This window comes from Perissodus microlepis, chromosome 2 (genome assembly GCF_051167445.1).
Source record: "Perissodus microlepis isolate ML-2025 ecotype Zambia chromosome 2, ASM5116744v1, whole genome shotgun sequence".
Taxonomy (NCBI): Eukaryota; Metazoa; Chordata; class Actinopteri; order Cichliformes; family Cichlidae; genus Perissodus; species Perissodus microlepis.
Genome location: NC_140462.1, coordinates 5648551 through 5792729, shown reverse-complemented (window position 1 = coordinate 5792729; position 144179 = coordinate 5648551). Strand labels below are relative to the sequence as shown.

The 144179-nt window shown below is 40.6% G+C and overlaps 1 protein-coding gene across 3 annotated transcripts; it reads left to right on the top strand.

Moving 5' to 3' along the window:
• Positions 1-52175: 52175 nt before the first annotated feature.
• On the top strand, positions 52176-128090 carry gria1a (glutamate receptor, ionotropic, AMPA 1a). 3 transcript variants are annotated; one of them, XM_084941735.1, is made up of 16 exons: positions 52176-52766; positions 52921-53055; positions 71355-71594; positions 76928-77112; positions 81490-81543; positions 84797-84955; positions 85253-85420; positions 86343-86447; positions 87209-87316; positions 94718-94924; positions 95598-96043; positions 109699-109897; positions 110668-110915; positions 114649-114763; positions 121572-121706; positions 123596-128090. In XM_084941735.1, exons 1-16 carry the CDS (start codon positions 52679-52681, stop codon positions 123761-123763), a joined length of 2760 nt encoding a protein of 919 aa, XP_084797861.1. In that variant the 5' UTR covers positions 52176-52678; the 3' UTR covers positions 123764-128090. The 3 variants fall into 3 exon arrangements, with proteins under 3 accessions (XP_084797861.1, XP_084797842.1, XP_084797852.1); XM_084941716.1 differs by lacking the exon at positions 114649-114763 and adding an exon at positions 113808-113922 and having other exon boundaries at positions 52178-52766; XM_084941726.1 differs by lacking the exon at positions 114649-114763 and adding an exon at positions 113808-113922 and having other exon boundaries at positions 52178-52766; positions 121572-121861; positions 123596-123702.
• The last annotated feature ends 16089 nt before the right edge of the window (positions 128091-144179 follow it).

Here is a 144179-nt window from a genome sequence, read left to right as displayed (position 1 = left end):
GCATTGTTCAAACACCACAGCCTACCTGAGCATTGTTGCTTACCATGTCCATTCCCTTATGAACACAGTGTACTCATCTCCTGATGGATGCTTCCAGCTGAATGACACACCACAAAGCTCTTGTCACTCAAACTGGCTTCTTGAACATGACATGTCATCAAGAATGGGGCACCTTTGGGATGTGGTGAAATGAGAGATTTGCATAATAGTTCCCAGTGAGGTTTTAACTAAGCGAAGTGAGTATATAATGCAGCTGTTTACTATCTGCCATAAAGTAATGTAAACAGCCACAGATGTTTTGTCAGGGGAGAAGGCTCAGCTCCGTGTCTTCTTGTGTTAACCTGAAACATTTTCAGCACCTTCACAGGACATGAACCCAAACAATGAATGCTGTTTCACTTTTTAACACATACTTAACTCGCCTGGGCTGCTGCCACTGCTGATTTTCCAGAGCCTTCTCAGCCTCTGCAGTCCTATATGTCAACACTTTTAATTCTCTCCTGCTCAGCCTTGGGTCAGCTCTCTCATATAATCCATGGCCACCAAGAGTCTCGCTCCATAGAAGAGTGCTCTACACTTGTGTAATTACCCAGGATTTTTTTTCTATGTTCCCCTGTCTGTCTCATGGGGTCTCCCTCTGTAGCAAAAGGAACAATTAATTTTGGGTCACTGCTGTGGGGCATCTGGAAATTAAAACTGTCTCCCTTGGATTATTCCTGCTAAAATAAAACAGCTAGATTACTCCCTCAAGAATTTTTCTCCTCTCATTTCCCTAACCTCTAGTAGCCTTGATAATGGATGACCATCCCCTTGATAGTTTTTGAGGGGATATTCCTCTCATTAAAGTGTTTTGTTTTCTGTCAGTAGTTACATGGCTGAATCTAATATGTCATGGCTAACATGCTTAACAGAGTAAATAATTACCGGGGAATATCCAGAGTGTAGCCTGCCTCTCACTGAGTATCAGTCTCACAATGAGCAGGTGTTGTACATGAGTGTCTTCTAACCTTGGTCTTTTGTGAACCTTCACACAAATCAAGTCCATCTAAGCATGCTTGCCACGTGTGAAATGTTATTCACTGTTGCTTGATTTTGGCATTTCTGTTATTAGAAGCACAAAACGTTGTCATACAGGAACAGGTAAGAACCCTTAGTCATAGATAACGATAGCAGAGACACATGTCACGAGTCAAAATGAGGCTTCCCTGGCCCCAAATATCAGTTTAAACAACCTCTGCCACATATGATAACTTTAATAGGGGAAAAAAATGTAGGGTTCCTCGTTTACTGTGGAAAAACCGAGAAAATATTATGTTCAAATTACCCATGGACCAAAACAATGCAAGAACAACAGAACTGGTCATCACCTAAAACTTTTTTGTGGGCAGCTGTGGTAGAACAGTTTGTCTACCAAATCTGAAGGTCAGTGGTTTGAGGTATTGAAGGAGTATTCTTGGGTAAAATAGTCAACCCTCAATTTCCCCGAATGTGTACATGATAGATAGAAAGCACTTAAGGCATAGAATAAAGTGCTGTATGAAAGTGTGTGTGTCGGGGGGAATGACGCTTGTGGTAAAAAAAAAAAAGGGCTTTTAGTTAGAGTAGAAAAGTGCTATACACAGAACAGTCCAATTACTTTTCTTCCCAACCCTTTAGACCAATACTCATATAACAGTTGGTAAGTTTAAAGGAAACCATTAGATGTTTTTATACTCATAGATGCTTACTTATTTCTAAGGTCTTGCTATGGCTTACGGACATTGTAATGCAAAGGCAAAAGCCAGATTAAAACCTGGTGTGTTGCAGCAGTTTATTGCACTGCATAAATCACTGTCACATGCAAATCAATATTTTCTCTCCACAGCTCAGTGGAAGTGATGAGCAACTTTTGGATCATCAATTGTATTTAGACTTCAGCAGAGTTATCTAATAGCTTTAGAAATACTGACAAAAGAATGGACACTTTTGTCTAAATGACTAGTTAAAGCCATTAGTCGAGGCTCTTTCATTTAACATTCTGCTCAAACAGCCTTAAACCTATCGTGAGAGCAATTTTGGATTTTCTCTAACATCAATTACCGGGCAGACGCTGTTTATCTTTTCCTTTAGTGTCTTTGGAAAGTATGGCATTAGGTAAGCAGGTAAACTGAGTGTATACCACGAGTATTGTTTGTCTGATTTAATTAGACTGATTGTGATGGCAAAGACACACTCCAAATTCTATTACCAGACCAGGAAGAGGGGAGGGGGTTACTCTGCATGACCCTGATGAAATATTTACTGGTGAGATTTACATGCTCCAAGGGGCAGCAGGCATCAGGAGAAGACATGGGAAAGGTTTCTAGAGCAGGCCCACAGATGTTAATCACCTCCACTTTTATACACTATTGAATAATGATAAATGACATGGGCAGTGCAGGGAAAGGAGGGAATGCAGACTGAAAATGGAAAAAATATAAATAGGTGGTAATCTACTTAAATTGCAGGTTTTTAAGTATAAACAAATTCAATAAAAACCTATAATTATGCTAAAATAGCAGACTTAACAGACTGTAAATCTTACTGTTACTGATGCAGAAATCAGCACAGTTATCCAGGTGTAGCTTTGAATTAAGGGATATATCAGGAGTACAGTATGTAGGGTTTAGACTGCCTTCTGTAGACACAAAGGACAACTCTTGCCAAAAGCAATGGCACGGAGTCCAGCTTGTTAACAATGAAGAAAATGTCATACTCGTGCTTTTTTGGGGGGTTCAATGATAAAAGAAACAATTCCTCTGTAAGGGAAGAGAGGTGGAGTTTAGTTGACTGTTGGTGCACGTTGCGATTACAGCGCGATGCTTTGAACATTTAATTTCCTCGTCTTAGCAGCAATCATTCGCTTTAAAATGAGTATTAAAGCGCTGCCGCGTGAGGTGAAATCTTGATGCGTTGACAGTGCTTGAGACAAAGATAATGGAATTTGAGCTCAAAGGGGAAAATGTAAAAAAAAATACCTAGATAAGTATTCCAATTTTCCTATCACACATTTAATTAAAAATCTTCAGTTTTGATGGTTCAGATGGATTTATGGCTTAAATGAGGGTAAGGTGGTGAACAAGGTCAGTCTCAACATTGAAGATCCATCATAAAAATCTCATTATAGAGCCATTCTTATTTAGGGAGGTTTTCTCTTACCCAAAGGAGGTGAACTACATGTTTCGACTGGCGATGATTAGATTCTCTGTGGGGGTTAAGGCTTAATGTGTGCAGATGTAAGTGAGAAAATGTGGGTGCACGTGTGCGTCAGTGAGATGTTGAGATGTTGAATATCTTTAAATGCGTGCGACTGAGACCGTCCTTCCCTTATGTGGTTCCCTAAAATAGAGGCTTGTTGTTGACATTGTTTATGCTGTTTTTTTTTATGCAATAAAAGATTCATGTTTAGAATGAAAGTCTGCAAATGCGCAAAATATTGCTAACTAAAAATTAGAACATAACTTAAGTATAAAGCACCTCAACAAGTTTTTCAAAGCAAGCAGTATTATTAAAATCATCTTCTTCTTATATGCATCTATGCTGACAAGCTTTACTGTGGCTAAAAAGATAACAGAAGAAGAAATCCATTAAAACTTCTCACATGCCTTCTGCAGTTTAATCCCTTTTCTGTTGTCCATCTGTGTGCTCAATATGTCCCAAAGAGTTACCAAAATTCTCCACAGTATCCAAGATTGCAACAGCATGACACAGTGTATTTATCCATATTTTGGAAATGCTATGAACATTTGTAACTCACCAAGCATAGAAGTGGATTATGCTGTAGCAGCAGTTTAAAACTTTCCCATGGATCTTTTATAGCTTTTTTTCTTCACATTGTAAAAAGCGTGTCATTTTTGGATTCATTTTAACTAAGTGAATTCAAGCCAGCTGCGTCATGTCTGTTTTTCCAAGTGAGTGACAGGTTCACAAAATTAAACAAACAATAAAGATCAGAGTTTTAAGTGTTTCTTAGTCAGAATGATTTTGAAGCCAGTTTAGAGTTTGTTGCAGCCATGTAAGAGTAAAGTAACAGCAGCGTTTCCTTTGATCCACGCATGTTTTACAAAAGTGTCACAGATGGGAGGGGGACAATATGTAAGAAGTATACAGAAGGTATACAGAAGTAAACAGTTGGATACACTGCCAGTCGGAGGAAGCTGTTAGCACTCAAAAACACTTTGTTCATCCAGCTGTTTGCCTGTAAATGCATAGCCACAATCATATTTACATATTAATTTACATATTATGTGTCAGAGACATTGTGAGAAAGTTGTAGTTGTGTTAAAGTGCACTTGCTCATAAATAAAACAAGATTATTGTTTTTATAACTCATTGAATGGGACCAGTTTCTGCCCACTGATGTGTTCTAGGCTAATGCTAACAAGCTTGGCTATACAGTAGATAAAATATGACATGTTTTGAGACTCTGTGACATCTAAATCTTGAAACCCAGTAAACATATAGATAAACTACAGCTACATATATGTCTACACCTCTTATCCAGATGGAAGGCAATGAAATTTAATGCTTCATTTATGCTAGCCTCCTCAAAATCAATACCAACAACCTAGTCGCAAAGATAAAAATAGCTGCTTGTGCCAACCATTGGACTGCACACAAGCAGAAATTCAAGTCAGACTTCAAAAAGACTTAACTGCCACTCTGATTCGTTTTAAATGGCAAACATACAGATTTTTTTTTTTTCTCTTCTTCTCAGGTGGTCTCTTAGATATGTTACTGTCATGCCAAAAAAGTCTTCCATAGCATGTTGAAAAGTGACTTCCTATAAACAAATTTGAAATAAATAAACTGATTGTCTAGGAAATTTCCCAGAACACTGAGGCAATACTCAAAAGAATACTTTGGTACCATCATAGTAAAACATGAAGAAATATCTGGTTTGTAATAACTTAACAGTGAATCCTATATTTAGAATTTCACCTTAATTGCTGTGACTAGCCAGTGGTCACTGGCTAGTCACAGCCAGTGGTCACTGGCTTGGCATTTGTCATACGCCCTAATGATTCTTCTCCACCCAGCAGTTACAATCCCACCTCTTTTGTCACTCCTTTCTAACTGACAGTGACCACATGTTGTCAGCCAGCAAGGGACTGTTAATGAACAAACTCCTGTTAGACCAATAACCATGCTAAACTAGCTCACCGCTTGGGAAGCGGTGAAAGGCAGGAATCTGCGAGTTGTTTCCCTCCCAGCCAATATCCCTCCTGGGGTGGGAGCCAGGGCTTTCATTGCATCCCAGGCTTCCTGCCAACCAAACAGTGAATAATTCACCACCTTCTGGAGGGATCAACTGTAACAAACTCTCTGCCTATACAAGCCATTGATGTCAACATTTGACAAAACATCTCCACATTTTTAAATTCTTACTAGTTTCCACAACATTTAAAAAAATATATGCATTTAAGTTGCATTATTTTATTCATCATTATTTGCAGACTTTCAGGTTTTTAACACTAAAACCTTAATTGTTATTAAGCTATCTGTGCCGACATTTGCTCACGCTTCTTTCAGTGAGTAAAAGATACCATTAGTTCATTCAACAGAGCTTAAAAGCCTTGACTGTATTTAGTCAGTCCTAAAGCTACATAATTTTAACATTAACTGTTTTTGACATGATAACATAGAAGTCGACACATATAAAAAAAGCTGTGAGTGAAAATAAAAGATGGGGGGTGGAAATATATATAATTACTATGTCAGCACATAACCATATGCTCCTTGGCAGCATAAGGATGACATGCCAGAGATCTAGCGAGAAGAGAGTCAACACTGTGAGCCTCAGCAGTTGTGGCTGCAGGCAGTGGATGCAAACGTCTCTCTGTAAAGAACTCAGTGACCTTGCTGACTGTGGCTATAGTTTGGATTAAGAGTGGGCAAAAAAAATGGAAGGAAGTTAGGATGCCAGAATCAAACTACATAAAGTGACACAGCATTGTGAAAATCCTCCACACAGACAGATTTCATAAGAGCGCTGGGTGTAACATGATGAATGGGTTATGGATTACTGTTTTAGCAATGATCAATTCTGAGCTAGCATTCAACAAAAGAAAGATAAATGGAACTGGAAAAAAAGTAGCAGTACAAGAAAATAAGAGTCAAGACCCTTGTGCTGAATAACATTATGACAGAGTTGTGTTGTAGGGGTTGATGGTCCTGCAGGTGCTATTCACCATTCACCATTCCTGTTTAACCACAATTCTTCGTGTTTAAAAATAATGTTTTGCGCATTCTTGTGAGATAGCTGACATGTCTAAATACTGAGGCATAGATCCTTAGCAAGACTGTAAGATACTCAGCAAATATATGTTTAATTTTCAGTCATTTTCTTCACTGAACAACAATATTATAATTGCCATACTTAACTACACAGCTTGGATTAAGTGGGAACTGCTGGTAGTGGAAATCTTCCCCACTTCATAATGTTATTTTATAAGTTTGTCTTGAAAACATTAGTAGCTGAAAGTCCTGCCACTTCTCAAACCTCTTTATGCAAACTGGGAACACTTTGAAATTGTATTTTAGGAAACCAAAAGCCTTGAGTGAATTAAAAAATGTCCTCCCTTGGCTTTGCAACTAGGTCCTTCATTTATTTTTTATTATTGTGAGGGTTTTTATTTTTCACTTACATAAAAATAGACAATTAATGGCCAGCGGTGTAGTCAACACAAACAAATATACACCACTGAAAAGGCACAATACCTTTAAATGTAATTTTTAAATGGTATACTTGACAGTGTTTCACTATAAAATTCCAGTAAAGAAATGAAGGACTTAAAATTGTTACAGGAAGTAATTAGCATGAGTTTGTTTATCATTGTAGCTCAGTTGCTACGGCGTGGTTTTATTTTTCTTCATGTGACACCATAAAAAAACTTGTGTTAGCACAGAAATTACTCTGATTTTCAGAGTAATTCTCTGCCTTTTGTTTTAAATAATGCCTCGTGCAGAAAATCTGTAACACTTTAATCTTTAGAAAGAGTAAGTTACCACTTGCAACTACACAGATGGTTAATTCAAAATTATTTTTGTACCTGCCAATATTATTAATACAAGAAAAAAAGCTTGATCGCTAACTGGAAAATGTAAGCAAAGGTATGTTTACTTATGTTTGGAAAAACATTAAATAGAAGACATCTAACTTGATCTACATTATAATCTGATATAAAAATGGCTATTAATTCTTCTAAGTTCACTGAGTAGATTTTGTATCAGTGCACAAAGTAAATTGAATTAGGTAGATCATATTATAAGTTTTCTTAAAAGCACACTCTTTAGCTTACCCTTGCCATTAGTGGTGCATTTTAGTTTCCTGTTGTCTGGATGCACTTTAGGATCCATGGCTGACTTCTTCCTGCACATTAATTTGTACCGCAGACTTTAATCTTAGAATCAAACATCTCCTGATGCAGTTGCTCATCCTTTATTACTGATGGTTCAGCCCAGGGCTATTTGTGTCCATCCTGTCCAACAGTAAGTCATCTCTTATTGTCTATGCAGAAAATGAACCAGGGGTGCTTTAAATAAGTCCTTCCTTTCATAACGTAAGCACCATCATTCTGCTTGTTGAAACTGTCGCATAAACCATCAACCCCTTCATGCTCAACCCCCAAAAAAGAAACAATTTGTGTCCATTTCATACTTCTCACAATGCTAGACAGGGGAGGGTTCGATAACATCACATCTGCCCATGAACAGTGGTGAGGACCTTATAAACCTGAGCCAGACTCCCAGATAAATCAGCACCTAAATGTCAATATGGCCTTTGGAACATAGTATTTATAGCCGAGCTACGTCACAGGACCCACTCATACTCTGTCTGCAGCTGGCTCTCTGACCTTACTTTTCTCTGAACTTCATGTAAGCATTAGCAACGTGAACCCAGTTGTACCTAAAGACTCTTGTTTTCTTCTTTGTTATTCAAGCGCTATCTTATTATTGGGCTGCCGGTCCTTAGCAATAATAAAATGTCCCTTTTTTTGAATTTAGAGCACCTTGATTTGTTGAGTGGAAAAAGGAAAAATGCCCTGCTAGCTCTCCATTTTCAGGTGAATAAAAAAATAAATCTGTAAGCCTTAACTAGCAATGATCAATTCTCCAGTTATTAACTAGGATGAACTATTTCTTTCTTAATTTTTTTTTATTGTTTTTAAGGAGGTGCTGACTTTTGCAGTGATACAAAGGTCTGCTCACAAGTTGCTAATACTTTATATGGTCTAATGCAAGGGCCAATCCATGGAGACCTCTAATGAGGGGATGGGGGAACTCCAGGCTTCAAGAACCAGTGTCCTGCAGGTTTTAGATATCACCTTGGGTCAAAACACCTGAATCAAATGATTAGTTCATTACCGGGCCTCTGGAGAACTTCGAGACATGTTGAGGAGGTAATTTAGCCATTTAAATCAGCTGTGTTGGATCAAGGACACATCTAAAACCCGCAGGACACTGCCCCTTGAAGCCTGGAGTTCCCCACCCCTGTTCTAATGTATATGTAGGTTTCACTAACAGCATTGTTAGCGATTTAGAGCCTATTGCATCAAGCTTTACATATAATTATAAAGCCTTTCTATGATTGTTGTAGCCTAGGTTACATGATGGCTTGCTGTTTGCTTCCTTGGCTAATCTCAGGAGAGGAATGTGATTTTGTCAAAGTGTGAATGGACTACAGGTCATAAACAGCAGGTTTGAAACAGATCAGACGACAGCTTTGAACCCTAAAACAGATTGAAAGGCCAATAAAGGTCAGGGCCATGTCTTTGTGTACTGAAAACAAATTATGTGTTTACCTCAGCTGTTTTTTTCCTAATATAACATACATATGAGAAATGGATTCAGTTATCTTAAAGATTTAAGTAAAGACTAAATCTGGGATTGTGGTTAAATTGTTTCCATGGTTAAGATTTTTTGAAAACAACATAATGTGGCCAAATTTGAGTGTGTGCTTGAAGAGCTTTGGCTGATCTAAGCAGACCCCAGGGCCAACAGAAGTTTTCCCAGATGGGCTGCCTAAGGCTGAGAAAGAAAAGAGACGCTGCCTTGGCCAAGATGACCACAGAAGCAAGCAAGGAGATTCATCATGCGTATGTGAGCAACATGATAAGTGTAGCAAAGTGACACAGTCCTCCTAAAATACCTTTGTGACTCTGTGTAATATTGAGGGGGGCTTATCAGGAGTAAATCTAGACTTATATTTTTGCCCCTGAAAGTGTTATCGATACGTTTGTTCTATTGTAGTATACATAAGGGAAATGGAAATTTAACCATGAGCTGTTTCTCTTCTTTGCCATATTTTTCCCTTACCATCATTCTAATACAGGTTCAATTTTATTTGTCTAAAGATTTTTCATATTCAGAACTGGCAAGACTATTTTTAATATTTAGCTTTATTGCTCTTGAGTGTAAGCAGTGTTTTGCATCTTCCACCTTTCTGGGTTCCCACTCATGAAAAGGTCTCCTCATCGTTGACTCTGATGATAACACACCTACTTCGTTAAGAGTGAGGCTATGGCACTGCTTGTTAGTCAATTATTTTGACCCTATGAAAATGGGAGCAATGTATAAAAATGGTTGTAATTCCTAATGCATTATTTTTGTTAACCCCCTTGTATTAAAGATGAAAACTTGCCCTTAAATCACATCTTGATTGATTGCTTCAGATCCACTCAGGTGGTGAAGAAGGGCAAAAATTACAAAAATCGTGGCACTGCTAGATACTTTGACCTCACTGTATACAGTACATACTTGATAGTTTTATGTATGTAGGTTTCCCCTATAGTGTGAAATGTCTGAAATTGTAATAAAATTAAATTAAAATAGATATGATTTTTTTCACCACATTTGGTCTTTGTCCACTGCAGAGCAAACACCGCACCTGACCCCTATGGCACGTCCTGTGAGTTGTGGGCCTACAGGAGGATGGGCCAACGTTCCTTCTTCGGGCTGTGCCTGGTCAGGCCCCATGGGCTAAGGTCCAGCCACCAGGCCCTCATCCTCCCCAGGCCTAGCCAGGGCGGGGGCCCGGTAACCCTATCCCAGGAAGGTTAAACTGTTCCCTTATGTTGTATTCATGGGGCCATTCTGAATTGCTCTTTGTCTGGTCCCTCATCCAAGACCAATTTGCCATGGGAGACCCTACCAGGAGGCAAAAAGCCCCCTGAAAACATAGCCCCTTGGATCCCTGGAACACACAAACCCCTCCACACAAACCAGGGTAGCAATTCATGGAGGGAATACAAGGAGCGGAAAGGATGGCTGGCCTCTTCTTTAGAGATAGGTTGAGAAGCTCAGCCATTCGGGAGGGGCTCAGAGTAGAGCTGCTACTCCTCCACATCAAAAGGAGCCATTTGAGGTGATTTGGGCATCTGATAAGGATGCTTCCTAGGTACCTCCTGGGGGAGATGTTACGAGCATGTCCCACTGGGAGGAGGCCTCAGAGCAGACCCAGGACATGCTGGAGAGATTATATCTCTCAGTTGGTCTTGAAACACCCAGAAAGCAAGAGGAGGTGACTGAGGAGAGGGAGGTCTGGGCTTCTGGGCTTCTGTGCTGCTGCCCCAGTGACCTGGCCCTGGATAAGTGGAAGAAAATGGATGGATAAGTTTAGGTTGAGTTAACATTACATCATAGACAAAAAGAAAAGACGAAACAAGGGTGAGTGTAAACGACAAACTAGAAATAAGCATATTATGGAATGGAGTCAGTATTGATAAACCAACAGAAGATTGCATTATAAAAGCCTGATGGCTAACATGCCTCTCAGAGAAAATAGTGAAATGAGTGATAACCTAAAAAGAGAGGACATCCTTCATTTTAGTCCCTTGGCACGCTAAGATAGGAGATAAATCTTTTTAATGTTTCAGTATTCACTCAGGTTCAACATCTGTCTTGTGAGAAGCCCTATTCCCTGGGGAAATTGTATTCATATAGAAGTAGCTAGAGCACTGTTGATTTAGAAGAAGGACATAGTTTGAGCTTGGGCTTTAAAATACTCTTTTGTTCTTCATTTCTTTGAATTTCTCACTTTATATCCAATGCTGGGAGTAACACAGTGGAATTACACACAAATGTAGTTTAACTGGTTGACTGATTATTTACTCTTGTACAAAGAAAATCAAATCTTTTGCCTGAGTAAAAGCTCTGTGTTTTGAAGTGAGCTGCCAGAAGCAACGTATTTAATAAGCGCTAAACTAAATAAATACACAAAAAGCCAAAATAATGAACTCTTATTAATAATAAATAATGCTTACACAGCCACACACATTCCAACAGTATCTGGTTAAAGACTTTTGTGTACCCACCCTTCATGAGTCTGACTCATAAAAAGGGCTAATTATTTACCTTGAACTCTGACTTACTGCATTGCTGGCTCTTGAATTGACAATAATGCAATTTAAAACCCCTTCAAAAGGTTATCTCACTTAACCCTGAAAAAAAAATCCACATTAGCTATCATTACAGTATATCAGCTTCACATAAAATTTTAACTAGTTGCTACTGACAGAAAATAAAATTGCAGTATGATACTGAGTAATATTCACAAACACTACAAAACAACACTCTGGAAAAAATGTCAATTTCTTTCTCTCTGTTTTCAGCTTTTGCTTCACCTTTGTTTCTTCTTTGTTCTGCCATTTCAATCTGATGGTATTTGGCGTTTTTGTTTTTTTTTTGTTTGTTTTTTTGCTGTAATCAAACACACAGATTCATCTCTGTCATCCTCTGACACGACCTAAATCAATTTCCCAGCACTCTCACATCATGGAGGGTCGCTGTCAGGGATGGCACCTTGCAGCTGAGACACACCTATATCGATACACCTACACAGACACTTTCCATTTCATTCACATTCACCCACACGGTTGTTAAAGCACAGAGACAGGTACCTATCTATCCACATACACGCCACACACACACTCATACTGGTGATTCACCACATCACTGTTCTCTAATGTCTTACTTGCTTCATCTTTGCAACTTCCATTTGTCACTGCTGACAGGTCCTGGCAGCAACATCTATCCATCCTACCTTTATCCTTACTCTGTCAGCCCACACTGTTTCTCTCCACCGTGACCTCAGTCTCTTTCTTAACTTGGAGGAAGAATTGAGGCTAGTACACAAATACCACACTGATGCAAGGCCAGGGTGGTGATACCAGTCATTGTGTTTAATCCCAACATGGGGCTTTGTGTTGAGCTGTAAGCCAAGCGTCCAGTCGGCTGTGATCAGTGGCGCAGAGGAAAGCGTGTGATGCATTAGCAAGGAGGACTCAGCATAGGATGGCACCTTGTTGAGAATCACTTAGATGGTACCATGATTTGTGTGCATGTGTGTAAGTGTGGTTTATAAGGGGCTATTGTGGAGCTTACAATACTGTGCAAAAGTATCGAGCCACCTCTCATTTCTGCATATTCTGCTAAGAAAACAGGGAAATAAAAGATTTATTGAAAAGTACAAACATTAATGCAAATATAGTAAATCATTCAGAGTTCAATTCAGTTCTAATGAGCTTGAAGTCAGTACTTGGTATGACTACCTTTATTCTTCAACACAGCTTGAACGCTCTTAGGAAAGCTTCCATGTCAGTTTTTGAATATTTCTGCAGGTTTTTCAATCCAAGTATGCTTTTATTGTATTGGCTGTGTGTTGGGGATCATCATTGCCTTCCTGAAAAATTACACTGTTGCCAACCAGAAGCTTTCCAGACAGTATTACATGGTAGATCAACATCTGATGGTACTTTGCTGCGTTCATAATTCCACCAATTTTGGCAAGATCGTCAACAACACTGACTAAGATGCAGCACAAACCATAGCAGAGATTTACAGATGTCTGTAGACAGTTGCATTTCTTTCCGGCGCACCTGCAGGAAGCAAAGATTTCAAATTTGCTTTCACCACTACAGAACACCTTTTACGGCTGATTTTCAATCTACTTCTTGCGTAATCTTTTCCCTTCCTTAAGATTGGGTTCTTGACAGAGACCCTTACCTTGAGACCATTTCTGATGAGGCTTTGGGAAATGGAAGGGCCAGCGGCCTCTCTCAGGTCCTGCACCAGGTCTTTTTTCCAATTTCTTCTGGAGGTGACTTTGATACTGTTCATCTGCTGTAGATATCTAGCAATTCTATTGTCCTCCACCTGTTTGGTTTCCTTAAATTTATGAAAAATCGTTCCCCGAGGAAACACGTTGTTAGTGTAAAACCACTCTTTTATAACTCTGTTATCATTGGTTATCTTTCATAGATTCAACTATAGAGAAATGGGAGCAAATTGTATGTTTACCAAACAAACTGCAAGTAACAAAGTGCCTAAAATACAGTTTAAAATTGATTCTCCACTAAGTTTACTTTTATGTGTAGACACGACACTGGTTTGTCCCTTAGGATTAAGACATTCCTCTGAAAATGGTAAAAGGACTGGACTGAAAATGAAATAAGAAAGCAGCAAACGCCCACGAAAAAAGAAAAGAACTGGAATTTGCAATCAACTCTGTCAATAGGTCACATTTAGAGGTGAGTTTTTAAATAGGCCGCCATCTTTTTCTAGACAGGAAATGCAGATCTGATGAATCATGACATTTTATACCAACATTCATAATCTAAAATGAGGAATCTAGTCGCATATTCATATTCCCTTTAGGTTAAGCAGTACCTTAACCCTTTAAACCGTAACTCGTCGCCAGTGATGGGTTAGAGTTTAAAGCAAGGGCGAGCAACAGGCCTCGAGGGCCAGTGTCCTGCAGGTTTTAGATATCACCCTGGGTCAACACACCTGAATCAAATGATTAGTTCATTACCAGGCCTCTGGAGAACTTCAAGACATGTTGAGGAGGTAATTAGGCCATTTAAATCAGCTGTGTTGGATCAAGGACACATCTAAAACCTGCAGGACACCGGCCCTCGAGGCCTGGAGTTGCCGACCCCTGCTTTAAATGGTAAATTAGGTTAGGGTTTAAAGGGTTAAATGATTTATTTGCTTTTAATCTACTACACATCATGAAAGCCATCATTTTACTTTATCCCTTACGTCAGTCTCTGAATAACAAACCAGCAAAACGTGTATCATTTTCATCACCAGCACCTTTACTCTGTGTTAAGATTTAATTTTCAAATATTAGCACATTAAATGGATATGGTATCGTTAGAATTGTCCTAAAGCATGCCAGCATGGTGGTGACAGCATTTAGATCAGGCCAACTCCAGGCCTCGAGTGCCAGTGTCCTGCAGGTTTTAGATGTGTCCTCGATCCAACACAGCTGATGAAATTTGCTAAATGACCTCCTCAACATGTCCTGAAGGTCTCCAGAGGCCTGGTAATGAACTAATCATTTGATTCAGGTCTGTTGACCCAGGGTGAGATCTAAAACCTGCAGGACACCAGCCCTCGAGGCCTGGACTTGGACACCCCTGATTTAGATCAAGCGTTGTAACTTTTAGGTGTGATACAATCCAAGCAGTATGTCCATGTGCTTATGGCAACACAACAACAAGCACACACCATACTTCAGAGCAGAAAACTTAACCACCCATTGCACGAACTGTTTTCAGAGCAGATAGATAAATGAATTTGCATTTTAATGGGGGTACAATTATTTTTTTAAATGACTTTCAGCGCTTTAAAATACAAAGTTTTAATTTATAGATCCCATGAGTTGTATGAAGTCATTAAAGTATTTGTTAATTAATGCATTGTATGGCTAAATGAATTACCTTATTACCATTGCTGATTAGGTATAATATATCATGCTGATTATGCCCACACATTAATAAGATCAAAATACCTTGTTAGGTTCGTGTACAGGAGGTGCATGATCCTGGAGAAAATACTGTAAGCAGAGAGGGATTGTGTGAACAGATAGTGAAAGATGTTCAGTTATCTGCAGTCTGGACCTAAAGAGTAGTCCCTCTCTGCCAGCTCCTCTATCTCTTCCTAGTTCTTCTGTTGTTTGCCCTACACTGCCACAAACAGTGTGTGTGTGTGTGTGTGTGTGTGTGTGTGTGTGTGTGTGTGTGTGTCTCCACTGATCCAGCTAGACTTCTTATAATCAAATATTGATCTGTAGATCAAAAGCAGAAGGAGGTAAAGTTATGGCTTTACCTATACTCATTGCATAAGTCAGCATCATGGGCAAATAAAAAATGTAATAGTTCCTTTCTACTTTTTCCTAGTCAGCAAGATAACAGCTGCTGTATTTTCCTTTCAAGTTTTAATTCCATGTTCAGGCCTTTCTTGGCTTTTGGGTCTCATCTTTATTGATGTATGTTTGATTATTTACTGCTCTCCATAGTTCTTTGCAACGCTGGTGACAGTTGCTTTGTCTTGTGCCTTGCTAAGGTCCTTTTAAGTATATATGGAGGCAGTGTTGTGGTTATAGTTGCCCTCACAGCTTTGAACAGTTTCAAATGTGTGGCATCAAAATTCACTTCAGTAAGCCAGTGAGTCATCAGTGTGTGCTGAATGAAATCTGTCTACATGGCTTTTCAATTCTGCTCACGGTCATAATACTTGTCAACAGTGGGGCATTTAACAAAGGAGCCTTGCCTCTTCCCGACAGCAGGAACAACAACAGGGTACTATCTAGTCTTTCTGAACACACTGCCAGCCTGCTATGCAAATCAAATATATCATTTTTATATGAGAGCTGCTGCTTTTCAAATATATATGTCAGAGTTTTCATGTTGATTTGGATCGGACTGTATGGTGTATAAAGGAAAAAGAAAAGCAAACATGTATTTAACCTGTCGAGGGATAGGCCACATGCAATGCAAAGTAACGGCCAGTTATTGTGGTAATCGTGTTGACAGTTATTGATAGCGATGTGTTGAGGCATAGAAAAACCCATCAATCACATGGGACAGTAGTCATGGAGCATGGCTGAAAAACACACAAGAATAAATGCATCTCATATCTTCAGATGCTGTTGGGCAGTGTGCTGTTTACCCTCTTTATTGCAAAATTGATCCTGTGACCCATGGAAGCTTTTTGGTACCAATCAACAGGAATCTCAGTTCTTGTTTTTTTTGTGCTGATAGCCAGAAGTCTTGTAGCTCTGATGTCAAAAGTCTGTATTCTTTAGTGTCAACAAGAGAAAGGCGTTGTGAAGAGAGCACAATTCAGATTCTAATTGATGATTCATCCCGATGTTTTTTTTCCTCTTTGGCAAAGAGGCTGGCAATTTAAGTAAGCACATATTTGTACTTATTGTTTATGTTTACAAACCTCAGATGGCTGGCAGATGAATTTCTCTCTCTGTGTATAGAGTCTCCTGTGTGGGAGAAGGATACACTTTTATCCTTGTTGTTAATGTAACAACAAGATTATCAAGAAGCACTGTAGCGTACTCGTGGCTCAGGCTGCCAATGCGGTCTATCCCTCCACGTGTGCTTTAAGATAAAAAAACTCACCAAACTCTATTCTACCTCCCAATCCTCTCATCCCCTGTAAAGCTGTGCTCTGGAACAGTGATCAAGATAAGTCTGGCAATTTTACACAGCAACACTCCAGCAGAGCCACAGGAGGATACATTTTTACATGTTGTCTGACCAATGTTCTCCAAAGACTGAGAGCTGAGGAAACTAAAAGACATCTGTGAATTAAGTATGCAGTTCTCTTTAACTTATTAGTTGAGGTTCAGGTCTAGGTTTTTATACAACAATAATATAAAGCACACAAAGAGCTTTTGTGGTGTGAGTGACAGCTCTCAGAGCTATATTTGTAGTGGTGACCTTGATGTGAGACTATTATTCTCTATTGTGACTGGAGTATTTTAAAGGGCTCCAAAAGTTTTAATGCCTTAACATGCAACTGGTGCATGAAACCTTTCTCTTCAAAACCAGATGATGTGAAAATGCTGCCTCTTTATTATCAGCTTCTCCATTCATGGAATGGGACTTGTGTGCCTCATTGTATTGCATGGCAATAGACGTTCATGGGTAATTTCACACACTCATAAAAATGTTAATCTACAATGATAATACTGCAAATGGAGCTCAATAATTTGATGTGGCACAGTAAAACATCTTTGTCTGCTCAGCCTTCCCTTCTGTCAGTTGGTGCACTCCACTGCTGGTTGCTGTCTTTTTCTCTCCTGTTGTTATGTTCCCTTAAAAGAATGTTAAGGAAAATGTGTGAGGTTAATGTTTACCATGCTGCTTCCGGGTCCTGAACTGAGTCCCACCCCTCCCTGCTAATGGTGGCGGGTGTCCCTGTGTTTCATGTCACTGGCTGAAGTCTGAGTGTGGCAGCCAGTGGTTGCGCTCCAAGGCCTGTATAAGTTGCTTGAAGATACACTTTGGGGCCTTTGGCCATTTTTGTGTTTGTCAGAATGTCACATGTTTCTGGGGGCGCTGATAGCCTTGCTTTGTTTGCCTGTCTTTTTTCATTAGGCTTATGTTTCTGGCTAGCTTGATTTTGGTTGTACCCCACTTTGATTTGTCATTTGTCCTCTACCCTCTGTTACAGTGTCCAGAGGAAGCTTGTAGGGGAGAGCTGCCATTTTCTTTTGATAGCCACCCTTTCCCCCAGTTTTTCTTTGGTTAATAGGAAGTTGAGATGTAGGTTTGTAATCTTCTTTTTGGCTAAGTTAATCAGTTGATGGAGTTTTGTTTTAAGTAAGAGCTGTTCTGTTTGTTGTGTTGGCCTTGGCTCTCCCTAAAGTTAAGTAATCTTCCCTCTGATAACATCTCGGTGATAAAACTTTTCAAACAGACCCAAACAGCCTCCTTATATTTCTCTATCCAGTTTTATTTTACTCCCCTCAACCCCTAGACCTTGTTGGGGTTTAACATTTGGGACACAATGTTGCATAGAGGTCTGTGCAAATGAAAGGTCACTTACACAGACCTCTGTCGTGTATGTATGCTGTTTCTTCCTGGCTGCTGCCAAGCTCCAGATTCATCAAATGGAAGCTTTTATGCAGAGTAACTTTAGGGTTTATTTAAGCTGTATATACAGGTTAGCCAGGCTCTAAACATGTGGCTTACAAGGGATGATGATCATAGAGAAATACTGTAAACACTCGAGGGCAGTCAAATAAATAAAATATTGTTTACATTGTTTTCTACTAGTACATGCCTATGCTACAGACATTTAATCACAATGAGAAAAGTGTGAAACAATGCTTGATATATGTTGTTTATACGCTAGAAATCATCAGTCAGGTCATTTTAGCCTGTTGCTAGATAGTTGCTTGGGAAGTATTATCCAGCTTTTGTGAATACAAATTAGATGCAGTTGCAATGAAATTTAAACTATATGATTCTCTTATAAGTTGCTAAATAAATAAAGGCACAAAACAGGTCATTTTAGTACATTGCTAGTCAAGTCAAGTCACTTTTTATATAGCACATTGAAACACAACAGGCTTTGATCAAAGTGCTGCACAATGAGTAAAATCTTTTAAAAAAAAAATGCAAATGATTGAAGAACAAATGTGCTAAGTTTGGATACTGAAGTCCTGATGGTCTAGGAGACATTTGTGGGTAAAGAAATAAAGACACAGACAGAGACACCGTGTAATATTCATAGAGCAGTACAATGTATCTTTATGTGCAATATCTGGGATGTGGAATGTTCCGTGTCAAAGGGACCTAATGCTTTACTTAATACACAGGTTCAGCAGCTTATCCTTGATTCAAAATCATTTTCTCTACCAGACTTTTATATGATTTCAAATCTGGTACTTTTAAGTGCTACCAGCAGAGGGTTTAGTTGTTTTTTTTTGTATAATTTAAGAATTTTTTTTTGTAACTTAAGCGATCTAAATCCTGCTCTCAACATTAGCGCTGTAGCCCATTGTGCCGTGGAAGAATATCTGGTTCCATCTGATTAGTACTTTAAGTCAGCCGTCCCCAACCTTTTTTGCGCCACGGACCGGTTTATGCCCGACAATATTTTCACGAACCGGCCTTTAAGGTGTCGCGGATAAATACAACAAAATAAAACTTGTACCGGTACCGAAAAAAAAGAAGATTTATTCATAACACACATGAAAAGACCCAGGAAAACCGAGTTAACGATAAAAACGATAACAAAATAACGCTGAAAACCGATAAAAACCCTGAAAACCATACATTTCACACCTGAGCCTCAACTCTCGCGGCCCGGTACCAAATGACTCTAGGACCCGAGGCCCGGGGGTTGGGGACCGCTGCTTTAAGTGATCGGTGTGAGTAACGGGCAGAACAATTACATTCTCTTCCACTAGGGGGCAGTACAACTACCTGCACTAATTAAATAAGTTGTGAATGCAAGTAAAGAAGATGAAGAACAAATTATATAATAGTCATGTTGTGAGATGACACAGTGCATAATAGCAATAGATAAATATTTGAAAAGAAAAACTAGTCAATCTGACCTGGTTCCTGGAGAAAATTCTGACCGTGATGAAGGCCCTAGCATGAGTAGTGGTCAGAAGAAAGCAAAAAAGGTATACTCGGGACAAACCGAGCCAATTCCACTATATCTGGTGCACGGGGAAAAATTATCAATATGCTTTTTGTGACATTTTTGTTTAGTGGTGTGCCATGTGATTCTAATGTGAAATATGTGCTGTGGCTCCAAAAGGTTGGGAAACACTGCTCTACCCTATATGCCTTTTCCAAAAGAAACAGTTCTCAAGCCCACCATATAACTATATCAGGGAAATAAAAACATGCAGCCATTTAATTTAGTTACACAATTTCTACTGTATTAAGTTCCAGGTTACCCAGTGTAGTATATTTTTGGGCTACATCCAAATGTCATAATATATCTTAAATTTGGTCCGTATAAGAGGTACCAGTGGCTAAGTTATATTAACTTACTGTAGACTCACCTGGAGTTAATGTCATCAGTCAAAACCATATGTAGCCCAAACACTTGTATCTGAGTACTGTGTTTGAAGCTAGGTCAGTGGACCCATAGGGTATTCTGCATTATTTGCTCCTTTAGTGAGTTAATTCATTGTGACTCACAGCCAATGGCATCAAGTGAACAGCTCTATCGATTTACTTCCACAGAATAGCTTGACATAACTGAATTACCTAAGAGAATCTGTCCTCCCACTTTTAGACATTAGCAAGCACTGTTGTTTATGTTGAGCACACGGACAGCACAAGGCAGCAGCACATTATGTGGTGTAATAGACAATGAATTGGCCCACGAACAACATGCTTTCATTCCCTGTGTTTGTGTCTGTAGATGAGTCAAATAGACATAAAGTTCTGCAGAGACTGAAGGCTGAGAAGCACATCCAGTCTATCCAAATAATTTGGCATTGTTTTTAGTCACAAAGCACAACAACAGAGGTAAACCGCACCTCTTTGGATTACACAGTAATGAGCTAATCGGGTTTTCTCTTAATTAATTATTTATTGTGCTTTTTTGACATCCATGCAGATTTATTTTCATGACATTGCTGTCACAGTCAGTTATTCGTTTAAATCACTGGTCCGTACATGATAAATGAGCATAGGAACATACTGTAGAGCAACAAGTGAAAGAAAAGAAAAATGATGCTTCTCTGGTGATCTTGACTGCTACATTAGATCACTGATTCATACATTGCTTGAGGAATGGTTGCAAGTCAATTGTATTATCTCAATAATATGTTAGGTTTTCAGAAATAAGACATGGAAGATGACAGAAGAATTTGCTATTGCTGAACATTAAAGGCCGCAAGAAGGTTTTGGGTTCAATTCTAGGAAGGGGTCATTGTGTGTTGAGGTTTCATGCACTCCCCGTGTCTGTGTGTTTGCTCTGTCTTCCTCCAAAGACGTGCATGAGGTTAAGTTAACTCGTCATTTTAAATTGGCTGTAGATGTAAATGTGATCGTGAATGGTTGTCTGTCTCAATGTGTTAGTCCTGCGACACATTGGTGACCTGTCCATCTGTACTGGGTATAACCCGCCTCTCACCCTATGAAAGCTGGAAAAAGCTCCAAGAATATGACCCAAGAATAGTTTTTCTATTCTTGGATCATATGATTCATCCATAAACTACGGACATGGGTAAAGTCATTAGTCAGTGAGAAACTTTGAACTAGACAGTTGTGATACTGAAGAGATTATAAAGGGGAAAGATGTTAGATGTTTTTCTGAATACCAAATTTTAATTGGACTCGGGGAATTATTTACTGATATTTTCCTTTGGACCAAATGTTGTATAGAAGGACGCACTGTGACTAAGTTTAGCCACAGAGTTGGCAGTCTTGTCATTTGTATCTTTTTTAAGTTCTCATGTATTACTGTGGGTGAGCCCTCATGTCTGAGATTGACTGAATTGAAATCTTTTAGTCTGGCCAAATATTGTATGACAGACTAAGATTGGCTGTGAGTCACCAAGCTGTCTTTCTTCCTGAGAGGTTGGATTGCATTGCTTAATGAAAGCTTCTCCAGAACTCGGTGTCCAGAGCAGCAGCATGCCATAGAGTCACAGGTGTGTGACCCTGGCATACAGCAGACTTTTAACTTTGGCTTTCAAAAGGAAGAAATTAAGACTCATTTTCTCAAGACAAAAGAGGAGACGTGTAAAAAGAAACAAAAATACAAAAGTCAAGAATTGGAAATATTTTGCAAGAGATGATTGATGAGAGAAAGGATGAAGGACAGACAATATAAATTTTATCTCCTTCAGTCTGCCAGTGGCTTGCAGAAGAGAAGTGAAGCTACAGGGTTAAAGAGGTGAGAAGTCTCCCATTGTGACAAGAGTGCGGCTATTATCACGCAACAGCCATGGGTATTAAATTGAGTTATTTCTGCCACGTCCAGCTGCCAGCTGGAGATAAGCACTGTTTGGATGAACCTGTGAACTCACCAGCAACTCTTGGAACCTGTTCTTACCATGTTAATTGATGTATCCACCTTCAGCACTGCTGCCTCATAATAATGCAACAAAAGCGAATGGGCGAAATGTGATTTAAAGTCAAAGTGAATTACTGTAATGTATTGGTAATGCATATTAGGATGCACTGAGAATTTTAAAAACACAGACACAAGGAAAGAATCAGGCTCCAAGCATTTTTGTGTGGCAAAATTGAAGATAATTGAAGGGTTTTTATTACTCTTGGAAAAATCCATGTACTTTATATCTACTTAGTTGATGGGGGTGCTTACAGATTATATGTTTGCTAAAATAGTATAATATATATACTCTTATATAAAAAGGCTCAAAGGCGAGTCTGTGTTTTAACTGTTTAAACTGCAAATTCTGTTATTACATGATGTTGAACAAAATATATACATACATGCTCATATTTAACACGTTGAAGTGAGTTATACTGTCTTTATGTTAATTATGCTATATGGAAATGTACATTTTTTTACTCCATAAAAACATGCCATAACGCATCCCATTTCCCTAGAAAAATATCAACAAATTTAATTTGTTCGTTTAATACTGTATAAACTACAGTGTCTCCCTAATGCAGCTTAGGTAGTCTGCCAAAGATTTAATGAAAAATGTATAGTCAAAGTTACATTACTCATTACTATAGTAATGAATGACAGGACTGAATGATTTAGGTGCTAAATTCCAACAATATCAACACCGGGGGTGAGTCAACACAAGAATTGTGATGGTGAACCATCTATAATCTCAATAGCAATATCGAATTTTCAGTAAATTTTTTTAAAATCTACTTTATATCCATCCAAAAGGTTTCGTACACTTGTGTTTACTAAGCTCTAAAGCATCACAGTTGATCTGCTAAACAGAGATGGGCAGTAACGCGTAATCCGATTACTTTATCAAGTAACGAGTAAAGTAAGGGATTACTATTGCAAAAACGGTAATTAGATTACCGTTACTTTCCTACGTTACTAAAACCGTGAGTTTTTTGCGAGAATGTCTCATGACAGTGACGTAAGCGAGTGCGACATTCGTGACAACAGCTGTGTGCAGATCAACAATGGATAATATATCGAGTGCGGGAGAGAGTATGAGCGTGCAGCGTTTAAAGCGTGGAAGTACTGACCTTTGAGTTTGATTCCATAAAAAGTGACAAAAACATTAGTGTCCGCTGTGCGTGGGAAGAAAACTTCTTTTTACAGCAAAAAAAACCCCTAAACTTCCAAGCAAGCACCGAGTGCGCTATGACGTAATGGGAAATTCACAGAGAAACTTGAGGATTCTTCAACTGACCGCTGCGGCACACCTGCACCAGGGTAAACCTCCGCCTACCCTACTCCTGCTTTACAGGTGAAAATAGAGCAACAGGACCGCTAGTCTTTGACTTTATTTATTTTCTGCTGTGTTTTACTTGCATCTATTTGAAAGAGTGAGTGTAAACACAAAAAAAAAATTATTTTATGTGCTGGAATGTGCAGAAAATAGGTTTAAATGTTAAACAAATTTCTTCAAGTCAGAGAATGTTGCATATAATTAAATCTTTCCTTGATGCATAAAGTTAAAAGATTAAAACTAATAAAACAAGTTTTAAAAAGAGACTTTTCCATTTGATTACATTTTGTATGATGGATTATGCAGAAAAAGTAGAATTGGGCTGAAAGATTTATCACCTATTCAGGTTGTAAATCGTGTCTTTAAAAAGTAACTAAGTAACTAAGTAATTAATTACTTTTGAAAATAAGTAATCAGTAAAGTAACGGGATTACTTTTTGGGGAAGTAATCAGTAATTAGTTACTGATTACTTTTTTCAAGTAACTTGACCAACACTGCTGCTAAATACACTATATGTTACATGTGCATTGTTTCCATCTCTTAATTTTTTTTGGATAATGGTGTGCTACTGCCTACTGCTCTCACTTCTCAGAGTTACTGGCCTGTAGCAAGCAATGTGGATTAACTTAGTCATTACATTTTACAGATATGGTTCAGTGGAGAGTCCTGCACTTCATGATACAGAGAATATAAACTCAGTTGTAAGTAAATTTACATCTAATTAAGGGGGATTGATTGATTGATTGATTAATAGTTACTTAATACATGTAACAGTGTATGCACTTATGTTTGGGATTATCGATTATTAAACACCATAAAAATAGAAAAGTAAGTGGTTTCATATATCAAAGTAACACTATTTTAGTAAAATCCCTTTGGCCTCCACCTCAGAACGTATCCTTGTGTGTCTGTTACTTTAAAGGCTACATGGCTTTTTAAAATGTAATGAGGCATTTATCCTTTCTGCCCTGATTGGTGTTATATTTCCTTGAGTTAGGCTGCACTTGATTTTCAAAGAGCCCCTTGTTAAAACGCTACACTCACTGGGTTATAACCTTCACTCCCTGTTGTCAGCCTTAGAAGATAGACATCAAAGTAACAGTTTTGTTTTTAATTTCCATTCTATTAAACACCCTCTTGATTGGCCCTGTACAACCAGCAATTACAGCCATGGCTTCAAATACTATTAACTATTTCATACTTGGTTAAGCCACAGGGAATAGGAATTTGTGAATACAGTTGGTAAGTAAAACAATTTAGGTCTCAGATCTGTAATGTGTGCATATTTGAAATTATTCTTAAAATGGTTTGAGGAACAATGTTGCTTTTGAGGTTTGAGGCCAAGGCTAAGCCTCGGGATAAGCCAAGTCAAGATTGAGGATTTTCTTGAAAGCAAGCATAGCTATGAAGTTAGTAACCAAGGCTAGTTCAAATTAGAAGGGAGCAATTTTGAAGCTAAAAATAAGACTCTAATGATTATCAGGTTGAGTTTCAGCCCTAGCAACATTAAACTTATTTATGGCCCGTCATCAAAAACACTACAGGGCCTAATAATATTTGGCAGTGAATTTTTGACCTAAATGCTTGTTTTCTTGTTTTCCTCTGCACTTGAATAATATGCCAATAAAATGGTGTAAGTGTTGCTAAGCAATCTCTTGACCTTGATAAGGCAATGAGCCATGATGAGGGGCTAGAGGGGATTAAAACATCAGCTTATCTCAACAACTCACTACTGATGGTTTTCACAGAGCTAAGAAAGGAGGAAACAGAGAAAGGAACGCAAAAATAAACAAAAAAGTGTAAAAGGAAGCATAAAAAATAAAAAAAGAACATATCTGTGCATTTAAAAAGACAATGGAAAAACAAAGTCTGTGTCACTGCAAACGCTTCTTAGCACTGTAGTACACTTGCAATGTGCGATGTCAAAATTTGGAGAAAAAATAGAAGAGAAACAAAGAGAAAAGACTGAGGTATGCCAAATTACATAAAAAAAATAAACCGAGAATCAATGGCAACAGCTCTTCTGGAGTGACAATCCAAATTAGAATAAAAAAAATAAAATATGTCAATATGTATAGAGCGAATCAGAAAAGAAGTAAAACAGTGAGCATCTACAGTCATGTGTAGGGGGCTGCAAAAGATTGATGAATGTAATACCATATGAAATACAACTGACCCACATCTGATCTGATGATCACCAACACTCTGCCAATGCAGTATACATATATCTGGACAGAAAAACACACAATGGAACATTATGAGTTATGGACTGGCCTCACCAGAGTCCAGATTTCAACATTATTAAAACAGAGTGGGATAATCTTGACAAAACAGAATAAAAGGCATGTAACATCCACAAAGAGCTTTAACTGTCCTTAGAATTGTTAGAATTGTACAAACTCTGTGTAATCCTAGTCATGACATGTAACACTTGTGGTGCTTGAGATTTGTTTTTATTTATACTGAACAGAGTTTTGTCTTCGCCGTCGCTGTGGAGCAGCTTTCCAGCAGACTCCACACACATCTCTTGCTCCAGGCCCCGGTGTCACTGAAGGGGTAAGAGTGTGATTACTGGATGCAATGCAGCTGTCCTACCACCCTCCCTGGCACTGCCCCTCAAGCCTGCTGCACCACCCCTCCCCTGCAGTGGAGCCATAGACTACACCTCATGCCTTATTTACTGTTTTTCCATTTATGTTTGCACATTTCAATAAATCACTGCACTCTTTTCCCCATTTTCTTAGCACAGTATAAAGAAACGTGGGGTAACTCAACATGTTTGCACGCTACTCTGTGTAATAGCATTAATACATAGTCGTTTTTAAGGGTTCATTTGAAGTTATTTATTTTGTTTTTTGTTTGTATATGTTTGCATGTTTCAATAAATTTCTGCAAGTATATCTCATTTTTCTAGCAGAGTATAAAAATGAGGGGTGCTCAAGGCTATTGCAAAGCACTGTATGTGTGAAAGTGATTTTCAGGATTGTCTTCCTAAGGCATTCAGCATGGGCATTTTCTGGGTTGAAGTCTAAAATCTTTTCATGGCTCTTTTTCTTAGGTATGAAAAATATATATTTATTGGATTGTGTTATTATGTATTATTATGCAAGAAGGTCCTGAGTTCAATTCCACCATCAGGCCGGGGTCTTTCTGTGTGGAGTTTGCATGTTCACCCCGTGTTTGCGTGGGTTCCTTCCGGGTACTCTGGCTTCCTCCCACCGTCCAAAGACATGCAGTTTGTGGGGATAGGTTAATGGATTAATCCAAATTGCCCATAGGTGTGAATGTCTCTGTGTGTTAGCCCTGTGACAGACTGGTGACCTGTCCAGGGTGTACCCTGCCTCTCGCCCTATGACAGCTGGGATAGGCTCCAGCGCCCCCCGCAACCCTGAAAATTATAAGCGGAAGAGCTGAAAAGGATGGATGGATGGATGGATTATGTTAATTAGCATCAGTGTATAGTAGCTGAATTTCCAGTAAAATGGCACCTAATTTATCAACATAAGAATTTCTGGGAATACAAGAAGACTAGGAATCTAGAACTGAAAACTCTTATATATCCTTCTTTATTACCAATTCCAGTAGCTTAGACACTGAAAGCACAAAAGAGACTAGAATTAAGTGAAGTGTAATACACCTATACAAGCGACCAATGACCCTTTCAAGCTTGAGTGGCCTTCTGCTTTAGTAGCACTGTTGAAAAAGGAGTGGACTGAGGGCTGTTGGCGGACAAATTGATCTCTATAGGAGGGAGAGAAGCTGTAGCTGTAGCTTTTTTTCATTCAAGCTGTAAATTAAATGTTCAGAATATCAGGACTGTTTATCCGCTCAAGGGCTGAACACTCGACATAAGAACCTTCAGATTTAAAAGAAATAGATGTACTGAGAATTATTTAAATGTACTGGCACTTTCTGGTGGTTTATAGTTAAACTATACTAAACTTAGCAGAATAAATAGGGAATGAAGAAATCCTTCATACAGCTAAATATCAGCATCATTACTCTACAACCAATGATTTAGAGAATTGTGCAATATTAGTAGGCATCATAAGCCAGGAGCATTCCACAAACAGGACACCAATACAATCATATTAAACACTTTACCGCTGCTGAGACTAAAGCTGACCAAATATCATAAGCTCTTATAAAAAATGCAATAATCTATGACTGTTATATCATAATAAACTAAAAGGTTATCCTACACCAAATAAAATGAATTGGAAATCAATTTTTAACTATTACTCCAATTTCCCTCATCTGCTAAATACGTCAGGGCTTTGGTAGGTAACTTGAATTAAACCTCCAATACTCTGTGAGACTGTGTAGGTTCTGAAGATGCACATGGCTAAAAGTAACCAGTATACAGCTTGTGCAAGTGTGTAAAATATTTGACAGTCATGGAGTAAAGCAAGAAACTAAACTGATGCACTGTGAAGTTAAATTAAGAATAAATGCACATTTTTTGTTGCTTTCCCTTGAAATCATGTCCACATTACCACAAAACATTCATCCATCACTCTAGGAGGTGGTTGCGTATCAACAGAATGCTTGTGGTTGGCAAATGAAATAAAAGTGTAAATGATGAGTTTGCAGAGAGACAGTGGCACAGGAATCTACAACATTTGCTCTTACAAACCCGCTGATAACATCTCTTGACTATTATCATATAACTGTGAGACCATCAGTTTTATTCAAGCAACAGTGTTTTGTAGCTTCAAGACACAAACCATGAAAGATTTCTAGATGAAAATGGTTGTTGCACACTAAGTTATCTTTATGTCATCTGATGGGGACATACCTTAATTGACAATTTTTGTATGTGTGGATTCATCTTATATACACGTATGGACACATTCAGCATTTCCTTATGTATGAAATGCTGTGTTTTTTATCCCATATTCTGCTTATACGTCCTCCATTGGTTTGTGATTCTTTTCCTCTGAGGCCCAGTGATATTATCCATCAATAGTGTTCTTTATCCAAACTATACATGTAATGGTAGCACCAACCCCCAAGAGAAAAGGCGATGAAACAACCCCCCTCTGCAGCTTAAAAGAGAACTCTAGTTTCCATAGGAACAGCTATAAAAGCAATTAGATATGATGTGCAAAAAAGAAGCTTGATGAGCCATCATTTAGGAATGGCCCTCAAAATTCCATCTGAGATGCACCAAATCCTACGCATCACTCCCCACCTTTAATTTCCCCCTCTTCACTAATCGTGTCTCCTTTCCTCTCTTCAACAGATGATAGTTTAAAGCACGCTTTCTGCAATGAATCTCATCTTTACATCATAAGAGGCCCTATTCATCTTTTGATCAGCCAGTTTGCCTGAAGAAGAGATCGATGACACAATCTCGCTTTCCGAAAAGGAGAATGGGAAGATTAGGATGGGCTGGAGAGGCAAACACGAGGATGTGTTTAGGTGGAGGTTATGAAGCAAAGGAGAAAATTGAAAGAAATAGTGGGAAGGGAAGGTCACAAGCAAATTGGACAATGAGGCGGACAGAGAAAGAGTGGGATCGCTGGAAGAGGAAAATAGAGAAAGGGGGGAGATGTGTTGATCGGTGACCCTATTAGGGCTGTAGTCCTGGGCCCATTGCAGCTCATCTCCATAATGTTCCTCCTGGCCTCATTAAAGATGAGTAGAGGTGCTGGCAACATTCTGCCAGGCAATACAAGCGATACAATCTCCTCCTCCTTTCCTTCACCCTCTCACCTTATTCCACCGCTGCCTTCTATCTTCGCTTCTCGGCTCTCCCACCCTCCGACCTCCCTCCAATCTGCGTATCAAAAACGCATAAGAGAGAGAAAGGAAACATCTGACAGTCTGCAGTCCTCTGCACCTCTCATCCATCATACATAAATGCTTCCCTCCCCTCCTTTCCACCACCGAGCTGCCACCCCCTCCTCATTTGTTAGTACATGTTCTGCCTCCCTTTCTCTCCCCTTCAGCATATCTCTGCCTGCTTTGGGCTAAAGCATGACTGCATGTCATCCACAGTTTAAAATACTACACATCTTTTCAGGAAGAAATAAATGGATTGCATCTCTATTTTTTGCCTATGTCAATCGCTCGTCCTGATTGGCTTAACGGAGAGCGACAACAGCTCTGGCATCAGCCTTAAAGGCCATCGCTAAATGGATAGCAAGTTGAAAAAAAAATGCATTTTTTTCTGTTAAAAAATCATTATTAACAAAAAAAATTGTGGACACCATCCAACACAAATTAACAGCCTCCAGTCGGCGAAAATCTGTATCGCATCAAACACCAACCATCATGCTCCTCTCCTTTATTTCCTTTAGTCTCTTGACTTAGAGAATAATGGCTGCTGTGGCAATCAATAGATTTCCTCACAACTAATGTCACTCTCTGTTCTGTTCTCTCCCACACACCTCCTCACTTGTTGAGGCTGGAAAGCGCAGCAGATTTTTTCTCATTTTCCGCTCACACACTCCATTTGTTTTTACATCTTTGTACTTCTCCCCATCTCTGGTCCTTTTTTTGCTCTCTCCAATTATGTTGCCCCCTCCCCTTCTTTCTCTGCTTCCCTCTCTATCTGTGACAGCTGTTGTTGCTTTGCTGTGTTTGCAGCCTACGCCTTATCTGGGCATGAATTCATTTAGCTGCGATTAGATGCCTCCCTGCCCAGAGCTCTTCTAAAGGGGGGGAACCCATCTAAACAGCATAATTCATAACACAGAGAACAGTGGTACAGATGGAGGAGTAATGTGTTTTAATGCTGTCTACTGTGAGTCGACAAATAGCTGGTCGTTAACATCCATATCAGTGCACGGGGGGGGGGGGGGGGGGGGGGGGGGAGTAGATGCTTCAGTATTGTTATCATTTACATATAATGTTTTACAGTAAGCGCTGTGTTTCTGACATCAAAGTGTTCCCCCAGCAAAATGACACATTTCACTGGATTTGTGCTGAAATGTTGGGTCTTATTTTGCACCCACTGCCTACATATGCAAATTTTACTCAACTTTTAAACCTTTTATCCAACTTCCCTGGATTCTCTGGCTCTCATGCATGCTGTCAGCATATTTCTCAAATCACCTATCCAGCTTTGTGCACCATATGTCCTGAAATCTGCATGCCTGTTTCTAGACTAACCCCCATTAATTCTCCACCTTCTCCTCCCTTTTGTTCTTCCTTCCACTATATTAAAAGAGAGACAAGGAAAGTGGGTGAGACTACATACCCCAGTGATCGTGTTAGATGGAGAGGAACTTTTTCATGGCAATCAAGTGTTTAAAAGTTGCATGCAGAATTCCCCAAGGCTCAGTTTTTGGGCCTCTTCTGTTTAACATTTGCATGTTCCGAGTGACTTAGATTGTGTATAGCAGCTAAATATTTTACTATATTTATCATCAGCATCTGTAGTTAAACAAAGATGAAACAAATAACACATTTTATGATTAACTGTGGTCAAATCAGTAAAAAAATCAAATCAAATAAATAGTATTCATTCATGCCTTCACACATTTCATGAGTAAGCTGTTATTTGTATTTCCCTCCTTAATCTTATTCTCTTGTTTTTATCCCCAGTAGGGATAACATTTGATCCCCAAACCCCTTTTGATTTTTAGTGCTGCATCTTGAAAGAGTCTACAGTGCAAAAACAATCAAATCATAAAATGGCTTTTACTTTCAATGCTGCAATCCTAGAGATGACACCGTGTAGGGGGGGGGGGGTGGATCTGTTCTACTCCAACTTTCATTAAGCCACCGTGCCAGACTGAAAACGACTGTTATCGAAATAAAGGAGAAATCACAGTTTTTTCATAGCAGACCCATAATACAAATGTTTCAGCAAGTTGCCTCATTGTTGAGAACTCCATACAAAGGTGAGTTATGCAGCTCTTTCTTTCAAGTTGTTGAACTGTATGGGCTCAAAATGTGGTCATAAATATTTTGTACTTGTAAAAAAGATTTGTATGTGTAAAAAGAATTTGTGCGTGTGTAAAAAAGATTTGTATGTGTAAAAAAGATTTGTGAGTGCGTAAAAAAGATTTGTATGTGTAAAAAAGATTAGTGTGTGTGTAAAAAAGATTTGTATGTCTAAAAAAGATTTGTATGTGTAAAAAGAATTTGTGTGTGCGTAAAAAAGATTTGTATGTGTAAAAAAGATTTGTGTGTGCGTAAAAAAGATTTGTGTGTGCGTAAAAAAGATTTGTGTGTGGACTTAGCCCAAAAAAAACCCTGCAAGTTACAAGTACGAATTTTGACCCTATTTTTCTTCCTTTCATCTGATTGGTCAATGTCATGTCAATCACAAATGTAACAATCCAATCAGAGAACAGATGGGTTTGGCTGTTGGAGGGGCGCTTTTTTTGAACTGCAGGTCTTTGAAGGGAATAAATGCCCTTTTACATGCCAACCCAGCGTTTTCCTTCATCACCACGAAGGAAAACAGTCTGTGGTCGTCCGAGTTTGGTGATTTTTGTGTCACAGGTCTACGTGTTTAATATAGGGACTTCCACAGCCTTTTCAACAGCGCTGCGGACCGCGGGGTGGGGGCGGGCAGTGTTTTGGAAATGACAGTCTTCATTACAAAGCTTTCTTCGTTATGAATTAGCATACATGTTTTTATTGAACATTTGAAGAACCAGCAAAAAAAAACAGAAACTCTTGTAGAGGACATAAAGTCAGAGATAGAAAAGACAAGGAGCAGGTGCATCTAGTACAGGTAGAGCTGCTGCAAAAACCCACAGAGCCCAGCAGCCAGCGCAACAAATTCTGGATCCTTTGCTTTTAGTTAGCAGTTAGCATTAGCAGCACATCCTGCGTCCGATGTGAAAGGACTTTTATGCTGCGCACTGTGACTCACAGCAATGGTCCCGGGTCAGCCCTGACTTTGTGTTAAACTAATCCTAAAGTAATAATGGTATTTCTAACCACTGATATAGCACAACTTTATCCTTTCAACAGCTGCTGAAAGTTAGTGGACCTAGCTGCTATCGGATATTTATATAGAGATCCTCCAGCTTCAAACTGTATTACCCTTCAAGGACCTGCAGTTCAAAAAAGCGCCCCTCCGACAGCCAAACCCATCTGTTCTCTGATTGGATTGTTACATTTGTGATTGACATGACATTGACCAATCAGATGAAAGGAAGAAAAATAGGGTCAAAATTCATACTTGTAACTTGCAGGGTTTTTTTTGGGCTAAGTCCACACACAAATCTTTTTTACGCACACACAAATCTTTTTTACACATACAAATCTTTTTTACACACACACAAATTCTTTTTACACATACAAATCTTTTTTACGCACACACAAATTCTTTTTACACATACAAATCTTTTTTACACATACAAATCTTTTTTACACATACAAATCTTTTTTACGCACACACAAATCTTTTTTACACATACAAATCTTTTTTACACATACAAATCTTTTTTACGCACACACAAATCTTTTTTACACTTGCAAATCTTTTTTACAAGTACAAAATATTTATGACCACATTTTGAGCCCATAGAACTGCAGTTATGCACCAGGGCTGTCTGTGGCATGCTGCTTTTAGAAACTCTTCCTATGAAGGATGTCTCTGAAAAATTACACACACGGTTTGTTGGCTTTGCAAGCAATGATGCAGCTGCTGTTTTGGGATGATAGAAAGAAGCAGCCACACTTGTGTGTAAAACAGTATTTCCTAACCTGGCCATTATTCACTGCATCATTCGCAAGTTAGAACTTGGTCCTAGAGGTTCTAACACTGTCATATTTAGTCATTTTCGCAATGATTTATCAACTGTCAACTCCAAATGTCTGCTGTAGGGCTGATGTAGGTATCCATTCATCCATTTTCTCTGCTTATGCAATTCAGGGTCATGGGGACACTGGGGCCTATAGGGTGGGGGCAGTGTACAGTCCTATACAGCGGTATAGGACAATCAAGGCAAGAACAAACAGACTTAAATACAGCTTCTACCCAACAGCAATATCGTATTTGAACATCAGCATTAGTAACTATACCCTGTTGTGGAATAAGTTGCAATTAACTGAGGAATATGTATTGGAATGAATGTAAATGTTCTGTTGTTTTATTTGTATTTTAAGGTTTATCACCGATCGAAGACAAATTTTTAATTTCGTTGCTCGAGCGACAATGACAATAAAGATTTTAAATTCAGTTCATTTGTCACGTCCCGAGGCGTTCCATGGGAGCACGAAAGGTGACCTTCCGCGTTCCTATGCTATGCACCAGATTGTGGATGAATTCGAATAGAATGACGCTCCTGCGGTAACACACGTTCGAGTCGTGTATTCCAGCCCTAACCTTAACCTTATCCCTAACCCTAACCATAACCTTATTCCTAATCTTAACCACCACCTTAATCATGTTAGATTTTCCAAAGCGATTTAAGTAAAATAAATGCACATGTGTAGATTAATTCCAGACGGTTCCCATGTTTCCTCATTTTTCCAAACTCGTAATATAGGGACGTGTTGGGTGGCCGAAAGCATAATATACTGATGATTTGTCACCTAGCATAAAATGTTATGCTTTGGTAGTGAGAACGTGGTGTGAAGTTAAACGGCACAGCAGGCTGAATAACACTAAGTAGAATGGGGATTTAATTCTGATGCATTAAACCATTTGTATTGTTGTGTTTCATTGCATCACCTGTGTCTGAAGAGAAAAACATGAAACCTAGAATACTGCATCTTATAACTTTTTTAAGTATATCATTAATATATTAAATATTCTTGTAAATGCTGCGTTTAAGTTCTGAACATTACTTGAAGTTCATGTTTAATCCATTAACGTTACACTGACAGCAGTAATGACTACTCTAACAGGCATCAGGTTTTAATTTGACAAACTGCTTAGTGTCTTGGTCGCTAAATGTTCATCCATGAGAACGTCTCTCCTTTCACATGGAGCTCTTCCACCCAGCTGCCAGAGACATAAAACCCTTTTGTCATATAAAATAACAGTTAAATGGACATACAACTTTCTATGTCATTCCCAACCCAAATCATGTTGTTCAAGAGCACTGTAGAAATAAACTTGACTTACCTCACCTTTGTCCTTGATCTTCAGTATCACTGGTGAAACCATTAATAGTAGGGTCACTTCCCATTTAAACCGAGTCATCTGATAACTTTGTCACCTCTGCTCAGCTCCTTTAATGTGTCTTCATATCATCTCAGGTCGACTCATACATATTAATTGGAAATCAAATTGAAGAAGCTCCTCTGATCCCCCTGTCACTTTTGCAGAGGTATTAATGGAAGCCATTAACCTGTTAACGACCAGCACGCTGTATTCATCATTTGCATTTTTTTTCCCAAATTGTGTTCGAGAGTTGGTGCATTACCATTTTTTTTAAATGAAAAGGGAGACTTTTCATTTGCAAAAATGCTGATATTGTTATTTGTAATTTATTGTGAGTTACAAGTATAATCTGAGAATGCATCTGTATGTGGGTGTGTGATGTGTGTCTTGACAAAACACTACACTTTTCTTTCTAGCAGGGAGGAAAAAATGAAGCAGTTCTCCTCAGAGATTTGGCCCTAGTTGCTGTTGTCATCACTTCAAACTGCCGGGTCATTACTGCACCACAAGCAGCTTGCCTTAATGTCTTTTGACTTAACGCTAATGACTGGCTCCGCATCTGTCCCTGCGGGTAGGAGGGGAGACGGGAATGCTATGAAAAGTCATGCTAACTCTTATTTGCGACAATTAAGGCAGTAATTCACATTTCATCAGTTTTCTTAAAGTGCTTCCATGACGATAGTTTGGTTTTCATAACGAAAAAAAAATTATGCCCCATTAGAGGGTAAGAGAGAAGACCTGAGGAGAAGAAAGTGAAGGAAACAAAAGGGAGAAGGAATTAAAGGAACAAGGAAGTAGGGAAATGGAAGTGGGAATTTCAGCTGTAGAACTTTAACAGACCAACCAGATGAGAGGAGAGGTGAAGAGCAGAAAGGCGATGAGAGGGGAGAAAAGGAAAAGACAGGATTTTTCAATCGTCTCCCTTCCTTACCTTCCTTTGTTCTCTCCTCCTCCTTTTTCCCCACTGTCACTCCTTTCCTCTTCTACCCCTTTTCCCCCACTCTATGTATGGTGTTGGATTATCCATGCATATTTAACATAGCTGCATCTTCAAAGCTATGAACTTATTCATTAGCATTTAGAGTGCTAATGAAAGTGTGCAGAGTGCTAGTACCCTCGCTGTTTCCCTGCACTTATTCTCAGCTCTCTTCATCCAACCATACACCACCCTCTGCATATTGCCACCCTCCCACAGCACCTTTCTAAGACCCCTCTGTCTCCCTATGTCTCTCTTTTTCATTGTTTTCAACACAAAATTCTATTACAGAAGGGACAGACTTAAAAAGTTTAAACAGGAAGATGTGGGAGAGGTAGAAAAATCCCACAGGGTTTTTCTTCCTTCATCACCCACTACCACTGCTTCCACTCAGCATTGCTCTATTCATATTTCACCCTTCTCTTTCTCTCTTCTTTCCTTTTGGTGCTTGTCTGGCCTGACGTGGAGGGAGGAGGAGATGCAAGGAGTTCCCAAGGGTCAAGAATGTGTGTTCTTTCACATGTCCTCATTCTCACAGTCTCTTTTCTAATTCTTTCTTTCTCTTTTATCCTCTTGCTACACTTTCACAAAAAAGACAGCAAGTGAAAAGTCACTTGGCTAATTGGACAAAAAAAAGAAAAAACAGTGGCCCTATCCATGTAACTCGCGCATGCACAACATTCTCAAATCAGCAATTTATCAATACTTTTGTCCCAAAACATATTTGCAACAAATTTGTATATTACAGCTGATCATCCGTATAAAGAAATGAATGCCTGGCTGTCTCAAATGTAAACACGAGTCTTTAAAATGATTACTACTGCTACTAATTATTATTTGTATTATTATTTACAGTTTCCCCAAACACAATATGGCACAAAATCATATGACACAAAATGATCAGAATCACAGTTAAATAAAAAAAAACTACATTTAAAGAAAACAAAATATAAATGAAAATTGTTCCTTAAATGTATTCCTTATGTCTTAGATTATGTCATCTTTCTCTAAAATGACTTATTGTTGGATGGATATCACTTACAGTTTAATTTCTTAGCATCACCACAGCTGTTGGAGAATCTGGGTTCTTTTTTTCATTGCAGTGAGTTTCTCGTCTCATCTGACAGATCACATGCACACGTCTCCACCTGTCGTTTTTTCTTTTTCTTGTAGTCTGTTTGTTTCCTTTGTATCAGCTTTGATTGTTGTTTTACTACAGTTAGATTTTTTTTATTACTCCACCAGAAACACTTTACAAAGCTGCACCCCTTTCCTGGCTTCCTCTTTGGAAACAATTGCATTTCTCCTGGTTTCTTCTCTCAGAGGTTCAAGCTTCTCTTTTGGAACACTGGCACTACTTTTTCCATGCACCATGAAGCAAACATGTTTCCTTATATAGAAAAATAAAGGCATGTCATCATGCAGATTGTATACAGATTGCACAAGCCTTCTGGCTCAGAATGATTCTAATTTACAGTGGCAAGAACAAAATAGGCTGGTGTTGCATAAATCTGATGGTAATTTTATGTTTAAACTTGTTTTTCTGTATAGGGTAAAACATTTCCACACACATATTAATAAATGAGAGCAATATTCTCCTTATCCATTCACTCCCACTCACTGAATGAAGTGAAAAGGGGGCGCCTTTTTCTCAGGGCCAAAAGCAGCTCCTGGCTTTGTCTTTTCTCAGCCTCTGGTCTCAGTCTTGGTCTGTCTCCTCAGTGTGTTCCTTGCATAGGCCTTACCTGAATAAAGAAGCTTTAAAGACCAAGGCTATGGACTCAAAATGGGGGTGCATCTCTACACCGCCTCCAGCTACAGATCCATCACTCTCCCACACAAATCCACAGCAGCCCATGTAGGTCTCTGATTGACAAGAGAAAGACCGAGAGTATACAGAAGCAATAAGGCCAGAACTGGAGAGAGTGATGAAGCCGCGGAGAGGAGGGAGAGAGAGGCAGACGCTGGAGATAGTGGGTGTTTTGGTGAAAAGACGGAGCCTGGAATGAGAGAGTTAATCTGCAGAGGAACAGATTGGCTTCCTGTGCCTCCTTCCTTGTCCTTCAAAGCAAAGCACAAATTCTGCAGTCTGATATACACACATACACACGTGCACGTGCATACACACAAATACACACTCATGGGAAACCACGTACAAAAGGAAAGAACTCCACATGGTGAACACTCAAGCATGCAGCTCATGCTGTGAATATGTGGATGCAAAATTTACAGAGATGCAAATAGTGAGAGAAAATGATCGAATTCCACTCTTATGGATAGGTACGGATGTGGAGGCTGCATACTGCCATTCAGTGGTCCATTTCTGGCCCTCAGACACTTGGGGGTGACCAGAGAATAGGGTTGGCGACTTGAAAGATATGGGTCAATAAAACACAAGGGACATTTTAGCTGAAAAGGAAATTGATTTCTCAGCAGTCAGAATGTGCTGTGACCTTCACAAACCTTTTTCTCATGACTTTATGAGGACTGAGCTTCATTTCGTCCTTGTTTGTTTCAAACAGGTCTGACTGCTGCAGCCGTGGCTCCATCAGCATTTCAGAGTACATTACATCAATATTCTGGACTCATAACCTTATTGAGGAGCTAAAATTGTTTCGACTGAAGTTAAAAACATGGCATTTGTGTGCGTAGCCAGATAATCATGGACTTGATTTACTTGATTTACAGTAACCAACTAGTAAGAAACCCATGATCATTAATAATTCAAAGGATTTCAGTTAGAATTTTAATGTCGAAAATATATTCATGATTTGAAATGAATGTTATGTTTCAACAGCTTAACGCAGGACACAGGAGGCAGGTTGCACGATATCCAAATGATAGAACAAAATATAGGAACAGATCTAAGCAAACTGAGAACACTGGAAGCATGATACAAGCAAGAAAGGTGAACTGAAAAGACACAAGCGGAAACAATGTGAGTTAACAATGGAAGCATGGTCAAGAACAGGTGAAAATAGTTAGGCACAAGCAGACATCCGCTGAGGTGGGAACACATAGGCTGGACAGTAAGCAGATTTTTTATGTTACTCATAGTTTACTGTGCGACATCAGGAAATATGCTCTATAATAATCACTGTAAAGCTTTGTAATTTGTGCCGTGCTTGTGGGCTAAGCTCACATGCTGTCTTACAGTGATACCTTCTTGTTGTGCATTCACCCTTGGCCTGGGGGATGCCCGATACTATGCCAGCTGTGTACCGTTGGTCACAGTGTTTGTTGTGATGGTGTTTTTCAGCCTTATAGTCAACAAATACTCTAAATGATTATAATTGCTATATTTTATACTATGTTTACATCATATCCAGTTCTGTCACCTTAGTTGGCACTCAAAAAGTCATGTTGCAGTGTTTGTTTTGTTTTTTTGTTTGCAAGACATTAATCAGTTTTGGAAACTTTTAATTTACAGTAGAATATTTAAAAAATAGAGCATTTTTCATTCTGTTGTGGAATATAAGCATTTACACCATGCAAGTGCATTACACCATGTTAAAAATGTGTTATGTTACCATATAGCATGACCTTCACAGAAAACGGACCATATTGCATATCTGTAATATTAATGCAAAGACTAAGACCCTACATAGTTAATCATGATATGTTTAACTATGTAGAGCATCCATGGTCACATCAAGTACACTCTACATATCTCATACACCCAAATTAAATGCAGATTAGCTTAGAGGAGCAATGTCTTGTGATCTCAAAGATGAAGTTGAATATTGTGTGAGCAAGCAATTGGCAACAGTGGAAAGGAAAAACTAATTTTTAACAGGAAGAATCCTCCAGCAGAACCAGGCTCAGAGAAAGGCAGTCGTTTGCCATGACTGGCTGGGGCAGGTCAAGAAAAGGTAAATATACTCGCTAAGCGTACCTACAACCTCCATTATTAACGCTGTTTTACCCAGATCTTTCAATCTAACGTTTAATCTTTGAAAGGGGCGACAAATAGCTTGCCTGAGTTTATAATAGAGATGGCACGATACCACTTTTTTATGTCCGATACTGATACCGATATCATAAATTTGGATATCTGCCGATACCGATATGAATCCGATATAGTGTGTTTTTTAATCAATAAAACAGTTTTTTTAATATATTGCTGCTTTTTGTATAAGTTCATACTCAAGTAAAAAAAAACAAAAAAACACTAAAGCTATTCTGTTATACCTGTATGCAAAAAATACACTGTACCCAAAATATTTCATAGTTCAGCAACACTGATCAATAAACTTAAACCTACACCATCCTCCCTATTCTGGTATTTTAAAGAGTACTTAGCGTAAATATTAAGCAACCTAACTAATAGGGTTGCAAACTCCCAGAAAAAAAAATAGGAAACCACCCCCCACCTCATGATGCTTAATCGACGTAATCAACTTTAATTTGATGCAGTGTGAAAAAAATGCACAGAATTAAATTATTTTCCAAGAATAATTAAATAGATTCAACATCTTTCTTCAACAGAATTGCAGACTGCACAGATGGTACCTTCCCAAAAGAAAAAGTACTATAGCTTACTAGGGTATATTAGACTTAATAGTTACTATATATACAGTAATGGACTTCTATACATTTTACATCAGATTAAAACTTTGGGTGTCGGATAATTATTTATTAAAAGTTAGACATTTTAAATGAGAATAAGAAAGAAAAGTATGTCTTTGTGCCCCCTTTTCCCTGTTAATGCCCTATCGGCCCCCCTGGCTACACTTTGCTAGATCCGCCCCTGCACAGTTACCAGCCGTCAGCTACGTAGAAAAGGATCCTGGTGTAGAACGTAAATAAATTCTAAAAACAGCTTATCAAGCTTAAACGTGCTGCTGTTGTTCAGCTGCTGGTTTCCTCTTTCTGGAAGTGGGCCAAAAACAAACAAGAGAGATGGACTGGTGACAGAAAAGCCGATCAGCTGATCATTGATCAGTTTCATGATTGAAGTAGCAGCAGGAGAGAGAGAAGAGGCAGTCGCTCCATATATCGGTTGTTAAGCTTAACGGGGGAATGCTTTACAAACATTCAGAGATGAACTTACACATTTGCTTTACTTTTCTCTGGGATAACTTCCTCGGAGATGAAATGCCGGATTGCTAGTGAGGCTACAAATACACACAGCCGCTCTATCACGTGACAACTACTGCTGCGACGGGCTATGGTTATGAGCCGAGTTACCCGTGTCGCAAGTTTTGTGAGGTGCTTTTGATATTTAATGGATCGGATTAATTTTTTTTTCTTTTTCTTCGATATCCGATCCAGTAATTTATGTCAGTATCGGACCGATACGTAATATCAGATCGGTCCATCTCTAGTTTATAATAAAGGAAATGATCAGTGAGCTACAGTACAGGTTATTCTTAGCTATGGCAGTCACAAGAAAGAGGACATCCCAGTGCGCTTGTGTTTGTAAATGCACTAGGTGCATCAATGTGTGTGACCTGGTTTGCTGACCCAGTAACTGTGGGCACATTCACCTGTATTACTCACACTTCTCTGATTTCCACCTCTCGCGCTGCCCAACACCAGGCGGCTATCTATCGGGCTCACTACTGAATCATAACTCTGCATCCAAGCTGCAGGACACCTGGGAGCAAATGCTCTTTGACTATTGCTGTCAACAGTTCTGCAATGTGATCAAAGCAGAGCGATGCGCACTGCTGGAGAGTGGTTTCAGTGTTTAACAGGCAACAGGCAAATGTGATTTTTTTTTTCCATATGATTTCACTAAGAGTCAGGTTGTGGAGAATGTTGCTTCATAAAGTTTTCAGCTGAGAATAGGAGTGCTACAGGTATGCGCCAGAGTTCAGACTTCATGAAATTCCTTTAGTTCTTCTGTTGTATTTACTGTGCTAAATCTCCTTTAGTCTCATCCACAACATCAGATCTGCCCTTTCCACCTTTGCTCCTCTTTCCAGTTTCCTCTGCGATAATAATGTCAGTCAGACTGCATCAGGTTGCCTTGGAGATCATTAGAGCTGCTGATTTAACATCTCGCAGCAAGCTATGCAGAGGTACCATTAAAGGTTACATTACTAACCTACACACACTAACAAATGTTCACACTGATTAGACTGGCACTGATTTCCCTGGACAAATATGCAATGCATGATTACTTTCACAGGAAGGCGATGCCATCTCTGTTGCCTGCAATGTATACTGAAAAACTTGAGTCATGATATTAAACTTCGTGTCTGTATCCGTGTGCGTATGAGACAGAGAGAAAGAAGGGAGCAGAGTGCTTATTCAAATGAACCTCAAAGGTTTCAAGGGGATTTCATGATTAGAAAATTAATTTAACTGCATTCAAATTCTTCCCATTTTTTTTTATTGAAGATTTTTGAGGGCCTTGGTGAATGCAACTACTTAACATTCAGACCACTGATTCAGCAGCATGTAATAATAACGGTCAACTGTCAAAAAAAATAATTTAACATTTTCAAGACTATATTCTCCCACCGGCTAAGTGACCACTAAAATTAACACATGCACTCGTTTTAGCCTGAAATGGCTATCCTATTAAAGGAGTTCACTATGAAACACAAGCTACTAAGCTTAAGATTGACTACTCAAGGCCCGTTAAGCATTCATTCTTCTCTAACTGTGCCTTTGAGTGTGTCCAATCTCATTTGAGCTGACCCTGGTAGCTGCTCAGAACATTAATTTGTTTTGATTGATCCTATATGCTTATTAGCAAAGGCAGAATATTCACACAGAGACAGCAGCCTTGATATTCAAAATTATTAGGTAGTGAGGTAGTTACGTAACATATCAATTTGCGCTGTACAAATTTACTGCTGTTCGTAGACATTCACCTGAAACATATCATCTGCCGTCATTAAAATAATGTGCAGTAAACAGCTCTGTTTATTGATTTTTTTACTAATTAGTGTACCAGCAGATGGTGAAGTAAAAGGTATTAGTTTCTTCAGGTAGTGCGCAGTTAAGCAGTGTCTTTGTGTCAAGTTGCTAACTAGTTTGTGATATACATGTTTGGAGACTAAATAATGAGCCTTCTTTCTTTCTTGTCAGTATAACTCTGACATATGCTGCACATACAATGTGTAAACCCGACATTCATGTTCCTGATATTGTGCCCAATCTACTCAGGCTTAATCCCAACTGGAGACATTATAAGAGGGAAACATGGAATCAAACACAGAGCTGTTGTTCTGTGTCTCCAACCTAAAAGCCAGTCAACAACTGAACCAGGAAGCATATACAGTCATGTGGAATATAAAGCATGTGTTTTGGCAGTGAGGTTAATGTACGCCTCATGAGGAATGATAAATAGCTGGTTTAGACTAGTGTGACTGATATACCAGCACGGCAGATATATTAGCCAATATTAGCTGTTTGCTGATATATTGATATCTGCATTTAGAATGACAGGAGAAACACCCATTAACCATGTTATGAGTGTCAGTGCCATTTAGTTTGTCTACCAGACAGAACTCTGTTGTGTTGGCAACACACAGTCAGCTGATACAAGCATAGCATAAACAAGTAATCCACAACTTGTTAAGTAAAATAAATTACTATTTAAAATGTATTGTCATTTGATCTCATCAAGTACTAATAAATAACTCAACATAATAGATATTTAAAAAAATCTGTTTATGCATCAAATATCTAAGAGAAAAAAAGATACCAGCCGATGTGTCATGGTTTAAAATTTAAAATCCAAAATCCATTTGGTCTCCAGTTAAATTAATGAAAAAATCTGTGTTTGTTATTTCGCTTCATTTCCTTGTTTTGTACACACAGCACTCATCATCCATATTTCTTTATATAGAGTTTCTTCTGCAAAAGAAGAAAGCTGTAAAAAATAAAAACAGATTTTTGGCTTTGATGGTTTTCCAGCTCTAGAACATAGTTTGTCGAGAAGTATAACCTTTTTAGTGGCCACTCAACACACTTGCTGCATATTAAATATCATATCTTAAGAGAAAACATTCTGGTTCTCACTCATTTCTAAGCTCTGTCTCTGTCCTTGGCAGGTTTTTAACTGACGTAAATGCAAGTCCAAACATCAGCACTGTGGCAGGACATTGAGACTCACAAGCATAATGAACTCAAGCAACACTATGTCGAAAACTATTAAATCATATGCAAAATGAATACTTCAACTTATTGCTGCTAAAACTGGTTCTATAAGCTACTGAATCATGGGGTGCACTCAGTTTTTCACACACAGCTTCTGCATTTTTGTTTAGTTTTTGTTAAATAAATTATGACACTGTTTAATGTGTCATGTGTGAGTGTGAATTTACCTCATTTTAGAACCAGGTAAATACTGGCTGATTTTTTTATATTGTCTTGATCTTCTTTTGAAACATGTATGTAAGCTCCTCTAGTGGGGAGTGGGAAGTGAATTTATTTATTTCTTGCTTTTCTTATTCATAATTTGAGTTAGCACAGTTCTTGTTCAGTACTCTGTTGAATGAGCTGTAAAAAACATTAAAAACAAACAGAAGAAGCATCACGGATGAGAGGTGAAACGTTTTCAAGCAACTTAAAGAAGTCCAGACCTGGATGACTGAGAACCTTCACAGACAAACAGAAGTAATGCCGTGCAATTCTTTGTAAGCCTTACTCTGAGACAAAGTGACCAACCTTTCAAGATTCTGCTAATCCTCCTTGGTAAATAACTAGCCATAGAAGTTATCAAGATGGTTGTTCATCATCATGAACTTTGCCACCACTCACAAAACCCAAAACTGATGTGATTCCAACATCCTGTTGCCAGAAACCACAAGACAGTCCCATAATTCCCGTTATCCACCATTGCCCTATATTGATAACTTGATATTGGCATCTTATGCAACAATCCAACATTAGTCATGCTTTAATATCTTATTTAAGTTTCTTCACATGTAAACAAACTTGTATTTAGGTGATTCTGCAGTGTTCTTTATTTACTACACATTACTCTCTTTAATCTACTTTCTGGGTTGTGTGATGTAAGTGAGCAAGCTGTAAATGGATGTAGTAGAGATAACATGGACACACCATTTTTATGCTGAATTACTTCTGTGACCGTGATAACAATCCATAACTATTCTTTTTCCTCAAAGCTCACACTGAGCTCCTGTAAATCAAGGAGAGAACGCAGAGAGTGAAAATGATTTCTTAGCTAATCATAATGCGAAAAATCTGAATTTAAAATCTGTCTGATTAATCATCTGATACTCCTTCGAGCATTGTTCGGCAGCCCCAACCACGAATTTCCTCGTCGTCATCCTTCCTCCCGTCTGTACAGCTAGACAATGGTTACAAAAGCACCCGGAGTCTGGTCTTATTGTAGAGCTCTATGTCCTCTATGAGTCCGTAGGTATTCACAATATTTCCATTTCCCCAGAGGGGATTAATCACGATGCGGACTATTATAATTTGTTCCTCGAAATTTGTCATGTCTGTGTGTGGCGATGCTCGATGTTCTGGAACCGCACAAGTATCGACTCCATCAATCAGTATTACCACGGTAACGTTGTGAGAGCTCCACTTCCCCTGCGGCCAGTGGAGGGGAAAGGCAATTATGCAGGTACCATATGAGAGCGAGGGAGCTAGAGACAAAGTTAGTGAGAGAGAGCAAGAGAGCACCTGAATAGCAATAAACAGCAAAACAGGAGCGCATGTTTATTTCCCACACCACTTAATGTTTTTTCTCTTTGCACTGTATGCCTGATTGATAATTGGCATTATCTGATTGACTGTGTTCTTTTTGCATAAACAGCCTCTCTGGGTATACGAGGCTGAATGTTTCCAGTATTAAGCGTGGCCATCTGCAGTTCCTTTCCATAGTTTGGTAACTGAAAACTGCACTGGGAAGGTATTAAAGCAGCACACAACGTTCTCCGCGGTGCAGCTCACTAACCACAATACACCTTGTTCCTGTGTGTTTATGTTGTCTTAGTGCAGCCATTAGGTATCAGTGTGATACCTAATGCTTTTATTTTATTTCCTTAATTGCTGTTTAATGATGTCAGCTGTTATGAGAATGTATCTTAGAAACATTAATATCATGAAAATGAATGAAAAAATGTGTCTTTAAATATGACAGGTAACCTTGATCTTAGGTAAAATATGTAAGTTCTGAGAAAATGTGCCCCAATGTATGGAGTGTGAACATTTTCACTAATCTTCTCCTGTTAGAAAAGGTACGCTTCGTCTTTGGCATCCCTGGTAAATCAATTACCAGGGCAAGTAATTAAGCTACATGTCAATAACTCATTCCAATTAAAGTACAGAGCAGAAATCAGGTATGCACTGAGTCCAGGACAGTTTTCTTCCTATTGATTCTGTACTAATGCCAGGCAGTCGTCCAAGGCTGGTGTAGTTCCATAGTGTCTGTCAGTCAACAAGTGCCAAGCAAAAACCATTGGAATGCATTACTGTGTTCTGCGTGTGACGTGAGGTCCAATCAGCATTTCACAACTGGTAGAACTCATTGGGAGAGACAATTTTCACATTAGCACTTTATGAATTCTGTTCTACTGTGCTTTTTTTTTAAAGGAAACAATCACACGCTTTATTTGTTTGCCTATTACGGATCTGTTTAATGTTTTCAAAGGCAAATAGGATGAAAAATCTTGTGGGATTCATAAATGTCTTATGATAATCTAGATGTGCCTAAATTCATCTTCCTGTCTTTGCATACAGATGAGACCAGACGACTGGATTAACTGTTAAATCTTTATTTTGTTTATTTACAAAAAGAAAATATTCTACAGTTTTTGCCTCGTGGAAATGTAAAATATGTTATGTTACTTAGAAAATCCCACAATGTGTAAAAAATACATTAATTGTTAGACCAATAAAAATGAAGAAATTGAAAACCCCATGTGTCTCATCATTTGTCAGCAAGACAAATGCTGTGATACAGAAACACAGCACAACTGTTTTTATATATTAGATATTTTTTCTTTTGATTAAGAAAAGAAAAGTTTTGTTTAGTTCAAATAACAATAGCAACTCAAAGTGCTTAAGAATGATTGAAGAAACATCAAAAATGTGGGCATGAATCAAGAATCAAATGAGGATGATGTCGTTTGTATATAAATAATAAGATAAAGTAATAAATAGGTTTGATATCAACAAAGTCCCATGCAGGACAATCGTCCTGAGCTTTCTTTGTATTTTGCATCCAAGGAGTCAGACAGTATTAGGCCTTCTGAAGGTCTTTCAAAGTTTTTCTTTGCACACTAACTGCTTTTTCACTCTTTTCAATACACACCTGACCATTTTCAGAGAGCTTTCTTTCTTTCTTTCTTTCTTTCTTTCTTTTTTAAGCCACTTAGAACTGACCTATGAATCATTCAAACATAAAATTGGCACCTAACCCAACAGACAACTTAGCAAAGAAGTAATTTTAAATGATATTTTAGACACTTGGTTACTAGCAGCCTGTTGCCAAAATCCATCATTTATTCCTTCTTTAGTGGAATCTACAAATTCTTTTTTGAAGATCACAGAGTTTGACAGGAATAAAACAGTATTTATACAAACACACACACAAACTAACTACAGCAAATGAACAGCATCTGAAAGTCATGCCCTTAAGAAATGCTTGTCATTTGTTTAAGTAGACTTCAGGAACAGTTCTCCAGGCTTCTTGAAGGTAATTCAAAGCTCTTCTTTGGATGTCGGCTGCCCTTTGCTCTGGATTTTGTCAAGATGATCTCACACTGCTTTAATAATTTTGAGGTCTGGTGATATTATATGTTTGACTTTACTGCACTGGCAGGGTGTTTGGGATCATTGTCATGGTGAAATCAAGAGGTTTCCAGATGATGTTGTGTGATGGATTAATAATAACGTTCATAAGTTCATCAGTTTTGACAGGATCCACAAGACCACTGGCTGCAATGCAGCAGCTATAGTCACCTCTCTCCTGACATCCTCTCTACAGTTTGACAATTTGAACCAAAAATTTCAAAATTGGACTCATCACTCCATAAGACCTGTTGCAGCTGACTTTCAGTCCAGTTCTTGTGTTATGTGGCATACCTCATCCTTTTCTCTCTGTTTTTCTTCCTTAACAATGGCTTCTTGACAGCCACCCTTCCACTGAGGCCCTCCTTGGCTTCAGGGAGGAGTATGTGGATCACCTTAAGGGCCACATGCATCTCTCAAGTCATATGTCAGGTCTTTGCTGGACATATGGATGAAAAGGATGAGGTATGCCACATAACACAAGAACTGGACTGCATTAGAAAGTTCAGGCTGTGTTGAAGAATAACGGTGGTCACACCAAATATTGACTTTTAAGCTTGTTAGAATTGTAAAGACTCCGTTTTTGCCTTTTTGTACTGCATTACCATTTATGGTTGCATATTTCAGTAAATCACTGCAGTCATTTCTCCATTTTCCTAATACAATATAAAGAAATGAGAGGTAACTCAAGATTTTTGCACATAATAGCATAATAGGTTTTGAGATTAGTGTAATAATCTCATTTGGATAGCTGTTAGAGATGCCAATAATACAGAGTCAGTATCTCTAAATGTCTTCGTTCTACTCTTTATTTAATATTTAAAAAAAAAAACAAAGTTAGAGGATCTCAGGAATCTAGGCTGAGCAGACTAACCAATGTGCTAATAACTGCTAACACTAATCTGAAGGTAGGTAGCATGCAATGCTTTACCTTGGGTTTGCTGATGAGAACTGCCTTTGGAGAGCGGTGAAAACTTTAATCATCGTGAAAATATGAAAAAGCTTGGGCCAAAAAAAGTCACCCAAAATAAAATAAAAAATTTTTTCAAGCACTTTAACAAGACTTAGAAAAACACAAATATTGATTTGAGTTGAGTAGGCATTTATACACTGGCATTTATACAGCCAGTGATAAAATTGTTATAGGTATATAATAGTCTGGCCATTTACTTTCTCATACGTTACCGGTGTTTTTGCCCTCACTATCATTAGGTTCTGTGGTACCAGGAGAGAAGCAGGAGGTTGGCATTTTGATTGCTAACAACTACTCTTCAGCTCATTTGATATATTTGTTCTCTTATCTTTTCTGCAACATTACGTTTTATAGTTTTGCCAGCAGCCGTGTGACGCACACAAGTTCTCAACAGCACAAGAGTGGTAGCTCAATTATAGGAATAACATGCAGGGAATTTTTCCTTTTTTCTCTCTCTCCCTCCACACTCAAACTGGAGTGGAACCAGCAGATTTTGACAGATTAGGCCCATTATACTCTTCACATAGATTTCAATTAAAACCCTCCAGACAGACGCTCACATTATGATCTATGGTGAAGACGTCCTTAGGAACAAAAAGACAGTGTATGTCCTTTGTTCTGTTACACAGACTCTGTCGGATGGTAATATTTTTAACCTCGAACAACAAATGGTAAATGGCCTGCATTTGTATAGCGCTTTTCTAGTCCATAGGACCCCAAAGCGCTTTACACCACATTCAGTCATTCATTCACACACTGGCGATAGCAAGCTACATTGTAGCCACAGCTGCCCTGGGGCGCACTGACAGAGGCGAGGCTGCCGGACACAGGCGCCACCGGGCCCTCTGACCACCACCAGTAGGCAAACATGGGGTTAGTATCTTGCCCAAGGATATTTGGCATGCAGCCAGGAGGCAGCCTGGGATCGAACCACCGACCTTCTGATTAGTGGCTGACCTGCTCTACCACCTGAGCTACAGCCACCAAGCCAACAAGCGATTCCATCTGTGATAGTTACTCCTCTACTTAGCACCATAGAATATTTAGCCATTGCTTATAATGCTTTTCTAAGATCTCTTTGCATTACTTAAAAAAAGACTGCCTGGCACTGCCTGATCACACTCGGGGCACCGCAGGCAAACACATTCACACAAAGAGAACAGAAACACTGACATGAACGCTGAGATGCAAGATGGATATTGTGCATAAATCAGGCATCTTCTTGGTCATACCCAGAGTTTAAAAAAAAGTAGTGGAATGAATGCCTGCACAACCATCTATGTTTGAGGTAACCTCTTATCATTTTGATCAAAGACAAGGAAAATCAGCCATTCTGCCTGTATCTATATAAAATCCATCACTCAGAAATTAGATAACCTTTCACTTCCTGCAATTCTATTTCTCAAGTGTTTCAAGCACAGCCAGAGGTAGTCAGCCACAGTCTTTTAAATAGAAAATGTTTCTCCTCAAATGGAAACACTGGAAATCTAATTCAAGCAAGCTTCTAATCTTCTAAATATAATTTTCTCCGAGCGATATGCCTGCTTTCGTGTTATGGAAACAATAAGTAGCAAAATTGAGTTTAACTTAAGAAAGAAGCTGTACTTAGTGTGATAAATGGATACCTAATTTGCATGGTGTCAAAGCCAAGGAAAAAACACTTCATTTTCTAAACAACTGCCAGGGCAACACAGCATAATGTGATTTACAATCCATCTCATGAGAACATTCCCAGTGTTGGTTAATATTTCAGTGTGTACAAAACAATACCTGACATACCTCTGACTTTAACAATGCATGGTTAAAGTCATAACCACTGTTGTACCAGTCCTGCACTATGTGTGTGTAAGTGTACTAGTGAATATTTCGCACTCCCACATTCTTTATCATTTATTTGTTATTAATAATAAGCAGCACATCCTACTAACTACTCATTCATTATCGAATACTTGAACATTAGTTTCACTTTTTTGCTCCGTGTAGTAAAGAAAGTATCATACAAAGTGCCCAATATGTAATTCTTCATTTCTTCTGGATTACTTTACCTTTTATTTTTGTTCTTTATGTCCTGAAGTAAAGTGAGACAATTATTCTTCATAATTGTCACACACATTTGCATTATCATAAATGTGAGAAGCATTGACAGCTATGCTATGACAGCTAGCAAAGAATCTAGTGGTTAAGAAGATAGATTGGAGACTGGAGAATGGATAATCATCAATAACATATCCATAATATACATAAAAACATTAACATTGCAATACAGTAATAATATCCTAATATACTAAAACATCAGCCAGTCAGTGTATAAAAATTCTAATACCATCTAGCAGGTCATCACGTTGTTACCAAAATATTACTCTGCTGTTACTAATTGTTTTGCCTCATAGGTATATGTTTGTTTACACATTTGTACCCCTATAGTCTGTAGTCTGATTTTACCCAGTTACATGACTTTTAGTGTAATATTACTCAACTATAACTAATGTTAACACAAGATGATTACTTGTACATTATCTTGGTAATTAAGTAATAATAACTAGCCATATAACTTTGCATATAATTATATTATCATTTCCCCCTTGTCTCCAGCTTATTACCCCACTATTATCACAGTATTACCTGGCTGTAATAGAAAGTACTACCCATAAATGTTTGCATTCATTGTTTAACATTTGGGATGCAGGTGGCTTGTGATGCAATGCGCATATCTTAAGCTAAAAGATTTGATGTTTGATCGTTCTATGATAATATTGTTTGAATTTGGATTTTATTGTTTAAAAGTATTATATTTTGGTTATAATATAATATAACATATTATAATATTAACTATTCATACATGAACTAAACTGGGTTTTATTACACACACAAACACACAAAAAAGAACTAATGTTGAAATAATCAATAATGAATGTGTAATTACTGCTTTGTGCTGCTCTGTGTTTGGATCACCTTAACTAGGAATGACTCACAAAGAAAGTTGCAGTATGAATAATTTATGGATAATTATGAACTAACCATTAGGTTACCTAATGATTCACTTATCTCTCAGCTGGTTCTTTTGCGAGTTGTCATTGTCTATTGTATGGTCCTGGATAGGGAAGTAAGTGATTCTAAAAAAAAAAGTGTGTATTGTACATGTGAAAAGTTAATTAATCCTAAATTACCAACCAAGCAAAGTTGACTCACCTCACTTTAAAACCTCTAATTGTTCCTCCTCCAAATGTCAGCGTTTTATTATAATGGTTTACAGTAACATGGTAATCAATGACAGCAAACGTCAGACACTGTAATATGCTTCGGTAAATCTAACTATAGCCTACAGACAACATTGCTCCAGCTGAAAAAACACTTGTTAGCTGCATTGTCTTAGTACCCCATCAAAACACATATTATACACTAATACAGTGTCATCTTGTATTCATAACTGTACATACTGTAGAGCAGGCATGAAGTGATTTAACACGACTTCTTTAACAAAGTAAGGCTGTCAAAATAAAATGAAGTGCAAACAATGCTGAAAATGTCCTTTGTGGTTTTACGGAATATCATTTACAGAGTATCTTATAGAGTTACTATATGGCGAAGAAGATGAGAAAACAGCCTCACCAAAGTGTTCATTAGCAGCAGGACTTCTTTACCATGCCACATGAGCTTGATCAGTGCAAGGACTTAACACTGTTTTACGATGTTACATGCTAAAATATCTTTTAAATTTAGGGACTTAAGGAATAACCAGTCATGTTATTTTGGGCTTCCTTTCCTTGTTAGACTGTATTCTTTAAAAAGCAGACATATCAAATAAACTTAATTCTTATTCGCATTCGTCCAATTTAAACTTCATTTCTTAAATCTTTGAAATACGCTTGTTTTTAGATGTTATATGGGTTATACATTTACTTTTTAATGCAAATCTACAAGCACAAAAATTATTACAAAATAAAAGTGACATTACAAAAACACTGTCTTGTCAGTGTTGATATATTTGCTCCACAACGAAACGAACGAATATCTAAACCCCGTGCGTCTCTTGGGGGACCTGTGTGTGAGCTCCAAAGGCGCACACTGCAAAAAATATTTACCCGCAGGTCATTAGTCAAATAATGAGTGTGAAAATTTCCATTTTCTTTTCCAGCTGTAACATCCTCCTATCGAGTGACACATTGCTACTTGTTTCCTGTCCAAAGCAGCCTTTTTTAAGTAATGCTCGCTTCTGTCCTTGTGTCATTTCCTTTGCTATTGCGCGCTGCCCAGACTTGTTGCAGTGACACTTGCTCTCGAAATGTTTCTTTGAAAAGCCAAAATTGGCTCTATATATCAAATAACTGAAGTTATCTCGCTATATCGTGGAGGGGGGAAGTCCTTGTTTAGGGTAAAAGGCAATACATTAAAATTGTCTTTAGGTTCAACAGTTTTTTAGGTTGTTTTTTTTTTCCAAAACGGGTTTATTTTTTGCAGTGCGGCTAAGGCTGAAGTCATTCTCCGTCTCATACAGCAGCAACCAAGGACAAGAGAGCATCAGCAGTGAGAGGGAAAAGAAGAGAGAGAAAGGTGCCTCCTCTCGCCATTGCGATAATTGTCTCGCTGTTGAATCGATGTCGGTGCAAATGCTGCTCTAAGGGGAGGCGATAGGAGTGGAGGAGAAGCGGGGGGATTTAACTTCACACACGGACAAAACCTATGCTTGGATTTCGGCTCTTTTTCCCTTCGCCAATGCAAAAGGAAATATGCAGCGAAGCTTCACCATCCTCTACACCAGTTTACTGGGGATGTGCTTGGGTTCAAGCTCAAGTTTTCCAAGTAACATCAATATAGGTGAGAATGGCGCACACACATCGTCACCTTTTGTCTGAGAGAAAAAAACACAACAACCTCTGATTCAACTTAAGTCGGTGTCTCTTTTTTAATTTTTTTCCTCTTCGTGTCCACTGTGTACTACATTAACTCCTCATTCTTTGCTTCTCAACAGGAGGATTGTTCCCAAGCGGATCCCACGAATATGAGGTTTTTCGGTTCGCCCTCTCTCACCACCAGGACATCCCCAAACTGGTGCCGCAGGTGGATATGGTCATGATGGGGAACAGCTTCTCCATGACATATGCCTGTAAGTATCTCAGTGGAAACTGATTACATACTAGTCCATGTAGTCCACCTATTGAACCTAAATCTTTAAATCCGTTTATTGACTTTGTAAAGAGCGCTTGCAACTCCATTTGTAAGAGAAGAGAAGAAGAAGAGGGGGGAAAAAAGCCTGTGTAGGCTGTAATTGCTTTTAATACAGGCCTACTGCAAAGCGTGTGTTCGTAGGTTATCTTATTAACTGTTGCGTGGGACCGCGAAGGACTTGTTTCCTCTACATGATTGCAGCGTGGTTTGCGCTCTGGGGAAGCCGCGGGGATTTGAAAGCAACCTATGCGACAGCGACAGCTTTCCTTCAGTCATGTAACAACAGGTTTTTTGTTTTTATGGCTCCTCGTATATGCTTTTTAAAACGGCTGCCAATGATCCCAGTGCGCCTTGTGCTTCTTTTATAAAGAAAACAAGGAGTCAGCGCAGATCATGGCTCTTCAAACAATGAGGAGGGTAAAAAAAATAAATAAAAATACTCCAAATGCATTTCTAATTAGCCACGGATCACAATCCGATTATCTTTTCCTGGCAGAACACAGACTATTAAACCCTCCCACCCTGAAAGCTTCACAAACACCAGCACACAAAATAAACGTTTTAACTTTTGGGACTTCACCCTCCTCCTTCTTTGTATTAATATGGATCTGGAACAGGCAGACATATCCTCGGCTAACTCAAGTGAGAAACAGTGTGCCAGATTCTCTGACAATGGGATGCAGGATTTATGGTCATCAAGGAAGTTTAAAAGTCCTGCTGGTGAAACCCAATAGTCAGAGCAGTGTGAATGCTATTCTCCTGTTGGTGATAATGTGTGTCATTATACCAGCACCAGCAATTGCTCCGTGTCTGAGCTGTGCAAAAGAAATGTCAGTCTAAATTGTTTCATCTTTGTTAGCCCTGCTCTCATCCTTCCTTTGTATTCTGACAAGATTTTGTCGCCCTTGAGGCTCTTCAGCTGTGTTTTTCTCATTTCATCCTCGACTCCTCTGAATTTGCCCGTGGCTCACTCGCGCTCTCTGTAGTGAAGTCGCACACTTCCAGGAGATACCCTTTGACAACCCTGTCTGTCTGTCTGGCAGGTGTGTGACACTGCTTCATCCACAGACATTTACTCCTACTCCCACTTTGAGTCGTTGCTTTTTCACTCTGAACCCTCCCCGCAATTCAAAAACCAGTCTTTATGACTTCCCTGCCGGAATGTATGCAGCAGTGATATAAATGAAGAGAAATTTATGTTGATTTATAAAGACACGAAATGCAAGTGTAATGGTATTCTGACTCAGAGTTTTAATGTAATGTGGTTGTAGTCGTTCTTATGAGATTCGGTTATGAGCTTAAAATTGGATTGGAAATAAAGCATTACTTGCAGCGGCACTCATGTAGATTTATAGACATCAGGTGCTGGCTGCTGCTGAAAGCTGAACACAACCACTGAAAGGAAATTTACCCTCATCTGCCAGAGTCTAACAAAATATATCATTAAGCTTCATGCTGTGACCTGTTCTCAAGACCACACGCTTTATGAATCACAACCTATACAGAGACATCCATCTGCAGCGTGTCCTGTGGGAAATACTGCAAAACCTGCAAAGTCCACAGCAGATATTTCAACCATCATCCCCCTGAACTCCCCCCACCCTTCAGCCATTTAGGCCACAGAGCCAGGGAGCGCTGTGTAATGAAATGTAAACACACCCAAGATGCCCTCATTAAAGAGACTGTCCTCTGCTCAGAAGGGAGCGTGATGTAAAATATAGGAGGCAGGCTGCTGTTGAATGTTTGCAGATTTCTCCAGTGGATCAAACATGGATCCTATCGCAGTAGGGAGGCTGCTGCTGGTGGTGGTGGTGGTGTGGTACATTAACGTCTTTGTCACAGCGTGCAGCCAGTGGCGAGACATCAGCACAAAGAACAACTCAGATGGCTCTCGTCTGCCTTTTTTCTTAGATTTTCTCAGTCTTTTTTTGACTATTTTTGCCAGAATTGCTTCCAGAAACCATTCGATTGTACATATTTTCTTAAAAATATATATCTTAGATATCCACAGACATCCTACCAAGCAACACACATACCCAGAGCTTAACGTTTTTGGTAATTTGGTGCTAATAATTCAGTCAAGGGTCATTGCTATTATCCAACTTTTCCCAGAGTTTGATTAGATCTATTCTCTTTTAGCTGCAGATGATGCACACAGACTTTCCTTTTCTTTTCTATCTACCCATCCTTTCCTGTCTTTGATGTTTAAATTTGACCCACCTCCCATGTCATGCACATCATTGCAGTCCATGGGTATGATGATGGGCTACGGTACAAGCGTGTCAGAAAGATTCGCAGTGGAAGGAGATGACAAAAATGAAAATGACACCTCTTCCTGCTGTGTGTCACTTGCGCTCAAAAGTATTTGGATGTGAAGGCTATAGAGACATGTTTGAGAAGAAAAAGGAAAGGCTCCGGGGCTTGTTTATAATGAGTCAGATGAGAAACGCAGCCTATTCCTGGATTTCCATTTTGTGTGCTAACGTGGAGGAATTTTGGTTTGCGTGAATCTACATCTGGGTGCCCTTTCTATTTAGGATGTCTTGGGTGACTGACAGTTCACCTCTGTAAGTGTGCGACTGTGGGAATGTGCCCGGGGCTCTTGGGGTCCGTGAGTGTGAAAAGCAGAAGGGTGAATGGGCCCTTGTGCACGGGGATGAATGGAGCTCCGGATGAGGGTGATGCTCATCAGCTGGCTCTTATGACCAGCCACTTCCTCCAGAAGCAAGTCTACACAGCATCCACAAACACATGCTCTCTCACTCACACTCACACACACACACACACACACTCGCTGGCACCTGCCTAAAGAGCAAAGGAATAGGGGCGGGTGGCTGGAAGTAGGGCAAAGGTGACAGAGAAAATGAGAAGAGATAAAGAAAGCCATAAAACGCTGAATGTTATGGGCAAAGTGGTTCATTTTATTTCCTGCATGTGGAGTCATCGGGGTAGTAATAATAACGATGGCATCTCTGTCTGCATAATGTGAGGCTAATTTGCATTTCTCTCCTCTTCCATCATACGTTGACAGGCAAAAGTGAGTCAAAAAGTAACAGAATTAGCAATATTGCCTTTTTACTGCAGTGTTTTCACATTTCCAGTAAAAGTGCTTGCTGGACTGTTTCCTTGTATACGTTTGCATCGTTTAAAATAGCTGCCAGGGATGCTCAGCATAGATAGAGAATGTTAGTCACCCATCAGTTAGATATCACATTACCATAATCTGCTACTGGTTTATAATGCAGATGTCACTGATTCACTAGCTTCATGTCAAAGTCTCCGCAGGCTCCCGCCTGTATGCTCTGTTTTTCACTTTGATGTGCGGTAAGACTTACAACTAATCTTTGGCTATTTTTGGTTAAAAATGTAAAAAGAAAAAAGAGGTCAAAAAATCAAATAAAAAATAAATGAATTAAAAACATTGCACTTAGCAGCAAAGCTAGACTGTGGAATTTCCAATAATATATGTTTTGCTTCAGCAGCACCTAACTTACATTTGATTTTGTGTCACGTTCAGCCATCTTGACAATAAACCTTTCTTTAGGACTAATTAGTGTTCATGGAAAACACGATATGCGTTGACAGTGTGATGTAGATAGCAGTATTTTCCCCAGCTCTCTGAGGGTCAGTTAAAAACCCAAAGAGAGTGAGTGTGAGGCAGCAATGATCAATGAAGTGAGCGCTCTGTGGAAGCCTGCCTAGCTGATCAATAGAGCGTAGATGCGGGTGTGGGTTCGGGGGGGGACTGGTCGTGTGCTGCTTGTAAATCAAATAGTATCACATAGACAGTATCAGTGAGGATATGAGTTATGGGAAGAAACTAAACAGGTACTATACCTACATGGGTTGTGGAGTAACAGTCTGACATGTACATAATAAGGACTTACCAAACAAGCAAGTTTTAATTAACTGTAGCAACCACTCCTCAGAAAAAAAACATCAAAAATTGGTGATTTATTATTTCTTTTATTGACTATTATTAGTTTATCCATAATCACTGGCTCTTCCACACCATGTCTTTGCCCTGTCTTTCTCCTATCACCCCAAACTGGTCATGGCAGGTGACTGCACCTCCCAGTGGTTTGCTGGATGTTACTTCCTGTTAAAAGGGAGTTTTTCCTTTCCACTTTTACCATTTGCTGGCTTAGAGGGGGTCATCTGATTGTTAGGGTTTCTCTGTATTGTTGCCTTACGATATAGTCGCACAACTGTTTATAGCTGTTGCTGTGACTTGGCACTATATCAATAAAATTGAACTAAAGTGGACTAAAACAAAAAGGAGGGCTGTTTTTGACTTTTTTTTTTCAGAAGGCACGTCTGGATAATTTCTTTTCATATACCATAAGAAGTGAAAGCTTGTGAAATTTGTCACTATAGGAGCTTTAATGGAAGTGAGGCTGAGAGGTCTGGCATGGGAGGAAATATAGGGTGTCTGTCAGCCATAAAGAAAGCACGTCAAGTAAAACAAAAAGGAAAACTCTGAGTGTAGTAACCACTTCTAGTCACTGATTGAAATTTAGTGTGTGTTTTCACCGTTGTGCGGGTAAACATTTTTTGCCTCAGTGCAAAATGCAAAATATGGAAATGTAGATCAATATCTCCCAAACATTTTGGCTTGTGACCCCTTAACTAAAAAAGCAAATTAAAAGAATTAAAGTCTAACATGTGATCCAGAACACTGGGGCTACAATCCCATGTCAAACCGCTTATATCAATAAGAGTTACGTTCCAGTAACCAAACTGGTGGACAAAATCCTTTCCCTTGAGATAACTTTTGCCATCATGTTGTGTTTTCTCATGTGTATGCGCTGCCACATTTACATGGCTCAAGTTTTCCCCATCAGTGTAGTACCATGGTCTGACTATAAAAAAGAAATGTGTGCGAGCATGTGAGACTGCTTTGTGAAATCCTCTGTTCACACCCTTGCGCGCACACACAATAGCTAACAAGAGACAGAGCTTGAGCAGATGCATTTAATGTATTATTCAATGCAGCACATCCAAAGCTATCACTCCGTGGAGTTATAAGCATAAATATGTAATAATAAGCCGACAGAAAAAAGAGAATTGAACCGACTCTGTTAAACACTATAATGCTTAGAAATGTTCGGCTTTCCATAGGAGAAACTTCAAAAAAGAAAAAGATGTCATCCTTCACTCTTTTCCATTTCTAGGTGCAAACCGACATGTTTCAGTTGGGGTGAAAGCAACGAGTGGAAGAGGGTGGTGGTGGGGGTGTAGGGAGTTAAGCTGCAATTTCAAGCCCGGTGGCTGGTGTCAGTGAAGCTCTGGCATGTTGTATTTGGGGTTTTTTTTTTTCCTGTTGTAGCAATTGTATCAGTCGTTGAGGTCCATCTGTGGTGACTGACTTCCACAGTGCATGCATGTTAAGAGGGAGTACAGAGTATTCAATTTGCTATTGAAAATGGCAGACAAAAAGCAGATCACTGCTCCCTTCTGACTGTTTGGGACATCACAGTTATTTGTCAAGAAGAAAACAAAAGGAAAAAAACAAGAAAAAAAAACTTGTGGCAGTTCTCTTGGGCTAGAGTCTGGCAGGTGCTGGTTTGATGAATGAGAAGACTCCGTTTTTTGTTTTTTTTTCTTGCTACAGAGCACCGGGGATAGAGAAAGGCCCATAGCAATCAATGCAGATCAGCCAAAACCTCTCCCAGAGCAGCAGACTGATAGGATGCAGAGCAGGAGGGGGTAGATTTTTTTCCCCATGTTCTGTGCGTGTGTGTGTGCGCTTGTGTTGCTTTGTACAAGGAAGACAGAGGGAATGTACACATGGGGCAGGGAGGCAAGAAGAGAGTAATGGCTGCGAAACAGAAAATAAGCAACCTGTCATTTAATGTCTTCGCCCTCATGTGACTTTTTCTAAGAAAGACTTGCCACATGAAAGTGAACTGACCAGCCAGTTGTGGCAATCCAAATTCTGTTGTGAAGACAAGACCACAGCCTTTATCACACATCTTATTTAGCCCATAAACGCACACACGTTACTGATGATTGTGTCCACTCTGTTTCATTGTCTTTCAAAACCAACTCCAAATCCTCTTCTGTATTCATGCAAGCTCACCAAGTATTTAAAACAAATCTGTCGCCTCTGGAGGTAATGGGAGCTGGGACGTGGAGGTCTGAGCTGAGACATCTGGGGCTGGCAATTAGAAAACAATGTGTTCGCGGATGAGGACCAGGATTTGTGTTGCGGGGTGGAGGGACGAGCGCCTGATCATGGCAGCTGTCATGTTTTTGCAGCAAAGACAGAAGCGGAGTCCCTCTTTTGTCATACAGTGCATTATAGGAGCCTCTGTGTACTGTAATGAGGAACAAAGCCTACAAGTATACTAAGCAGTGTCACGCACTACAACTGCTGTTGTCGTTGGCACAGTTGCGCAGATTACACAAAAGTGAGACAAGAATTGCAACAGTTGTTAAAAGTCGCAGAAGCAGAAAAGGCAAGAAATGAAACAGAAAATCATGCATCATCACATATTTTGCCTTACAGCTTAGACTGTGGTGTATATTTCCTTATGTGTAGGCGCATTAACTTGTGTGGCTGAAGTGTTACAAATCAGACAGATAAATGCATTGCAATACTAGATTTAACTTTTGGCTAGCATAAATTATCATTATAACTGATACCTGGATGGTCATCATGCCCGTCAGTCTTGGCTGTCAAATTTAGCCAAGCGTGAAAAACCCACAAGATAATGTAATTATAATTACGTATTAACATTACTAATTTTGATACTATGGATGTCAAACTTGATACTAAAATAAGTATCTAAATAAACAAATGACTCTAATAATTTCTACTGAAAATTACTGTTGGAATGGATATGCATTTGCAGCATTATTGATGCAAGTATTGATATCCACGCTGTCTTTGTCTCTTCCAGTTGACACACAGCTTTACACAGCAGACGGGCAGGCACATAGCCCCTCACTAGCAGCTAAACACATGAAATGTGGTTGATATTCACAACGCTATTAACTATTAGCAATTATCCGATACAAATAACCATCTGTTATCATTATGTAGCAGCTAGCAGCTGTGACCGATAATAAGACTGTAACGGTAATGCTGGGGCTAGCGTTATATGTCCTGCATGTCTGTAACATTACAGTGTTAATTTAAAAGGCTAAAAAAATTTGTGTCTCTATCTATGTTTCTGTTAAAGTCTGAGATTTAATTCTGAGAAAAGACTACCAGCAATTAAATAGAAACATCTGCAGCACCATCTCAGAAAACATAGATAGATACATAGATGTGTAGAAGAGCATCATGAGAGATAGGTCCTTGATGAATAAGAAGTACAACAACATGATACCACTATTAATATTGATATAACCGAGCCTCTAGAAACTGCCAAACAAAGGCTCACAGTTCAAGCCAGTAGGCTGAAGAGATATAGCAAGAGAAACAGAGGCCAAGAAAATAAATGCCTTGTTCTCCAAAGATCCGTTCAGGATGTACTCTCGCAGAGCTAGGTGGGTCTGCCTGCGTACTGCTGGAAGAACATCTGGGAGGAAAAGGTTCCATAATACCATTTCTAAGTGACTAGTGGACCTAAGAGCACACCATGAAAGCCTGGCAGCACAAATAAGGGACTTGCTAACAGCAGGTACTCATCCACTACTGGATAACACAGGGCAAAACAACCCCCACAAGCATACAGTATCGTCAAACTACTGTCCAATTACCTGTCTCGCCACAACATGGAAGATCCTCTCAGGCATCATAATATCCAAGTTGAGTGAAGACATGAGGACAGCTCAGAACAGCATTGGGAATAATACTAGAGGGTCAAAGCACCAGCTGCTGGTTGACAGAGCAGTACACCAGGACTCTAAGACCAGCCAAACTAACCTGAGCACCACATGGCTACGCATAATCCTATAACTCATTGCCCTACACATGGATACAGGAGTGCTTTGGAGTATACAAGGCTAATAGTGTGCCGGTAACATTCATCTAGAACTGTAAAGTGTGAATGATCATAATGTGCGGAATATACCAAGGTGATACGCTGTCCCCACTGCCATTTTGTCTTCAACCCCTTAAGTGAGCTCCTCACTAAGAGTTGATACAGATATAGAGTCAAGAGTGGAGTGGCCATCACCCACCTCCCGTACATGGATGACATCAAGCTGTAGGTGCAGTGCCGTCCTGGTAACAGCTAAGAGTACTCTCAAATTCCCAGGTGAGCTTGAGGAACACACATACCAACCTCTCAAGGAAAGTGAAAGGGAGATTTATATGTATATCACCCATCTATCCATCAATGGAAATTCCACAGACAAAGGTGCAATAGTGCTAACCATATATACACATATATACAAATATATACCATACAGTTAAATAACTTTATGTCAGGCAAAATAAAAATAATGTTATTGCTTGTATTTTTTTATCATTATAAAAATGGCTCTTAACATTTTCCCCATGGTATGGCCTGTATTTGTATAGCGCTTTACTTGGTCCCTAAGGACCCCAAAGCACTTTACACATCCAGTTATCCACCCATTCATACACTGGTGATGACAAGCTACATTGTAGCTACAGCCACCCTGGGGCGCACTGACAGAGGCGAAGCTGCCGGACACTGGCGCCACCGGGCCTTCTGACCACCACCAGTAGGCAACGGGTGAAGTGTCTTGCCCAAGGACACAACGACCGAGACTATCCAAGCCGGGGCTCGAACCGGCAACCTTCTGATTACAAGGCAAACTCCCAACTCTTGAGCCACAATCGCCCCACAGTATCAAATTTGAAGTATTTTCCTGAGTATCTGTAGCAAGTTTAAAATTCCAATATTGTGACTAACACACACAACCACAACTTTATATTTCGTCAGTAATGACGTTACTTTATTTTTGTTAAGCACTGGAGTATCTCTAAATACTCGCGCATGAGCTGTCTAGCCTATACAAGCTCAATTTGCCATTTTACACAAGATTCACATGGTTCACGTGGTAACATCAGACACAGCCACCTCAATTTCTAAAAAAAACATTCACATTTTAAAAGTAATAACCAACACAACACCTTACTCTGTGTAACTCTGCAATGCCTCCGTTTGAGATGATGGAATGAGTTTGAGGTGTTCAAAATTCTTCTTGACACCTCTTTCAGAATTGCTTTTGGATGCCTGTTACTAGTCCTCAACCCCCCCACACACACTCAAATGCAAAAGATCTCCTTATATTGCTCATGTTCAGCTGATTCCTTTTTACACTTTCAAATTAATTCCTTGCGCTTTTGCTTGTGTATTCTTGTGTTAATAATAGAACTCATCTGTCAAACCTGTGAGCTGCATACATTCTGTAGTGTAACTGCATGTGTACACAGTTTCTCAAACGCCTGAGACTAATCCACTCTACGGAGTTATCAATATCAAGATTTAAATACATCAGGGTAGCGGATTTAATCCATGAATTATCCATAGGTGCCTTGTCCTGTACTGTTATTGATTGTCTCTAGTATCTGCAAGTTGGAGTCAATGGCTCAATTAGTTAGCTGTTAGTTAGCTATAACATTATTCATTTATCAAGTACTAACAGTCAAATGTTTGCTGGGTGTGCTTTTTTTTTTTCAAATAAATACATTTTCTACTTTTGCAGCTCTAGATAGAAATGATTTTTTGCAGTGCTCATAAATTCTGCTCAGTGACCACAATCATTTCCCACGAGCTCGGCTGGAATCTGTTGAAGAAGGTTTTTAATTCATACAGAGGTTCCTAATGAATTAGTTTGCAGGTTGTGAGTTTGGCTCTTCTTGCCCCTCATATCCACTTCCATCACTTCCCCTGTCAGAGAAATGAAAGCGTGTGAGCGGGACCGTCCCTCTGCACCTGTCGACACTGATACGCAGATGGGGAGATAATTGCGAAGGGATAATTGTTAAGGAGATAATTGGAGTTTCCATACCCCCTGACAGGAGCTGGTCTGGGCTATGTTTCTGACCCGTTGCCCAGGTAAGCATTTGTTCAGCAGGCGGCAGGGCTCCGCAGCAAACCAGATTGGAGACATGGTGAGAAACAGTAAGAAGGAGAGACAATAGCTTGGCGTGAAAGGGTTAGAGAGTGAGACACCAGAAGAGAGAGAGATGTTCGGAGCGGAGGGGAGTGCTTTCACACCCTCGATTACCCATTTAATGAGGCAATGCGGTGCCATTGTTTTATTACTTAGAGGAAATAGGAGAGATCTAGATTTCACTGTGTGGTCCCTTTATTTCCCACTGCTAGGCTGGCATCTGTTCTCTTTGTTCGCAGCATTCTCCTTATCATTTCCTCTCACAGGCACCCGTGCTTCTCTTTCTTTGCCTTCTGTCTGCTGTCACCTACATTTTCAAGACTCACTTCATTTTTTGCTCATCCTTATTAACCTTCCGTGGCCCCGTTTTCAACTAATATAAACTCTCATGAGTATCCAGTGCGCCCTGACTTACAGTCTAAGTCCTGTTTGGTTGGTCAGCTGTTGGTCCCACATCTCCCCCAGAGTTCAATGTCTTCCTCTCTGGATTTAGTCCATATTTTCCTTATTTTGCCCCCTTTCTTACTGCTTCAGCCACTCTTTTTTTATCCTTTGTCTCAATTTCCCCTTTTTCTTTGTTGCAAAACACAATTTCATTGCTTTTGTTGAGGAAGTACATCTCTTTTGAGCTTGGGAAGGTAGCGCTGTTTAACCTGGGAAACAACAAATCGCTGGAGCAACAAATTGCTGTCTGTCAAAAAACCAACGCCCTTTTTAAAACCTCTTGAACCAGTTTTGACTCCCTTAACTCTTAAGTATAGATTTTCTGGAACATACATGGATCAAAGAATTACCACTACAATGCGCTATGACTAAAAATACTTGTTGGCAGATTTTTCAGGATTTTTAAGGCGATGCAACTGAAAACTGACAGCGAAACCCTCCTACGCAGTCATGTCTGGAGACTTTCATGCAGATCCGGGTTGGTGCTGTGTTTTGGTCCCCTGGGTCCCTGTCCTCTGCGCAGAAGGAGATTGATTGCACTGTGTGAGTCATGCTGTGTTGGAGGGCTCGCAGAGTAGGCCACCTCCACCCCATCACCTGAGGGGTTCTTTACAAGCACAATCTGTGTGTGATACGCTGTCTTGTCAAACCCAGTGAGACATTATTGTTAATTTTTATTTTTGAGCTAGAGCTTAACGTTTATGAAGGGGTATTGTTTTTTACCCTTAAAAGAAAAATCAGGTCTGAATGCTTGCATACAAATGTGCAGTCTGATTGAATCGGTTATTGACTTCTTTTGCTCGTCCTTTCATTAACATAGCTGATTAGCTCTCCTGAAGATGGATGAGACCAGAGGGACCACAACATGCTCTCTGTTTTTATTACATGCATTATCTGGCAGTTATTAGCCATGGGTGGCTGAGTGGAGGATAACTGTGCGCCGAGCAGTGTCTGGTGTCAGATGTGTTTATTTCCCCTCAAAGTGCTCTGTGGTTGATTGAGTGACCCTTCACCCTTGTGAAGGTGGTGTATTTTGCTGTCTCATGTGACAGCTGCCTTCCTGCTGGTGTCATTCCACTCATGTTTCCAAAGGATACTTTAAACTAAGTGCAGAAAAGTACCAAACGTTAGGATTATCAGTGTAAGCCAACCAAGTAAAGGAAGTTTACATTTCTGAAAACAAAAAACGTGAAATGTTTTTTATATAGATTTTTTGTTATTTTGTGAGGAATTTAAGGCTTTCATTACAGAACCAGGAGCAGAAAAATGACAGGAAATGGTATCCAACTAGCCTCTCTGTTGCTTTAGCTACTAGGTTCATACCTACACTGCAACCAATACATTCACTTGTAAAAAGAAATGTTTGACAGCCTAGTGGATTGCTGCTGATTTTGTCCCCCCTAAATTTTAGATGAAGGCCTATAAAATCTATTACATGACAGTTCAAGAATCAAAAAATTATCTTCGCTTCCAGTAATAAACAGTGTAAGAAAGATAAGAAAGACATCAACCTGCTAGAATCATTTGGGTAGTGACTGTGCAATGCTGTACATATCTCAACACTAGTTTTACCGCAGCCTAACACCTGCTGTTAGAAATGATAGAACTGGGATATTTGGTATTTCATACTAAACAAAAAGTCCACAGGACAGTGATAAATTGTGCAGGTGCTTGGCAGGATTAGAACCTATTGTAGACACTGAAACTATACTTTTTCAGTTATGTAATGTTGTTTTTACCTGACATAAATAGGACTATTGACAGATCATTCCACTGTCTCGAGTGTTGAGAACCACTTTGTATCACTTGGAAAAATAGGCCAAATAAGCAGCGTGTCCCAGGGCTAATTATAAAAGCATCTCATTATCATCTTCAGGATTTTATGTATAAAGACATTTTAAATGAAAAAATATTTAAATATGAATGATCTGAGGATTTCATTTTGTGTTGATATGAACGATACATGTAGGAATCTTACCCGTAGTTGTCATTTTTGGGGGCAGGATTGGAAGCATAAGACCCACAAAAAACTTGACTTACCTTGAATTTTGTTTGCCGTTTCTATAAAATGGTGCTACAGGTTCACAGCTGCTGGTCACTGTGCATTAATTCCTTTATAAAATGTAACTGTGCTGATTAATCAATCAAACCTTAATAGCTTCATTGGAACTACAGGAAATCTGCAGTTCCATATCCGTGCAGTAGTTCCGGAGCTCTTTTGTAACAGATCTCGATGTTCATCCCTTGATTTTATAATGTTGCTCCAGGGTTGTGAGGAAAAAAATTTAGACAGGACCTTTAAATTTCTCACACTGGGCATTTATATTTCCTAATTTCTTATTTTTTTAATTTGCTTTTTCAAGAATTCATGAATAATTGAATAATGTGTTTGGTTTTCCTCGTTCTATAGGCTGAAAAGGGACTAGTTGGAAAATCGTGATGACGTAAAGGTGTAGGATTGGGTGAAATGACTTTATGAATCAGTCTAGCAACAGTATGCTGAGCTAGAAGAAAGCTGGATTTAGCAGCTCACAGCGCTCAGTCTTAGTCTAGTGATGCCCGCAGGAAAAATTCATGATTTCATAGCATTTGAAACAGATTTCTTTGAAGTTTCACAGTAAATAATGCACCGAACTGAGAACGGTATACGGTCGACCAGAGGATAAGATGAGCAACCAAATCGGATGTCCTATTTTATGGAGTCATCTGGCATGTCACTCCTCAGTAGTGAGGCTCTATCAAAAAAAAAAGATCTTTATGGATGACTGAACAAGAACTCTCCAATCAGTATGCTCCCTCCAGCTAAACCCAGCTTCCTGTTGCTGTGAAATTTCCTGTCTACCGCTGACCTTAATGTTGCACATTATAATAGCATGTATCACCCAAGGGAGGAAAATAGTAGATACGTGTGTCCCTCCTGTGTGTGTCTGTGATTCTCATACACATATCAGAATTTGTGGTTTGTCTATGGTCTCCGTAAACCTGTGAGTCCAGATTACATCAATTACTGATTTAGCATTAGGCACAGCACTCAAATGACATTTGTTATACAGTATTGATTCTTTCAAACCTGTTTGTGTGAAGCCCTAAAAATACATTTGTGAGGGCTCTTGGTACAATTCAATTCAGCTGCATTGATTTTTTTTTCTTATTTATTTATTTTTGGCATGTCAAGCAAACCCGGACTATTGAAAAAAAGAATCACATACACCCACACAAAGAAGCAATTTTTTAATACCGCGTTTCTGTACACAGGTTAGGGAACAGCTGATGTGGAGCTGCTGGGAGGCAGGCATGTGCAAGGGCACCTTTGACTTATATATCAGATATATATATATATTTCCGGCGAATACTGACATATCCTTAAATGAATTTCTTTTGTTTTCCCAAAAATCTGTCGAATATATTTTTTTCCTATCCATCAAAACTAACAGGATGCTGTTTTAATACTTAAAGTGTACTTTTTTTAGCCATCAAGTCGTCTATCCATATTTTTATCGTAAACCGTTATGGTCACTATTAAGGAGGCACCTTTTCCAAACACCGGCCCAATAGCCCTTCAGATGCAGGAGCAACTGTCACAAACATCCCTCTTTCATGCAGCCAGCACAGACACGTCTGTCATTTAAAATTTGGCTCATGCTAAGCAGAAGAACAGCTGCAGGGCATAGGAAACAGAGAACAGGCAAGACGCGAGCGCGTGAGTTGTTTCTGACAGTTCCTCCTGTTGCGTGAGTATCAGCCCCTTTAGGAATTGAGTTTCTCTCTCTCTCTCTTTCTTTCTCTCCTTTTTTCTGCCGCCCAAAGCTCTTTGGCCACAACAAATGCAAATCAACATCTTGTTCATTCATAGAAAAAGCCTGGTATGGATAAAAATGTCAGCTCGGTTCCAATGAGCTTTCCTGCAGCTGTATGCAGTAAACAACTAGTTGCTGACTTTTTGGACATTATTATGGGTAATTGGTGGCAATGCATTTAAACGTAACTTTGTGGAGTTCTCACACATTTTTTTACAGTGCTGCCATCTTAGGGAGGAGCCACCAAAACAGGCAAATGATAGTCACTCATAATAATCAGGTTGATGAATTACATTCATTTAAAATGAAGCACAGTTACAGATAGGCACCATTAGACAATGTTAAGATTTCGATAGTAAACACACACAGGCCTAACTGTAAGAGTTAAGAGGTTAGTAATGAAACTCTCAGAGACGGATTGCAATCCGCTGTGTGTATGAGTTTATCAAATATCTGCTAACTCAGCTACAGCTGCAAAATCAATCGGGGCTTTATCGGTTATTCATAATTATTTATCCCACAAAAAGAGAAAGTATAAAGAAATCACAAAGGCTGCTATCATACACCACTGGTAATTTGTCGCAGTTTTACAGTTAAATCATTTGTTACATGGATGCTCGGCTTATACACGGCTGTTGAAATATTATAATTTTAGCGTTAGTAGTGGTGGGCAACCGATCAGGAGCACAGAGCCTTAAATTCTTTTGAACAGTTAACTTCACGAGCAAAAAGTCACAAATATTTCTCACTCGCATAGTATGATCCCTGGCACACAGGAGCTCACTGTCTAACTGCTTTTATGCAGACAAGGCCAAAATGGATGAAAAGGAAAGATGGAGCAGAGAGAAAAGTATCCTTTAGTTTTTTTGTTTTTTGTAGTTTAGTTAGTTTTCCAGATGTACCATTCCTCACAGTAAAAATTTTACCATACCAGCCCCAGTGTCAAGATGACTGTGTAGCTCAGCCAAGGAGATTCAGAGAGACCAGCCTTTACATTGTAGAAGTATTCCAGTTTTTTAAAACAGGCACTGACAAAGTTATGAGTAAACACAAATCATTGTGATATCTGCTAGCTATACTCACACACCGGTGGCCACTGACAGCTCAGAAAAAGCAATGGCTAGCTTTTAGTGTGGCTAAAGATGTCAGTCTCTTATTGGTGATGTGGTGGAGGAAATGCTACCAGTGTCAGCTTGATATGAAACGAGTTAAAGTTAATACATGGCATAGATGATAGGATATTCAATACTCTGACTGAAACTGCAAAACCTGATGTAAACAGTGTTCATTTTTGATAAGGCAAAAATATGTTAATGAGTAATTCTCTGTAGGTAAGGCTGTAATGTTTATTATCATTTGAAGTTGATTTTTAATGGCAGTAAACTTGTAAATGAACAAGTTCCATTTTAATGGCAATAATTTTCTGTTATTACAAGTTCATTTTTAATGGACCTCATAATGTAACAAGATCCATTTCAATAACAGTAAACTTTTGTTTCATGTTTATTTTTAATGGCATAAATGTTTTAATGTTACAAATTTCCTTTTAATGGCAGTAATTTGGCAATTTTGGATGCTTTTTGGTGTTATAATGTCACAAAACACTTCTAAAAGTAACATTATTTTAAGGAAGTGTAACAAGTAGACCTGGATTTCTGGGTGCTGGTGTTTCTAAATTGCTCCCCCCCGGCATTAATTTGTATGTATAGAGAGCCTGAGCTGAGCTAAGCTGGAGATGTTGGAACTGGGGTTATTTATATAACCAATAATAACAACCTTAAAAAGGGATAAATAGCTTCTAAATGAGAATCAGCAGAGCTTTGCCTCGCAGTTATAGCAAGTCAGAATTTGTTGGGCATTATCCCGTTCTCATTTTGAGTGATAATAAAAATGGGATGCAGTGAAGCGCTACTGTCTTTCATTATTTCAGAAATTATCTAAGGATTTTGCAAAACCAAGTCACTTTTGCAAATTTGCTAATTCCTCGAGGTGAAAACCCTAATTATGACAAAATGTCCAAACACTCCACAATTCCCACTCCATCTTACGAAAGTCCTTTAGCAGCTCTGAGCTACTGTAATCCCTGCCAGAGAAACAGACTGTTGCCAGGGCAACCCCAGTCCTGCCACCATGGCAGCTGTAACTGTGGCGAGGAGATACGCAGTGCCAGAGTGGACAGGTGTTGCCGGGGTCTTTGAGATCAGTTTAGGTCTCTCAGCCCTGCGTCCAGTGCCGTTACACATGTGGAGCAACACTAACAAGCTGCTCACACACAAACAGACTCAACATGCTACCGGTGTGTACTGCTATCAAGACTCGGACTGCTGAGCTACGCTAATGCTTATGTCGAATTAGACAGGCGCATGGTTGTCTTGCCAACTCGGAGCAGGAGGTCTCTGTCACATGGTTTTTGTTTTTTTTTATCCAAACGCACACACTGAAGTGATGAGAAATGACTCATATTCTGTGAAACATTGTAACCTGCTGTAGGGCAGAGTAATGGGGCACTGCACAAAAAGTCAAACAAGCTCCCGTTACCTTTTATTCAAGCAGAACATGGAGGACACCGCATCAAATTGGTCCTAGAAAATTGTAAGGGGATATATATAATGTGTGCTAGTGGAAAGCAGTAGCTGAGAGAGTGTCCATTTATTAGCAGGAGCATGAAGAAAAGATAGTTCTGTTACTGAGTCAGTGTGGCGAGGCGCAAAATGTCTATTTCAGGGCTTGCTTTAAGTAGGGTGACTCACCAGGCTTTGGAGCACTAGAGGCTGCATATGTGTGTGCGTGTTCATGGCGTGTACGCGCGTGTATTTTTCTGTGATATCCCTGTTTTTTCTCCCACTCTCGGTTCCTCACTCACCCTCTATCTCCGTCACACACACGTGCCTGACCGGAGGGTGCAGGTCTGTGACAGGTTAGGCATTTTGGGTATGGGCCATCCTCGCTCTCTTCTTTCCCTCAGCTCCTAGCTGCAAGCTGGCCTTCGTGTGGGTACAGGCACCGTCTTCAATCTGTTTGGTAAATACTGAGATAAGTAAGGCCCACCCATCGCCATAGCAGAAAATAGCCCAGACCAGACCTGGAAGTGCAAAGATACCATGCTCTACTGAGAGCACGGTGAGGATATAAAGTGCAGAGAGAAGATCACGAACATAAATTAGCTATTTTAAGAATTTAGGGGGTGTGAAAGAAATCAGAGTGACAGACAGACAATGAGAGAGAGAAAAATGAAGGGACTGAGGGAGAAAGGCAAATGAGAGCTGGAAACCGCCTCCTGCTGCTAGTAAAATGTCAGTGGAACCCTGGGGATGCATTGATTAACCTCTCTACACCTAATCTGCCTCCACCACCTCCACCTTTCACTGAAGGCAAAACACACAGATTAATGCTATGCAGCTGGACCAGCAGATGAGCCCTGCATAAACATGCTATTGAGTACTAGTTAATAGCTCAGGCTCTAAAGACTTCACAGCACCCGGCATGCCACAGATACTTATTTCCTCTTTCTCTCTGTCCTCCCACTTTAAAAACCAAAATTAAATCCAAACCATGGATTAAATTGATTTTAATTCAGACAAAATTCTGTTGTGGGATGTGGTTAGTTCAGTTTGACTAACCACATCCAGTGAAATGATTATTTTTTCAATTAGCCTGATCGTTTCTCAATTTCCTGGATATTCATCTAACTATAACCTTAGACTCAGAAAAGCTGCAGATCTGCACACGATAGCTCTACAGGCTAATTACGATAATTGCCTATTGGACCATATCACTCTTATCCTACTAGCGGATGTAGGCAGGATGGCAACAAAGTTTAATTTGACGCTTAATAGACGCTGTGTAACAGCAATGAAAAGATAATTAGATTGATGTTTTTGCTGATTTCATTGTTCAAAAGTTTAAAGACTAACACCCTGTATATCTGCTTGTTTTTCTGTTCTGTCCCTTGCAGTTTGCTCCCAGTTCTCCAAAGGTGTGTATGCCATCATTGGCCTGTATGACAGGAAGACAGTCAACATGCTCATGTCCTTCTGTGGAGCGCTGCACGTCTGCTTTGTGACACCATCCTTCCCCATTGAAACAGCCAACCAATTTGTGATCCAGCTCAGGCCCGAGCTCCAGGATGCGCTGGTGGGAGTTATCGAACACTATGGATGGTCCAAGTTTGTCTACATGTACAGTTCCAACTCAGGTAGGAAAGCTGCTGGCTCTCTGTTTGACTTAATGTTTAGGCTTGCCTCCATCGTTACAAAAAAGAAGGATGTCAGAATCTGACGGTGGAATTTCTCTTATGAAAACGAGCATGCGTGCAGACGAAGACAGCCAGTACCAGTCGTTAGACCAGCCACCAGTTGTCATCTTTATATTGCTATGGCGACAGCAGTAGGGTCAATTTTAGTCATTGTGCAGCAACAAGCAGTCATCAGAACGCTTATTTTAGACCACCACTTTTTTACAGACAGGGAACACCGAAAAGAAATATTGACCTGCACTGACTATCAGATAAATCACACAATGGTACGAAAGATTAAGCTTTTTATTGAGCGCTCCTCAACAGAGACCAGGGTTGCTGCAGTTCCTTTGTCCGTCCGATGAAAGAAAAAACGAGTGCTGTAGCATTTAAATTGAACATTTTAATGACACTCCTGCATAGTCAGACAAAAATAAAGTAGCACACCTGTCAGCCTCCTGCTTCTTCCTCTCCATCTCCCCCAGAGCCAAACAGCTATAGCTTTCCCCATAATGCCAGGCCATCTGTCCCAGGTGTTGTGGGTTTTGGAGCATGACCATGATTTGTGTATTTTTTGTGTATGCCCAAAAGCAGGCGCACTTCAATACATTTAGGCTGTATGACAGCTTATTGCAGCTTGTATCTGCTTATGTGTTTGACTTGTGTGTGACAAATAGCAGATTTAAGTCAGCTTTAAAAGACAGATGCCATTATGTCATTCCACACAGCACACAATCAAGCAGTGACAGTAGAGATTTCACAGCAGTCTTTGGCCTGTCAATGCATGATGACCGTAGTGGCCACACATGCCCCTCAGATTAATTTTTTTAATCTTCTGTGATCCATTTATTAACTACTCACGAATTCTGCGTATGCCTGTGTGTGTGTGTATATTTGTGTCTGAGAGGGTCACCCCTGTGAGTAGTGGGATGGAGCCAGCAGAATCCATATCAGTCGTCTCTGTTGCTTGGATACTACACTGCAGTCACTCTTCCTACATGGTTATTTAAAGCCTTTAAAAGAAATCGTATTTAGTTTGATCAGTTTGTGTAGTATGGTATAGAGCGGCTGTGTTTGCCTCTTCTAAATGTTTCATCAAACTATCTTTTATTAGGTACACTGCATCAGTTAAGTTGACAGTGCCTTCAGGAGACTGTTGTGAATTGGCACTATATAAATAAAACTATATTGAATTGAATTGAACTGAATTGAATTTGCTAGCATGAAGCTCTCGTACACTCTACAGTGTATCTCTTGTAAGTTACAACAACATATTATGGTACAGTACAATTTAAAATATAAGGTTTACCATAACCAAAGAAAACTATTTGTCATCATTTGTCTGTACTCTGTCTTAAAATTCATTATGAGGAACAAAGTGCAACCATATGTCGATAGTCTATGGACCCTAAACTCTGTGTCCTTTTTTTTTGGAACTATGGTAAATGGCCTTTACTCAGTCCCTAAGGACCCCAAAGCGCTTTACACTACATTCAGTCATTCACCCATTCACACACACATTCACACACTGGCAATGGCAAGCTACGTTGTAGCCACAGCTGCCCTGGGGCGCACTGACAGAGGCGAGGCTGCCGGACACTGGCACCACCGGGCCCTCTGACCACCACTATAACAAGATCTCAGCTTTTGTAAGAATGTCCTCTACATGAAACAACACTGAGTATGAACACTGGCCAGAACCTTTACTTTGTTTCAGGAGCTTTGGCCACTTCTAGCTAAAGATTAACATAGCTTAACAGGGCTAGCCATCATAGCATAGGCTGTAGCAGTCAGCACTGCGTGTGAACTTTCTGTGAGGAGGAGCCACAGCGTATTTTTTTGTGTATTTTTTTCTGTGATTTTCTCCTTTTTCTTATGCCAACAAACAAACAAACAAACAAAAATGCTAGTTTATTGTTGCCTACAATGACCCAGGACACAAGAACAAATTTTGTGAAGTTTCACTTCCTGGTTTAAAAAAGTTCAGTTATTGGCCAGGAATCAAAGTTTAAACACAGCATAGCTAAATGTAACATTTTAACACTATTAAATTGAGAATTAAAAAAAAAAATACAGTATTTTACTGTAAAATTGGTGTGTTGCTCACTTAGTAGATGTGCTTTCAGACCAGACTGTTACTGTGTAAACCTGCATTTTTCTGATTTAAAAGACCAAAAGCTCTCTAATTTCTAGTCTAATACATTCATATTCAATGTCTATCTATGTTAGCATTTTTCCAGTGTTTAATCCATTATCCAAAGCAGTCAAGGACATACAAATATATCACATGCATTATCACCCTCCTGCCACCTCAGAGGCTTTAGTATTTCCCCCCTTTTCTATTACCATTTGTCTTGCTCTCTTACAACATCCCCTAATAAATGTGCCTCTCATTTTTATTTTCAGAATCCAAGAATGGGAAAACAAATTTGATAGCCCATTAAACCTATCATAAACAATATTCAGGAAATAGTTTGCTAAAGTGTTATTTTCTCTGTTCTTGATTGTCTGTTGCCCTGGTCGCCCATGTACTGCCTCTGGCCAAAAGGGTGCTTACGACAGCCAGATTCCATTATGATATCATTCTCTCTCAGTATGCCTTTGAGGGAACATTTTTGTGAGTTCTCCTGTCAGACTGACTTTGATTTAGAGGAGTGCATCAAGCACATTTAAAAATGTGAGAGGATATTTGAGGTAAATCAGTCGGTCAGCGAGGCAAGCAATCAATACTTCGGTAACAAAACAAATGAAAAATAAAGAAAACATTAGAATCCATTAATGAGATTCAAATACTAATTTTAGCACACCTTAACTGCTGTATTCCAATGTAAAATCAGATTAAGAACTAAATAAGTATATTAGGTTTTTAAAAGAAATAGAAGAATTTAAAATAAATAGCAAAAGAATGAAAAGATGAAAATTAATGAACTTCTGGGTCCATGTTCACAATGCGTCCCAGTACTAAAAGTAGCTGCTAATGAAAATAATGAGTAAATTCACAGAGTTTCTCTTAAAGTCAGGATTATACAAAGGTTTTACACAGTAGCTGATGGAAATAGGTAAAGCTAGAAATGGTGTGACTTTTGGAGCTAGTGTAACTAAGTATTTAAATTTCCCACCATAATAACAGTGACTGCATAATAATAATAAATTGTGCATTTGCATGTGTGTCAACTCCAAATGCTGAGCTAAGATAATGTTTGTGGTCAATCTCATTTAAAATTCGCTCACATCTTCCAGCCAACGCAATAACACTGAACTGAAAAAAAAGAAAAGGAAAAAGAGCGCAGCAGTGCAGCAGTGATGAGTTCGGTCGGTCCAGCTTTCATCAGCCGAGGGATCACACAAACAATTACAGCTCTTCCACGGTCTCGTATTATGATTCAGTTCATTTTATTTTTCACATCTCAGACTTGCAAAAGCATTCACAGACATGGCGAACTTCCCGGCGTTGTAGGTGTAATTTGTAAAAGCTGTATAATTTTCACTGTTAATAATTAAGCGCAAAGTATGCCAACATAATAAACTGGTAGGTCCGTGTTTTCAAATATTTCGTAGACTCAAGTATGGCTTCAGATTTATGCAACTAACTTATTTATTACAATTTTATATTCATGTTTAAACCATTTCCAGAGTAAATTATATGATTAGGTCTGCCGATTTTGCCCATCATTTTCACTGAACCAAGCACAACTTTTGAGAGAGTGAGTTATACCTGGCGACAGGGTCACCACCTTTCTGTCTTTTGAGCTGACTCAGTCTTAAGCTGGAACTCTTTGCTTATAGTTTTATTTACAGTTTTCTTTATAGTTTTTGATGAGCTCTCTGGGAGGATTATCATATTTGGGAACACGGGTCCTGCTTACAATGAGTGGTGCTGTCCATGGTGCTGAAACACTTACTAGCGCCACAGCTCGACTCCATTAAAGTACAGCCGGCCTTGTGACTTTATTCACAGCTCACTATCTCCTGTCTCCCCGTGCTCATCACTCTATTGTTCATTTCTTCTGTTAAATGCGTCGGCACCATGAGGTAAAAAGGAATAGCCATGTACCAACCCCTCTGTATCAGTTCCATTCAGCATTCTCACATTTGTCTGGTTCCCTAATTTATTTACATGTGCTATATTGTGGTCATATATAGAGGTGAAACACCATCCATCTTTTTATTTCTTAATGACCTGTTGTCAAAAAAAGCAGCGTGAATTGCCTGGAGAGCAGCTGGTGTGCATTCTAATAAGACCAAGCAATCATCTTTCAGACGCTGTGACTTCATTTCTCATTCTTCTTTTGACAGGGTCTGTGTTGTTGCTGCTGTTGCTGTTGTTGTGGGAAAGCCAGTATTTGCGTGCATTTATCGTAGAATATATGTAAACTGCGTGATGTGCGGAACGAAGGAGTCTTTAACAGCGCTTGCCAGCTAAGTAACATAGAAGCAAACACAACTACGTCGTGTATCAGTTTGCAATTCTAAATTTTGTGATTGCTATAATTCATTTGGGTAATGGCTGCCAGTCTGCCGTGGGTGAAATTACTTTATTTACTCTGTGGAACAACTGCGGCTGCCAGCTTGAGAGGAATCTGATTGGTCTGCTGCCAGCAGCAAAGAAGTACAACAGTGACTCAGATTGTAAATCAGAGCTCAAGATCAATGTGTTCCATAATCACCTTTTATATCCTGTCTTAGCATGAGCCTTTAGCTTTTTGGCTGCTCTACCTGCTTCTCTGTGATGCTCGAATGAGTCAGCAGGGTATTGGTGACAGTGTAATTGAGTAGAGCCACCTGTAATTGGGGCTTGGAGGACTTAAAGCTTACTGTGAGTGTGTCGTCTAGCTGATTGTTTGTTACCATGAAAATGGTGATTATTTAGCCCGGCGGTGTGCAAGTTGGAAATGTGCACCTGTATATGTCAGTGTGCTTAATGGACTATCGCATTCGTTACACTTTATCACCAGAGCTACAGGGAGATTCTGATGGATAAGCTTATCAGGGGCAGTTTGGGTTTCTGCGCAGCTTCTGTTTGGCTCACAAGTTGTCTTAATTTATCTTGCAGTGCATAATATAACTATACAAAGCATGAGGTTACCCCGCATGTAATTTATTTCACATGCTGTCTAATAAGATGTAGACACTGTTGGATTGCTCCCAGTAGATGAATACCAACTAGTCATTCATCATCTTTGCAGAAGTTCTGTTACGGGTGCCCACACAGTTACCTCCAGAGCTTTCTTTGTGCATTTCAGTTATTCCGTACACTTGGCAAAAACACATGTTCTCATTTGCTTGTCTTCCAGGTCTGTCTGTGCTGCAGAAGGTTCTTGACACGGCAGCAGAGAGGAATTGGCTGGTGACCTCAGTCAATGTGGAGACCATATCGAGTAATGCCTTTGCGAAGGTGTTCCAGGATTTGGACAAGCGAAAGGAGGGCCAGATTATCATTGACTGTGAGACTGAGAGACTCAACAACATACTGCAAATGGTAAAAACATTCACTCTTTTTTATGTTTTCACAATGTATAATCTAATTTTAGCATAAAAACGTGGCCTCATAGCACAACAAAAGCATACAGCTGTTCTTTTAGACACATGTCAAGCTAAGTATTAGTTATGTATGTGGCTTAAGTTTAAAAGAATTCGTCAGACATACAAAAAAAGGCACAAACATTTCAGGACAAATTTATACACATTTTTATCAGATAAAGAAAGGAGGGGATATAAATTTAATGTGGTGGTTGGCTGTTGGTCTATTGTGATGTCTCGTCTGCTGGAGCATCAAGGACAGTAAAAGATAAATAACACAGCTTTGGCATTTGAAGCCAGCAGTTCTCCCATGATAGGATCATCACTTTCTCACCTCCGCATTGTTAAAAGGAAAAGGTTCCTATCATCACAATTGACTGTTCACAGCCCCTTCCATCAAACACAGACTGTCCAATCATAGCTTAGCAACTGTAACTAGGCACAGCAGGCCCCTTGAACTCCAGATTATATCATGAAGGCAGTGTCTCTTTGTTGTTACCTTTATAAAGGATTATTAAAAACACAACAGGGAGATAATATGAAGAAAATGGTTCTGACTAATTATTCACAAACAGTAGTTTGGCTAAAGGAAGATATCACAGTAACCACCGCAGTTTACACATGATGCACTACTAGGATGTTATGTTGGCAGTTTCCTTAGCAACTGCTAAAAATAGTGTTTAAAAATATGAAAAGTGAATGTTTATACGCTTGTAAGAATATTGTGATGGACACAGACACTGTGTCATCACCCACTGGTTTTTGAAATGGCGTTTTTGGTAATTAGGTTGTTTGGAGCCATAAATGAATATAGCTGGATGAGAGGGAACAGTGCTACATTATGGGCTAATGCTAGCTAGCTTTTTTAGCAAAGTCCACAGACAGCTGTATGGGTGCATTTCACCGACAGTAGCTACAGTTTGTTTTTCTCTTGTTTAAATCACTAATTTGTTAGTCGTTTAACCAAGAGAAAAAAGATAGACTAGTGTGAAAGATCCTAAGAAAACATTTAAACTGAGTCCACATTACAACAAATATGTTATGTGTGTTACAGGAGCAATATGAAACTGTCAGTCGTGTTCCTTGTTCAATATTATTTGGAGGCCGCTGAAATGTGGGCCATTTTTTGTCCTTTATAAAGTTGCAAACACACAGCATCAGATTAGATGGCAGAGTATGTCTAATCTTTGTGATACTAACAGCAGCCGCCTTGGTTTACGCTTGCTAGCATTCACATCCAGAACATGATTACATCTGGCTTTGGATGCTTGGTTATGTTCCTGTTATTCTCCAGATTTTATACACCAGTGCTAGTTAGGACTGTCATCAGTTTATTTTCCCCCAGCTTGTTTCCACTGGTAGAAAGAACATGAGTAGGGTGCTGGCTGTGTGTCAGGGCTGTAGCCCCAGGTAGTCGCCAGTGGTGTCATCTTTGAACCATCTTTGAGCGGGTAACTGCCTTTCTGCATTAATTAAAAAAAAATAATACATTTAACAGACTATTATTTCTGACACAGGCTAGCAAATTTGGCAAACATTCAAACATCTAGCTGACTAGTGAGGCTCATCCCTCTTCCCGAGGTCCCATTTGGTTATTGGAATTAGCTCAAATGCAGCCTAGCAGGCTGTGAACAGGCTTCCATAACAATGTTAATTCAACTCAATGTAGTTTTAGCTTTATAATGCCAAATCATTGGTGCTGTGAAGGTGCTGTTATAGTGTACAGTGTTTTACATTCAGCATTGTTAAAGTCTGCTAAAAAGACCAGAAACTTTTTGTAAAAGGATGTGAACATTTTTATGCTGTAAAGTTTCAAATTTTAATACTTAAGGGGATTAGTTGCTTTTGGAGACAGCCTCAGGTGACAGTTTAACTCTTAAGGTTGTAATGGCAGATTATTAAGTGTTGTTAATAAGAAGCAGTAGATACATTAAACCAATAATTTAGGATACAACATCTACACTTTATTACTAAACTGTTACATTTCTTCTATTTATTAGTCTTCCACATTAAACATCACCTCTTTGGATGCCCTGCAATGGACAGTCTTTTATCATGCACATTATCATGAATGAAGTACTTAGGTTCAAGAGACCCTTTTCACAGGGTTCTCAGTTTAAAATGAGCAAACTGGAAACATTAAAATATATTTTTCATCTAACTCATGTACAGTACCCGAGTTTAATTACCAGGCTGCTAAGAAAAGCTGTCTTTCAATCAGCAAAATCAGTGGTTGCTGACTTAAAATGAGCTGCTTTTATTCAACCGCTGTCTGAAACCAAGAACCCATTATTTCAAAAACTTTTTTTCACTTTGTTGTTTTTTGTGGGGTTTTTTTTTACTGCCTTTTACACGCAAGCATTCTGGCATAATATGAAGGCACCAAGGTGTAATTTGTTTTGCTTGTTGATTCCATGCATGTTATGATTTTCAGTCTGACTGTCATAGTTCTTTATGTTTGTTCCAGAGAAGAAAAAAAAGTGCACACACATCCCCATCTGTATTTGTAGGCTATCACTGCTCTGTGTGAATGTTATTGATGGCCTGGTGTCTACAGTTAAGGTTATTGCATCAGTTCTCACCAGTTTACAGAAGCTGAGCCCGAGAAGTTCTCCATTCAGACAGCCACCATCAATCACCGACATCTGCTCCCTGCCTCCACGCTGCCCTGCCTGTGCACCCATCCAGCGAGAAACACATATATACACAACACCTCTGCTTGGTTTGCCCTTTAAACTCACAACTGATCGCATCTAATTCATCTCATACTGTACAGATATTGTCTTACAATATAGCCACTGACAGTATATCACACAAACCTAGTGTAGAGGCAGTTTCATAGAAAAGCCACCGCAGAGATGTTTCAGTGGGTTTGCCAACAGAGAGACAAAAAGGGTGACCTGCTCTTTTTGGGCTGAACTCTGAATGACTCTTAAAATCTGTATGCATAATTTAAAAAAAGCTACTCAAAGCCAAAACTTTTCCATTTGACAGTCCAGTGTGGCTGTGTGTTTCCCCCTGTTGCACGGTGTATTGGTGTCAGTACTGGTTCATGTCTCTCCTCCCTCCTTCTTGTTTTTCCTTGCCTGAGGCTTGGCCACAGGGCTCCCCTCGTGTTGAGGTCATCATTAATAACAAATGCCACCTTCTGTCATGACCTACGGCATCATTAGACGCACACGCGGACACCACACAAACAAATGAGTGCACTTTGCACTGTATACACAAAGCAAAATGCTTGCAAAGAGAAAGAGAAAGGAAAAAACATGTTTACCACACTGCCTGCATGGAGAGCATGAAGCAAATTTCATATCCACCGGGTTAAGGCTGTTATTAAGCTTTAAATTAATGCTGCTCACTTGACCTTATTTTATGCGACTGTTGTCAGGACACACACACACACACACACACACACAACCAAATTTGCTGTAGCTATACACAACAGCAGGCTCGTTATTTAGCCAAGAAAAAAAAGAAAGAATTTAGCCACCAGCTAAGCATGACATTTTTTTCTTTTTAATCATATACTTAATCTACATTTAGATTTAAGTAAAAGTGACGTTTGGTTTACCTGCTCCACTCATAATATAAATAAACCATCTCTTAAAGTGTCCTGGCCCTTTGTGATTGGCCGACCTGCGACGCCTGCAGTGAAAGAATTATGACAGCGCAGGCAGGACAGAGATGCAGAATGTAAGCGTGGGAGAAGGGCTGGCACAGTTCATCACTAACAGACTGCATTATTTCATGGTATTGTTAGACCTTGATGGAGTTCCAGGGAAGTAGAACTCTGTAAAATATTTAAATATCAGATCAAAGATCAAACCAGAGCTCACAAGGGAACAATACTGAGAGCAGAGAGAAGACTAGTAGGATTAGGAAGAGTCTGCCTCATGTCTTAAACGGTGTATATTTCTCAGTCTTTGCTTCTTCTTTTTTTAATATTTAACTTTTAACTTGTTCCCTCTTCGGGTTATGTATCAAAATTTTCTGTTGATACATTTTGCTTGGTAGATATTGTGCCATTTTCTTTGGAACAAATATCTGCATAAAGACAGCAGTGCTGTAAGAACACTTAGGAAAGGACATTCTTTGACTCCAGAACTGTCATTTTCTCAAAGCCAACATGTTCAAAGGCCAGTCCCTTTGCTCTGATTTCCTGTTAACCTACTTTCTGCCTGTCCTGCACAAGATCAAATGCTTTACACTGTCCTGTCTGTGGTCTGATACCGAGAGAGTGTCATATCCTTCCCCTCACATTCTCACACGAAACAACCTTGTGTGCTCGTGTGTGGCACGCATTTTACTTTATGTCTCTTTTGTTCTTATCTTTCAGATTGTAGATCAAGGAAAGAATGCAAAGAGCTACCATTATATTCTGGCTAATCTGGTAAGAAAGACTATTTTCATTTTTTAAAATTTCTTAATAACCACCAATAACCAATTATATTTTGCTTCCAAGAAGCCAGATGTTCTTGTAATTTTTTTAAGACGTCTTGATCAATAGTTCTCTGGTTCTTTGGTTGCTTTTTCACCCATTTTCAGTCCACTTCCTGTACCTGACCATTTCCAAATATTTTTTTAAGCCACAGTTAGCGCTTACCTATGACTCATCTAATCATATGTGCCGACACATAACAGACACTTTAGCAAAGAATCTATTTTAAATCAAGTCTTTCAACAGTTTATTACTAGCAGTCTGTCACAAAAACATGTCATTTGTTTCCATTTCTTTAGTTGAATCTACAAAAATGCCAAAGATAAAACACTTTGACAAGCATAAAATAGTATTTTTCCTCCAACATGTTGATTCTTAAAGACTTACTAACTGAAAACTATCTGGGCACTGTTTACTTTAAAAAGTTGAGGACAACAGAAGAAGTGGCAGGTCTTAAAAAATACTATCTATAGCAAATGAATGGTATCCATGTCCTTAAAAAACAGGGGAACAAAACCAACAAAGACCTGACACAGGACCTGAGAGATGCCTTAGTTGGTCCATTTACTGTTCAATGAAGATTGATCGGAAATTATTTAAGTAGACGGGTTAACAACCATCCGTAAAACACAGTGGAAGCTCTATCATGATTTGGGGCTCCATTATAAATGCAGAAAAGTACCGTCAGATTTTGATGTCATATTATTTGGAAAGCATCTGACTGGAAACAACGTAACATTTCAGCACAACAATGATCCCAAACACGCTGCCAATGCAGTAAATCATACTTGGATAGAAAAATACAGAATGGAATACAATCAGGCATGAAGACCACTTAAAATGAAGTTACAAGAAAGCTTGTGTTAAAGAGTTCAGGTTCTGTTGAAGAATAAAGGTTCATATATGTTGGCAGATTTCAGTAACTCACTGTGCCCATTTCTCATTTTCTAAGAGAAATAGAGAAATCAGGGGTGGCTCAGGACTTTTTGCACGGCACTATTCTTCTCTGCATTCACACTTTATTTGAATTTATATAAATTTATGTAAATTGTATCTTTTGTCTTATATTTCATTTCATAACTGGATTCCAAACTTTCAGTAGTTTATTGCCAATTCAGTAGTTGTGTTTACCCAATAGAATTATCTGGTTTTACCCTCATTCCATCTGCAGCTCAGCTAAGTCAAATATCCTTTCACTGCCACAGCTATAGAAATCACAGCAACACAAGTGGGAGACCTGCGACAGTGACAGAAAGCTGTGCAGACTCACAGCAACAGAAAAAGGTCAGGCAGCCAGTGTATGAAAGCATACATCCATTAGCTCTCTTTGTCTGCGGCCTTTTCCTCGCCACACACATGTTATGCAGACCCCGACAACACTCGATAAATGCGGCCAAATGAAAAGAAAACTGGCATCAACAGAAGCTGTGGTAATAACAACATTAATATGCAGCTGCTGGCTTGAACAGTTTCTCACTGCCGGCGTTTTAGATTGACTCAATCTCCCTTGTCCGACCGGTTTGCCAGATTTTATTTTAAATGATAAAGCTTAGACGGTAATAACAGATGATATGCAAAGTGGCCACAGTCCTTTATAATGGGCCCGTTAAAATGTTGGACCAAAAAAATGGAAAAAAAAGAAAGAAAATGACTTTATACGTCCTTGGACCTTTTAGTTCATTTACTTACCTCAGTGCACATGTGTGCTTGTGTGCGTTGATTCTGAGCACAGACTGAATTTCAGTAAGTACTTAAATTGTGGTTACAATTCTGTCGGGAACACCCCCCATCTACGTCCTGTGTTAGCAAAGGCTAGTTTCTATAGTAACCTCCTCAGCTGACTGCACAGCATTAGCTCATTCATGGAGCAGAAAAAAGACATAAGTCTGTCTGTTGAGCTGAGAAATATGGACACCTGGCAACACATACAGGTACATTAAGGGAAATGCGGCTGTTAAAGCAGACTGAATGCTGCCACTCTTGGTTGCCCACATATGTTTGGGGTATTTTTCTTCTTCTCTTAAATAAAAAAGGGCAAAAAACCAATTCTAGATAACTTTAGGCTAGGGAACAGCAAGTCCTCTTTGTTTTTCTTCAGTTCTTTTGACTGTGTGAAAATCAAAACACAGTAAACAAGCGCGAATTCGGAACGGATGTGATAAAAAGAGCCAAGGCTTCAAATGGCACGATAAAAAACAACAACAACATCAGAGCAGAGAAGAAAGAAAACGGATGGTACGCTGGAGACAATCCAGAGAGAGGCACCTTTTCTCCTCATCAGTCAAAACTTTGCTTTTAAACCTCAGACAAATCACAGACAAATCTTTTCTCCTCCTCTGTCTCCACTCCCACCCGGTCTCTCTTGTCTACCTCCTCCTCTCCCCACGCTGACAGGCAGCCTGCTGAGAGACTGAAACTGTCTTTCCTACTTTCTACCTCTGAAAAACAGCCCTCTCCACATAATAGTTGGGGGGGGGGGGGGATACAAGAAGGAAATACCATTACAGTAAATCGCTTCTTCCTCCATTCTTCTTTGCCTGAGGCTCGCCTTGCATTGTTCACAGTAGCCTATAAGGTTTTGATCCTGCTGTTGTTAACAGTAGCCTATGAGGACTCCGTCTATCACAGATTAGTGCTGGACTGCTCCTTCCATGTAATGAGGTTTTCTATTTTCTTTCTCACTACTTCTGTCCCTCAGGAAAGACCTAAATGAAGTCTGCTCAATGGGATGATCACCCTATGTAAAAATGAAAGATTTTTTTTCTTTATTAAGAAATTAAAACCTGAACTTGTGATGGCACAGTTAAAGCAGTACTTAAAATGTAATAAAGTTGGCTAAATTACCCAACCAGCGGCAACTAATGTTAGGTGCCCTGCTGCTGGTTCCAAAACCTTTTTGGACAGTGTTCATACAAAATGCTCACCTGCTTGAAACCCTTTGATGCAGTTTTTAACAAGTTATGATAATTGATCCATCCATTCATCCATCTGCTTATAAGCTAAACTGCTTATGAAGCTCAAAAGTAGAGGCGAGATCCATTTTACATGTGGGTTTTTTTCTTGTGACCCCTGGATAACCAGAACCCCTGTTTGCAATCCACTGCTGTAGAAGAACATATCAGCTGGATTTCACAGGGAGTTGACATATCCTCTGTACCTGCGTGAGTATGTGTGTGTAATCTGTTTCTGTCTGGTTTCCTCTCAGGGTTTTCTGGACATCGATCTGACAGATCTGAGGAAAGGCGGGGCAAACATAACCGGCTTTCAGCTCGTCAACAACTCAGAGCCGAGTGTGAGCCGCATCGTCCAGCAGTGGATGGAGTTTGATAATAAGGACTCCAAAGTGCCCAAGCCTGGACTCAAAGTACTACCTCTTAAATTTCTGAGTTACTTTCTTCTTCTTCCATAAGTCTCTAAGCCTAGTGTCTATATAATAGGTAACTCTTATCTGAATATGCTTTTTGGATTTTGGATTTCTGCTATAGCAATTGTTTATCTATACCAAGCTGAGAGTGATACCATATCAAGGTATTTGTGTATTTACAGGCATAAGAAAGTAGCCTAAAGTTTAAGTTATAGAAATGAAGTCTCTGATGTTTAAGCAAAGCGCTTCTAGTGTTTGTGACATGAAATGTAACTGAATTAAACTTGCTCTCTGCAGTACACAGGTGCTCTAACATATGACGGGGTGAAAGTCATGTCTACAGCCTTTCAGAATTTAAGGAGACAGAGGATAGACATATCTCGCAGGGGCAACGCTGGAGAATGCCTAGCCAACCCACCAGCTCCCTGGGGACAGGGCATAGACATCCAGAGAGCCCTGCAGCAGGTCTGCACACGTGGAGAGGAACACGCTAATGCACACACGCATAAATACATAGATCCTCGTGCACACTCACACAATTTCTTGAGTGGCACATTGGCTAACAGCTCCTGAGTTTGGGCTGGCTGAACAAATTAGGTCTCATTCTGTCGTGTAAAGTTCACATTAAGTCGTTGGAGAGCTCTCCAGTATCAAATGTGACATCATAGCTAGTAAACACAACCTGCAGGCAATAACACTCGACTGTGATTATCATGAAATATGACATCAGCAATTGAGTTTAGAAATGTAATATTTGGCGATGAAAATGCTGGACTGGCTGTGAGACTCCTTAATGTCACAGAGACACACAAACGCCGACCCGCATGTGCATCGAGGAACACGGACAGTTATTTGGATTCAATTTAGAACGCTAATAAAAACAAAAAAAGAAAATTTAAGTTCAAGCCATTCAACACCATTCACGCAAAGTATGGAAACATAAAAACTGCTTTTGTGTTCATGAGGATTTACGTACAGTACAAGTGCGTGTGTGAGTGTGCTGCCCAAGGCTCTGTCTGCAGAGTGGCTGCGCAGAGGCCTGTTCCGAATCAGTCTCGCCATCTGCCTGCAGATAGACTGGAGATTGAAGCCGTTCGTGTTCGCTCAATTAATTCCATCACACAGCCAAGACAAACACGGTGCACTCTGCACACATACGTGCGCACCGTCTGTCATTTATGTCCACAGGGACGCGCGGACACTCACAAATGAAAACGACACAAAACATGTGAGTTGCGCTTAGAATGCATGTCATGTTAGCATGATGTGCGAGTGCTTGCTCCTAGCACTGAAACGCTGGTTGAATATCACGCTACGTGGCAGCCGTACCAGCCAGGCAAGTGAGAGGATCTGAATTACTTATTCGATATCTTTGACTCCATTACAGGTCCGTATAGATGGATTGACTGGTCACATTCAGTTTAATGAGAAAGGCCGCAGAACCAACTACACTGTTAGTGTCATGGAACTGGCCCCCTCTGGACCCAAGAAGGTGAGCCTGAGGGTCCGATTTAAGATATTCATTCTTGCCCAAGGGCCCCCTTTCTAAAAAGAAAATATGTATGCAGTCTTATTACATGTGTCTGACTAACCCTGTAGCTTATTTTAAAACCTTGTACTGTAGTCAAACGAGTGAATGCTCCAAAGAGCCAGTTTCTAATTTAAAAAGTTAAGATTCACATTTAACAAGAAATCTCCTACTACCTTCAGTGAAGTGTATGAGTAGCTTTTTACTCTCACACCTCACTGAGCAGCTCCCAAATGAGTACATCATTACTGCTGCAAATACCTTAAGGATGAAAGGTAAATTAGAGACATGGATTTACCTTACTTCTTGGTATGTTTTCAGTCTTGCAAATGCAACTGAATGTTTATTTGAAATAGCAGGAAATTCATATTTTCCTCTTGCGCTGGAGAAGCTATCCAGTGAGGAGACTTAAGTACTTGAATTTCTCTGAAATGCCTGATAAATTATAAATTTTTATTAAATACAGCTCATCATTTCAATTAAATTTTGTGCACTCCACATACATGTCTCTTTTGGGATTTCAGTCATTCACAGTAAGAGCTGCTAAATCCGCTTGATAGGTCATTGGGCTGGACTTAAATATAAGCTGAAATATGATAAACTGCCTTTAAGCTCGAGTCTTTGAGTGGGAGTAAAAGTTATTTTTCTCTCATATAGTCAGAGTTTCACTTTAGGCAGTTAATTAAACACGGGCCCTTCTTTGTGACACATTCTCCTTGCCTTAGGTCGGCTACTGGAATGAAGATGAGAAGTACGTGACCACAGCCAGCCTGAGAGGGAGCAACGAGACTTACCCACTGCTGAACAGAACTTACATAGTCACCACTATCTTGGTAAGTATGAGTTAAAAACAAAAAAACTCAAACAAACAGAGGTTAAGGGCTTTTTTTTAGGGGACGAGGGTGTTTAATTTGAGAGACTGAAACAGATAAAGTAATAGTAACATAGTTTCTTTCATGGTAGAGTTCCTTAAATTTCACGACCCTGAAAGAATTCAGCAGGCGTCCGCGATTGTATCTTGCTCTCTTGTTTCTTTTCCCAGCTATATTTTATAACTGCTCTCATTCTGACTGAAGCCTGCTCAGAATAACAATGAGTATCAGTATAACTTTATTGCTCCGTGTACATCTGAAGTGCAGAATCTTATGCCTGACATACAGTGTTGATGACTGTTAGAGTTGGTATAGTACACATTTATTGCACTTTTAAAAGCTCACAAAAGGTCAACATAATCTCTGTGGTAATGTCAACACACATAAAAAAAAAAAAGGCAGACTAGAAAGAACCAGCAGAAGTGTCTGTGCAGCATTAGAACTTCTCATGAAATAGTCAAAGTAACTGTTATATATGAGGCTGTGGTATGTCAGTGGATCCTTTAAATTTCTTTAATTTCTTTTTACCATAAATGTCATCATTAGGTCATTCAACATGTCTTGGGTTGTATTTGTTGGCAGTAACACAGATGGTCTGCAAGTGAGGTCACATATCGACCTGATCCATTCTTGTGACACGTATCATTATATTTTGTAATCATAGCTGATAATATCTGACTATAGTACAGTAGAGGATATTAAAGTTAGTTAGTACAATATATCCCTGGAGGTACAGGATGTTCTCAGAAGCTTGTATATGTCTATGAACTGGTTCCCTAATTTTTACTAGTGGTATATTTTTAAAGTGAAAATGTTTGTTTGCAGTGAAAAGTGGCTTTATCTAATGTATGTGTGAAAGGTATATGCACACCGGCTGGAATTAGAAATTAAGCAGCTTAATTTATATGTCATGTGAAAAAAAAGTTTTCACATGACTTTCTGCAGTCTTGTGAAAAAATACAACCTACATCAGCAAGTGTGAGCATCTCTATGAAGGAAGACATTTTGGCAGTTTGCTGCTCTGGAGCTTTCAGGTGTATGTTAACACAATTCTGAGGAGGGAAGACACCAGCAATATCTAGAAACAATTGCTGCTGCCTATCAATCTGTGGAGGTTTATGAGACCATTTGCACACAGTTTGAAGTCAATCATTCAACAGTGAAAAAAAATATTGACAAGTTGGCATTCAGGACAGATTACCAATCCTCCCAGGAGTAGACGTCGCAACAAACTCACCTCAAGATCAGACAGTGCAACGTAAAACTGAGAAACTGCAAAAAATTCCAGAGCGACATCTCAGACTCTGCAGGCCTCAGTTAGCATGTTAAATGTTGCAGTTCGTGACAGTACAACTAGAGGAAGGCTGAACAAGTATGGCTTGTTTTGAAGAGTTGACAGGAGAAAGACTCTTCTCTCTAAAAAGAACATGGCAGCATGTCTTAGATTGGTAAAGATCCATTTGAACAAACCACAAGGGTTCTGCAATGATTTCCTTTGGACAGATGTGACCAAAGTGGAGATGTTTGACCATAATGCACAGCACTATGTTTGTTACAAACTGAACACAGCATACAGGCACAAACACATCATACCTACAGTCAAGCAGTGTGGTGAAAGGAGTGATGATTTGTGCCTGTTTCACAGAGACAGGACCTAGGAGCCTTGCATGCTCTTTATAGCAAAGCATTCTAGAGTCAAATGTGAGGTCATCTCTCTGACAGTTAAAGCTTCGGCGAAATTGGGTCATTCAGCAGGACATTGTTCCCATGCACAGCAGCAAATGTGCAACAGAAGAAGAATCAAGTAGTTCCAATGACCCAATCAAAGTCCACACGTCAACCTGATTTAAATATTGTGGTGAGACCTAAGAGAGCTGTGCTTAAACAAATGCTCACAAGTCTTTAGGAACTAAAGCAAATTCATAAATAAGAGTGGGTGAAAATTCCTTCACAATGATGTGAGAGACTGGTAAAGTCATAGAGAAAAATAGTAATTTAAAATTATGGTGGTGCTACTGAATCATGAGATGAGCCTCATTTTTCACAGGACTGTATAGAATCCTGCGAAAGCTTTCTTTTTTGCATACAATACAATACAATACAGTTTTATTTATATAGCACATTTAAAAACCCGAAGGCACACCAAAGTGCTTCACAGTAATATGGAGAGTCAACATAAGTTAATAACAGGGTACAAATCGGGCACTAGCACAGACAGGATAGAGGCACTAACAGACCAGAAGAGTTAGATAAACACAAAATCCGCTAAGAAGACAAAAACAGCAGTAAAATTAATAATAAAATAATAAATTTAATAAAATTTAATAAAAGATTTAAAAGGGTATTAACTGGTCAGGAAAGCCAAGTCAAATAGATATGCTTTCAATCTTGATTTAAAGGATTGGATAGAGTCCAAGGCTCGAATAGAAGCAGGGAGGCTATTCCAAAGGTTGGGTGCAGCTGAAGGCACGATCGCCTCTGGTCTTCAGTCTAAACTTAGGTTGGGCCAGGAGTAATTGACCTGATGATCTTAATGCACGACAAAGAGTGTACAGATTGAGGAGGTCAGTGAGGTAGCTGGGCGCAGTGTTATTCAGGATTTTAAAAGTGAGTAGCAAGATTTTAAACTCAATGCGATATCTGATTGGTAACCAGTGTAGATCAACAAGAGCCGGAGTAATAGGGTCAAATTTTCTAGTTCCAGTAAGAAGGTGAGCCGCAGCATTCTGAACGAGTTGCAGCCTTCGAAGAGAGAAGGCTTGGAGACCACAGTAGAGAGAATTACAATAATCTAACCTGGAGGTCACAAAAGCGTGGATAAGTTTTTCCAGGTCCCTGTGTGGTATATAATGCTTAGCTTTAGAAATCTGGCGCAGTTGAAAAAAACCAGATTTAACTACTGATGATACTTGCTTATCAAGCTTAAAAGAGCTATCCAAATAGACACCCAGGTTATGCATAGAATCAGAGAGAGAGTTAGCAAGGGGCCCCAGCAGGGCAACAAGCTGGTCTCGAAGAATATGGCTGTCGAACACCATAACTTCAGTTTTTTTCTCATTTAAAATGAGAGAATTATCTGACAGCCAATCTTTAACCTCTCTCAGGCAATCGTACAGGGAGTTCAGTGATGTTGACAAATCATCAGTCAGTTGACAATAGATTTGAATGTCATCAGCGTAAAAGTGATAAGAAATATTGTATTTTTCAAATATGGAGCCCAAGGGTAGCATATACAAAGAGAATAATAAAGGGCCCAATACAGACCCCTGGGGCACACCACAGCAGAGAGGGGCAACAGAGGAATAGTATCCTCCCATCACAACAGAGAAGGATCTATCTGTGAGGTAAGAATTAAACCAGTTAAGGGCAGAACCCTTGATGCCTACAACATGCTCTAGCCTCCTCAAGAGTATATTATGATCAACCATGTCAAAGGCTGAAGACAGATCCAATAAAACTAAAATGGCAGGGCGACCAGAGTCAGCAAATACAAGAAGATCATTATAGACTCTTAGCAGGGCCGTTTCAGTGCTATGGTGTGGCTTAAAGCCAGACTGGTATTTGTCAATGATATTATTTGCAACTAAGTAAGCCTGTATTTGGAGAAAGACGGCTTTCTCCAAAATTTTTGATAAAAACGGAAGTTTTGAGATTGGCCTATAATTGGCAGGGTCTTTCTGATCGAAATTACTTTTTTCAAGAACAGGGTGCACTACCGCATGTTTAAAAGCAGTCGGGACACAGCCCACTAACAATGATAAATTCATTAAAAATAAGATGCAAGGCCCAATTTCCTCAAAACCTTCCTTGATAATTCGGGATGGAAGGATATCATGCACAGAATTTGAGTTTCTCAATTGTTCAATTATCCCCTTAAGAGCGGGGAGTAATAACAGCTCAAAGTGAGAAAAGGTGGACATGCATCCTAAAACCGGAACAGGATTCAGCACAAGAGAGTGAGAGTGTGAAGCCTTCAGTAATAAAACTTTTCCACTAAAATGAATAAGAAATTGCTCACAGAGAGCCTGAGAGGCCGAGCTCGAAGAGTCCAGACAGGGATTTATCACTGAATTAAAAATTTTGAATAACATTCGGGGGTTGTGGCTATTAGTCTCAATAATATCTGATAGGAAAGCTGCTTTAGCTGCCTTTACGGAGTTCTGGTATAGAAAGACTGCATGACTGTGGGATTTTTGTGGGACACATGAATTCTGCTGTGTGCGCCTTCCTTCAGATGGCTTCAGTGTTCACCAGATACAAGATTCTTAGTGGAGCTGATGAAGGCAAGAAACAATGTAGAATAACAGAAAAAACATGAGTACACATCAACCTGTGCACTTTTTTTAGAGGCATTGGCTGCATATATAGACATCATTGCCAGTGAGAGGAGAAAAACTCTTCCAGTCAGCCTCCAAGTTGTAATTAAGATAAAGAAATTTTCAGAAGCCAACTATCTCTGCCACTTAGCAGATATAATTATGTTTAAACAAACTAGTGCAAAATGGCTGCAGTAGTCAGTTCAGCTTAAATGAAGCCCAAAGTGAACCCTAATGCAATCCATTCAGCTGCGAGAAAAGGAGATTGATAGCTTACATGGTTTTGTTGTACCCAGTTTTCAAGCCTTTAGGCTATTTTTCAGAAAAACAGAGTGCATAATCTCAGAGATTAGACATAGTTAACTAAACACATTCTTTGTTTGAAAGTAACTCTCCAACACTCCAGGAGAGAGAGGCCAGAGGGCAGCCACTTGGAGTTTGCCAAAAGGCACCTAAAGGACTCTCAAATATCGAGAAATAATTCTCTATTCTGATGAAATAAAGATTGAATTCTGTGGCCTGAATGCAGTGCGTCATCGGCAACATCATGCTCTGGAGATGTTTTTTGGCAGTAAGAATAGGGAGTCTAGTCAGGGTCGAGGGAAAGATGAATGCAGCAACGTATCCTTGATTATAACAAGCTCCAGAATGTTCTGGTTCAGCCCCAGTTTTCCAACAGGACAACGACCCTATGCACACAGCCAAAGTAACAAAGGAGTGGCATCAGGACCACTCTGTGAATGTCCTAGAGTGTCACAGCCAGAGCCCAGACTTGAGATCTGAAAATGGCTGTGCACAGACGCTCCCCATCCAACCTGACATAGCTTGAGAGAAGATTGAAATATTGAGCCAGGGCTGTCAATACTTATGTCGTTGTTATATTTTAGTTTTAAAATTTTACTACATTTACAAGAATTTCAAGAAAACTTTGTCTTTATGGGGTAATATGTTTATAATTTGAGGTAAAAATGAATTGAATCCTTTGTGGAATGAGGCCGTAACATAACACAACGTGGAACATGTGAAGTGCCGGGATGACATTCTGCATGCATGTAGCTTCTGCCACTTCAGCTGTCTGCAGTACAACTGGAAGACCAGAGATCCTGTTAGAATCATTTTCACTGAAAAGCCAATCAAGTGGTTCTTGTAGTATTACTATAATAAGATTACTGAGTTAAATATAAGAAAGTAGCCACTAATGTAGCTGCAAAGGCAAATCCTGACATGTAGTCTATTGACATCTACTTTCAAAAGTATGCCTAAAATCCTTATTTAAACCCAAGAGTTGGAATCTCCGGAGTAAGCCGCCAAAATAACTCTCTCTGACATAATCTCCTATCAGTGTCCTTTTCTCCGGGAAGATAAATTAGTTTTCTGTCTTGGAAGCTAAGAGAAGAGATAAGGTGTGAGGAGCACAGGCGCAGGAGTTTTTACACCTTCTAACTTCTGTGCTCTCTGATTCGTTGCCTACGGGTGGGTGTTGTTTTGCTGCTGTGTTGATATCACATAGTTCTTCACTGTAGTCCCTGCTGTCCAAGCCTGTGCCCACAGACTAGGCCTGGAGATGTGGAGAAATGAGGCACAACTGGTTTAATGGGGCATCAAAGCTTCCTTTGCTGATGACTGCAGCTTTGCACTGAAACCAGACAAAGAGTGAAATGTGTCTAATCTTAGCATGCCTGATTTTTGTGTTATTGTCGCCTTGAGTGTGTATAACTCTTAAAATATATTGGGTAATGTCAGCACATGAGAGAAAATGATTGAATTTTTAAAACGTATTAAAAATATGAACTCCTACATGTGTAGTCGCATTTGTTCAGGTGCACAAGTGCTCTTGTGTGTATAAATGTGCAGCGAACATGTCTGAGTATTGTATTTAATGTGGTTGAGTGACAGCAGATCTCAGTGGAGCTGTTCGAGGTCAATGTGATTCAGTCCTGGAGGACCTTTTGTATGCCTTGCCACATCTCCATGTGCACATTTGTACGTGTGTGTGTGTGTGTGTGTGTGTGTTTCTGTGTGTGTGTGTGGTGGGCATGCTCACAGTTGCGTGTGCCCTGTCTTTGTCTATGAATGCGTGCGCCAGTGCGTACACTGTGAAAGCGCTGCACGCCGGTCCTTTCTCTTCACTGCCTCCCCAGGGTGCCATTTGTCTACCAGCCTCAAGTTATGTGCAACAATGATTACCTTCACCTGGATCATAAAGAGCAGGAGAACACAGATAGCTGTAACACATATAGGAAACCCTCTCCTCCCTACACCCCCACCTCCTTATCCAGACTCTGGTGAACACGATGGAAGGATTTTCTAAGCTCAGCAGAAAACTCTCGCTTAAAACAGGAACACATAACAACTTGTGGGAATTGAGGCCTTCTAAGTGCTGCTGGACAATTTATACTGAGGCGACTTTAATTCTGTATGAAATACATATTTCTGAAAGTGGAGCCCCAGGTGTCGTGTCAGCTGCAGTTTCTCAGGCAAGTCAATCAGTGTGAGATGTGCAGTAGTCGATGTAACAAGAAGAACAATGTGGCCCTGGAGCAGAGGTTATCCTGGTTTCAGAGAGCTGTCAGCTTCATTGTCTTCATGCACACACTTACACAGGTGCTCGTTTGAATCATACCTCATGTCTCTTCGGCTCTAACAATGCTGCCCAATTCCTGTTTTCTTGCTGCATGCTATGTGCTTTTCAGTGCACGATCCAGTCGCAATCATCCTACTTAGAGGGTCTTTGTGGATGAATTACATACCTACCTTCAGGGAACAAAGCTAAAATAATGCCTTGTGGTTCCATTTAATTTTCTTTTCTTCTCAACCTTTAAACCTACAATTATATCCGGGGCCAGTACTTTTTTTTCCTTTTTTTTGCCCTAAGCCTCGGTTTAGAACAAGAGAGCGCTTCATTTTCAAAATGCACACTAATTTCAGGGAAATCATTTCAGAAGCTGTTGAGTGAGTTCCTGTAAATGATTTTTAAAACTTTAGGAAAATAAAAAGAAACAAATAAAAAATCTGTTTTCACTCTTGGCTGCCCCACATCCAACAGGAGTCGCCATACGTGATGCTGAAGAAGAACCACGAACAGCTTGTGGGGAATGATAAGTACGAGGGCTACATCGTGGAGCTGGCTGCAGAGATAGCAAAGCATGTGGGCTACCAGTACAAACTGAAGATCGTCTCAGATGGCAAGTACGGAGCCCGAGATCCCGAAACCAAGATGTGGAATGGCATGGTTGGAGAGCTGGTGTATGGGGTGAGTCGGTGGAGCTTCTTCTAAGATTTTCTTTTTGTTTTCCCCACAGTCAAAGCTGGAAAATTAACTTTTAAATGTCTTTTGTGAATACTGATTATTGAAGGTCTTAACACATTGAAAACCTCACTAGCCCCAAGCCTGTTAAGGATGATTACCTATTTTGCTTTCTTTTTATTAGTATTCTGCGCTGCTTATTTAATTATAATTTTAACATGTTTGATTTTGGGCAAGGTTCACTTTGCAAGAAACAAATCCTTACAGTTTGCTGCTAGAATAATTTGTGATTATATGATTACTAAAGCTTCCTCTGAATTGCAATTTTGACAGTCTAACCACTTTGTTCTTCAGAAGTCTGAAATTGTGCTGTGTTTTTAATTTGACCTGGATCGTTACCAACTAACTTTTGCTGTGTGTACCAACTGTGCTGTGATAAGGTGGAGGAAGATAGAGACACCATCTTAAAACTGAAAGAACTGCTCTTTCATTTGCTTTCTCGTTGTGCAATACACTTGGATATATCTAGACACGGTGTAGTGCACTTTGGGTGGTTGAGGTGATCCTCTCAGACCTTTGCTGCAAACAAGGAAACACAAGTATCATTCCACCTCAGAATTTCAATGAAGTGCTACTTTATCCAGCACTGTTTACACCTGTCTTTGTGCTCTTTCCTCAGAAAGCAGACGTGGCTGTGGCTCCGCTCACTATCACCCTGGTCCGTGAAGAGGTGATTGACTTCTCCAAGCCCTTCATGTCACTGGGTATCTCTATAATGATCAAGAAACCAACCAAATCCAAGCCTGGCGTGTTTTCCTTCCTGGACCCGCTGGCTTACGAGATCTGGATGTGCATTGTGTTTGCCTACATTGGCGTCAGCGTCGTCCTCTTCCTGGTCAGTCGATTCAGCCCATACGAGTGGCACGCCGAAGACTACGAGGAGGGAGCCGAGCCGCAGACTCCCACCCAAGCGGCGGCTTCCAACGGGGTGCAGCAGGGCCAGACACCGACGCAGCAGAACACCACCCAGCAGAGTCCAGAGCAAACCAATGAATTTGGCATCTTCAATTCCCTTTGGTTTTCACTTGGCGCCTTCATGCAGCAGGGCTGTGATATTTCACCACGGTAAGAAGCTGAGGCCACAAATTTTGAAGCTTTATACTCCTCTGAGTCTCTGCTTTTATTTGTTGGTGCACAAAGAGACATTCAGTACCACCTACGTGTAGTACATATCTATCTGCCACACCAACGCCTCAGCATGCTGACTTGCTTTCTTTTTCAGCTCACTTGAGTTTTGTTTATTGAGATTTTGTTGTGTTTTTCTTAGCCGCTTGTCGTACAAAGAAGTGATAAAACTTTAATGAAGGGCAGAAGAGCCAGTTTATGATGTGGTCATGTTGCAGACTGTTGTGGTCTCATTCAGTCTCCAGATAATTCCCATAGTGCTAAAAACATGGCACAAATCTATGACAGTCAAAACTGGTAGTCAGTAGAAAGCTTTAGTATTTTATAAAATTAAAAATTCAAATCCGACTGTCAGTCTGCCGGCCTGCCATTCTGCATCTCACAAGTGATTAGCCAGTCGGTTGTGCGAATATCAGAGCCTTAAGAAGCTGCTATGAAGGATCCTGGTGTGAGTATTGAGTGGTATATGTTGGCTTCCCTCAAGTGCTCTCATGAGCTGTGGTATGAAACCGTTCTCAAAAGGTCACCAATTAAAAATCTCATTAAGTGTCTGAAATTAGAGACACTGAGGTCGACTTTCTGAGCTCTCCAGAGGCGCTAACAGGAGGAGATGAGAAGATAATGTCAGTGTTATCACTGTAAGCTCTGAACTAGCAGAGACAGGTTAGGTCACTCGTAGACAGAGCTTCTTGTCTCTTTAAACATTAAGCTGCATATACATTATGTAGCAGCTACCGTGAAGTTGGAGATCCCGTTGCGTTCCATCTCGACTTCCTTCTTGTGGCAAATTAAAGGGTGTATTTTCACTTTGGCCTCACCCTGCACAAATAACAGAAGGGAAAAAAACAAAACAACTTTGCAACCCACGGGCCTGCATGTGGCACATAGGTGCTCAGCAGTACATAATGTAGGTAGTGAATTCCTCCTCCCACAGGCCTTCATCTGACATTTACTGTTTTCTGCCTGCAGACTGTGCTGTGCTTCATGCAAGATGAAGCCTATTGTCCAAATGCTCTTCTCTTACAGGCAGAAAATGCATTTGGAATAACTATTGATTTTCTTGTATGCCACACAAAGAGAGAGGGCCAGGGAATGTCACGGTGCTTCCTTAAAATTGTCCCTTCCTTCTGTATGCACAGCCATCTTTGCGCTGTGTGTGTGGAATGGTGTGTACTTTGCAATTTAAAAAAACTTAATTAAGAGTATTTGCATTTCTTTTGCTCGAGGAGCGAGGGGGACGACCTCTGCCGATGCAAGACCTTTCATTGACTTCGGCTAAAAGGACAAAACAGGCCATTCCTCTCTACTTTCTTATGTTCTCTGTAAAATAGGTTTGAGGTGGAACCGAATTTCATTAGTGTCATTAGTGAGGTTGGGCTTTAAGGGCGCTTGTCCTCTAAGGACTTCAGTCAAATACCTCTCTTTGTCTTGGAGTGTCCTTTCAAGGTGAGTCTGAGTGTTCATTTTTGGTTCTTGGTAAAAGATTTTTTTTTTTTTGGGGGGGGGGGGGGGGGGTGTCAGGGGAATTCACAGACTTTTTTTTTCTAAAAAGAAAAAACTGCACATGTCACAGCGTGTGCAGCAGGACATGCTGTAGCGATCAGCACGGCCTGCTTGGTGTCTTGACAAACCAACACAGTGAATGTTTCACCCCGCTGAATACTGGCCTGAAGGAAACATCTTCCCCTTGAAAATTTGGGTGACCTAGTTGCTCTAGTTAGCACAGCGCATATTCACACACACTGGTGCATGCTGATGTGTCTCCTAAAGCATTATGAGTTCTTCTGCTAGAGTTAAAGGACATACTGTTGCAGCTACGGTTTGTCAGATGAAAGCAACAGTGCTTGTAGCATCACAAATTCACAAGAACAGAGCATTGCACAGCGTACGCAGTTTTACTTTTATCAAAAAATTATTTCTTGAGAAGATTTTGTTCTTGTATGTAAGGTAGTGTTAGACCATCTTCTTTAATTTTTTTTCTTTTCTTACCTAGCTGCAGCCTGTCTTTCTTTTTCCACTTTATTCATAGACTGAATATGTCCTGTCGGTGTGAAAAGGGAAGCTAGTGCGGCTGTGCCCAAAACCTCCATACTTCTCTCTCCAGATTGCGAAAAGAAGGCGTATTACAGGGACGTCCTCAGTAAAAACTCTCTTAACAGTTTATATTCTAAGGCACTACCTTCAGGTCTTTTTCAATATGGCGTTATGTTCATTTTGTATGTTATGGTCCCATTTAGAGAGAAAGAGACAATAAAATAGAGTGTGCTTTAGAGCGAGGATACCTTGTCAGGCACAAGTCACTTTTTTAACAAATACCGCTTATGAAATCCTAGATAGTCACTTGTTGGTTATTATGTAAGCACATGAGCTATCCTTGCTGATTGGCTGATCTTAGGTTAGTTTTTTTAAAGCATCAACTAATATTGATTTGTCTGATGCTGTAGCTCTAACTAGTTAATTAAGAACTTGTTAATTTGGTAGCAGCTGATATACAAAGTGACTATGTGGATATATATGACTATGTGAAATAATATTTGACATAAAGCAGATTAGGGTCCGTATTGACATATTACATCACAGAGTTGCTGCAGCTGTGTTGGTTGTACATCCATGATATAAGTAAGTGTGCTGTTTAACCACGTTCGAAAGGTGATCTGTTGAACGGATATGATTTGTATGACTATGGAGACCATGTGAGCACAAGGAACACATTGTAATGTTAGCAATGATTTGAGCTTTTCGACACGGTGGGTTATCCTGCTGCAAGCAGCCATCAGAAGATGGGCTGTGGTCATAAAGCGATGGGCATCGTCACCAACAATACTCAGTTTGGCTGTAGCCTCAGTTTCCTGTTCGTAGCTAACAGGAGGGGTACCTAGATCCTCTCCTGCATGGCTTGGTTGTAACAAGTTTAATAACAGAGTTGCTGTTCCCGTTCTATCAGCTCAAAGCAGTCTGGATATTCTCTTCTAACCTCTGACATCAACAAGGTATTTTCACCCAGAGAACTGCCGCTCACTGGATATTTTCTCTTTTTTTAGACCATGCTCTGTAAACCCTAGATGTGGTTATGAGAAAATTACAGTAGCTTTTGAAATACTCAGACGAGCCCGTCGTCTTGACCACTTCTACATGTCTAAATGTAGGGTTGAAGATAGATAGATAGATAGATAGATAGATAGATAGATAGATAGATAGATAGATAGATAGATAGATAGATAGATAGATAGATAGATAGATAGATAGATAGATAGATAGATAGATAGATAGATAGATGGTTAATTAATACATTTCAGAATAAAACTACGTAAAAGACATTATGTTTCTGAATTTGCTGACATTTCCCAGTCAGTGCCTGTAAACCTCTCATCGCTGTGCCTTTATTACTAATAGGTGAGAACAGATTGTTCTAGAGGTGCATTCAGCTCTGTGATAGGCAGCCTGAAGCACTTCTCTCTTCATACTTCTCCATTTAATCAGAGACAAAAGGCCAAGGAACAACACTGATGATCCACTCTGTCCTGGATTAATCAGTAGGCGTGTTTAATTTTCTCGTCAGCCTGTATCTGTGTGTGTGTGTGTGTGTGTAGCCTGGTTCTATTAAAAGCAAACACTTATTGCCATTTTCTTTGTCAGCGCTCTAATAGTAGGCTATCAGATTGGAACAGTCTACGGTGTACCTGTGCATCAAGGTGTACATGCAGCTCTGTTTCTCTGTGCACATGCATAGACTCACTTGTATTCATTTATGCTTCAAACTGATGCGATGCATTAATGCGTACAGTACGTGATTGTGTGTGTATTGGCCAAACTGCTCCCCCTGCTATTTATTCTGTGCAAGGCCATGTTTACTGTGCTCTTTCTAAATGTCAGCACTGTCAGTCAGGCCCTCCCATAAGCCCCAGTCTGTGCTGTTGGGCCCTTCTTGTGTTTATCTCCGCAGACAGGTGGATTCCAAGAGTGACCCTCACCCCCACCACACACAAACACACACACAAACATAAACGCCCAAAATATTCTCCATTCATCTGTTCACCCGTTAACTTCCTCGTTCTTTACTTCAGTCCTAGCATTCGCTAATCAACTCTGTTCTCCATTCTTCAGGGGTGAAAAACCCTCACCTCTCTCATCCTAAACAGTCGCACATCCATAAAATGTGAATAAAACACAGGGCTTTGGTTAACCCTGTAGTTGTCTGCCTTCTGCGAACAGAATCAAACTAGCTAATCGCATCAACATTGAGCTGTAGTATTGTTGCAAGGCTTGGCCCTCGCACTTCATATGAACCCTGCCAAAGTAATGGAGGCTTAAGTTAACACATCGCAGGCAGAAAGTCAAAATCTCAACAGATGATCCAAATAATCCATGGAAGGCACGGAAATAATGAACACTATACTTGTTTTACAGTGAAGAGCTAGTTTTTTCCTTGTAATACATTTTAAGGGAAGATGCAATGAGGGAAATATTGAGTGGATTTGAGTAAAAGAGTGCAGTGTTCTTCAGGTGAATGTGTTTGGATATGTTTAAGTCGGCATCTGTCGTCCGTGTCTCCTCATAGGTGCGCGTTTGCCTGAAATGCATGGCCCCGTGGAGTTCTCTCCGGTCCTCAGGTGTCAGCGTTCCCTCCGTTATATGACTGTAGACTGAAATAAATCAGCCCTGTCACTCACACCCTTCCTGCCAGCAGCAATGTCTCAGGCTGGCGGTCAGAATCATTCAATAATGGATTGTATACGAGGCGTATAATGTAACCCCAGCAGGGTCAGTATTTATTTTTTGTGCTACAGCACTAAAAAGGAGAGGTTAAACACTCAGTTTTCTCAGGGAATTTTTGATTTCTCCGTTCTGTATTTCTCCAGGATTACGTGAAGCAAAAACATAACAGTAAAATTTTCAGATCTAGTACTATGTGTAACACAAGCATAGTGTTCATTATTTCCCTGCTTTCCGTGGATTATCTGGATCATCTGTTGAGATGTTGACTTTCTGCCGTCAATGTGTCAACTTAAGCCTCCATTACTTATTTATTTGTTGACTTATGTAAGCACAGACAACTTTTATCAGACTCTCATTGAAACCCGACCCAGATCGCAAACAATAATTGAAAATATGTTAAATCAACATTTTAGTGTCAACCTGAATTCTGCCTTTGAGTCTTGATCATTTTTACAGTTTAATACTGACACATTGTTGAATTTATGACTTCTAATCAACTGAACTTCTGTGGTATTTATATAAAATCCACCACATTTCAATATAATTTCCCGGTCAGCTATAAATCCATGACTTTTCAACCTCATTGTCACCTGATCAACTATAGAAAGATCATCATCGATCAATTATATTATTGTGTTCTTTTAATGTCATTACTATTACATCGTCAGGTTTTAACGTTATTGTAACATTGACTCAACATTTATTTAGCATTGGGTCACATTTTCCCAGAACATTTAGGATGTGATCACTTTATTTGTTTATATATAGATACCCTATTGGTTTGTCTTCATTCCATTTTGAGAAGAGCTTTCAAAATGGCTCACGCTTCAAACTGAATATTGTACGTGTTCCTTTCCTCTTCCTTTCAACCCAAACACAGACTCACCCGTAGCACACTGCACTTGAAATTAAAGGTTTCCTACATAATGCAGGCACACCCATTATTTCTGACATGAAAGCTATTGTTCGGCTGCTAACCAAACCCTCAGTGAGGAACCAGGTGAACTCTTGTGATCAAGGGAATTATTGATCTTGCACAGGGATCAAGCGGGATGTCACACTGTGTTTATTGTTGTAATTAATGTCGCGAGCACTGAGAAAATAGACTGTGTTACACACCACTGAGTTACATAATTGTAGAATAAGTTAGCTGCTATAAAGCAGTTTTTTGGAGAGAGTGGGGGGGTTCAGGAAGGGATGATTTATTCATAAAGATACGGCTCGGTTTAGTTCACGGCACAACTTATGTTTTATTTATTCGGAGATCGCATGAAGGCAACTTTTTGATCTTACATGCATGCACACTCGCCAACAGAAACCACCGAGGCACACGCACGCACAAGCCCATATACACTCCCCACTGGCGTATCACACTTTGTACCACAGACAAAGGCACCATCGCCTCTGAGGCGTTTACTCTGTCACATCAGTCACACATACATTTCCACATGCAGAGAGGGCTTTTTTTTTCTTTTTGCTGTAATCAAGCTGTGACAGTATACGGATATATTTCTTGCAACCATGAATAATACACCGAGCTCGAGGCCACACGGGAAATCTACCTGGGCCAGCGTAAACACTGCCAGTTATTTGACTGGGAAGATGCGATGCTGTGAGGCTTATGAGAGGGCCTGCGAGTTGAAAAGAGCCCTAATGAGAGTTTTCTCTTTGTGATGGCAGGCCCACTCTACTATAGGGGTGGATGCCCTTATATATGTAGTGAGAGGAAAAAGAGTGAGAGGAGGAGGAGTGAGATGACTAAAATCTCTCTCAGCTCAGCTGTACTGTTTGGGCTTTGCAGAGTGTGTCACCATGGCAACCGTAAAGAGATTTTTTTTTTTTTAAAATCATAGCAGTTTCCCTTCAAGTCTCTCTGATGTGCAGAACTTCACTCAAATGCACACATACAGCATCTCCTTTTCTTTTTTCTTTTTTGTATTAATGCTCAGAAAGCCTGAACGCACTGTCAGTCCGCTTACACGCGTGTTGATGGCATTGATTTGCGGGAAACAGTTGTGATGTATTTGCCTATTTTTCTAGCTGGAGTGACTAAGAGGCTTTGCGTATGTGTGTGGGCGCGGAGCTGAGCACTCTCACAGATTGCCAGAACTGTCTTTTCTCAGGTTACTTGAGGCTAAGACAGCAATCCGCAGCATCATTCAGCAAACAAGTGTGCGGACACAGATATAACGATTAGAGTTGCATCTCAATTATATCGATTCCCCTGCACCGGCAGCGTGCGGTGGCTGCAAGCTGAAGTTTTGTTTTGTTTTGCGTTCACGCACAACCGCTCCAAAATGAGCCATATGTTGCAAAGCAGCCTGTTAACTTCACTGCTTCTTATTGAAAAAAACATGCATTAAATAATTACGAAGCGTTTGAAATCATAACGCTTTTGTCAGTGTTGTTTTGTTTTTTTCCCATAGTCTACTTGAATGAGTATAATTACAAGCTTGTGGTGTGTTTGCTTCAGGCTGGTAACATTACCATAATATTCTCTTTTCAGCTCAATGGCATGGTAATGCTGACCTTTAGATGGAGAGAGAAGCTTTAATAAATCATTATTTTTTGTGCTCCATGCTTAAAGCTCACATGTTAGTTTGGCCTTGGAGATGAAAGCGCTCTCAAATAATACAGACTTAACAACTGGGAGGTCTTTGCAACAAAAGCGCAAGCACACAAAAGCAAAACCTGTGGCTTTGCAACAATATTGGCCGTAGTGTGTTGCTGTTCCCCCGAGGCTCCTTTGGCAATATCAAGAACACACTAAAAGCGTCAGACAACTGTGCGTCTGTTGTCTTTCTGTGCACTAAAAGCATCGTGTGTGGCACATCAAGCCAAAGTCGCCACGTCTGCTCTGAGCTCTGAACCCGTGACCGGGGTCGTGCATGTGCTTTCTGCAACTGCAGCGACCTATATTGAGGCAGCTTCACATAAAAAAGTTCATCACTCATAAATATACTATTCTGGTTAATTATCCCAGCATACCTGTGCAATTAGGCATGATTTGAGCCGCCTGTTTTTTTAGTTTTTTTTTTTAATTTAAGGAGACTGTGGAGAAAGCTTAAATAAAATTTTATCAACCCATTACATTTACAAGCAGTGGAGGCATAGTTGGGAAAAAGGCTCATTAACAAAAGCCCTGTGATATACAGTAAGTGAGTAGAAGGACTCTTAAAGGAAATATAAGTAGAATCATTTAATCCTCCAAATAAAAGAATAAATTATGGAGTTGTTATTTCATTCTCTAATTTCATTCAAATGTAATGCAGGCCATCATCCTGTGCCAGCACTGTGTGACAAACGCATCAAGTAAGGTATTAAAAATGATTCACCTCAGTTCTCACGGCCTGTTCAAACCTTCAGCTCCTTCAAAACAGAATACAAATAATGTTTACACACAACTCGGAAATATGACTGTAGAGCCCTGTGTGCTATATTATGCTAGAATAACTAATGGAGTAACCCTTGACTTGGTTGTTGCACCACACACACACGCACGGACACTTTATCTTCTGCAGTCTCATTGTGTTGATTGAATAGTGGTCCTTTCTTCTTTATACTGCTTTCTTCATTTCCACGTCTAATGAGTTGTTTTTGCTAAGGATGTTTTTCGCAGTTCACCAGAGCAGGGGATGATTAGCTCAGATATAATCACTCTATCTCGGATTATATCTATATATATATTTCTGCTTAGTGGTGCAATAACCTCACCAGTTCCACTTTGCTACTCTCTCACTCCCTTTTTGCCGTTTCTGTTGTTTCATGCCGTTGCATGTAAGAAGGCTCGCCTGTGGAAACACACTGGGAGTGGCCGTTCCCAGTCATTGAGAACATACGGCTACTAATTTATAAGAAGGAAACAAGAAAAAAAAGCTGCGTATCAGAAAACTCCTGTACCATCCCTGATTTGTCTTAGAATCACACCATAATTAGAGACCATTTTCTTTCTCATTTAAACCTCTGTAATTCCTAATCCATTGTAATGTGGCCATTACTGGCTCATTTTTTACACTTGCTAAAGTCATTAGTCATTGCTAATTACCATATCGAAAAGAGGAGGCCAGCCAGGGGAATTCTAATGAGAGTTTAGCGCTATAGCAGATTCCCAGGGAACTGTGGGTGGAGATCGCGTAGGAAACGTCAAAGCCAGAGATCCGGTCTGCCGTGTGTAGCTTTTTAAGATGATTTTTTTTTCTAACAAGAGAGTTTAACCTCTGCTTTCTAAAGGTAAATACTGTACGTGAGGTCACAGCCCAGTGCTCTTCCAACCACTGCAAGCCAAACCTGAGGGACCCCATCACTGTAAGCAAGAAGCTGATTTAGGGAATGCTAAACTTGGGTAGGTGTCAGGTGGTGAGTCCTGGTGGCCGAGGGGGCTTTAAGAAGCTGTGTAATCAGTGTTCCCGCAGACCTGGTGCAGTTCTTGATTGCATGACATGTTTTCTCTCCATCACTATGAAGCTGAAGCAAAATGCTCCAGGAAAGAATTTAGAAAAATACACAAACAGAACCAAAGGCTCATTTGGATTTGATACTGAATTTAACAACACCAATGAGACCTGTTTCCTTTTTCTGCTTCTAAAATACTTATTATATTATTTGGTTACTGTATTTTTTATTTATTTAAATTTAATATTTAAAGTAATGGTGAGAGAAGCCAAAGAAAGTAAATAGATCTTTAAGGTTAAGAGAGTTTGGTAGGTAAGTGTGCGCTATATTTGCTCGATCACATGTCAGTGGCTGGACACTGATTGATCATTTAATTATTGCAGCACTAACGATGTGCATACACACAAGTATTGTATTTCTGCCTGTGTCGCTGCGGTTGAGCCTGTGCTTCTGCTGCTGCTTCCATTAACATTCATTTTCTTCTCAATACAATAAAAAAAAATTAAAGGCGGAGTGAATAATTGATTAATCGTTGCCTTAACATGACTATGAAATTACAGTGCTGCTCGGAAGATTTCCTTTACTGTAATAGGACAGCTTAGTTAATCTTTTAGTGAGGCGGCAAGGTTGGCTGCTGTGCAATAATGTATGAGGGGCGGAAAGGAGGCTCAAAGGAAAGCAGTTCAAAAGGAAACAAACAGAGACAAACAGGTCTGTGTTTGCCAGTCACTTTGCTCAAATGGGGAGGACTGCTGCAAGAGGCCCAACACACACCCACTCACACTCTCACACACACACACTGAGGTGCACAAACGACCCTCACATCCACGCATGCACACACACACAACCCTTTTCTCTTCGTCCAAATGGTGACCCCTTTGTTCCCTTGCTCAGACACACACACACTCATACCAGTAAACCATGCCCGGGAAGGCAGCAAATGCACATGTGGGTCATATGTGTGTTGTGTGTGCACGCACTTCTGTGTGTTTTCGTGCATACTTGAATTTGTCAGCATCAGTGCCAAGGTGTAGGGTATTGTTGTCTCGGGCCAAACCCCTGTCACCACCCCACCACCCCCACCCCATCGCATCCCTCTCAGCACATGAAGAGACAGGCAGGCGTGCACAGCGGAGATGGAGGGTGAACGGAGAGGAAAGGGAAAAGAATGGAGAGGAAGAGAGGAGGCAAGAGAAAGAAAAACGAAAGGAGAAAAAAAAGGCAACTGAGGGGGAAGGATTAGACAGCTGTTTACTGCCATCTCTGGAGGCCAGCAGCAGTCAAAGCTAAGGAGTTTGTCTGCCTCTGGTGGTACTATCCAGTTTACTTTTCATCTTCTATGCCATTTGTCCCCCCCCCCCCCCCCCCCCCCCACACACACACACACACACACGCGCACACACACGCACCTTCCTCCTTCGTTTCACTTGTTTCAGCCTAAAATAACAGACTTAACTTCTTCTTTTCACCATAAAATGTGTGCCGTGCAGTTTGAACGCTAATATAAAGGATTGAAAATAACTATTATTTCTACAAGGACTCTGAAATTCTTGAACATTATTCTCATCATTTCTGCTCTTTATGCTCTTTATCTCTATGTTGTCACGAATGATAGCAGATGGCCAGTTTTATAGGTATACGGTGGATCCCGGCAAAGCATAATCTAAATCTTTCATTTATTTTAAAGAAAACGGCTGATTGGGAACATGGTGGAATATTAGATCTTGAATATATTTGTTAGTGGGCTTATTTGAGATTTGTACTTTCTTGTTTTATCAATTAATTTTTTAGACCGTACTGATCTGCCTTTTTAACCTATACAAATAGGAAATAGTAATACATTGCTCGAGATATAACACCTATTTAGTTAGACTTCTGGGATATTGATCTGGTCTGTTAAGTATCAGAGGGGGCTGTTAATCAGTTTAAGCTGCTTTGGTGTTGATGAAATTAACAACAGGTGCACTAGAGGGGCAACAATGAAACAACCCCCAAAACAGGAATGATTTACAGGTGGAGGACACTGACATTTTTCCCCCTCCTCATCTTTTCTCACTGTTTTTCACTAGTTTTGCATTTGGCTTGTGTCAGTGTCACTACTGATGTGATACCTGAAGCCCACAGAGGTAGCATAGTTAGTCAAATGCCTCCAGGATGGCACAATCAATACATGGCATTGCCAGATTCCAGGAGACATCGAGTTAATCCATGAGAGCTGGACTGGGCTGTAGATGGTCATTAACAAATCAGCAAGAACTGGTATCTGCTCCTTCATGCAAGGAGGAACAGGATGAGCACTACTGGAGCTACAAAATGACCTCCAGTAGGCCACTGCTGTGAATGTTTCTGACCAAACAAACAGAAACAGACTTCCACTGATTCTGGCTTCTGTTTGACACCCCTGCTTCTTTTTTTCTAAGCAATATATTTCATACAATGGCAACATTTGAGCTTTCTGGAAGGCTTAATAAAAATAAGTAAACATTTTCTTGTAAAAATTCAAAAAGATCTTATAGGAATCATACAGACACTTCAGTAACCATAATGTGATGTATGGATGCTGGCTGGCTTGCTTCTTGACTAATGTATAGATGACAAAAGGGTTGTTCACTTCTATGAATATCACCTGAAGAACCTTAGCATATTATTGTAGGAGGATTATTTGCAGATGTGCAGAAAGTTATATATCTGTATCTCAATATTTGTGTGTATTGTGTATGTTAAATATATGAGTGTGTTGACATATCTGTAAATCATAAAAATAGGCATCCATCATCGCTTCCATTTTCTCCTGCTTATTTGGTAGCAGCAGTTTGAGCTTTAATACCCAGACCTCTCTCTTCCACCTCCATTAGTTCTTCTAGGGTGACACTGAGGCATCCGTAAGCTGTACCTAGATATATCCCAAAATTCCCTCACAGTCGGACATGCCTAAAACAGCTCCATGCAAGCACATCAGCCAGCTGCTTTCAATGTGGAGGAACTGCAGCTCTCTATTTTGAGCCCCTCATGAATGACCATATTTCTCACCTTTTCTCGAAGGATAAGCCCAGATACCCTTCAGAGGAAGCTCATTGCTTTCTTGTATCCATAATTCTTTGGGTCACTACCCACACGCTGTGGCCACAAGTGAGGGTAGGAAAATAGATCAGCCGGTAAATGGACAGCTTTGCCTTCATGCTCAGCTTTCTCCCCATCAGGACAGACCGGGATAGCATCACATCTGCATCGCTGCAGACACTGCAGCAATCTGTCAGTATTCCACGCCACTCTTCACCTCATGAATGAGACCCTGACATACTTGAACCCCTTCACTTGAAGGCAGCAACCCTGAGCGAGCAATCTGCCCTTTTCTGTCTGAGAACCATTGCCTCAGGTTGAGAGGGGGTTATTCTTGTCCCCAACTCACCTAGGTACAAGTGTATACATATATATATATATATATATATATATATATATATATATACACATATATAGCCCTGCATCACACAACACACATGCTGCGTGCACAAGATTTCACTGTGCAGTCAAAGTTTAACCTCACCTACACCCATATGATCTTTGAGCAGTGAGCAAGTCAAAACACACACACACCACACACACACACACACAGACAGCCTCCCGACTCAGTTTTCAAAGGCTCTGCAACCGTTCTGTGTTTGCTCTCGGCTCGCTCCATGGCTGCTCTTTCATCATCTGCCCGTCATCTGAAAAGCATCTTAAATGATTACGTTTCGGCTTCTCTCCCTGTCTCTTTTTTTCCCTCCATACTTAATCTTGCCTTCATGTTCATGCTCCATTTGAGTCGTGGGTACAAAGGTGAATCACGAAAGCCTTTTATTTTTTGTTTCAGATTTGTGTCATTTTCACTGCATAAGCTCTGCCACCCTGTGCCTCAGTGATTTTTTGGGAGGGGGTCTGATATGTAATGCAACATGATTTTTGCTGTTGCTGTTCAAACTGGGTTCTCTTGAGGTGAAGAGATACAAGGAAACGAACTGCACAGTGCAGGCATTTGAATTTGGCTTTTTTTTTTTTTTTATTGGAAGTGCAATTAGAGCAGAGGCTAAGTGTTCTTGTCTGCCTCTTAATCCCCAACAATTAATGTGTATGGCATAAACCATATTGGCGACTTTCTTAAAGTGAGATTAATTTGGCAGGGAGAAAGCTGAGTGGGCCTTTGTGGAGCTGGTTATCTTTCCTTAGCAGACCGGGGTATGATCTCCAAGCCTAGTGGAAAGAGGAATGATACAGTGAGTGTGATGTAATGTGGATCATTTGAATGGTGCGAACATCACCGGGTTCTTTTAGATAGCTCTTCTTGATTGCGTGCAGAATTTTCCATAAAGAGAAAGATGGATGCCACCTATTTATTTCTCCCCCACCTTAATGCAGAATTGGCTCTGTCTGTGAAAGATATGTGTGAACAGCATCTTTTGCATACCTATTTTTGACAGACTAACAACATCCTGTCCTTCTCTTTTTAGCTCTCTGTCAGGCCGCATTGTTGGAGGCGTCTGGTGGTTCTTCACTCTCATCATCATCTCATCCTATACTGCGAATCTGGCTGCTTTCCTGACTGTGGAGAGGATGGTGTCTCCTATAGAGAGTGCCGAGGATCTGGCCAAGCAGACAGAGATTGCATATGGAACGCTGGATGCTGGCTCCACCAAAGAATTCTTCAGGGTGAGGAACAAAACCTGGCACACCCGGGGTTTAAACATTTTCATTGTGAGCTAGCGGCATTTGGGAAGTATAAGTTATTTTAAAGTGTTATAAGAGCACAGTAAATGTAGAATCACAAAAACACAGCTGCGGACTCTGCCAGCAATCTAACGGTGAGTAACTACTGACGAAGCAACACAGTATCACGGCAAAACGTGTAACAGACATGCCGGTCCACTGTGTCCATTTCACGCTTTGCCTCTCTAAAACGTGAAATGTACACGCATGCCCAAGTTGCATTACTGCATGCAGAATTCACCTTACCAGCAGGGGGAGATAATATATTTAAAGGCACAAAGTCGGTAGAGAGAAAAAAAACTGTATGAAGGACATTCCAGGGTCCTTAATCACCAGAAACAATTAAGCTAGGCAGCTAATGTGTACATACATGTAAATGTGTTACTAATGTCTGTTTAAACGCTTTCCCGTGATTATTTTCACTCCCTGTGCTGGTAGTGCAGCAACGTCTGCGTGTGTGTCCATTTCATGTTTTGGAGAGGCAAAATGTGAAATGGACACGGTGGACCTGCGTGTCTGTTCCACATTTTGCAGTGATATTGGGTTGGATGAAAAGAGCATAAATAGTTAAATTGGGAGTAAAGTCTTCACATTTTTAAGGATTTTAACATTTACCTTTAACACTCTAAAGATAGATAATAAAGTATTTATATACTGACAGTCCCTTTCCCTGTACTTCCATCCCTTTTCTTATTAACATTTCTGGCTGTCAGAGGTCTAAGATCGCCGTGTTTGAGAAGATGTGGTCTTACATGAAGGCGGCCGACCCGTCTGTGTTTGTCAAAACGACAGACGAGGGTGTCATGAGAGTCAGGAAGTCCAAGGGCAAATATGCCTACCTGCTGGAGTCCACTATGAATGAGTACATAGAGCAGAGGAAACCCTGTGACACTATGAAGGTGGGAGGCAACCTGGACTCCAAAGGTTATGGAATTGCCACACCAAAGGGCTCCCATCTCAGGTAAACCTTTGCCACTGCAGTGGTTGGATAAAAGCCTTCATGTGCTTTTATTGGTGCCTGTGCATGAGCGTTACCCCTCACCTGTTTATTTGGAGGTCTGTATTTGCTCATTTATGAACATATTTATGTGCTTAGGTTGATTTTTTTTTTTTTTTGGTGCCATTTCATGCATTCTGAATGCTTTGTGCACGCACTACCAGATTAACTTCTAAGTATTAAATGCTCTGATCAGATATAGAAGGCATCTCATTATTGTCACGGTCATCCTCCAACTTTTTGCACATATTGCACTGGCATTTACAGCTCGATCCCTCCCATTTTCAATTCTGATCATCTTTATTTGTGTCTGCACATCTAGGTACGCAGCTAGATTATTCCCAGCTGACTTGTGAGCACTAGCAGAAGTATAAAGCAGGACGATGAGATCTCTTATCCTCTTTAAGGAGCACTTTGCTTCCTTGCTGCCTTCCAATTATATTTCAAACTCTCTGTATATTCTTCAAATCATCCCCCTTAAACACAAACACACATACAAAAAATAGAAACGTGCCAATCATAAAAATCCGAGCCCCTAAAGCAATTTTACAACTTAAAGAATCCCGTATAGCTGCTTTACCACTTAAGCCAGAGCTCACACCTTGAATGTGAAGTCAGCAGAGTGGAATTTGTATTTTGCGACATTTAATGTGATAATTGACATAATGAAGGATAATTCATCCCGGATTTACTCCTGCCATCGATGTCCAAGAGCAACAGCTGTCATTTCACATTACATTAACACCTTAACCAACTTCCCATTTAAATTTCTCCCGCAACTACAGAGAGAGTGCAGAAGCTGGTGGCATCTGAAGCTTTTAATCTATTTCTAATAGGCCTCATTCATTTTAATGAAAGGAGCCATATGGGAAGATTTTATTCAAACTCGCTGCGGATTCATATGGGTTTCCTCCTTGGTTGACAGCCAGAGGTCAGAATGCTGAGTAGAACTGTTTCTAAAGCCTCGATCAGAAGCTCCTTTTTAAAATTTAATACAAATTAGATTCCACAGATGAAGTTTAATGCTGCATGAACGATAAGACAAGAGGTTGATATAAATCTGCTTCAGAGTCACGTAGTCGGGATTGGCCCAGACCACAACATAGCAGTGGGACAGAGTGGTGAACAGCTAAGGGTGGCCCCCGTTTGATCTCACTCTCTTTGTGTTAATTATTTACCTAGCGATGTACCTTATTCCCAAGTTGTCATTGTGGTCACAGATGTCTGATATGGAGTTCCATTAACAGATAACAAACATTTGCGATTGCATGAGTGGTATTAAAGCATGGCAATTAGAAATACTCAGGGATTTTTTTGGTTTTAAGTAGGAAATTTCAAATGTATTCAGCTCATCCGGAATGGGACATGAATGAGTTACCCATGAATTCAAAGAGCTGAGTCCAATCGCACCTGCAATGCATTGATAATGAATCAGTTTGCACGGACAAGTGGATATTAGAGAAGCATTAATCTGACTCTTTTTTTTCTCATCGTGTTTAAATTTGATAGAGTATCTGTGCAGAACTACAGAACTGATACCCGTTCCAATAGAAGTTCCTAATTAGACATTTATATACTGTCATTCTTTTTAGATTTTTGCATAAGTAGAGATTTCTTTTCTACGCAGTAAATGAGACTAATAGCGCTGATAGCGCTAATATTGCATTGCAGGCCTGATTGAAAACAGAACTTTTGAGGAAAAAAACCCTAAAATAACTCTTCATTTTGCAGGAATGTCTTCAGAGATCACTTTCTTGTCGATTGCTCTGACGTTCTGTGTAAATTCTGATCTTCATTTCTGACATATACAATCTTCAGGGTCTGCACCATCCCGCTAACATTCAGTAACCTCCCTGACATCTGCTCACGCTGAACCAACCAAACCATAGCTCTCCACAACATCCATGTCCACGTGTACTTCTTCTCGTGACTTCTTTCTTTTTTGTCTGCGTCTGCCAGGCTAAGAAAGAATTTAGAGGTTTTACCAGCTCCAAAAAACTGTCTTCCCTACAGCTGTGTGATGTCCTCCAGGTTGGGGGTAGAGACTCTTCTGTGTTCAGTGATGAGAAAGGCAGGATGCCGACAAACTAAATTGTTCCTGTGCAGAAGAATTGGTGTGATTTGAGCAAAAAAAAAAAAGGCAATCACGTAAAGGCTGTAATCTTTACTTTTATATGCAAATTCTGATTGCAGATTCTGGCATTCTTGTGATTTGTGGATGGATAGTCTTTGTCCTCAACCTTGCAGCTATAGGAAATACACAGTGACCAGAGAGAGACAGAGCTACCCATGGGGAGGTGCTTTGGGTGATGTGTCTGCAGTTGGTCAGGCAACATCTTTTTCAGCCAGTTAGAGAAATAAAGCTATCGTGAAAGTGATCGTAGCAGTTAAAACCGTCGACACCTCTGCTGGAATTTGTTTCTGCTGTTATTTATAAATGAATCAGCATCAGCTTCTATTCACAAGAATGCTGTTATGGCTTGAATATTGATAGGTTAGTTGCCATAGCAATTTGTATGCTGGTGCAGCTGAAAGGAAATTACCATCTGTAGTCAGACTTCCGCATCCAAAAGCATCTCCATTTATAGTGTTTGCTCTGCCTCTCTCTGAGGCAAGCCCCTCCTTGGTAAAACCCACTGTATTGGCACTCAGTGTTTAAGCCCCATTGCAGGTATGTGACTAACACGTGCATCCTAAAGCCAGCGTTCCTGCTTAATACCAGTAGCCAAACGCAGAAGTGCTTCCAATTCTAAGTCAGCATTTCATTATCACCACCACCACCACCATACGACCAATCTCTTTATATCTGTCCCATAGAGTGTCTCCTAATGGTTATCGTTTTATATTATTTTCAAGAAACCCAGTAAACCTGGCAGTGTTAAAACTGAACGAGCAGGGCCTCTTGGACAAATTGAAAAACAAGTGGTGGTACGACAAGGGAGAGTGCGGCAGCGGGGGCGGGGACTCCAAGGTCAGAGCCAGTTTGATAAACCCTGCGGGTAAACCCACCACCACTGAGAGTGGGAGGTGGGAAGTGGGGGAAGGGGAAGAGAGGGGTAACCGGCAGGCCCACGCTGCACCACCACTCCAGCAACACTTAATCTCTCTGTGTGGTGTGGGGAAGAGCAAAGGGAAAGGACTGAGGGGGGTGATTGCTTGGCCGGCAGGGGATGAATTTGAAATCCATAGAGAGGGGAATTTTTGCATCATATCTCCCTGCTCAAACAAAATAGCACTGATTTAAAATTGATCAGTGCTAATTAAAACGGCAAAGTTCTTTGTGTTGTGGCTCCCACGCATCCATTCTGGGACTATAAGTTTAGCTGTACAACATGGTTGATTTTGAATAGGAAAAGATCAAATTAAGAAAGCCTTGTGGCATAAGTGAGTGCAAGCAGTATGCCGGTTACCCAAAGTGATATAGTAATACACATCTACTGCCTTAGGGAGCAAACTAACCGAGCTAGATGGAGTATTAATTCATATCACTTTGACTGATGTTTCTAATGATGTTTCTGCAATATATTTGTGTGCACGTGGGTGTGGTTTGTGTGACATTTTTCTTTTGTTTTGTTTTTTTTGCCAACAAGCAAATCCAGGCATGTGTATCTATTTGCTGCTCTTTATGTCTCTGAATTAATAACATAAAATAACATGGTATAATATGTTATTTATGTTATTCCCTTATGGTTGGAAGAGTCCCAGTAAACCTAGCGGTGTTGAAGCTCAATGAGCAAGCCGTCTTAGACAAACTGAAAAACAAATGGTGGTACGATAAAGGGGAGTGTGGCAGCAAGGACTCCGGAAGAAAGGTTAGTCTCCAACCCGAACCTGGCACCTCACAGCACCTCGCAGCACAACCCTCCTTTAATACTAGACCAGCCCAAAGTGTGCTGCACTTAGCAGCACTCCCCATGTGGCTCTGGCAGCTCTAATGTATTGGCCCAAATATAAGATGATGATTAAGGATAACTTTCACCTGTTTATGGTTGAAAAATGCATTAAAATGGACAAACAAAATTTTCTTATCAATGTTTTTCCATGCATTATTACCTTTAAAGAAGAATATAATAAATCTCAGTTCAGCCTGAAAGAATTGTTATTGCAATCTCTCTACAGAAACAAAATATTTGGATTTAATTACCTTAATTTTGAATTAATAGGAAACCAATAAAAATGCACAAATCAAAGGGAATGAAAGCCACTTTTTCTAAAGTTTAACTACTTCAGCTTTCACTCTGGAGAATGAATTCTAAACACTTTGCTACTATGTAAGTACACAGCGAAGAGATTGTTACATCTGTCCATCCATTCATTTTCTTCCAGCTAAACTGTTACATTTGTAGTTTAATAATATCTAACAATGTCTTTATGGGCTGTCCGTGATCAAAAGAGGCACCACTTGACCGCCTGTCCAATCCACTTCTACTCTAACATTAACATTAACCTTTGCCAGCAAAGAAAGATTGTACTATTTAAACTAAGCCTGTGCACATATATGAATGGCAGGGAAATGGCATGGTAATTTTAATGTCACAAAAGGGTCAGAAAGTCTGCAGTGTGAGTCATTAACATTGGTTCACAGAATTATCTATTAGACTTTTGATCCACTTAAAAAAAACATGACGTAAATGTTAATGTAAAGGTGTATCCAGGAGGACAAGATGACTTCATTTTATGTGCATTAACTGATCAGATCTTTTTTAGACCATATGAAAATTCATTAGCTACACTATACAGACAAAAGTACTGGGCCACCATGAGCTGGAAACCCATACCATGAAGCTCCTGGCACACAGCGTTTGTGCTGATGTTAATGCTGCAGTTATTTGTAATAACTGCAGCATTACAGTTACATTACAGTTGTGGATCTAGGAGGGATAAGATTTCATGAATGGACTTATTGCAAAAGTGGTCATCTATTACAGTACCACACTGCATGGCTAGGTACTTGATTTTATACACCTGTTGCAAAGGTACTAAGAACAGGTGATTTCAAAGATTAAGAGGTGTGGCCCAATACTTTTGTAAATATTTTATGAATTCCTGTTTGGACTAGTTTTACAACAGTCATCAATTTATGATAATTATACTGACAGCTCCCCAGACTGCCATCAGAGACCACCTTGTGGTCTTGCTACTAAGTTTACTGAATTGATCAAAAGTTTTGTTTATTGCATAAAAACGCATTTGATTACCAAGGGAGAAATGAGTTTATTTTTGTTTGTTTCAAAATGTACATATTTTCACTTTGAAACAGGCCGGCTGGGGTGTTGATCAATACTAGCAGATATATGCCGAGGGATAATTTCAATCTCGCTTTCTCAGCAACACCAAAGCAAATGAACTCAATAGCGCTTACTGTGCAAGTGCATCGACAGTTCCATTATTCAAAGAAAAAAAACATCTGCTGTTTTGATTACGAAAAGTAAATCTTCAAATGTGAAATGACCCCCCCACCACCACCACTTTGAAAAGTGTACTTACCAGAAATACTGTCTTATAATTGGGCCAGTACTCTGCTGTTTATTTCTTCCCTCTGATGAGATTGTGTTGTCAGAGATTTATTGTTCGTTCCCAGTGTGTAAATAAACAATGTGTGGTGGATTAGCAAGGACTGTTAAAATTAATTGTTAAACATTTGGATCTGGGTAGAAGGAATCCTTATAAAACGGTTTGTCCAATCCTGCAAACAAATGTACACACACAAAGTGTTAGGATAACATTATATTTGTGCAGTAGATCAAATATGAATTACTCAAGCAGGCTTTTTGAACATAAATCTTTTCTGTCGAAAGGAATGAGAAACACAAAAGGGCATGAAGTGAGAAAGATGAAACATGAGCTATTGGCCTTTGCCTTTATATATTAGCCTTTATAATAATCCTGGCATAACGTTTTTAATTTAAGGTATGCATATATGGATGCCATGTCAATTCATATTAACCCGGAGTTGTATCAAGTCTGCCCACTGCACTTGCATGCATTAGAATTTTGTTATCTACTGTAAAAAAAAAAAAGGAGTTTCTCCCGACAGAAAAGCTTTAGCGCATTACTTCAGATACCTCTTTATGTGCCTCTGTGTGGCCCACTGAACTCTCCCATTGCTTGTACCGACAGTTCTATTGGTAGTTTATGCAGAAGTGTCAAACTATGTGCCATGAAGAGCTCAGTCTACAAGGAGCATGTTACAAACAAAATCACAATAGTTACAAGGAGTTATATCTGAGGTTAGGCTTTCTGTAGAGTTCAGAGTGGAGCTGAAGCCTATCCCAGCCATAAACTGTATATAAACAATAGTGCGTTCAAGAAAAGTAAAGTAATTGCAGAAAAGCCATAAACCTGCATTCCCCCCAGCAGGAGACGTCTCCTCTGGTTGAAAACAGACCTTAGTAAAAACTGTTCTGATGGAATTATAGGTTCAGTCGATAGTTTGAAGTCATATTAAATACACCATTGTGATCCATTCGTTTTCTTAGATGCTTATATGCTAGTCATCGTCCAGGTGGGTGATAAATCAGGGTATGCTACCTTTTTGTGACTAACATGTTGCAAGTCTATGTTCATCCAGTTCCTCTGTCAAATCCCCACCTCACTTGTACATTTGGTTTCAAAGACATAGCAAAAGTGCCAAGCTTAAAGAGTCACAGTGGGACTTTGCTAAGCACTGGGTGCATTCATAGTGACTACATACAATTTTTATATCCCAGTTTGACATTGGGTCAGGGACAGGGTTCAGATTCAACAGGTTGCTGGTGTCTCACAGACAGAGACTGCAATTACTCTAACAAGGCATCCTGAAAACCCCCCACACACAATCAAACCCAGATGTGAGATGACAGCCACTGCACCACCTTGCCACCATACATATAACAGACTAATTAAAAGCCTTTATTGTAATATATGCGCATATGTACTTAAATTAAGTGATCAAGTTTTTTTGCTTGATTGAATTCAGTGATTAGTTTGATGCTGCTCTCAGATCTGTATGCTAACAATGTAGCGAGAGCTAACAGCAGTTAAGCTAGCACTCTCTTTCCAAAGCTAACAATCCTAGTAGCACCCAGAGGGATTTCTAACTAACCACATCACACTTTATTTGTTTTCTGTGGCCACAAAATAACCTGGAATGGTCCAGTGTTAATTATTTAGCATTATCTCTATACAGCATACTTGTAGCACTTATTCAGCTTTTTATTTCACTACACTGTAATCGTCTTCTTGAAAAACTCAGACTTTAACTACCCTCTGAGAGCATATTTATACTGTGGAGTGGTAAAACACTTTAGCTAGTCATTAGGGTTTTTTTTGGGGGGGGGGGGTTATGTATGTATGTATTACTGTAAGTGAGTATGTGGTAAAATTTTCTTCCAGTTTTAATATAACAAAACTAATAAATTGGAAGACTTTCAAATTCAGCTGACTGAACACAAATTCAACATTTAGTCTAGCATGTTTGAGGAATAAAACAGCAGATTCAGTCCTCCGTAGCACATAGTTTGGCACACGTCACCTGTTATAGAGTATATCTACATATTTGGACAGACTTTAAACTCAGTTTTGCACTTTGGTTTAAAGTCAGTTTATCTGAGCAAACAAATTAATGCCTCAGTTTTATTTAGTTGCTAAAAACCACTCAACTTTCCATGTGTCTGTTTGAGTGATAAAAAACATTCCCCACATAATTTCATGAAAAAGAATATTTAATATACAGAAAATATCAGTTTGGTAGGTTCACTGATTCAAGCCTTAATAATTAATGCCCTCTGTATATCATCAGCAGACACAGATGTAACGTTAGGGGCACTTGCAGCAGAGATAAACAAACCATAATATGAAATAATGTCAAACTAAAAACTTGTTTGTGCTGTTGTCACATGAATGCATGTGTTATGGGGCGTGTTTGTGTGTTTATCTATACCCATTTCCTCACAACAAAAAGTTATCATTTAAAAAGAAAACTGTAATTTGTATGTTTTTGACTTCACATTGTGTAAAATGTAAGTCAGTGTTAAACGCTATCTGGGGCCTGCCACACAAAGCGAGTCGCACATAGTCATGCACGCACTATCTTTATTCTGATTGAAAATTTGGGGTCAGATGCTGGAACATGACTTAATACGGTCTGGTGTTTACGTGAGGATGCACGTGCACTTAATCAGAGCGGAGTGACATGCAGAAGAAATGAAAATGTCACACATGCCTCAGTGGCTATCTTATTGTAGCACACGATTGATCAGCTACCCGCTGCGTCCCCACTCTTGGTTCTCGTGCATTTACGTCATAACAGAGAACGTGTGCAGGAAAAGAAAATGAGAAAGCACTAAGAGTGAACATTACGTGATGAAATTCTTCTTTCTGATTGGTTTGTGAAGAGGCGTAATCAGTTCCACCTGCTTATTCTGAGCTTTTTCTTTATTTGGATTTTTCCTTAATAGAATCAGAATATTAGCCTCCATATAAAGAAAGCCTCTAATATGGTTAACATTAATTAAAAGTTAAATTCAGTCCAGTAAATAGTGGATAAACAGCAAAGTTTTGTTACAGAGCACATGCAAGAGGTTGGATTTCACGCAAACGGCCACTTACAATTTAATAAAAGTGTGAAATTTGACTTGACATTCGCACAAAGTGGCAGGAAGTGAATTAGAGATACACGGCACTTGAAGGCAGGTAGAGTATGAAATACTATAAAAAGAATATACACTTGTGTAGGGTTATTAAACAGGGTTCAATATCATTGCTGACATTTTAATGTGCTATGTAAGTCTGTTGTGGGAAATAATAATTTTGCCTTCCTCTCTCATGAAGACAACAATAAATCCCAACTTAGTCTAAGACAGAGCATAATCTCAAAGTGTTTTATTATGATGTCTCTGTAAAGTTTGATTTCTTTTTTTTAAATCAAGGCTTTTTTTTCAGTTTGTCTGCTGTATATGATAGTGTCATCAGATGTTACAGTTTAGCCTCAAATTTTCTGTTCCTGTAGCGACAGAATAAGTAAGTTATGTAAATCTAAGCAGTCACTAAAAGCTCATCATTGTAGTTAACTTGCAACGGCAGATTTTGTTTGTGGCTTTTAAAAGTACTGGCTTTGAGAGAAGACTAGCTGCACTACAAATTATTCATGATATCCTTTTTATAGGGACAGGTGATAAAATGAGCCAAATGTTGAGGGAGCGTTCCTAAGACCGATTCATGCTTAAGGATGTTTTGATGAATCATTGGAGCCTGCAGTGGGTATCAGTCTGTGCCAACATAAATTCACTCGGGCCTTTTGACTGGAACACCATTCTCTAACTTTGACTCATCGTACCTTCAAACTGCCTTTTGAGTCCTACCTTCACATGCCGAACATTTTTTTTTTTGTAGTACCTCCCGTTTGTAAGGGCTTCTGTTTTGTAACCGCGCACACAAAGATCTTTCAAATATTTATGAGTTAACTTTCTCAGAAAAGCAAAGTCACTGAACCAGTTTCACAGAATAACTCTGTGCCCTTTGCACTTATCGTTTTAACACTTGCAGTATTTACTGCTGCTGCTTGTATCTTATAAGAAGGTTCCCCCCTCCCCTCTTAGGTCTCCTCACCAAGTTCACCAAGATAAGAAAGCCAAAGTTAGATCCAAAGTTAAAAACTGCTTTGTGAGCCAGGCCTCTGAAATATATTGTTATCCCTGCTATTTTCTTGTTGTGTGGTTATGTGTGTCTTAGCTTGTCGACTTTTATGTTAACTTGTATTCATGTGCCTTAATAGTTGAGGCGTTTTCTTTACATGTGGGTTTCTACTGGTTTGGATTAGTGTGGGTTAAACAGTACTGTGCAAAAAAATCTCGAGCCACCCTCATTTCTTAACATTTTATTTCCAAGAAACAAGATTATTGTTCAGACTTCCTGGCCAATGGTTCTTCGGGCTTTTTTGTTCCTTTCTTTCACTCATTTTCAATCTATTCCTAGTTCCTGAAGCTGCTAAACAGTGATCTATGAATGATTCAAGCATAAAAAGACACCAAAGTCCAGGGTTGAACCAATGTTTTGTCTACATATAACGGTCAGCTTATCAAAGAACTACTTTAGCCAAAACACATAATTTGTTTCCAATTCCTTACCTGAATCTACAAAAAATGTCAAATATAACACAGTTTGACAGGCAAAAATTTTAAATTTATAATAAGCAGCAAAGTGATTCTCAAAACCTTGGAATATCTTGACATGCAGAAAAGAAAAGTAGATTATATTCCACTGTGCAATGTCATCTTTTTTTTTTCTTTTAGCATGATAATGATACCAAACACACTGCACATGTAATATATATAGTATTTCAACGTGTGGTTCCACAAGTTTCAATAAATTATTGCACAATTTGTTCAGTTTTACTAAGAATATTGTAAAGAAGTCAGCGGTGGCTCAATATTTTTGTCTATAGTTGTCATTTTGCTGTACATGTACTCCATTTGAGTCGTTTCGCTTGTGATTTCTGTCTGTGAAACTAGTTTATAGCTAAATTTGTCTGTGTGTGTGAGAGAGAGAGAGAGCAAGAGAGAGAGAAAGAGTCCAATTATATGTCATATACTGCTGCCGCTATTGCCTCCTCACGACTTCTCTCCGCCCTCCTTCCCCCAGGACAAGACCAGCGCGCTGAGCCTCAGCAATGTGGCGGGAGTCTTCTACATCCTGATTGGAGGCCTGGGCCTGGCCATGCTGGTGGCACTGGTGGAGTTCTGCTACAAGTCCAGGACCGAGTCGCGCCGAATGAAGGTGTCCACCGCGCGAGCTGCTGCTGCCTCAGCCGCTCAGGCCTTTCACTGCTCAGCCTTAGACAGTGGTGCTAGCGCCCCCTACACAGAGCTGCAGAGCTACGGCCTGTACGCCAACAACACTGTTAAGATATAAGGGCAGAGCACAGCCACGGGGTAGGAAACGCTGTGATCAAGCCATGATGATGATGATGATGATGATGATGATGATGACATCTGCCTCCACACCCCCTCCCCGCCCATCTAACCGTGATCACAGTAGGGCCTCCCACGGCTTCCAGTGCAAACGCTCTCCTGTACTTCTCTCTACCTCTGCCGCTCCCTCGCTCAGTCTTTATGTCACTGATCTCCTGCAGTGTTGTTCAATCACTTGATTCCAAAATTGCCCTTATGCCTGTTTCGTCACGTTCGAGAAGTAAGTTTTCAGAGCAGTTGCTTAGAGTTTCATGTGTTAATGTGGCAGGATTGTTAGCATGTAGCATTTTTTTTATGTAGTTAGTTTTTGCCTTTGAATTTACATGTAGATGGATTATTTGTCACTATATGTTGTTCTCTAACTAATATTTCCTTCTTGACTGTGTGGTTAAGTACACATGTTGCTTTTCGATGTCACACTGCACAATGTTCCTCACAGGCCTTTTGTTAAAACCCATTACTTAACCCATTACAATAATCTACCACAGCACAGGTATAAAGGCAATTTGAATCACAGTGGTACATCTATCTACTTCTGTCCCTCTGAGCAATTCTCTGCCCTACTCCTTCTTCTCTTTTTGCTGACTGTCTCGCTAACGCAGGCCCCATTGTGGTGAACATCGTTTATATGTATACCATAAGGCAGACGTCGTGCGGCTCGCATGTCTTCCATCACTGCTTTGACCTCGAAAAGTCTTAACTCAAACTGCTGTTATGTTCACAGATCTAAAATGCTGGACTTGTTGCTTTATACTTTACTGGTAGATGTGAGGTTTCGTCTTCAGCAGCTGTTAGTTATCAGCTTCGTGGATCAATTTACAACAAACAGCCTCTGATTTATTCTTCCAGCTTCAAAGCCCCCCCAGGGGGGCGCACTGATATCGTTTTCATGTAAACAACAAAAAAAAAAGGCAGGCCGAATGCGAGGAGTGATCGTTTACATGAAATCTCTTATGTTTTAATCAGCCCACAAAGGGGCCACCTGATCAGTATGCTGAAGAGAATGGCGAGGAGCCTATTAGTCCAGCGGTGCCTTTATGCTGTTTGACTTGAAAGAAACAACAACACCATTCCAATTAGAGGCCGGTGTAATTCTCCAATCCCCGTGCAGCACTTACTGGTCGCTCCAGATCGCACTGGCTTTGCCCGATTTAATCAGCTATAGAATGCGGACAGATAGGGAAGTGGCACGCATGGGCATGGGCACGTGCACGCACACACACAAGCATCACACATCATTAAGTCAGCATTCGAGCCCAGTGGCTTTTATTGTGCTAGACTGGAGAATGAAGCTATTAAACCAATGAGTGAAGCCTCAGCTCCCTTCTCTCTGCCCACCCTTCACTCGGCTCCTCCTGCTACAAATTGGGACATTTGATGCACAATGTCTGGTACCCCAATTTTAACACCGGCAAATATAACTGATAAGGAATGTTTAACAGTTTACTTGCTCCAGATTTTTTTGGCGTGCCCAACATTCAAAAAGGAACATACATACATGCAGCAGACTCTTTTGTGCGTGTATTAACGTAAAAAAAAAGACTGGAAAAAAGTCGAACTTCTCTGCAGACATTATCTGTGTGCTGCTAGCTCAAACTGTTGCATTCACCGTTTTGATTACAAGATATCGCATGTGTGCACAAATACACCAAAATCTGATCTGTGGGCTAATTGCGATGTTTTTGCTTCCAACAGCAATCCATCAACGACGCCATGCACTGCTCCACCCTGACCAGGATGAGTGGCAACGGGAGCGGCGGAGAGAACGGACGAATCCTCACCCACGACTTCCCCAAGACCGTTCAGACACTGCCCTGCATGAGCCACACCGCCAGCATGGGACTGGGTGCCTCCGGCATGTGATCATCATATTACTGTGCTGGCGGCGAGGGGATAGGCAGGGTGGGGCAGAAGAAGAAGAGCACAGGACTCTAATAACCTCAAAAAAAACATAACAAAACCCATGGCTGTCCGGTTTGACCCATCTATTCTCCCGGCTTTCCCAACTTGAACAAAAACTTACTGCCAAAACGGACTCTTAAAAACCGCTCCTCGCAAATGATGAACAGAGAATCGCAACTTTTTTTTCCTTTTTTTTAGTAAGTGGGTGTTTGAAAAATAGATATCGAAAAAAAGAAGGGAAACGTGCTGCAATAAAGAAGTCGTCAACTGGGCGTGTTTTTGGACTTTTTTTTTTTTTTACCGTGTTCATTTATGTGGAAAAAAAAAGAATTTTATTCTTCAGTGTGACGCCTGCGCTGTGCCATTTCGATGGAGCTGTTGACGTTAGTCTGCTTGTGCAATATCTTCACCTCCACTGCTGACCTTGTACTACCTAGATGCTTTCCGATGGCTGATGGATCATGTCTTTGCACAGATGTGGCAGAGGAGGACAAACACTTGTGACTGCTACGATGATATGATGTTGTTTTCGGGATGTCCCCACCTTCCTTCACTCTTACATTTATACTCCATTTTTGAAGGACTACGTGCTCAGAGTAGCATAGCCAATTTTTGTGAGATAGTGGTTTACGCTAGATTGATAGCGCAGATTAGTTCGTCTCACGTATTTTTGATTTGACTTGTGTTTCGATGACGGTTAATGATGTTCAAATCAGAAGTTGTCCAGGCCACGACAAACAAGCATTGCTGCTAGACGTCATTGAACACATCATGCCTTGTCTTAGTGCCACATGACCATTCAAATGCGGAACATTGTACACAGATTGAGTTTGAGTACTTACATCGATCATCAAAGCAGTCATTGGGCACATTCATAAATGCTCACCTCAACCTACGTGAAAAAGAGAATGGAGATGACACAATGACACATTATCCTGTATGTACAATACTGAGTGACCTTAAACTGTATTCTGCTGTTGTGACATTCATAGCATAATACACTGGACAGTCTTTTTGAAGACAAATTTAGAGTTTATCTACAGTTGTTGCAGCATTGATATGTTTTGTTCAGTACTGAGCGAAAAAGCCAGAAAGCCGGCTTCCTCGTTGTTGCTAGCTAGCACAGCAAGGAGGGGGTGCGATTGATACACTCGATGTGACTGACAGATTTGGAGTTAGTATTGCTATTGGAAGTCAAGGTTATGGTGATCACTGCGCTGCTTGGCTCTCCCGAGTTCTCCCTTTCAGATCACATCAAGTATCGAGGAATCAGAGTGACAGGCCTGGGACATTAGAGGGCAGATGTGACAAAGAGCAGACATCCTAGGTTTGGCATTTAGGCCCTAAAGTAAGATTCCATACCAGAGCATTTCAGTACATTTAACATAAAAGGACCGTCGGTGATGCACTTTGCATTTCTTGGGCCCATTTTGTCACACGCCATGGTTATTTATATTCTTATGCATAAGTGGCCAACGGCAGAAAACAAACCTTTAGCTAATTCTGTGATTTAAAACGGAAAGATGATGTAACAGGAGGGAAAACGAGAAACACTGGCATGATTCTATAGGTTTTTTTTTTCATTTATTGACAATAATTCCAGAGATGCGAGGATACCAACAATTTTCACTTTTGCTTTTTTTTCATTAGAACAATTTGAGTGTTTTGCTGCTGTCTGTACTAGTTTACTTGTTTGATATAGCCAGGAGAAATGTGTTGTCACATATTTCAGTATGAAGATGTTTTAATCAAAACGCGATGACAGTGTTGACCCCCGTCGCTCTCACAAGGCTCTGATCATCAATAAATCACAACGGGCCGAAACAGCTTTTGCTTAAATCCCGTCTGTCCTCAAACCAACATTTTACACACAAGTAAGATATTCATGAATATTCTCATGACAGTAGCAATTATAATAACAGCGCACATTTGTTTTCGTGTATGAAAATAGTTTTCATATATGCAAACCAATGAATTGCCTCCAACCATGTACCAACAAATGACAGTCAGCTGTAATTTTTTTCACAAAGTGCATCACATATTAAAACCTAATTTATATGTATTTTTTAAAGGTTTATTAGGAAATAATCCTTAAAGCAGTACATTCATTAATAATGTGGCTTTCCCACTTATCCAGTAACTACGGGGAATCACGTGTCCTTTTTTAAGCTTTCACCTCAGACAGTAATATTTCAATTTTATTTTTTTGAACAACTTCTACACTTTTTCTATGATAGCCCTCTCTGCATTTTCTTTACATAGAAATAGATAGAAATAATTGGTAGTACTATGCTGACTGCAAATAGCGGGAGGACCTGTTATTTTAGAAAAACTGAGAACATACACACGGTGATAAGAAATGTATTGGATGTTGCGCTCTTATCATAAATGCACAAAAGCATATAAGTGGATAGGGTCCAGTGCTTTAGCTTTTTCCTTTTTTTTCCTCCCCAGGCTTGCACATTTTGCGACAAATGCATAATGCCTTGATCATCCTTAGGAATTTTGTGTTTTGCCATCCTCTCTGAAGCATTCAGTCCCAGTTTCTCCGAATGTTACAGTATTAGTGCAGCAAAGGTGCAGGATAAAGTGAAGGAAATATGCAGTATTCTGGTTTGTTGTATCGAAATGAAATTTCAGCAGGGTCAGGTGATTCACTGATATTTTTTTAGGTAGTATCAGAGCAATAAGTTACAGTATCAGACTTTGACTAGTTCATTTTTGTTTTGGAAGATTGGTAATCTTAGCTGGTTTTGTTCTTTTCATTGGATTTGTCAACAATAATTTAAAAAAATAGACTATTGCCAAACTGATTGTTTAAATGGAGTAGTCGTACAGCTGAAAAATGTGCCAGGAGAGAAATCACTCACATTTTTTTTTCATAACACATCAGAGCCTGGAGCTATGTAAAGGTTGCATTATGTGCCTTCAGCCAGCATGAACATATTTTCCTCTTACATAGCTATCACTCCACCTCAGCCCACCTCCACAAATATTCCACTGCAGAGTACAGCAATTTCACATACCCAAATTGTTAAAAGGCTTTCAAGTAAATATAGGAAATGCCGAAGTTTAAGCAGAGGGAGCAAGTTGAGGGAAATGTGAGTAAAAATTAAAGTTTCTTTTTAAAAGTGGTTCAAAATTATAGTCATTGAAAACAGAAGTCCTAAAATGCATCAACCATCACCACTGGCTTGATATCTGCGTGTCTTTAACAGTGTCCAAGGGGGTGAGTTTAGTCTAAGGTGACTGGAAGGTCGAAGCGCTTGAAATGGGATTTTCACTGCTGTTGGATGCCAGAGGTCAGCTTTGGATTATGTACTGCAGAATCTAGCTGACCTCTTATTTTACAGCCAAGCGCCTGTACAAAGGCAGCATTCATCCTCTGCTTCCACAAATGGATGTGCTTTTATTTTTATTCCTGAGTTTGTATCGTTTTTTTTCCTTTTTCAAGGGTATCAAATCTAATGTGGAACCTCTCTTTCCGCCATTCCGCCATAAGTGGGCAAGCAAAAATCAGACATATCTCCACATTGTTATGTATATAAAAGGATTTTTCTCTTCCCCAGTGAAAATGTTTGTTCTCCTTTAAATCAAGCCTCAGTGTACCAGAATTAGTTACCTGCCGTGTGAATACTTTTTTCTTTCCTCCTTCATATGCGTCTTCTTTTTTCTGATGATGTATTAATTACTACGACAGCACAGCACTCTTCTGTGGAGGCTTTATCTTGGGAAATATGTTTTATATGGCATAACAGGATTTGTAAAAAAAAAAAAAAATTAAACAAAATGAAAAAGTTTGTTTGTTTTTTTTTAAAAAAAAGGGACATTCAGTGTTTGTATTGTAAAGGATAATTAGGTGGCACTTTGAAGGCTATGAAAAAAGTAAACAACACACTGATGTTAATTAATCTGCAGACGCTTTTTGTTGTTCAAAGCCAGTTTAGAGTTGATTTTAATTTAATCTCCTTTTGTTTTTTTGTTTTTTTTGAAGTGCTTAAAATCTATCACCATGTGAATATTTCTTTTTTTTTTCATGGTACTTTTACTACTGGGATCTAATCACCAGAAACACTGTCATGTTTTTTTTTAACTCTACAAATGTTAAAATTGAGTTTTAAAATTCAAAGTTCAATAAATGGGTTCAAAGTTTTAAACTAAATAAATATAAAAGAATACAGAACACTGTTAGGAGTCAGACTTTTGAGAAATCTTCTTTTTTTTCTAACCAAAGTGTCCTGGAAAGAAGTCATCATGCTTTTGTAACTGAATAAAGGAATAAACTATGGATATTTGTTCAGTTTTATTTCCACTGGAGTCATAAATCTCACTCCGTGCCTTAGGCAAATGGTATATGACTTTAGATATTACAAGCAGAGAAGGATAAAGCGTTACCCGGGTCTGAAAGGAGTGCACTGATCCAAAATAATAATAATAATCTGAGGTAGTCTGTTTTATTTGAAAGCGGACAAAGGAAGACGGTGTTACATAAGCTGCTAGACAACTGAACGGAAACAATCAGGGTCATCGAGATTAGTGAGTACAGACACTTAATCAAGCAGCAACTCAGTGTGCAACTCACTTGAATTAATTGGGATTTTGTAATATGCATCATTTGCTGTACAAAAACAGGCAAGTGCATATGCATTACCAAACAGCACAGTGTGTGTGTGTGTGTGTGTGTGTATCAGTGGATGTAATGGGAAGTAAGAGGAGTGTAAAACGGTGATGGCATGCTGTTCATTCTACTGACATGGCAGTCATTTTTCCCATTGTAGATATTTAATCTATAACAGCTCTTTTTTTATTAACACACTTTATTAGGCCAGCAGTCAGATAGTGTTTTTTTTCTGTTCCATGCACCTTTGTTATTTTTTTTACATGAAGACCTGCGTTATGCTGTTATCATTCCTGCCCCACACGGTAGTACTCCAACCTGTTCAGCTGTTGTTATGTGAATTAATTCAATTCAGTCAGGAAGCTCGCTTAGAACGAAGCTATTGTGTGAAAGCGGTCTATGTTCTATGTTTGGCTTATCTCACCTCATCACTCCCCAACAAAAACAGCATGATCAGCACAGCAGGGGAGTCGTGGTAATAGCGTTCCCCCTTCCCAGTGGTGAATGAAAACCCGGAGCGTACAGGTGGATGCTGATTGGAAGCACTTTTTGAGAAATTCTATATGAACAGTCATAACAAGTGTTACCATAGCTTTTGAAGGAGACAGCGCTGCAGTAAAAGATCCAGCAGAGCACTGACGGCTTTAATACTCCGCAGTGATTAGCCCCTAAAGCCTTAACCTATTTTCTGAAATTTTCTCTTCAAAATGCATCCCAAAATCTGTCAATGAGAGCTCAACAACTTTGAACAACCTTGGAATGATATGCCCAAGGGACGCTTTGCAATACAATAGATCCCTGTCACCAAGCTTGTGGGAGATTTTATTACTTCACTTCTGCTAAATTAGGTACTAAGCTTGTCTTATAATAAAAAGCAGTAGTAGTTCTAAAAAGCAGAAACTGTTCATTTTTACCAGGGGCCAACTTTATTGAATGCCCAGAAATCTTCTAAAAACCTGCTTTTCAAGGACTTCCATGGGTGTTGTGTACCTGTGTGCACATTTAGAGAATAAGATTAAAACAAATGAAAAACAAATCACACTCACCAGACACTTCACTGTGTACATCTGTTCTTCTGCTTGTTAATACAAATATCTGATGAGCCAATCATATGGCAGCAACTCAGTTCAAACGGAACCAGAATAGAGGCGAAAGTTGATTTAAGTGACTTAGAACGTAGCATGGTTGTTTCAGAGTATTTCAGGAGTTGTTGATCTAACAGGTTTTTCTGTCTGAAAAAGAGAAAATATCCATTATTTTCAATATTCAGTTCTCTAGAAGAAAATGCCTCGTTTATGTCAGAGGTCACAGGACAATGGCCAAACCGTTTCAAGCTGATAGGAAGGAAACAATAACCACATGCTGTGGTATGCAGAAGTACATCTCTGAATCCATAACACGTCAAACCTTGAAGCAGATGGGCCACAGCAGCAGAAGACCACATCAGGCTCCAGTCCTGTCAGCTAAGAACAGGAAACTGAAGCTACAGTTCACACAGGCTCACTGGAATTGGACAACAGAAGATTGGAAAAATGTTGCTTGATCTCAAGAGTCTCAAGAATTTATTCCAAAACAGATAAAAGCATGGTTCCATCCTGCCTTGTATCGACAGTTCAGGCTGGTGGAGAGGGATGGGACGGCGTTTATGTGAGGGACTAGCATGGTGAACCTACTTTACCTAATTACCTAAAATAACTGACAGATAACTGCCAAGTCAGGCTTATGTGCTTTTATAATTAGCAGCAAGTGACCAAGTATGCATGATTTCATCGTTCAACTAGAACTATCTTTCAATTAGAACACATAATTCTTACTGAGAAGTGTCATTTTTGAAAGTTTATGTACTCTTGACAACAAATACTTCTACACTTTAGCAAAGTTTTGAATGTGCAAAAGGAAAAACGCCCTAATACATCCTGTGTTGCCTATATTTTATTGACACGAAACTCACATCATCTCAAACGGGCTTCTTGAACATCACAGTGAGTCCTCCGTACCCCAATGGCCTCTACAGTCACCAGACCTCATGCTGTGTCAGTGAAGCTGCTGATGGTTGGGTACAAATCTAACCCCTTGACGATTCAAATTCTTTTTAGTGCACTAATTAATCTATTTCCCCGGGTATGTTGCATATATTTAGACTTGATGCATCATCCTTTTGATGCATAAGGGGTGAAAACAAAAAAAGAAGAAGAAATAGTTTTCATTTCTTGGGATAAACATTTCATGCAACACCCGCTTCTCATATCACTGTTCAGCCTGGAAGAAGAAATTATTATTATAATGAAGATACAAATATAGAATGTACCAGCGTGCGCTGCGCCGAGCACACGCGCCTTTGAGTGTGTGTGCGTTTGAGTTTGTGTGTGTGTGCACTTGTGTGTTACATTAGAGATAGCAGGGTGTCATGCTGTGTCACACCCCATGATTAGTGGCATCAACCGTCGGAGAGGCCCCACTCTTTTTCACTCTGACAGCCAGCGGCCTACTGTATAATTAACATCTCTTTTGTCTCTCTTTCTGCTGCTGTCTCCTTTTTTTTCTGAGTGAGGTGTTTTCAGCAGTCACAGGATTTTTGCAGTTTTGTTTACCTCCTCTGACCTGGCAACTTTCTAAATTCTTGTTGTGACTTTGAAATAGGGCTGTTTGAAGAAACTTGTCTGACATCTCAGTGTGATTTCCTGCGCCACGGGCCTGAACTAACCATCTGTATTCACTGGGTCTGATATGTGACTGTTAATGTCTAATAGGCATAAAGAGTCTGACAGCTCAAATGAACTTTATCTAAGGAGAATGAAATCATATCCCTAGGTTTCAAGAGCCCAAACAGTCAGACTTTATCTAAAATTAAATCTGGATGTGCCACCTGTCCTGGATATTGGAGGATGGGTAAATAACATAATTTAGGCTGTCCTGTAAAGCTTTACTTTACTTTCTTCATGAGTGCACTATAAAAAAAATGCCCTTCAACATCAAATTAATGAAGTTCTCAGAGAAAACTTGCAGATAAAAGAAAGCAGTCATATTATGTACGGGTAAAGAAAAAAGTTTGATAAGAAAGAAGTAGACATTCGAACGTAGGGGGCAGGGAGAATATCTTGTTCCAGCCTGGAGAGTCATTGAAAGTGAATGCTAGCTAATTGTGTCCAGGTGCAGATTCCCCACACTTTCTATCCCTCATTAGAGAACTGTTGATGAGCAGCAGCTGAATCATACCTACACAAGTGGACACACGCACGCACGCATACTCACACTAATAAGCATATTCACAGATTTTCTAATAGGGATGGTTGATTAGCAGTGGGGCCATTTGCCAAGAGACCAAGGCAAACACAGATGTGGACACACAAACACAGGCACGCGAAATAGTTCAGCTTTGTAGATGAATGTGTCTGACACATCACTCAAAGTATTTTTTTTCCTTGTAAGAGAATATTTACAGAAGCACTAAAATGCCTGAGGTTACTTTTTTAAAGAAATGTCCCAGGTTAAAAAGGACCAAAAAAACTGAGGATATAGTACAGCAGGGTGTACAACTCTCAAATAAAAGGCACAAGCTGGTTGGAAAAGCACAAAGAAGTAGTTCACAAGTGATCAGAGGACAAAGTCTCTAGTTTGAGAAACAGATGCTTCAAAGATCCTCAGGTACCAGTAACAGCCTGATGTTCTGGTTTGTTAAGGGAGTAGTAAGCCTGCACATTACTGCTTTTTAAATGCACGTGTGTTAAACACAAGGCCTGTGTGGCCAGGATCGAGCCAGCAAAGACTCCAATCCAGCCCTCTGGACGGCTCTGGAAAACGTGAAAGAGTGCCCAGGTCTTGAACTTCTAACAGTGTAGTCATTAGTTTTACAGCTGATGATAAAGAATCCCTCCTCAATAGCTGTTCAGACTAGATCAAAGTAATGAAGTAATAAACAATTAAATGTCAGAATTTCACTACTATATTCATTTGATTTTTACTGTGGGTTTACAGAAAAAGGATTTTATTTTTTTATAACTTAAGTTCAAAGTAACCTGTATGTGGCCCATGTTGTAAAATGAGTTTGACATCCCTGCTTTGACTGCATCCTTCAATCCTTTACCTTACACTTCCCTGAAGTCCAGTCTTGGTGGCAGCAGACTAAGCAGTGTACTCCAAATGTCCTTCTTCCCAGCAACACTTTCTAGTTCCTTTTGGGGAATCCTGAGATGCTGCCAGGCAAGATGAGATATATACTGTAATCTCTCCAGCAGGTTTTTCTTTCTTCTTCAGTGTGTCATGATTTATGAGACGAATCATCATCAATTTGCAAAATCTAAATGCATTTTAATGACCAACTAAATCACTGTGGGTTTTGATTTCCACAATAATTAGTGAACACAACGAAGCACACATTTCAGCTTCTGTATTTTGAGACCAGGTTTTTGGAGACCTGGAATGTAATTGCACATGTGTCTAAGGCGCTTCTGTTGTGTAATTGTGCTATTGGCTATAAATAAAATAGACCTCATAGTCAGCACAACACATGGTGCATGTTTGAGGTATATTCTCATGGTTCCTGGTTCTTCTGGATTGTTTGTCGTTGTTTCTCCTTCGCTCCTCACCTGTGCACCCTACTCTCCTGCCACTTATCACGAATTACTACTTACCCGCCATCCATCATCAATGACTGCTCCCATGCTACTTAAGGCCTCAGTGGAGACTGATTCCTCACTGGAAATCACCTAGCGATTTCCTTGTGTTCTCCTAGTGCTCCTCACCAATGTTCCCTCTAAGCTGCGCACGTGCGCAATCGCGCACTGCTGGCATGGTCTCTGCGCACAGAAAATCTGTGTTGCACACAAAAAAAAAATCCAACCTGAATTGAAATTAAAATAAATACGTTAACAATTCTGTTTTGCAGTGTGAGTCAGTAAGTGACTGGCTGCTCCAGCCAATGATGCGATTCACATTCGTATATACGCAGCTAATCAACATGGTTGACAGGCTATGACAGCGTCCTTATGTGCCCACACTGATGTTTTAGCTAGCAAAGCGGCATGGCTGATGTGGAGAGAAGCCACGTTAATGACAACGTGTACAACCATTGGAGATGTGAGCAGGACAGACGGAACAATTGACGGAAAAAGTGTGGACTTTGTACCAGTTTTTATATTGTGTTGATCGGCCACGTAAAACCAGAGTTATGATAAAAATATATGCAGTGTTTGTTTTTTTCCTGAATACTACTGTTGTTTATATTTACTGCTGGAAGAAACGGTAAAAACGACGTTTTATAAGGAAAGGGCTTGAAAGCACTCCCTGCCTGTGAGCAAACTAAAACCAAAAAACCCTACTCTTTCCTATTGGTGGAAAAATCTACCATGTCGACCAATCAAAAAATGATATGGCAACATGGCATTTAGTTGTTTAGGAAGGGGGAAGTTTTAGCAGTGACAGCAGTGTTTTGAGATGTGAGAGATTTGCGACATTTAGCGTGTTTGGAGTCTAAAGTTAGTGTGTTGTCTTGTGTAGTTAGTGTGTAATGTAGTCAATAGTTTTGTTGTGTGTGTCAGAACAGTGAGGCGACTACTGAATGTTACAGGAGTGATACATCTCCTGTTGTCAGGTCTGCAGGTATCAGGCTGTTGTTCTCCTTTATCTCATAGTGGACAGAAATTATTTTTTGGAGTGGCACAAATAATTTGTGTGGCATCAGATTTGATGCAGAACAGCTGATTGTTCGGTAAATAGTTTGAAATGTTTGTTTAAAAAAACGCCTTGGCTGCATTTTTAGGTAAACAGCTGCAAAAAATATTGTTGTTTGCAAAACTCAGTTACTTTTTTGAAGAAGTAACTATATAATTAATTGCCCAACATTGGTCATTATATACTGTATTTTGCAGACAGAGAGTTACAGGACTCTCTCCCAGACCACAGACTCATACTCATAATACAAGTCAGAGCTTTATTAAAAAAAAAGAAAAGAAGTTGTGTTTTCAAAATTGGAGTTCAAGTTATTTTTACTTTTACAAGATTTTTTTTAAATTTCCCTTGTAAGTGGGCTAAAGCACTTAATTAAAAGTAGATGTAAATGCTGTAATTTGATTGTTTTAATAAACCGTGTAACTTGGATGGATTCGATGCTGGTGTGACCACAGTGCACATGTCTAATGTTGCTCACAGGGGTCCAAGGGACCACTCAGGGAGTTTGTGTGTTTGCTCAAACACATGACAAATTAGAGGGAACATTACTCCTCACTAATGTCAGCCTCTCTTCTTGTGTATAGATTTCCCTGGACACTGGCCTATTTTCCTTCCCCGTGGATCCCGAGTGCATGAGCATGTGTGAGAGCGAGTTTGGACTGGATTAGTGTGCGGATTGTCGTGAGTCACAAACTGTGTGAAGAGGAGTTTGGACCTTCCCTTGTCACCTTGTGACACTTGTGTAAATAAACCACCTTTTGACTTTTCATTCAGAGTGATTCCTGCGTTTGAGTCCAGCACTCGTAATCATGACATATTTTTTTCATCTCTAAAATAAATAATGTATTTACCACAGTTCTGTGGTCTACATAGTAAACTTGGAGGATAGAAACAAAGTATCAGTCCAATACCAGCGTTGGTATCAATACTATCAAGTACTTGTTCTTGGAAAACCTCCAAAGAGAAGTGCCCAGAAGGAATTCTAACCAGATGCCTGAAACACCTCAATTGGCTCCTTTTGATATAAAAGAGCAGCAGGTCTAGTCTAAGAACTCCAAAACTCTCTAAAACTCCTTTTAGCTGCTTCTATTTGTGACCTTACTTTTTTGCTAATTATCCAGACTTCAGACTATAAGTGAAGATTGGAATATAGGTGGGTTCATGAGTTCAATACCTGTGATAGTAAATATCAAATCCACTGACTTTTGCTCTTAGATTTATGGTTTTTGGAATTGTGCCGTTCCATTCTTCCAGGATATAGACACATCAAAATAGCTGTATAATAACTGTTTGGGGTAAGGATTTAGCAAAGGGCCAATCAAATATTTTCTGTTTTATTTGTCAAAATCATTTGGGGGATTTGTTTAAAAATACACAGGTGGGCTTGTGTCTTGTATATGGCCTAAAAATAATAGACTGTACAGCTACAATGACTGTAAAGGCATCAACATTTCAATAACCACCCTCTATACTCCTAGTAGATGCTACCTGTTCTTCTGCTCATGAGAATATTTTTAATTCAATCATAACTTATGTTGGTTGAATACGTTGCATTTGTGTGTAACGTTGATACTGTGTGTGTTTTGTTTTTTTAAATCGGGTTTTGTTCGGGCGTCTTCTCCTGGCGTGTGAGCCATGTTTTTCCAAATAGAAAAAGAAAGGAAATCAATAGCGGTGAAGACGATGCTGTCAGCCCATGTTGGAGGGACGGAGTAAAGTCTCGCAGCCATCGAGGAGGCAACGCTTGTTCCTCATTGGCGCAGCTTGAATAAACTGACTCTGTCTCTAATAAAAGGGCACCGTCACACTCAGCTTCACGCCTGTTGCCTCTTCCACATTATCTTTACCTTTCATGTCACTTGTAATTCACCTGTTTCTCTATTTGCCCCTCTTGGACCTGTCCATTGTTTCTTCGTGTGTGCTGTCTCTACACCCACAAGCAGCTGCAGGCAGTGACTGCACACATTTCTGTGTGGGAGTTCTCTCTCTCTCTGCTTTTATCCATGAGCAAAGACACACAGACATGGGCATGGGTGCATATAAACCCGAGCAAGCGCACATGCACACACGCTACACCCACAAAGATGCTGCAAGACTGAAGCCCTGTTATAGCATGTAGCACCTCTAGTCTTTCATCCATCTAGCCCTCCGGCCCTTTCTTTCATTTGAGTGACTGACACTTACACCATGACGGAATCTGAAGGAAATCTGAAGAAAACATCTAATGACACGTTGACAATACAAAGAAACAGCCCTTGGGCGGACTTAGTTCTCCCTTGATTAACACGAACGTATAACGCATAAAAACGTGCATGCTTTCTTTTTATCGTTGCAATCACACATGCAATATTTTAGCCATTTTGGATCCTTTTTCTGATTATATCCTTCAGTGGTTAGGTACACTTTACTTTCACTTGCATCAGAAGAAGCTGCAAAATTTAAATGATTTCAGCTACTGCACAGATTTGGAAGACCATTGTCGGACTCATCTCGAAGGGAGACGAGGCAGAGTACAGAGAGGAAGTCCTGAAGCTGGCAGCATGGTGTTCAGAAAACAACCTGGCACTGAACACCAAGAAAACCAAAGAGCTCATTGTTGACTTCAGGAGACACAGCACCGACTTGGCCCCCCTCTACATCAACGGGGAGTGTGTGGAGAGGGTCCACACTTTCCGGTTCCTTGGTGTCCTCATCTCTGCTGACATCTCCTGGACAGGAAACATCTCAGCGGTCATCAAGAAGGCCCAACAGCGGCTGCACTTCCTGAGAGTCCTCAGGAAGTACAAGCTGAACTCCAACCTGCTGCTGACCTTCTACCGCTCGTCCATTGAGAGCCTGCTAACCTACTGCATCACGGTATGGTACGGCAGCTGCACCAAAGCAGATAGAGTGAGGCTTCAGAGTGTGGTCAAGACAGCACAAAAGATCATCGGCTGCCCTCTCCCCTCCCTGATGGACATTTATTCCTCCCGCTGCCTCACCAGAGCAGCAAACATTATCAAGGACAGCTCCCACCCTGGCTTCAACATGTTCAGCCTGCTTCCCTCAGGGAAGCGCTACAGGTGCATCAACACAAAAACCCACAGACTAAAAAACAGTTTCTTCCCCAAAGCGATAACCACCCTGAACTCACACATGCACAGATAACACAGCCCCCCCACTTCCCACTTCCTCTATGGACCACCACTGTGCAATACCAATTCTATGTGCAACAACTCAACTGTATATACATAACACTATTTATACCAATTCTATGTGCAATAACTCAACTGTATATACATAACACTATTTATTACATATTACTTACGGCTTGTATATTGTACATTTTATATATATATATGTTTTTCCCTATGTTAATACTGTCCATATGTACATAGCGCTGCAGAACTGTACCCCCCCCCCCAGCATGTTTACACTGAGTAGGAGATGCTCTGTATCTCATTGTACAACTGTATAGTGACAATAAAGGCATTCTATTCTATTCTATTATCTGCATGCCTACCTGAGATAATGTCTCAAAATCAAAGACTGTGCCAGTAATTGATTGACTGATCATTACAATTTCTGCAGCCACCAAAGTGGTGAATGTTTTTATATCTTTTGTGGAGGAAGACAGATTAATCAAAAAGCATGGAACATTAAGTAAGGAAATAGTTGATTTAGGTCCGCAGTAAGATTCTTGCTGCATTCATTAGCAGTGTTGGGAAGGTTACTTTTAAAATGTATTCCATTACAGAATACAGAATACATGCCCCAAAATGTATTCTGTAACGTATTCCGTTACGTTACTCAATGACAGTAACGTATTCTGAATACTTTGGAATACTTAATATATTATCATGCTTTTTACAACAACGTGAATGTACTGTAGCGTCCCTCGACAGAAGACACAGACGATCAGCGTTCCAGTTACCGGTGTTTATTCAGAAGAGTAACACGGGCTACTGTGGGCCGTAGCCAACGCCAAAACAACAGCATAAAGTGCGCTCTCCGCAACAGCATAACCCCCGACACTCTCCTTCTCTTCCGCCCCACACACCACTCACTCTCGCCCCCACCCCCCGAACACTCTCAGCCAACCACACACCTGCTCTCCTCCAGACTCTCTGTCATTGGTAGCTGATCTGATTGACAGGCCAACCGGCCTCTAGACTACTGCACATTCAAGGACACTCAGTAAATCACCATGCTGCGGGTGTGGTCCAACTATGCCATAAGTAACTGGCAATTCTGAACACAAAACACTGATAACACAACAGTCAACTAACTTGTAACCCAGTCCGTTACATTACCCCGACCCCTCAAAGTCCCTCGCCCACGAGGGCGAATAAAGTCTCTCAGATGGCCCGGTGGTCTATGGTGCCTCCTTGGGCGAAGGTGTCCGGAGGGAGGTGGGGGAGGGGCCACGTCCAAAGTGGCTGTGGGCCCAGGGCTCACAGGACTCACAGTAGGGGCTGTCACAATGGTGGTGGCAGAGTCTGTATGGGTGGAGTCCATGTCCGTCTGCGGCCCACCCTGTTGTGCCAGTGAAGTGGCCGCACCCCGATAGGGAGCCAGTCTGTCCCGGTGCAGGGCGACTCTCCGTCCCCTTGGGGGCAGTTGTACCCTATACACCACTTCCCCCAGACGTTCCAGAACCCTACAGGGTCCAACCCAGTCACTGTTCAGCTTAGGGCATCTGCCCTTTTTCCTCTGGGGGTTGTACACCCAGACCAGTTCCCCCACCTTAAAATGTCGGCCTCTGGAATGGATGTCGTAGTTCCTCCTCTGCCGCGCCCCCGCACTTATCAGTTTCCTCCTAGCAAAGTCATGAGCAGACTCCATGCGATCCTGGAGCTTCCTCGCATAGTCAGGACCTGGTTGGTCCCCATCAGCATCGGGGGGTCGGCCCATCATCATCTCCGCTGGAGTCCTGATCTCCCTGGCCAACATCAAAAGGGCAGGGGAGCACGAAGTGGAGTCTTGGACCGCCGAACGATATGCCATGAGGACCAGGGGAACATGACTGTCCCAGTCACGTTGGTGTTTAGCCGTCACTAGCGCCAGTTGCTCTGCCAGTGTACGGTTAAATCTCTCAACGAGTCCATCACTCTGTGGGTGGAGGGGTGTTGTACGGGTCTTATGGGAGCCTAGTTTCTCGCACATGGCCGCGAACACACGGGACTCAAAGTTCCTGCCCTGGTCCGTGTGGATTACTTCAGGCACCCCAAATCTGCTGAACATCCCCTCCATCAGGGCATCCACAATTGTCTCGGCCTCTTGGTCAGGTAAACTGTATGCCTCTGGCCACTTTGTGAAATAGTCCATAGCTGTGAGGATATAGCGGTTTCCCCTTTCTGTGCGGGGAAAAGGACCCAGGATGTCCATCCCCACCCTCTCCATAGGGTACCCTGAAGGAAACTGTTGCAGTTGGGCATGGGATTTGGCTGTGGGTCCCTTCCGTGCTGTACAGCTGTCACAGCGGCGGCAAAAGTCCTCTACATCCCGTCTATGTCGGGCCCAATAGAACCCCTGCCGGAGGCGGCGGAGTGTTTTGGTGACACCAAAGTGGCCAGACCCTGGGGCCCCATGCACTGCGCGAAGCACCATCTCCTGCAGGGCCCGCGGGACAACCAACTGCCACCTCGTCTCGCCCGTAGCCGGTTCCTTCCAGCCCCTTTGTAGCACTCCATCGTGCCGCCGCAAGGTATTAAACATGGACCAGAGTCCCTTTGTGGCCCGTGACAACATGGCGATTTCCTCCCATTGGGGTTGTCGCTGTTCCTCAATCCACCCAAGCACAGGCTTGATGTCAGCATCCTCCTCCTGTTGACGTCTCCACTCTGTTGCATCCACAGCAACCAGCCTCTGACTGGATGGCCGTTCCTCCACCCCCGTCACAGCACACTTTACATCGGGCACCAATTGGTCCTCCTCTTGAGCTTCCTTCCTCTCACAGTAGTGGCATCCGTCCTGGGCACAGGGTCTGCGGGAAAGCGCATCTGCGTTTCTGTGCTGGGCCCCAGGTCTGTGCACGACCTCAAAATCATAAGCCTGCGGCTCCTCAATCCAGCGCGCTAGCTGCCCCTCTGGCTCCTTAAAAGACATGAGCCACTGCAAGGCAGCATGGTCAGTTCTGACCGTAAAGTGGAGGCCCCCGAGGTAGTACTTAAAGTGGCGTATGGCACATACCACTGCCAGCAGCTCCCGCCTTGTGACACAATAGCGGCGCTCAGCTTTGTTAAAGGCCCGACTATGGTATGCCACCACTTTCTCCCCGCCGGGTGTCACCTGGGCTAGCACTGCACCAGATCCGACACTGCTGGCATCTGTGTCAAGGACAAAGGGCAGAGTGGGGTCAGGCGGAGAGAGCACTGGGGCCCCCACTAGGGCTTCCTGCAGTGAGGTGAAAGCTACCTGGCAGCCTGCTGTCCACTGGAAGGTCACACCCTTTTGGAGCAGGTGGAACAGTGGCGCGGCTATGCAGGAGAAACCCCTTACAAACCGTCTGTAGTACGACGCCAAGCCCAGGAAGCTCTTTAACTCCTGCACAGATTTTGGGGTGGGCCAGTCCTTAACAGCTTGGGTCTTATCATCCACGGTGCCGACCCCCCCGGCCCCCAGTCGGTGGCCCAGGAACGCGACCTCACGTCGCATTAAGCAGCATTTCTTTGGGTTGAGTTTTAGCCCTGCTGCCAATACCCTCTCCAGGACCCGTCTGAGGGCCCCGAGGGCAGCGTGGAAAGAAGCACCATGGACCAAGATGTCGTCCAGGTAAACCACGCATTCTCCGCGGGGAATTCCAGTGAGCACCTTATCCATGAGTCTCTCAAACGTGGCAGGGGCATTGCAGAGGCCGAAAGGAAGAACTTTAAATTGCCATAAGCCTCCGCTGGTAATAAATGCAGTCTTTGGTCTGGCGTCTGGTGCGAGGGGTACCTGCCAGTACCCGCTGCGTAGGTCTAGGGAGGAGAACCATGAGGATCCCGCCACAGTGTCAAGGGTCTCATCTATACGTGGTAGAGGATATGGGTCCTTCTTTGTCACCTTATTCAAAGGCCGGAAATCTACGCAGAACCGCCAGTCATCCTTCACTTTCTTTGGAACCATAACAACCGGGGAGGCCCAGGGGCTGGTGGACGGTTCAATGAGTCCAGCACGCTGCATCTCTTGCAGAGCCCTCTCTGCTGCAGCCTGTCTGGCCAGGGGGAGGCGTCTAGGCCTCATCCGAATGGGCTGTGCATCTCCAGTATCGATGTCGTGTTGAATGAGGTCAGTGTGGCCCATATCATCCTCTGAGAAGGAGAAGCAGTCCTTAAAGTCCAGCAGCAGCTGCCAGAGCAGGCCCTGCTCGTTAGCAGTCAGTCCATCGCAATTCTCCTCCCACACCCCCCTCAAAGCTGAAACTCTCCCGCCCTTGTCCAGCGGTTCCTTAGGGAGAAGGGGAGGGCATGAAGCGGCATGGGGTGCAGTTGAGGTCAGTGTAAGTGGGTCCTTGGGGGCGGCCGGACTACCAGCCAGGTCTGGGGGGGAGTCGGCTGCCAGCTCAGAAAGGGCGTGGGCCGCAGGGTGATCAGGTTGGGGTGGCCACCTCAACATCCGAACAACACCACCGTCAGGAAACGAGAGCGTCCCCCCCCTTGTGTCAATAACGCACTCCAGTGCCCTGAGTACATCCAGCCCCAGTATACAGTCTTCCAGGTCTGCAACCCATACAGAGCAGCGGACTGACTTCCCCCCCACACTCAGGGTGAGCAGTGCTTCCCCTAGCATGGGGGCCCGCTCTCCCGTCACAGTCTGAAGCTTCACCATGGTAGGGAGGATGCGATCCCCCCTTCCCACCACATCGGGTCTTAAAACTGTCGCTGAAGACCCGGTATCCACCAGGGCTGAGCAGCATAGTCCATTCACAACTAATGGAGCATACCAGCAGCTGCCAACCCAAGTCCTGCCCAACAAAACAAGCCGCTCCACCTGTCCATCCACAGCTCCGCAGGGGCGCTGTGCACCCCCGTGGGCCCTGAGCTGGGTTGTTCCTCTCGGAACAGGAGGTCGGGACACAGCCCCAGGGTCCTGCATCGTCCCGGCTATGCAGACCCCATGCCGTTTCCCTGATCCTGGCGGGTGTGGGGACAGTCTCGGGCTAGGTGACCCGGCCGTCCACAACCCCAGCAGACCCTCGGCCCTCTTCTCGGCCTTTTTTCCCCACGTAGCGTGACAGCTCTCACCAATTGGGTCAATCCCTCCGCCCATGCGGGTTCAGCGGCGCCCGGTGCAGTCCCTCCTGTAGTCTCCGTCTGCGGTGGCCTGGTCGGCTCAGTCAGGGGTTTAGCAGCCCCAGCACACAGTAACTCTCTCTCTGTAGCCAGCTCCAGGGCCTCCTGAAGGGATTTAGGGTGAGCTAACAGTGTCTGGATCCTCAGCTCATCTGGAAGCAGGGCCTGGAGGAAGTGGTCACAAGCTAATTCGCCCTGGATGGTGGGGGGCATGTGGGCATAGGTGCGGTGGACCAGCCCTTCAATGTCATTAGCCAGGTCCCTAATGGATTCTCCTGGGCGGCGGCGGCGGCTGCACAGTTCGGAGCGCAGCAGGCTCGGAGCAGAGCAAGAACCAAACCGCCTCTTCAGAGCCCCAACCAAAGCATCATAATCCCCCCTGCCCTCTGGGCTCAAAAGCAGCAAGCTAGACAGGGCATCGCCAGTAAGGCACATAGCTAGCTGCAGGGATTTCTCCTCAGCAGACCACCCACCAGCCCTGGCCAACAGCTCAAATTGTGCATGAAAAGCTTCCCAGTCAGCCTTGCCATCATACCTGGGGGTCTTCATGGAAGCGTGGAAAGTGTCTCTATGCGTCGGTATGTCTTTCTCCACACCCCCAGCCGCTGCAGAAGTCCCCAAATAGCTCTTTCGGCCACTCGAACGGTGAGAGGATGCAAAGCCGGCTTCTCTCGCCAAATCCGCGGTCGTTTGCCTCACCCGCTCTCTGTGCTCCGCGAACCTCCGGTCCCCGGCAGAGTAGTCGTGTCCGTGAGCCTCCGCTGTAGGTTCTCGCTTGATCTTGGAGTAATCCATCGGAAGCATTCCGCAAAGTCCCGCAAAAATCTCCAGCGTCCACAGCCAATACCGTGAGTCGGGGCGGCGCGAGCGCAGATAACTCCGGAGGCGAAAGCTTCGCTTTTACTTCTGACACCAGTGTAGCGTCCCTCGACAGAAGACACAGACGATCAGCGTTCCAGTTACCGGTGTTTATTCAGAAGAGTAACACGGGCTACTGTGGGCCGTAGCCAACGCCAAAACAACAGCATAAAGTGCGCTCTCCGCAACAGCATAACCCCCGACACTCTCCTTCTCTTCCGCCCCACACACCACTCACTCTCGCCCCCACCCCCCGAACACTCTCAGCCAACCACACACCTGCTCTCCTCCAGACTCTCTGTCATTGGTAGCTGATCTGATTGACAGGCCAACCGGCCTCTAGACTACTGCACATTCAAGGACACTCAGTAAATCACCATGCTGCGGGTGTGGTCCAACTATGCCATAAGTAACTGGCAATTCTGAACACAAAACACTGATAACACAACAGTCAACTAACTTGTAACCCAGTCCGTTACAGTACTATTGCTGTGTGATTTATTACTATTACTGAAGGTCCGCGACTCCGAACTGTAGTAAAGGGACCTCTGACTAATACGGCGGGGTCCCTGTCGGCTCGTAGCCGAAAAATAGCTTTACTTTGTTGTGTGGGTCAACTTTTCTTGCGAGAGACAGAGAGAGGCGTTGAAAGACTGCTGCAACGGAACTTATTGTTTTCGGAGGAAAACACGAACACAGTGTACAGTCGAGTCTTAATAGCTTACTTACAGCTGGGCTCGTCAGGCTCTCTTCTTGGCTACAGTGGTTATTATTATATTTACATGCTTCCAGCTCCCGTTTTTGCTCGATGACAACTCGTACCTTTCCATTCCCCTTTTTCTCCCTCCTCGCGCTCACAGACCCATAACGTGTATGGCAGTCCATTCTCCCTGCAACACGGACTACACTGCCCATGATGCTACATTCTTTAGAGCTATGCTTGTAGCATTCTGCCTGTTAGCTTAGCACAACAACAACA

Excerpts from the sequence above, each read along its gene's own strand:
- gria1a (XM_084941735.1), top strand. The coding sequence starts at position 52,679 with ATGCAGCGAAGCTTCACCATCCTCTACACCAGTTTACTGGGGATGTGC. Across the intron at positions 87,317-94,717 it reads ACATAGTCACCACTATCTTG|GAGTCGCCATACGTGATGCT; the intron begins GTAAGTATGAGT and ends CACATCCAACAG. Across the intron at positions 94,925-95,597 it reads TTGGAGAGCTGGTGTATGGG|AAAGCAGACGTGGCTGTGGC; the intron begins GTGAGTCGGTGG and ends CTCTTTCCTCAG.